The sequence below is a fragment of the Eulemur rufifrons genome, chromosome 3, assembly GCF_041146395.1.
Source record: "Eulemur rufifrons isolate Redbay chromosome 3, OSU_ERuf_1, whole genome shotgun sequence".
Lineage (NCBI taxonomy): Eukaryota > Metazoa > Chordata > Mammalia > Primates > Lemuridae > Eulemur > Eulemur rufifrons.
Genome location: NC_090985.1, coordinates 17,546,451 through 17,654,371, shown reverse-complemented (window position 1 = coordinate 17,654,371; position 107,921 = coordinate 17,546,451). Strand labels below are relative to the sequence as shown.

General features: G+C 42.0%; 3 protein-coding genes across 4 annotated transcripts; all 3 read left to right on the top strand.

The window, feature by feature from the left end:
* Positions 1 to 3,961: 3,961 nt before the first annotated feature.
* On the top strand, positions 3,962 to 15,370 carry SNRPA1 (small nuclear ribonucleoprotein polypeptide A'). Its single transcript, XM_069465802.1, has 9 exons — positions 3,962 to 4,113; positions 5,766 to 5,913; positions 6,846 to 6,924; positions 9,799 to 9,845; positions 10,123 to 10,225; positions 10,836 to 10,915; positions 11,321 to 11,396; positions 12,061 to 12,154; positions 15,107 to 15,370. The coding sequence occupies exons 1-9, from the start codon at positions 4,032 to 4,034 to the stop codon at positions 15,163 to 15,165; spliced, it is 768 nt and encodes a 255-aa protein (XP_069321903.1). The 5' UTR covers positions 3,962 to 4,031; the 3' UTR covers positions 15,166 to 15,370.
* A 5,024-nt stretch (positions 15,371 to 20,394) lies between these two features.
* Positions 20,395 to 27,973, top strand: SELENOS (selenoprotein S). 2 transcript variants are annotated; one of them, XM_069465801.1, is made up of 6 exons: positions 20,395 to 20,531; positions 21,213 to 21,347; positions 22,865 to 22,971; positions 25,548 to 25,637; positions 25,730 to 25,802; positions 27,359 to 27,973. In XM_069465801.1, the coding sequence occupies exons 1-6, from the start codon at positions 20,456 to 20,458 to the stop codon at positions 27,436 to 27,438; spliced, it is 561 nt and encodes a 186-aa protein (XP_069321902.1). In that variant the 5' UTR covers positions 20,395 to 20,455; the 3' UTR covers positions 27,439 to 27,973. The 2 variants fall into 2 exon arrangements, with proteins under 2 accessions (XP_069321902.1, XP_069321900.1); XM_069465799.1 differs by lacking the exon at positions 27,359 to 27,973 and adding an exon at positions 26,104 to 26,374 and having other exon boundaries at positions 20,434 to 20,531.
* Positions 27,974 to 41,421: 13,448 nt separating this feature from the next.
* Positions 41,422 to 107,229, top strand: CHSY1 (chondroitin sulfate synthase 1). The gene is made up of 3 exons (XM_069465798.1): positions 41,422 to 41,744; positions 56,505 to 57,000; positions 105,640 to 107,229. The coding sequence occupies exons 1-3, from the start codon at positions 41,422 to 41,424 to the stop codon at positions 107,227 to 107,229; spliced, it is 2,409 nt and encodes an 802-aa protein (XP_069321899.1).
* Positions 107,230 to 107,921: the final 692 nt, after the last annotated feature.

The following is a 107,921-nucleotide window of genomic DNA, read 5'->3' as shown; positions in this document are numbered from 1 at the left end:
CAGAAGCTTGTACTTGCTAGGAATCCTTTGGCTGCAAGTAAAGGAAATGTACCAACTAGAACCAACTTAGGAAAAACCAAAGTGGGTGAGGGTCATCGTTTTGTGAATGCAGAGTTGATTCTGAGTCTCAAGGGTGCAGCAGGGCCTTGGGAACCCTGGGACCAGCGTTAACTGTCACCTTTGCACTGCAGTAGCACCCTTCTCTCTCTCCATAGCCTGCTTCTCCAGTTGATAGGACAAATTACAAGACCACCAGCACCTCCCAAGTGAAACTGACATAAGTCCAACCCCTTGAGCAAACTTTCAGGGTCTGTTTCTTGGCCCTGCTTTCCCCAGGGACAGGACTTGGTCAGCCTGCCTTGCATTGGTGCTCACCCAGTACCATTAGCTGTGGCCACATGGACAGGCTTGCACAGCAGAATGTGGCTGCAAGGACCTTTGTGCCAGAGGACGGGAGCAGTGTGCAGCTTTGAGAAAGTGGGGAGAGCCACACACAACCCAACAGCTGTCCACCGCAAGCACGAGCTGACCCAAGTTGTCAATGCAAGGCGGTGAAGGAGTGAGTGTGCATGCTTGGGATATTGTGGCCAGGACTGAGCAGAATATGGATATGGAGTCAACCTCCCCCATGAGACTGACATGGAATTAAAACCAGCAACTTGTTAATTATCCCTGGTGCAAGGCACCCTTTTAGCCCCTCAGCCAGATATCAATAAACCTGAGCTCTTTGCCCACTGAGAGCTGACAGTCTAACATGTGTGGAGCTGAATCAGGAATAAACTCCCTTTATGTCCCGAAGGACACCAATTATAGGAAGGCAACCAGGCAGCCTCGGGAGCAGGTATCCTCATCAAGTGGCTGGGCCAGCCCGTCCTGGGGCTGACAGATGGGGTGGGGAGTTGAGAAGCTGTTCACAAAGTCCTAAAGACTAAATGCTACCTTGTCAAAAGGAACTGACCACATAGAGTACCTGTTCACAGATGGTCCAACCTTAAGGTTAAGATTGTCTGGACTCAGTTGGGGCAGGATACGTTTATGGATTTTTAGGTAACAGGATCTTGGGTCATCTCCTCTAAATCTGTTGTTTCCCAGACAAGGACACTGAGGCCCACAGAAGTGAAGTGACCTGCCTTGGATGACACTCTGGGAAAGCTCCTATGCCTGTGCCCAGGGAGGGGGGCTGGCTCTCTGAAGGAGGGGTATCATTCTGCAGCTGCCCAAATGCAGCCGTGATGCGTTTGTTTTAAACTAGCTTCATTTCCAGGGGGTGAGTTTTTCTGACCTTATCCCCAAATTCCTTGGCACCTCACAGTGGCCCCCATGTGCATATCCCCATCCCTCCTGACACCACTACCAACTTTGTATCTTGTAGCTCTTCAAAGGGCTGGGGAGAATTGGACTTTTTAGAGAAGACACACCTATAATGGGAAGGAGGGTGCACAGAGCTTTAAAAAAGTAAAAGGGCAAATGTATCCAGGAGTGAAGTGTCCTTGAACTTGGGGAGATCACCATCCACTGTATTTGCATCATTGGTAATATGGTGGGAGGGGGCCTTTTGCCTGAAAGCTTTGGGTATGTTGGGACCCTGAGAGCAGGTGAGGTTCAGATCCGAGGATGGAAAAGGAAGGAGGTAGAAGTATGAAAGGAGGACATTTTCACAGGAACAAGCAGGGGTGATGGAAAGCAGTATACCAAGGCCATTCTCCAGCATGGTAAGGTCCTGCCCAGCCAGCTGGGAAGCAACTGGGTACTGGATACTAGGGGGAGAGGGAGGAGTTTGCTCCCCCACCCTGGCCTTCACTGCTGCTTTCCTCCAATGAACATTCCTGGTTAGTTGTCTAAGGCCTTTCCTGACACCCCAGGCTCTGTGTCTTGTCTGTGCATAGAACAGCACCCTTTGGTGATGCAGCACTGAGCTACCAAATCGCAGATCCTGGGGTTCAGTCCCGCCACCCAAAGCCCCACCACCACCACTATGGACCAGCCACACTAAGGGTGACCAGATAACTCAGCCTCCCCATTGAGCCCACAGGAACCAAAGTGCCCAGAGCAGAAAACATCTTGTTGCCAAAAACAGTAGTTCTCAACCAGGGGTGATTTTTGTATTCCAGGGGACAAATGGCAATGTCTGGAGACATTGTTTGTTGTCACAACTGGAGGAATGTACTTGAGTCTAGTGGGTAAAGGCCAGGGATGCTGTTAAACATCCTGCAATGCACAGGACAGTGCCCACAACAAAGAATTATCCAGCCCCAAATGTCAATAGTGTTGAGGTGGAGAAACTCTGACCAAAAGAAATGGAATAAAAAAAAATTCTGTTTGCAACTTCATACAATTACCCTAAAATGAATAAAACCACATCTGGTTTGATTTCTGTCCCTGTTCGTGTGCTGAAGGAAGGGAAACTTGTATAACTTTCACTTTTTAAAGTAAAGAAATACTCGCATCACCACCCTTTTTCTAAATACAGCAAAAGAAGGGCCTAGAAAAACCAGCTTTCTGGCTTAAGGGCTCCACCTGGTGGTCCTCTCTGGAATTAAGTGAAGTTTAGATTGTTTTATTTTAACTTTTATTTTGAAACAATCATAAAGTGAAATCATAGAAAAGTTGCAAGTACAGTACAAAGAAATATCATGAACAATTTGAGAGTAAGTTGCTGATATGATACTTTATGACATCCCCCCCTCAAGTACTTTAGTGGGTATTTCCTACAAACAAGACATTCTCCTACACAACCATCAGAATCAGGAAATTAATATTGATATGTTACTACCATCTAACCCTCTCAAGGAATTCTGTTTTTGCCAGTTGTCTCAATAATGTTCTTAGCAAAAGGATCCAGTTTGGAATCACACTTTGCATGTCGTTATGATGTCTCTTTAATGTTCTTCAATCTGGAACAGTTCCTCAGTCATGACACCGCTAGGTGTGTATATTATTTCAGCCTTTTAGCCCAACTGTCAGGCATTACCTCTTGGTGATACCATACCCTATGTCCCGGCAATTCCACTCCAGCAGAAACTCAGGCACATGTGCATCAGCTCTTGATGCACAAGAAAATTCACAGCCGCATAATTCAGAATGGCGCCAAACTGGAAACAACTCTGATGTCCATCAACAGCAGAGTAAGTTACGGTATAAGATGTTCAATGGAACGCTCTACAGCAGCAAAAGCTAAAAACCGTCGCTGTATGCAACCTGGATTGACTCCAGATACTATATAAACTCAAAGGAACTAGGCATAAAAACCACACACACACAAAAACTGCCTTGTAAATGATTCTATTTATATTAAAAACAAACAAACTAATCTGTAGTGCTGGGTTCGCGGTTGCCTTTGGGAAGAGAGGGAGGCTTCAGAACGGTGTTCTTTTTTGGACCCCGGCACCGGCTACGCAGGTGTTCACTCTGTGGTCATTTCGTCACACTGTAGACTTCTTTCCTGTACATCACAGTTCATACAAATATTTAAGTGTTTAGAGGGCACAGGCTTAACCCTAAACCCTACCGTGCCCGCTGCCGGACTACGGGTAGATGACCTAGCCCGGGTTCTCACGTTGTAGCCTTGGGCCAAATCCCAAGCCCCGGACGGCAACCTGAACTCCTGGAACCTTCGCTAAATCCCACCGGTCCCCGCCCCCCTTGGGTGGAGTGAGGACAGTCACAGCTTCCCTTTCCCACCTCGAGGTACAGTGATGTATGAGAAAGTACCCCTCGAGTGTTTCCACATTTTGCTTAACTTTTGGACAAAAACGCCTGGAATCAAGGTCACTTCAGAGTCCACATACGCCTCTGGAAAGAACCCGGAACCAGAAACAGCCCCACCCGCGCGCCAGGACGTTCTTTAGGTAAGAACCTCCCGGGGGTGGAAAATGTGGCTTTTCGATTGCTTCGGCCTGGCAGTCGAGCTGCGCGCGCACGCGCCGGCTGCGATTAGTGCTGCCTAGCGGCGGGGCGCGAGGCACGCTGGGACATCTCGCTGGCGGGAGGCAGCGGGCTGGCTACGGCGTGGGGTAGCAGGCGGCGGCAGGATGGTCAAGCTGACGGCGGAGCTGATCGAGCAGGCGGCACAGTACACCAACGCTGTGCGGGACCGGGAGCTGGACCTCCGGGGTGAGTCCGGGGAGCGGGCGGGTCGTCCACGGGTCGCATCGCCGCGCCTTCTGGTGCGCACCCCGCGGCGCGCGCCGAAGGCCCGAATTGGGCCCGCGGGCCGGCAGTCTGGGCCCAGAGCCAGGCTGCGCTAGGACCGCCCGGGCCTGATTCTTGCCGTTGTTACCAAACGACCACTCCGTTAGGCTCTTGTGAGCCTTCTGTTACCCCAGCTCCTGCTCACCGACGCGGCTGACTTAATTACTTCCTGGTGCGTGCTTGCGGCTCTCTGCTAGGCCTTGCTTAGCGTGTTTCACAGTCCGAACAGTTTGAAGACAGGGAAGATAGGCTTATTAATGTTTGTAAGCCCAGTACAGGGCGAGTGGTTGGTTCCTAAATGATAATGTCAGTGTAGGTAGGATATGTGTTAATTATCCGTGACTTGTGAGGGAGGAAACTAAGTCCTGGAACAAAAGCAATTGTTTCCCTCTAATATTTTCTACTTATTAGCTTAAGTTTTCTCGTATTTCTCTTTTATGAAGACATTGTAAAGATTGGACTGTTTCACCAAGGCTCGCACCGCCGGGTGCCATGTATGAGTGACGGAAGCGCTCCGACCTATTCAGATTCCCGCAGCTATTTCAACTTTAGTAGGGCTTGGTAAGAAATTGAGAGCGCGGCTAGCTAGTTAGCATTTCAGGAGACAGCTTTAGAGAGGTTTCGAAGAGCAGTTTCTCTGAAGATAAGATTATGCAGTCATGGCCTGGGATTTGCTCCCATGGGGACTTACGTTCTCAGAACCATCCCTGCGGGCTCTGCTTTCTGTTTAGGTTCCTTGGGAAATCCCAGTGCTTTTATTTTGTTGAATTAAGTTTCTTAGAGAAAGGTTCAGTTTAAGAGCTTCACCACTGTCACTCTCTTGGCATACGTTTGGTGATCTCTGTCTGAAATGCATTCAGTTTTGAGAATATTTTGATACTGTGCTTCCTTTGACATTAGTATGTACAACTCTGAATTATATATTCAAACTTTGGCTGGGTTCATTTCTTTTCTTCTCCTAGCACAATAATTACACCCAAATTAGTATTTGAGTGAATAGTTTACAGTGTGATTTATCATCGTATATGAACCCTTGACCTTTATTTAACTCTGAATTGGAGCTGAAGGAGGGTAAGTAAGGGGGAACTGTCTTGTCATAAGGATCTTGATGGGTTCTATGAATCTGGCCTGTGGGAACACAGAAGGTTAAGACTGTTGTCCACAATGTGTGAACAAGGCTTGGACACTGACAATAAGCAACTCAAAAGTGTAAATTCCTGTTGTGCCACCTAACTAGCTCTAAGGTCTTAGAACAGTGTGTGAGGCACCTTGTAAATGTTCTTACAAATGTTAGTTACCAGTATTACTCTTAATAAATCCCCATTACCATTGCCCTTAGCCTTGTTGTCATCAGCATCTTCATGTTCACTGCTAGACCATAAGCTTCATGGCACTGGGGACTTGTGACTCTTTCCTTCATTTTGTCTACAGTACCTTGCACAGTGTTTGGTGTGACATAGGTGCTAGGTAAATATTTCGTGAATGAATCAAATTACCATGAAATATTATTGCTAAATGTTTTAAGGGACCTTTTAATTATATCTTTTGTGTGTGTTTTCCCCTCCATTTTGTAGGGTATAAAATTCCTGTCATTGAAAATCTAGGTGCTACCTTAGACCAGTTTGATGCTATTGATTTTTCTGACAATGAAATAAGGAAACTGGATGGTTTTCCTTTGTTGAGAAGACTGAAAACATTATTAGTGAACAACAACAGAATATGGTAAGTGGCTGGTAGTGGAAAGTAATTGCTTTCCACATAGAATAAATGTTTCAGTGTTCCCTGAAGAAGCTGTGGCACATACTGCCTGTTAAACCTACATGTTCCTTCTTAAAATAAGAAATGAGCTGCACTTTTCCCATCAAGATCCAGAGAGTAACTTGACATTGGTCTACTCTTATTTGCATCTATTTAGAAATCTTATATATTTTTATAATCATGGTAAGTTTCTAATGTAAATCAAAAAGATGCTGCTTTGTACACTTCTTGGCTTCTAAAACAGTAATCAGAGGGGTCATAGTAAAAGGATATATAAAGTTAAACAATTATATTTTTGACCAAGCATCTGTCTTTACCTCATACTTTGTGCTACATTTTTTAACTATAACTGATTTCTAGTTTATTGAAATTGAGATCTTTTTTGACCCTCCAGCAGTTCTATATAAACTTTATTGGAAAAAAGTTATTGAAGGTTTATAGAAGTACTGGGTGAGTTAGAGTTTTTTAAAATAGAAATATTTCTCATGTTAACAGTTCCCTGTGGTATAGTTGTATGTCTTGTACCTGAGCTGTGAATGCAGAATCACTTGTATTGCTGTGCTACCTGCTACCAAGTGAGCTAAGCAGTTTGTCCTACCCAGGAGTCTCACCTTTTCTTAGGTTCTACCAGACGGTGTGGCAGTGGAAAGAGCCCTAGGCAGAGTCCAGGAGTCAGGGGTTCTAAAATCATCCCACCTGCATCACTGACCCTATGAGCTCAGATAAGGCTTCTTCTTTGTGCTGAGTTTCCCCTCTTGTCACATAGGGATGTTGGAAGAAGGATCTCCAAGTTTCCTCCAATGTTGCCATCTGAGATTGATCCTCTGAGCAAAGAGGTAGATTAAACTGTTAGCTTATTTAATTTTTACTTTTCTAAGAGTCTATTTTTATTTTAGCCGTATAGGTGAGGGACTGGATCAGGCTCTGCCCTGTCTGACAGAACTCATCCTCACCAACAATAGTCTTGTGGAACTGGTAAGTTACACAGGGAGAAAATGAATTTGTGGGCAGGGGGATTGGGGGGGTGATAAAGGTATCATGTGCTTCTTAAAGAACATTTTCAAAATCCAGAAAATCTCACATAAAATTATCTCATCATCCTTTCTTTGTCTTTTTCTTAATTCAGGATCTGGGCCTTTTGGGTTATATATGCACAAGTAGCTATTCTGAATCGAGATGTGCTAAAATTGTGAAACACACACCACATTTGAAAGACTTAGTACAAAAAAAAGAATGTAAACTATCTCAATTTTTTACATTGATGTTGAAATGATAATATTTTGAATAATAGGTTAAATGGTGTATTATTAAAATTAGTTTCACCTGTTTATTTTAATGTGGCTACTAGGAAATTTTAAATTATGTATCTGACATGCATTAAATTTTGTTGAACAATTCTAGTCTAGAAACGTTTACTCTTCATATTAGATGAACAATCCACCTGGAACTAATTTTTGTATGAGATATGGGCAAATTTTCTTGGCACTATATGTATGTGATCATTTTGACCCATTTATTTTTATGCTTTTTAAATTTCTGCTCTGAGTGTCTAATTTTTAACAAAATTGAGTTACTATACTTTTTTGTAACCTAAATTTTTCACATCAAGCCTAGATGTTTAAATCCACATGGTGTAAGTTAATTTGCGTTATTATGACTCTAGCTTCCTTCCATATTTCCCTCATTGTTTAGAATGAACTGTGTGTTCCTTTCTTGTGGGCAGGGTCCGTAGCACCCTTCAGATTCTCAAAGCGATGCTTACTTTCTCCAAAAGTAAGAAAGCGCTGGTCCGTGGCTATGTCCTTTCTAAAATGTGTGAAGTATTCAACCTGAAATCCTCGTTCATAAGGAAAGTATCCCATAATAGGTGGTGTTAGAGAAAATATAGTTCTGTTTAAAGCTTTTTGCAAAGATGAAGACTGTTGGTCTTTTCTGTTACTGAAAGAGGTGTATTAAAATCTCATGTCATGGTAGTGGATTTGACCATCTCCCTAAATTCTGTCAATTTTACTTTTATATATTTTGAGGTTATCTCATTTTAGACACACAAATTTTAAGTTATTAATATCTTCCTGGTGAAATGTTTATTATGTCGCTACCCTCTATCTCTGTTAATGCTGTTTTATCTTGAGATTTATTTTATCTGATATACCCAAAAAAGCTTTCTTTTGGTTAGTATTTGCATGATGTCTTCCATCCAAAATTACTTTCAACTTTTCTGTACCTTCTATTTTTAGATTTGTCTCTTAAAAACAGCATGATTACAATTTTTTTTAAAACCCGTCTGAAGTCTTTTAAATGAATTATCCATAATTAATCTATTTACATTTGATGTAATTACTGGTATATTCCAATTTGTCTTTTCTCTTTTCTGGGGCATTTTGTACCACCCATTCTGCATTTCTTTTTCTCTCCTGTACTGTGCATGCTTTCTCCCTTTTGTCATTTCATTTTTCTTTCTAATGGTTTAGAAATGTACTCTTTCTATTCTTAGTCGGCTTCCTGGGAATTAAAACATACATATTTATCAAAGTTTAAAGTTAACCAATACCATTACCTCCTGAATAATACAGTACAGTGACCTTAAACATTTCAGCACCCCCTCAACTTGTTATGTATTTAATCTACCTTTTTTCTAAACTCATCAACACATCATCATCATGTTTTTATACTGTGTATATGTAATAAAAGTTTCGTGTTCTTTATTCCTTTTGGATCACCTTTAATGGTGGTATGACAGTATCAAGCTCTAGAGCTCTCTCTGATGTTGTTTGTGAAGTATTTAAAGATGGCACCTTGCTTTTTGAGAACTCCTGGCTCTGTATCCCTGTTTTTATATGTACTTTTTTTCTCATTGTGCCTCTTGCCTCTGTCTACTGAATTTAGACCTGTTCCTAGCAATTTTTTCTCACTGTAAAGTCTTATTTTGGAAAGGACACAACTTCTGGTTAGTGTTAAGAGTGAGAACCCAAATTGCTCGAGCCCCTTTAGACCTTATCGCAGGCTCGTTGTACTCATTATTAGAATGTGTCAATCCTTCAGCTGCTGTTCCCAAACTGAGTACCTGTCAAGTCTTTTTGGAATTCTTCTGTTTGTCACATGCCTTCTTGCCTTCCCTCTGCTTCTTCTGCACAAATACTCTCACCATGCAAGTCTTGTAGCTCTCAAAATGTTTTGTGCTACTTTTTCCTATTTTAAGATTCTTAGGGAATATTTTGTCATCTTGTTTGGTTGTAGCTATTGACCATATATTTTTTTGGTTTTGCTATTCTGCTACACTGTATTTTATGGAATAATTTGGGAAGATTCAGAAACTATTCTGCCTTCTCATGATTTGGTCTTTTTTAAACCATACTGCTCCTTATCCTTGAAAATTTATTTAAAGAGGTTTATGGGAGGCCTAGGATAAAGGTGCTTTCCCTGATAGTTGTCATACCTGAAGGTGATGTTAGTAGGAAAATCCACCTTATACCAAGATTCTGGCTTCAGGTTCCCTGTGTGAATAGTTGCTCGAGAGTCAGATCAACTTTGGCATTGTTTTCTTTTCCAAATCATTGCTCAGTGGTCATTTGGAGATTGCTACAGGAAATCACTTTTTTTTGGTCTCTTCTGCTATTGAGACAGAATCTGTTAATGTCAAGATTTTAAGTTTAAGAAGCTCAAATGTATTCACCAGTTTATTCAGTAGAAATTATTTAAGCATTTGTGATATGCTGGTATTGGGCTTGGTGCTAGAGTGTTGAAAAAATAAAGACAGTATGGATACTTGCTCCAAAGGCACTCTTCATTTCAAAAATCTCAAAATAACATATGGTATTAGCATTTTTACCTGTGACTGTTACTTTACAGGGTGATCTGGACCCTTTGGCATCTCTCAAATCACTGACTTATCTAAGGTATGGAGATTATTTGTTGTGGTGATAAAGCTTAAGGAAGTCTTTTAAAATAACACCTTTAGCAGCCTTGACCTTAATGCATTCAGTTAGTTAAAAAGTATCTTTTAAAAACAAGTATTGTAGATGTTTCCTTAATGTCATTTAAATTGTCATGAGGTTGAAATGTGAAGAATAGTGAACTTACCCTTGATTTATAGATTCATTAAACTATTCAAATGCACCTCTTGAATGCTGTGCCATGAGCAAGGTTGGCATTGTGTTGTTCCTTTTCTTGTAGTATTCTAAGAAATCCTGTAACAAATAAGAAGCATTACAGACTATATGTGATTTATAAAGTTCCACAAGTCAGAGTACTGGATTTCCAGAAAGTGAAACTAAAAGTAAGTATTCTGTTGCATGTAAGTCATTATAAAGTTGTGTGTTTTTCTTTATACTTTTGTTACTGATTTTTAAAATTGCCTATTTGAGTAAATCTTACCTTTATAATAGAAATGTTGGGGAGGGAATGTTGAGTTGGATTTTTTTCTCATAACAGAGTTTATGGTATGACTTTGAGCTAAAGCTTTTTTATATAGTATTGGCCATTCCAAAGTTTACAAGATGTCGAAGCCACAGTGAACACTATTAACAGTGGATTGTCTGGTTAGATACATTCCCAGTGAGGAGCTTAGCATAATCCATATTTGAGCAACTCTGATTGTTAGAATGATTTTTCCCTTTATTGGGAGTCCAGTTTTTATTTGTTTATTTAAATATGTTTTTGCCTTAGTTCTCTGGGATCCCCTCCTTAGTAGGAGAGGGAACTTTCTTCAGGGAGCTTCACCAGAGAAGGCAAGACCACTGTGTCGTCTTTTAATTTGCAATTGGCTTTTTGCTATTTTTACCAGCCCAGAGTATTCTAGGAGCGTTCTCTTCCATGTTTCTGAGGAATGCATCTAAATGCATGTGGTATTCCTATTTCCATTAACTCTGTGTGTGGTGTCGCTGTAGGAGCGTCAGGAAGCAGAGAAAATGTTCAAGGGCAAACGGGGTGCACAGCTTGCAAAGGATATTGCCAGGAGAAGCAAAACGTAAGATACGGATATCCAACTTAACTCCACTTCACCTTCAGAAACACTGTCTGTCTGGCAGTTTGCCTCCTACAAAATTACCCAAAAACTGTGACTAATAAGGTATTTAATTTGAGTGCTGGTAGTCCATGACTATCAGTGGTCCAAACATTAGAAAACATTTCTACCAGGTTAGCAGAGCAACTATTTTAGCATTCAGTCTTATTGTGATATTATATACGTCTTGTTTCCTCTATAGGAAGATGAACTGGGTGGTGTTTCTGAAGGAGAGAGTTCTTGTATCAGTTTGTTAACAAAGATAAGATACTACACTGGTTGAATTACTTTCAAAAACTTTTGAAAGTAAAAGAGAAGCAATTTCTATTGATCTGGTTTTAACAGTTGTGTTCTTCCTCCCCTCCCAAGTTTTAATCCAGGTGCTGGTTTGCCAACTGACAAAAAGAAAGGTGGGCCATCTCCAGGGGATGTAGAAGCAATCAAGGTAACAATGTGTTAGGATTCTTAGACTGGAGAGAGCTGAGATGGGTTTAGGACATGTGTAATAAACAAGTTGTGAACATTGCAGATTCCATTTTCCCAGAGTTGTTTGTTAGAAAACAACTATATTTCTGTTTTGAGGAAAAGCCGACTTGAAATTATTTGACCAGATTTCGACGTGAATTAATTAAATGAGCCAACTGAAGTGGAGGCAGCTCTCTCTGTCTCATTTTCCCAGGATGCATTTATTACTTTGAACAGTTAGTTACTTTGGTATGCTGTCTCAGTGTTTGCCTGAATTTTTACTTTCAAAGATTTGCTGTCTGACAATCCTGTTGGGTGATCAGTGGGAAATCTTAATTTAATAATATTGCCTCCTAAATTATCCAGTAACATAACTCAAATAGGTACTTCACATAGCTATTTTAGGACATGTGGAATGATAATTTGCTCTCTTTTGGAAGAAGGCCTGCACCTCTTCACCAATTTTGAAAATTTATGATTTGGTTTCTAGATTCATTTCAAGTGTGCCAATGAAATTCTTCCCCCAACGCAAAACTATTTACTGTTCCAACTTGAAAAGTGGCTGTGAATTTCTGGCGGTGTTTTCTGGGTGATTGACACTAGTTGAAATTAATTGTCCATCTCTGTTGTCCCCCGTCCTCCAGAATGCTATAGCAAATGCATCGACTCTGGCTGAAGTGGAGAGGCTGAAGGGGTTGCTGCAGTCTGGTCAGATCCCTGGCAGAGAACGCAGATCAGGTCAGAAAGCAGTGTTCTGTCTTTGTACATTCAAATTAATGTCACACTCTAAGTGTAACTCTCAGTTTAGGTGCTATCATCTAAGAAAGCCAGAATAGTTCCTCCTTACTTCAGATCTAATATACATGAAATCTTTTTTAATGCTCTTTGAAGATAAAGTATTTGATGAAGACAGTTAAGTCATAGGACTATGGGGGGTTTTCATGTAAAAGTTGAAGCAAGCATTATTTCAAAGTCATGGAGTAAACTTAACACTAGAGGTGACCATGCGGACTGTTAACATGTGTGTGTGTGTGTGTGTGTGTGTGTGTGTGGTAGCTTAATAGTTGGGAGCATGGACTCTAGAGCCAAGCAGCATGAGGCTCCAATCTTAGCTTCACCGGCTCTGTCCTTGCTCAAGTTTCTTCAAGTCTATTTCCTCATCTTTAAATCTGAGATAATGATAGTACCAACCTCAGAAGGTTGTTGAGATAACTAAGAGACTGCTTAGCACAAAATTCAACGTTAGTGAGTTTTTGATAAGTGGTAACTATTGTAATATTCAAGTGCAACATGTTAGGCAGTGGGCATATAAAATAAAAAAATACTCAAATACATATTACAAGTTTTGATATGAATATAACTCGGGACTTCTACCTAGACCAGTAGCTCAGGGAAAGTTTCCTGGGGAAAGAATGTGTGAGCTGGGAGCTAAAAAATGGGTAAGACATTTTTTAAGACCAGTTAGTCTTGCCAGTGTAGTCTGTAGGCCTCTGGGGGTCTTCGAGGTCAGAACAGTTTCTGTGGTACCACCAAGGTGTTACTTGCGTTTTTCATTGTATTAACATTTGCACTGATGGGGCAAGAGAAATGGTGGGTAGAACTGGTGCCTCATGGCAGTGGCCAAAATGATAGTAGTTTTTATTTCCCTGCTATGCACTCCCAGTAAAATATACACCATTTTCACTTAAGAGTGTCCTAAATGAAGCAATGAAAATTATTTTATTAAATGTTAGCCCTTTCTGGGTGACAGAATGGGACATATGCATGTCTACATACCTGAGTTGGATGGTTCCCTTCATGCACTAGTGCAGTCGTTTTCAGTTGAGAGGCAGCTATCTTCTCGAACATGAATGAATGAACCTGTCACTTCAGAAAAAACTGACAGTATTGATTGCCGATGATAAAATTCAATATTTCAAGAAAAAATTAAAATTTGGAAAACTTGAATCTGTCAGTGTAATCTTGACAGCTTCCCAGTATTTAAAGACTTTTCTGGGGAAATCAGTGGTAATATTAATGGATATGACTTTTTTGATATTATGTAATGAAATAGCTCAGCAATTTGTAAGATCTGCAAAATTCAGTGAACCGTTGTTTTCCAAATGATGTTACAAAATCATGCATGGGTAAAGGGTCCACTCAAAGTACAAAACAGACCAATGAATTTTTTAAAAAGTAAGAGGGTATGAAAAATTCATTTCAGACTTCACAATGCAAACTAACCTTTAAGAAACTACCACTTGTCAAGTTTTGGCATAGAATCAAACAATATCCACAATTATCTTCAAAGGCAATTAAAATACTGCTCCCTTTTCTAATTATATGTCTGTGTGGCCAGATTTTCTTCATACTCTCCATTCAAAATAATACATTGCAGCAAATGGAATGCTGAAGCCAATACAAGAATCCAACTGACTGCTGTTAAGTCAGACATTACATAGATACGCAAAGATATAAACGTTAACATGTAATAGATTTATTGTTTTAGTGAATTATTGTTTTTAAAAATCCTCAGTTTTAACTTCTAATATAGTATCAATAAATATAATCTACGTGAACAAAAGCTCTTTGGGTACTAAAAAGTATGGAAACTGCTGGACTAGACAAGGGCAGAGAGGCATCCTAGGCAGAAGGAACTGCACAGGCCCACTTGAACTGAAAGCAGGCCACTATGAGTGAAGCTCAAGGCATGGAGGGCGGGAGGGAATGTGGCCAGATGAGATGACAGGGAATAAGCCCACGCAGGGTGCTGTGGGCTGTGTGATGGATTAGGTCATTAGTCTTGAGAACACTAGAAAATCTCTCGAAGGCTTGAGGCTCAGTACAAACAGAAGTTGCAGAGAGGGCAATATCAAAACTGCTTATTGTGACTACAGTTTGATTGAATTACTGAATTGATTTGCTTCTCGCAGAATGTTTTATTTAGGCCATAGAGTCCCTTGGGACTTTAAATGTAATCTGAAAGCACACTGGGGAGAGGAAGATAGGATATCGTTCTTGGTGCCCCATTTACTAGGTCGCAACAGGCCCAGGCCTCCAAGTAGCACTTCCTAGTGGTGTTCCTTGATAGTTTTGTATTTAGAAATCTGATGTTTGGATCTAACTGTAGAAACAATAGATTCAAACAGTGGTAATTTTCCCAATTGACAGGGTTACAAATTTTTTTTTTTCGGAATACATTGACCAAAACGTATTTTTTTTTTCCAGAATACGTTGCCACAAATTATTGAACAAATGTAACATTCTTTTGATGGTTGTTGCCAAATTTCCCTAATTTAGAGACAATAATGTTACTGCCTGATCCCAGTATCTGGCATGTAATACCCAAAATACCCAGATGTTTTTTGATTGTTTCCAGTTTCTTTGCCCAAGGTCGTGGCAAGAACTATACATGATTATAACCTTTTACCATCATAAAACATGGACTATTTTCAACTACAATGGGAACCAATGGTTTTGACTTTCAATAAAACACCTTTATGACCCTTTTCCTTAGGAATTGCCCATCCCTTCCAATCCCTGCCCAAGGACAGACTGTCCCTGGACTGTACGCTCCTCGAGGGGCTGCCTTTGGTATTTTTGTACCTAGCCCAGTGCCTGGCACACAGGATTCGCAGAATGGGCACTCATGTACTAAGCTAACCGAGTCTCTAAAATTGAAATGACTTCTGGTTTTGTGGTTTTCTTTAGGGCCGACTGATGATGGTGAAGAAGAGATGGAAGAAGACACAGTCACAAATGGGTCCTGAGCAGTGTGGCAGATGTGTAATAGGCCCTCTTGGGACATGTGTTTTGAACATGGGGTAATAGCCTTGTATGTGTCAGCAAAGTGAAATCTGTCAGCCTTGTTGAAATTCTTAAAACTGTTGCTGATAACTTTGTAATATAAGTTTTGAAATTAAATGTCAGTTTTCTATAAATAGTAAAAATAAAGGCCACTCACTGTGTTGCCAAGTTGTGTGTCACTGAGGTGTTTTTGCAGTGAGATCTAAAGACATAATTTAAGATGGAAATGTGGGAGGGTGGTGTTTCTAGGTAGGCTTTCCTGCCCCCTGAAACGTTTACATTTTCAAATTCTTCATAAAAGACAACCAGGTTTTAGGACTTTCATGAATCAGCATCCTTTGATCTTTTCATTAACTCTGCCTACAAACATCATACAAATTAATAAACTGTTGATTTGAAAAATTAGAGGGGAAGTGTGGCTTATGCTTGTCAGGTGTTGAAATATGAGCAGAGGAGCAGCATTTTGCAACATTAGAACATGGTAGGGGAGTCGTGGCTTCCCTGGTGGGGGGGCTAGGCACACTTTGCTCAGCTCCTAGAGGCTTACTGTGTTCTTTATCTGCCGGCCTTCACTAGTCAGCAGTTCTCCTGAATGGTTATTTCATTTCCATCACTTAATTAATGATTCCTTAACCCTGACTGAATGTGAGACTTAATAAGAAGGATTTTTAAAATACTAATGCCTTTGGCTCCCTGCTAGGTATTCTGGTTTCTTTGTTTTGGGTGTTTTTTAAAGCTTCCTGGGTGATTCCGGCTGTGAGAAGCATTCTTTTAAATAGTCCCTTGAACAGTGTTTGGTGATTGCTGATGAAAAATACCTAAGACAGGAAGGAACTGTGCCTTCAGGGGCTGACAGTCTGGCTGGGAAGACAACCACAAGAAACAGTGCTGCTAGGCCTCAGTGCAGTAGCAACTGAAAGGTAAGAATGGGGTGGAGCATTCCAGAATACTTGAGGAAAGAGGTGGCACCTGGGCTTCAGGAGAACCTGGCCTTTAGATTTCATCAATGTGACCCTAAGACAGTACTTTTCCAACTCCTAACTCCTTAAGGAGCAGTAGCTCTAGAAACTTTATTGATGGCCCAAACCAGATTGCATTGCTCTGTTCTCAAGTTTTATCCTCCCCTTGGTAGATTTGGAGATCAACATTTTTCACAAATTTCTGGGGCATGTAGGCACCCAGGGAATAAACCAGATATACAGTAGATGGATTTATAAACCCAAAGTCTTAGTTTACTTTGAAAGGATGGTAACTTAATGTCTATAATTCATGCTCTCCTCTACGCCTCACCAAGAACCCTTTTGGGATTAGAACAGAAGGACTTGTGTGGTGCTCCTTAAGTTACGCTTTTCCCTGGGTTGGATCAGAGTCCAGCTCCTGCAATGTCTTTGATGGCCTGGGCCAGGCCAGTGAGGGTGCCTTTTCTACTCCCACATAGCCCTTCTGTTAATGCAGGGTTACCTGTTGCTTCTGTTTCTGATAGGACAACTGAAATGATTCCATTTTTCTTTTCTGCAGTTAAGATCCAGGGAGGTTCCCTGTTCCCATCGTTTATGAGCCACCTTACTGGGTGGGACTCTAGCTGGTCAACAGCCTCAGTGATGACAAGTTGGTTGTAGTTAAGTGTCAATATCCTAAGGTAGCTTTTCTCTCATCATGTTCCTTACCTCTAAAGAGTAGCTTACTTTGGCTCCCTGGCCCTGACTACACTGTAGCACTTCGCACTGATACGAGACTTCTGTGCCATTCCCTTAATTGATCTGGGCTGAGTAGGATTACTTTGACACCAAAAAGTTCAATATTTGAGGCCTAGTAATAAAAAAGTAAAAGGGTGCCTTGTTACATATATATGCCATTGTCCCAAGTGAGGACTTTGTAAAACTGACCAGAGGAAAGTGAGGCCTTCTGTGCTCAGAGCTCAATCTCCATCTGTATGTTTCAGGACCGGAAAAATTGGGTTTGGCCCAACTCAAATTCTCCCAGAAGCATATTTTCAGTGTGCAATTTTGCAGAGCTTGCGGTTCGTTCAGGATAACTTCTGTCATGTTACAGCAGAAGTTTTTGTACCCGTTGACATAGTCATGTAACACCCAAAAGAACGTGGTTTCTATGGAACTGCATTAAGATGATTTGAATATTACTAGTTTTGTACTGTTTGTATATAATCAGTAAATGCCCTAGTTTTGAGGTTCTAAGAACTATAAATTTAGGAAATACATGTCTAGTTTTATATATGTGCATAATTAACATAATTTAAAGGTTACATTGGGAGTCTACAAGAATGTTTGTTGTTGAAAAGGATGGTTCCTTATATTCGTGTTTGAAAAACACTGTTGTTTGTTTGCCATCTTTGTGATTGCCTTTAGCTACCAACATCCTTCATCCCACCTTATTGCATATACTTTTATGGGTTAACTATTGCCACAATAGTGCTACATAACAAACCACCCCAAAACTCGGGGGTTTTCATCAACGGCTATTCTCATACCAGGCTCTGCTTATCAGTGCAGGTCTATAGGTTAACTAGGTTGGCTTGGCTTTACATGTCTCCTAGGACAAGCTGGCTAACCTGGCAAAGGCACAAGAAGTAAACACTAGAGGCTTCCAAGGCCTATACTCAAAAGTGACACACTGTTATTTCTGCCCACTTGCCATTAACCAAGGCAAGCCACCTGGCCAAGTACAAAGTACAAAGGATGGGAAAATACACTCCTCCCACCTTGACGCCATAGCAAGGATATGGCTGCAAGAAGGAAGGGTGAATTACAGCCAATCATTTCATCTACTGTGATCAGTGACAGGTGGCAGGTCTGGTTACTGTCCACCTTTGTCCTATTTTTATAATTACATTGAGTAACATATTTGCTAAAATAATTTATGGTTCTTAACAAGCTATGTGAGGTGATACACCTGATTAAAGGGACAAAGGTAACCCTGGCTAGGAAGAATTAGTAACTTCTATCAATGGGGCTATAAGAACAAAGTGCTAGGAGCTGAAATGAAAGCCCATCATCCATACACTCAAATAATTTAAAATCTATTCGTTTTTAGTTGAATATATTCATTATACTGTATGTACACATGTATACACTATAGTTCACAATAGCTTATAAAGGTACTTTTTTGTGTATGTTTAAAATGCATGTTCATGAGTTGGTGGTACTGGTTTCCATTTTATATTGCAGAGTTCTGAGTGTAAAGAATTGTTTGCTTTTTTTAATGATAGAAATTAATTGTTACAATTTATTCCATCTTCATGATTACAGACATTACAGGGCAGGGAGGATGAACAAGGCAAATAAAGCAAACTCTTTTTTCCCCCCATTTAACTAGATGCAGCATTTTGGCATTTTTATGATGTACAGGTTGACTTAATTCTTTGACATGGGTTGAAAGCTGGCAACAGCAAATCTTTGCAATTAGGATCTTCCTCCATAGCTATTCTATCTTAATTCCCGACCTACACTGTGAGCTCTGAAATGGTGTTCACTGCAATATTCTTGAAGTTTTCAAATCTTAATCTGATACCTCTTGTTAAGACAGTGAACTGTCTGTTAAAAGCTGTCTTCTTAACTAACCCAGGCCACCAGTCCTAACTGTTAAGTCACAATAAAACTGCTCCCAAGGACTGGTTGAAACTGTTTTGCTATGAGCTTCCTGAGGGAAAAAAGAGGCCCAGACCAATTGCTTCCATGAACAATGACCCCAGTATGGTGTACCTAATGTCCTTTACATCATAGCAAAAGAGGTCAGGTAACCTTGCTCACCCTGTCTAGTTTACCAGTATTTGTATACAAGGTATATTTAAAGCTGATTCCAGGCCAAGTATTGCAACCATAATCCCAAGAAGTTCAGTTTTGGCACATAAATGTTTAGTTTTAGCACATAAAGATGCCAGAGCAAGTGAGAAATCACTCTAAAGCAGAGTGATGGTTCATCATCTTTTGCAAGTGAGAGAAAAACACTGACGAGGAGGAAATAAAACTCCCTCCTTACCACACATAGAGATGAGGAGGGGGGGAAAGAAAAAAAAAAAAACTACTCCCTCCTAAACTCCTTACTAATTCAACGAGCTGTCTTCACAGACTTAATAGACAACATACAGAGTCCTCAATTTTGTGATTTGAGGAGTCTACTTTCAAGGTGGCTGTCAAGTGGAAGAAGACAGCCTTTCAGGCTTTTCTCTGCCATGGCTCATGAACTCCAGTCCTTCAATAGGAATCTCCTTCTCTTTTATTGTTTTCTAAACACATTGCTGGGAGAGCCTAATGGGATGCGTGCATGAGTCCCTGCAGCCATTGCCCCTTGAGAAACTTCTTGGAAAACCAGCGGTTGAAACAATGGTCGTATTCAGGCTTGGTGTCATGGCTTTCCCATGCTGTTCCTGGCGATGGCGGCACCACAGCATTCTGATGTCATCACCTGTTCACTTATTTTTTCACTTGTTATGTTCGTAATTCCCTGCCCTTCTTTTGAGACACAGCTACATAGGTGCACTTCAAATGCTTCTCCGAAGAAACCTCAAGGTCAAATATCTAAAGTGGTGTGGTTATGGTCACCATAGAGGTGGTGACATTAGAATAGTGGAAGAGAGTGGAAGAAGGCATTGCAAGCAGAGGAAACAGCAAGAGCACTACCATAAATAACTATGTGATAATGTCTTATGACACATGGTAAAATTCGACACATGTTGGAGCCATTACTTTGATCATTCTTTTCCAGGAGGTTTGGATTTTGAGGTGGGGACTTTCTTGGCCTGAAAGGTAACACCGGCTGCACATATTTCCTCTTTACTACACCTTTGTGAGGGCGGACCTGGGCTGCAAACCTCAATGGCTTGGAGTCGTCAACCGGCTGAGCCCTGTTGCCAATGTGCTTGGGGCAAGGATGTGGGCGCAAATCGTGTCTCCAGGCGACTCCTAACCTTCTTGGCTTCAGTGTCCAATTAGTGAAAAAGTAAAAATTCCATAAAGAGAAAGAGGTCCGACGTCCACCCTCACGGACGCCAGCAGCGAGCAGGGACCGCAACCAGGCGCTCTAGCCCCGGCCCTAGCGAGCCTTGGCCGGGTTTCTGCCTTGCCGTCTCGCCCCGCCCCCGGCCACACCCCCTCTGCGATAGGCCGAGCGCCGGGGCGGGGTCAATCTGCGATTGGTCGGGACCGCGGCGCCGCTGGGGCGCGCCACGTGTACGTAGGCGCAGACCGGAAGCGTCCGGCTAAAGGTGACGCGGCTGGGCCGGCGACGGCTGCTGCCATGGAGCTGGACGGGGAGCCCTTGTCCGCGCGGCCAGCCCTGGAGACCGAGGGGCTGCGTTTCCTGCACGTCACGGGTAAGTCGCTGCGGGCCGTGGTGCAGCGAGGCTCGCGCCGCCAGCTTCTCGGCGCGCCGCCATGGTCGGTGAGTCGTCCTCCGCTGCGCGCCGGGCCGGGTGGCCGGCAGCCGGGCGTTGGCTACGCACGCAGGCCCTGGGCAGCAGGCCCGGATCTTGCCCGGAGGCCTCCCCGGAGCCGCACTTCCATGGGCGGCGCCGGGGGGGCCCTTGTTTGCGCAGGTCGTTTACTTTGTGCGCAGCAAGCCCTTCCAGTTGCTGGGGCACTCGGTTCTTGGCATTTGCTTCTAGGCACCTCCTGCCCCCACGTCCATACACATTTCTAACACCCCTAGTTGTCACCCCTTTGTGTGTGGTTCCCTAGGTTTAAAAGGCCTTTCTTTGCCTTCTTGAGTCGGATAAGCTCCTCTTCATCCTTCAAAACCTAGCTGCTGTGCCCTCCGTGCTCCGGACTGCTTCCTTTACTGCCCACATGGTTGAGAAGTCTTGCGTCTTAGTGATCCCAGAATTGTTGCGCTTCTCGCTCATATTTTAATGGTTTACTTAGGAGGCCATTTCCTCAAGTAGACCGTGAAGGTTTTGAGGGCTGGATCTTCGGTTATTTTTGTCTTTGTTGAATTTTATGGAAAAGTCAACTAGTAGTGTCATTTTTAGTTTTTGAAAACTTTTTTTTCTTTTCAGTGGGCTCCCTGCTGGCCACCTATGGCTGGTACATCGTCTTCAGCTGCATCCTTCTCTACGTGGTCTTTCAGAAGCTTTCCACTCGGCTGAGAGCCTTGAGGCAGAGGCAGCTGGACAGAGCTGCGGCTGCTGTGGGTTAGTACCTGATAACAGAAATGAAGGCGGTGGCTCTACACCCACTTCTTTTATTATTTAAAAGTCAGTCTGTTATTGAGAGTAAGAAGTACATGAATCTCATTTGTATGGGCTGGGGGAACCATTTTATGCCTCTGAAGTTGACTTTGGTGCATGTGCCATTTTTTAAAAAAAATTTAGATATTTTAATGATATGGAAAACACTTCTGGTGGTGTGTAGAACACTCATCAGTGCATGGCTTGTTGGATGGTTTTTCACTTTTAGGATGGATTAAAATGAAAACTTCATAGCTTCTCTCTTCCTGTGGGTCTGCCTGCTAAGGCTGAGTTATCTCTAGAACCATGGTGAGTGAGGACAACTCCACTTAGTTCTTCATGTTCACCTCATTTTGATTTTCACTTACTCACAGACCTGATTTCCAGTTACATTTGGCAGTTGCAAAAATTCATCCCCTTTGAAAGGATAGCCTTTACGCAAGTTAGAAGCTACAGTTTCTATGAACATATCCCAAAGAAACATTAAGTGTTTTGAGAACAGTAGCATATAATTAAACAAATATAAATTGACATTTAGCTGAGTCAGTACGGTACTAACTTTGAGGTGGAAAGCTCTGGTTTACAAACCAGATGAAAACATAGGTTAAGGCCAGACGAAGTGGCTCACACCTGTACTCCTAGCACTCTGGGAGGCCGAGGTGAGAGGATTGCTTGAGGTCGGTAGTTCAAGACCAGCCTCAGCAAGAGCAAGACCCGGTCTCTACTAAAAATAGAAAAAATTAGTGGACATGGTGGCATGTACCTGTAGTCCCAGCGACTCAGGAGGCTGAGGCAGGAGGATTGCTTGAGCCCAGGAGTTTGAGGTTGCTGTGAGCTAGGCTGATGTCACGACACTCTGGCCTGGGAGACACCAAGACTCTGTCTCAGAAAGAAAGAGAGAGAGAGAGAGAGAGAGAGAAAACATACGTTAAGCTATGTGCGTTTCTATTCTTAATGCTGGATGGAAGGATTTTTTTCTTTTCCATAGAAACAAATACCTGAGAACCTTTACCTCTTTCTGATATAGATCTGGGCTAATTAAGGGATGGGTTCAGAAAACTTTATCTTTCCTTAGTTGTCTTCTGGAATTCCGGTCAACCTGGAGATTGTGGATGTTAGTGAGGTAGCCAAGTTGTGTAATGGAATCTCTGTGTGGCCATCAGACCACTTACATTTCATTTGCAGGGCCACTATCCCAGACTTTATGAATTGGAATTGCTGAGGGGAGCTCAGAAATCTGCATTTCTAACAGGTTCTGGTTATGTGGATATTTAGGGCTAATAACTATGGCTAAGCAACATGTTTTCCTGCTCTTTTAAACAGGAAAATATTTGCAGAGAGGGTAGGATTACTCTTATAAAAGCATGGTTTTTCATTGTCTGATGTCTGCCTTTCTATACTTCTAATAATATGGAGACTCCAGAGTTTCCATTTTATATTGTACAAGGTGCTTTATCTCATATTTTTTCTTGACATTTTAGAACCTGATGTTGTTGTTAAACGACAAGAGGCTTTAGCAGCTGCTCGTTTGAAAATGCAAGAAGAACTAAATGCGCAAGTTGAAAAGCATAAGGAAAAACTAAGACAGGTATGAACTGATTTTACTTTGAGCATGTATGTAGTCTTAAGAAATTGATGCTTAGTGGGTAATAATGCCTCTGTGTGTATGTTTTTTATTTATAAACTTCTAGGAGAGGGTACTAGCCCATTAGATTGAACTAATTGTGTCCGAATCACTTCCACTTTGTGGAAATTTTTTACTGCTCAGGGTAGAAATAGTCTTAAAGAAGGGTATCTTATGTTTCTGTTTTTGCTTTTTAGTGACTCCCTTACAGCAGTATCACCCAACAGAATCGTGTGTCCAGGTCTCATGCCACCAGACACACAGAATATACATTCAGTGTACTCTTGCTCTATTGCTATTTTAAGCTGGTGTCTCACATCCTGGCTTGGTGGGGCCGCTCTTCAGTGGATCAAGGGAGAGCCAGGGGACGGCAGCCGTGGGCTCTGCCAAGGCTCGTGCTATATTGGAGACGGAGTTTTGAAAGATTTTTTTTTAAGGCACAGGGTTTGATTGGCGGCGGTAGGTGAGGGGGAAGGAAGAACCAAGGATTGCCATGAGCAGCCAGGTGGATCGTGCCACTCTTCACAGGAGTAAGGTCACCCACCAACTTGACCTGATCCCCGAGAGGACCAAATGTAGACTTTGCTTTCCAGTTTCAGTCCAGATGGTTCTGGGCTCTTCACTCCCTCGAAAGGAAGTCTCCACCAGCTCTCAGGCAGCAGGGAATTTGGTTGTTCTGTGGTCTAACCTGGGTCTCTCTAGTGTTTTCCAAGGTCACGTGCCTTTCTGTTGCTGCTGGCAGCTTTGTTGTTTCCGTATAATCATCCACTATAGGGTTGGTCTCCCAGCTTGGTGGGAGCCCGAAAGGAAAGAGCAGAACAATGCCATACCCTCCCTCCTTCCCTGCTCACTCTGTCCCAGCAGCCCTCAGTGTTCATGTGAGGTGGTTGCCTGTATTTCACCGACGCAGTCATTAATCTAAAGTGTACTATTATTTAACTTTTTTTTTAGCCACACATGTAAAAACAAATTTTATGATGTAGGAATCTATACTGTGGAAATTAATTCTCTCCCCTCCTTGCTTCCCCACCCTCCACTGCCCGAGCATCCCATATTAAGTTGTTCAGGTATTTTTCCAGAAATATTTTATCCATATATAAAAAATACATGTATGGGTCCCTCTTAACAGAACTGGAAGTGTAGTATGCATATATACCATTTTGAGCAGTTCTATTTTAGTTTTTTTTTCCCTTGATTTCCTGCCATTAATTACTGTTTTGTTTCTAGAGCCGTACAATAAGTTGAATTCTTTCTGTGTGTTAGAATTCAGTGACTTTGGGGTCTGAGTTTTGTGTGTGTGTGTGTGTGTGTGTGTGCGCGCGCGTTAGTAACATGGCATGCTCATTCATTTTGCTGATGTAGCTGAAAAAAATCTTTTAAAAGGTCACTGTTAAAAATTGTACTGTGAGCCTCCTGACATTGGAGGGGGGACAAAAAGCTTATGTTCAGTTTAGAAATTGTATGGCATATGTAGTTCTGACTGAACCTGCCTGCCTAACAGTTAAATCAGTCTCTTGTTTATGTTGTCAGAATTTCTTAGCCATGGTTCCATTCAGCTGTTCTTGAGGGCTAGCTATAAGTATGAAACAACCTTTATGTCAAGAAGTGGTTCCTTCTTGACCTTGTGTACTTGCAGACAGTAGAAGCAGGAGTTGACAAGTATTTGAATTTGGTAGCAACAGATCCTGAATGCCGTGGAGAAATTTCCTGTATATGTGTTTTTTGAGACATCTTTTCACATACCTTGTGAGGTCACAGTTTAATTGGAACCAGAATGAACTGCAGTTTGGGTCTGGATTCCATAGGCAGTGAGAGGTTTAGGTGAACTTGGCGCGCACGTTGCAGTACTCAGTTGCTGGCAGGAGCGCTGCTCTTCAGGCAGTGGGAGCAGAGGGAAAGGTCAAGTGTGTTGTGTTCCTTTCTGCCTTGGGAAGCCATCCACTGTCTGACTAAGCTTTCTCAGGTGCTTATTATTGAGCAAATTTTCTGGTGAGATTAGTTTTTCCTTATGTTTTCTTGGTGCTTGACTTCCCAAAGTGCTTTCAAATCTTTCCTCTGATCCTCATGGCCTGAGGTGGAGGGGTTAAATAACTTTCCCTAGAGCATAGCCAGGAGGCGCCACGCCTGCCATTCCATGTCTGAGTTCTTCTACATAAGACTGAGGTTCAGAAGAATGGAATTAGCATTCTTTTTTTCCTTGAAACCTTTTGCTTTCTTTAATAGTATACAAAAAACAAGGGCTCTGTTTGTGAGTTAAACTCACTCCTTATTAACCAAAGAAAATGAAGGTAAAGTTTTGTTTTGAAGGACATTTAAATTAAGAATTGTCATGGGCTAGGTACAGTGGCTCATGCCTGTAATCCCAGCACTTTGAGAGGCTGAGGTAGAGGGATCACTTGAGGCCAAGAGTTTGAGACCAGTCTGGGCAATGTATCGAGACTTCGTCTCTACAAAAAAAAGAATTGTCATAATTAGCATTTTCTTTGAGAAAGATGGTAGCTTATTAATTTTTTTGTGTACAATATGTGATTCTTTCTCAGCTTGAAGAAGAAAAAAGGAGACAGAAGATTGAAATGTGGGACAGCATGCAAGAAGGAAAAAGTTACAAAGGAAATGCAAAGAAGCCTCAGGTGACTGGAGATTTCAGCCAGCTGACATTTTTCTAGTAGATGAAGATTTGTCGAGAAGAATGTTTTAATTGTTTCTGTGTATGTTCAAACAGGAAGAAGACAATTCTGGGACTTCTTCTGTCATCCCAAAACGGAAGTCTGACAGAAAGCCTTTGAGGGGAGGTGGTAAGCACCAACTGATGTCAATTGTTAACGGATTTTCAATGCTTATAGGATATACTTACCTTTTAAAATCAGAATTCTGTTTCCTTGTCCATAGATTGAGACTAATTCCTAAGCTTTGGGTTGTGAAGATTAAATAAACAGATGCAGAGCACCTCCTAGGCCCTAACTGGAATGATTGTAGTTGTGGTGGTGTGTTCTCCTCGACCCCGCCACAGCCCTGTCCGGGAGAGCTGAGTAGAACAGGGACTAGCCTGCCCACCTTGCAGATGGGCGTCAAGGGGTGTGATTTTGGTCTTTCTAGCCAGGGCCGCCTTGTGTCTTGCAAAGAAGTTGCTCAAGGAGATGTGGACAGATGTTGATTCAGAGCGTTTTCCTGTGTGCAACAGCGCCCTGGGCACTTTAAGTGATACCACAGCAGTCTTCATCTCGTCCTTGAGGAATTTCAAATCTGTGGGAAGGTGGGACTTGCACACAAATGAAAATAAGTAATCCTTTGTGATTCTGGCTAGGAATTGCAAGTTAAGGCTGAGGAAGCAGAGAGTAAAGACACTAGAACACTGAGTGGGACCCAGTTCTAGGCCGAAGACTGTATCCTCCGAGGGAGCAGAGGGGCAGGCAGAGGCTGGAGGCCGGGTGGAATCTCTGAGGACTGAAGGAGATTGGGACGGGGGCTCCAGGGCAGCCTGGCCACAGACTTGGCTGACCTTAAAGGCTGAGCTCTAATCCCCTTTGTGCCGGGAACCAAACCTGGCTTGCTGTGGGGAAGTGATGCATCTGGAAAGAAAATGCTGTTTTAAAACTTTTTCTTGCTGGAAGCCTATGTTCAGACACCAGTAGTGGTGATGTATGAGAGAGGAGTGGAAACCATAGAAAACGTAATACATGACGTGCTTGCATGCATGGCCTCTTTCAGTGTCCCCAGCAGTCCTGAGCTGGGGCTTTAACTAGCATAGTTTTACCAGTAAGGCATGGGGATTTATTGTCCAGAGATTCCACTGCAAGTAAGGAGCAAAACCGACTCGTTTAAGGTCTGGCAGGCGCCAGAGCCTGAGCCTTCACCCAAGTCACCAGTTGTCCGTTGACTTTGGGAAGCTCATGGGCAAAAGGGAGAAGAGGACACAGGAGGTGACCTAGTTCTGACGTGTAGAAGGGGCAAGGTCCATTCTGTTTTGATTTTTTTTTTTAAATCTATTTTCTGTTGTTTGAACAGCCCTTATCTGAAAGTATATGTTTTACTAAGCACTGTGATAGGATCCTTCATTTACTTAAGCCATCTTGAAAGGTTTTTTGGTGAGTCTTTTGCATGTGTTTTGGGGAGTTAAGACCAAGAAGCTGAATGGCTTCTTTTTTTCCCACCAGAAAATCGATTCAAACTGCAATTGTGATATAAAGTATTTTTTTCATACCATAGCTAAAAGTTTTTTTTAAATGTCCATGAGAACAGAATCATATCTTTGTAGTGCTTTGCTTGTCAGACTCAGAATTTTATTTTTGATATAAAATGTTCCCAGATTTCCAGCCGTCAATACTGTTCTGCTTCCCTTCTCTTATCCCAGGTTATAACCCTCTGTCTGGTGAGGGCGGTGGAACCTGCTCCTGGAGACCTGGTCGCAGAGGCCCGTCTTCGGGAGGATGAAGCTAAGGATCTTGTTAGTGTCGCTTGTGACATTAACGAGACAAATCCTTAACCCTCGAATCAATTGCCTTACGCACGCTTTTCACAGTGACTAGCCAAGGGGGGAAGGGGGTTTATTTCTGTTCTTTACACCTGCATACTTGAGGGCTTCAGTCAGCATATGGTATAGACGTTGCCACTAGGCATAGGTCATTGGTCACACTCCACTTAAAGACAGTGATTTGCTAATTGCTAGTTGGTAAGTAAAGGCCTCTAAATGATTAGTAGTTTTGATAAAGAGGCCTAGTAATGATCTTTTAAGTTAAAGTCGTTGCTGATAGGACAGTCTCTGTGACAGGTTGCGTTGAATGATGTCTTCCTTATAAATGGTGAACCCACCAGTGAGGATTACTGATGCAGACAGTTGATGGGGTTTGTTTCTGTATATTTATTTTTATGTACAGAACTTTGTAAAAAACTGTAAATATTAAAAAATTTGCAAATAACATTTTTAGCATCTTTATTAAATTCAAGGAAATTTCCTTGTGAACTTGAATTTGTCTGTCAAACATTAAACAGCTTTTTATTACTCACAACTATTACTATTTATTTTCTGTACTTATTATTATTCCCCCAAAATGAGTATGGCAAATGGCAGACTCCTTGGGGTTTATCCACAAAATCAGACGCTTGGGGCTTAGTTTGCTGAACTAATAAGATAAGGAAACATCTTGCCCGGGTTTCTGAGAGCCCTATCAGTTACATCCCTTATGCCACGACTCATTTGTTATGTTCTTGTCTAGAAGCTATACTGGGGTGTTCTATAAAGGGCCAGATAGTAAATATTTTAAACATTGTAGGCCACATAGAATCTCTGTTTTCATAGTCATTGGTTTTTACATTTTTTACGAATTATGGGCTGGATTTGGCCAGTAGATTATATAAATTAGTCAACATTTATTGAGTATCTGATGCAGGTAGGATATTCCATGGTTGTCTCTTTTGACACATAAGGAAGAAAGTGCAGTCCGGTTGAGTGGTACTTAAAATCTCTTGGGGAGGGCCATGGGTAAAGGTTGAGGGAGAAGAAACAGGACACATGAGCTGTGTGATTACAAACAGCTCAGCATAGTCAAGACCAAGTCCTTCAGTCTGGTTCTCATTTGAGTTTCATGTGGACTGTGGAGGAAGTCGGGGGATTCAGGCAGAAGAGAGGTCAGTGGGAACAGGGTGGGCCCTGTGAGTTCTGGGGAAGTCTTAGACCCTTGCTCTTACCGGGTTCATCAGACTTCAGGCCTGAGGGGAGTTTTTGGTCTCATTTGACTTGATAGCACATTTTCTACATGCCCCTCCTTGCAGCCTTCCCTTCTTCCGCCATCTATGACACTGCACGTGGGGTCTTGCACCCGTGACAGCACACACCTCTCTCCTTTGCCGATTCTGCCGTGGCCTCTAGTTTCCTTGAAAACATTTTGTATTTCTCCAATTTCTCTTCCTCTATTTGCTGTTAACACATTGGCTGCTACATACAAAAAACCCAGAAACTATTCCTTGGGGGCACAGTGTTTTATTATGAAAATAGAATAAAAATTCAAGTGTAATTTAAAGGTAAACATAAATAGAAAAAGTTTGTTGACTTCTATTCATTTAATCCATGTTTTTAGAGTTAAATTATTAATTGTAACAATAAGAACATCAACAAGTAAGATTTTGCTATACTTCATGTAGCCCCTGGGTCAAAACTAGAGTGAGTTACATACAACCCTCATGGCAGTTAATGTGTTAAGTCCATTCCACTAAAGCTGTTTTTAAAGTCACCTGTGGTGATAAGTCTGATGGGTCATTCTCAATACTCGTTTTAAGTTAGCATCCTTTGTAATAATTAAACTCTCTCCAGGTGTGTGGTGGCACACACCTGTAATCCCAACTACTCGGGAGGCTGAGGCAGGAGGATCACTCCAGCTCAGGACTGCAAGACCCCATCTCTGAAAACAAAGGAGATGGGGAGATTCTTCTCAAAACATGCAAGACAAATGAACTTGCCAGTGTGACCTCTGATTTGGAAGATGTATCCATTAGCTTTTCCAGCATCCCAAACCACTCTGAACTTAATGACTTCAAACAACTATTTGTCCCTAAGATTCCACTGGGCTTGGCCCAGTTGATCTTGGCTGCACTCACTCGTGTATCTGTGGTCTGCGGTGGGTCAGTTGGAGGCTGGGCCCAGTGGCCTCACTCATGTCTACCAGTTGGCTGGCGGGCAGCTGGGGCAGCACGTTACTGGCTAGCTCCAGCTTGTGCTCATGGTGGTGCAATTTCAAGAACAGTGTGCCACAGCTTTTCAAGTTGCTGCTGGCTCCACGTCTTGCTACCATCCCATTGGCCAAAGCAATTTATTAAGCCAGTCCCAGTGCAAAGACTGGGGAAAGACTGCCTCGTGGTGGGAGGAGCTGTAAAGTCACATTGCAAAGGTGTAGCTGCAGGGAGGGGAAGACACTGGCCCTTTGCAGAAGTAAATCCTCACGAGGAACTCAGCTCCCATATACACCTTTCAGCCTGTGACGCCTCTCCTAATCTGGATCAAGGCTGTCCCCACTTGAGTCGTGAGGACCGTCACCAAGATTTACAATCAAGAGAATTGCCTAGCAAATGGAAAGAATCCTGCTCTGACCAACCCCCAAAGAGCCTGGAAAATGGCCTGTGCCAGCCAGGGTTCCAGCAGGAAACATGGCACGCGCACACTGGTTGACTGAGGAATGTGTTTAAACAGAGGAACTGTTTGTCCAGGTGCAGCAGGGTTTAGGCAGCGGCTATCATGGGGAGCCATTGATGCCCCCAAGCCTGAGAGGAATCACCACAGCCCGAGGAGAGGACCCGTATGGAGAGGGCTGCCTGGCAGCCAAGCCTTCCATAGAGACAGCTGACTCCCGGTGACCCGTGAGAAGGACGGAAATGATGCTATGACCTCAGTCTCCTCCCGCCCACCAATCTCCTGCCAATGCCTCCCATTGGCTGAGCCCAGCTGGAAGCTGGAGCCCCTGGGGATGGCGTCAGTATCTGCTAAGCTCATTAACTGATGCCCGGACTCAAGGTGACTGTTACAGGTTCAGTTGTATCCCCCCAAAAAATATGTTGAAGTCCTAACCCCAGGACCTGTGAGTATGACCTTACTTGGAAATACAGCCTTAGCAGATGTAATCAAGTTAAGATGAGGTATACTGAATTGGGGGGCCCTAAACCAATGTGATTAGTGTATTCCTCTGCGAGGGCTGCAGTAACAAAAGACCACAAGACTGGGTGGCTTCAACAGCAGAGACATTCCCTCGCGGTTCTGAAGGCTGGAAGTTAGAGAAGGTGCGGGCAGGGCTGGTTTCCTCTTAGCCTCTCTTTGGTTTGCAGATTTGACACCCTTTTGCCTCGAGTCACATGGTCTTCCCCCTGCACACCCAGACCTCTTGTCTCTGTGTGTCCTAACCTCCCAGAAGGGCTCCAGTCAGATGGGATTAGGACCCACCTAATGGCCTCATTTTAATTTAATCACCAAATACAGTCACATTCTAAGTTATCGCAAGGTTAAGCCTTCAAGATGAATTTTGGGGGGATACATTGAATCCATAACAGTTGGTGTCCTTATAAGAAAAGGTGAAGAGACACAGGGACTGACAGGAGGTGGCCGTGGGAAGCCACAGGCAAAGATTGGAGTGGTGCAGCCACAAGCCAAGGAATGCCAGGGGCCGGAAGCTGAGAAAGGCAAGGAAGGATCCTCCCCTGGAGGCTTCGGAGGGAGCGTGGCCCTGCCCACACCTCAGTTGTGGACTTCTAGCCTCTACAACTGTGAGAGAATAAATTTCTGTTGTTATGAGGCACCCAGTTTGTGATCATTTGTTACAGCAGCCACGGGAAGCTAATGCAGTGGCCTACAGTCAGCTGACCTGTAGGAATTTCCCTCACATATTATGGGAGATACAGTCCGAAAGCTCAGGAGACATGTGTTGCATGGATGGGCCAGTGGTAACTTGCTCAGCCACCCTCGCCCGACAATGCTCTCCAGAGATGGAAAAGAGGACATTCCTTTATCAAAGCACAAAACAGGTGCTGGTGAGGGCCACCGGCATTCTTGAATGGCACTGGTGGTGGCCATCGGGAGAGAGGCTGGCTGAGGACAGTGGGGATGGTGTCTGTCACCCCCTCCGTATCCACTCTCCGCCTGGTTCTGCCCCAAGAGGCCGAACTGTCTGAGCTGCAGGGAACGCACCCATGCAGTCCATTCGGGCCAGCCCTTGGGGTGCTGCCCCCCAGCCACCCTGCACCGTTCCACAGTAAACCCTGAATCCCACTTTGATAGGATGGGCTCCAGCAAGCCTCATGATCTATCCTCCTTCTGACACCTGGGAGTCCACTACTGGGATGCTTCCCAGCCGCCTGCTATGTCCTCCCTCAGTGGGCCTGGCACTTTCCCATCTGGGATTTGCTGGAGTGGATCAAACTCCTGTGGCCTGGAGGCTGTGACGAGCAATGGGGGTGAGGCCTGAGAGGACAGGCAGCTGCCTCAGATGCACCCACTGAAAGATGTTTCTGCAGGAGGATGCTGGAGGCGGAGCTGAAATGAAAGGATTTTAGGTTCAAAGTTCTCACCCTCCTCTGTGTCGACCCATATTTCAGGGGCCCACTCCCTTCCCATCAGCGTTCTTAGCATGAGAGATCAGACAGGGTTCAGCGCTTCATTGGCAATGCCACTCTGCAACCCTTACAGCCAGGCCTGGACTTGGCCTCAGCTATTTCTCTCCTGCACTCTCAAAGGATGAGGGAGTTCCAACAGGGTTTCTGATTTTCCTCTTGTGTTCTGCATTGCACCTTCAACTTGCCCTTTTCCCTGTGTCCACACTCAAGGGCCATCAGAAGCAGCCAGTGACCCCCCAGTCTTCAGAATCACCCTTGTTGCCATGGTGCCTGGTTCACAGCCATTTGGTCTCCATCACCTTGCTCTGCTCTTGTCCACTTTCCTGTGCCATGGCCAGGGATACTTTGAATGCCCGTGATGCCACTGCATGCCACGGGTCACCAGCTTCCTGTTGCTCCTTAAATAGTTGAGTAACCCAGTCCCCTACCACCATTTTGAGAGTAGGTTTCCCAGGCCCACATCATTACTCATTAAGAAGATGCAAATTAAAACCACAATGCAATACCACTACACACTAAATAGAAAGGCTAAAATTTAAAAGCTTAGTATTCCAAGTGTTGGTGAGGATGTGGATGAACTGGAATGCTCAAACACTCCTGGTAGGAATTGAAAATCGAAAACAATATGGCAGTTCCTTAAAAAGTGGAATTACACCTACCATACAATCCAGCCATTCCACTCATAAATACCTGCCCAAGGGAAATGAAAGCACGTGTCCATACAAAGCCTTGCACATAAATGTTCCCAGCAGCTTTACATGTAATAACCCAAACTGAAGTCAGTGCAAATGTCTATCATCAGGTGAGTGGATGGATGAATTGTGGTGTAGTCATAGATCGGGATGCCACTCAGCAGTAAAATGGAACGAACTATTGACACCTGCCAGAAATGCATGGATTTTAAAATAATTATGCTGTGTGAAAGAAGCCAGACCAAAAAAAAGTACATACTATATGATTCCATTTCTACAAAAATCTAGAAAATGCACACTAATCTATAGTGACAGAGAAAAGAGCAGTGGTTGCCCAAGAGGCAGGTGGGAACAGGGAGGGAGCGATGACCAAGCGGCACAAGAAAACTTTTGGAGGTGATGGGTGGGTTCGCTGTCTTGGTTGTGGTGATGGTGTCGCAGGTGTATACATATGTCAAAACTGAAATTATACATTTTAAATGTGCAGTTTATTGTCTATCAGTTATACCTCAATAAAACTGTTCTGGAAAATTCTCTCTGTTCAAATCATTGGCAAGATTTCTATCGGCTGACTGGAACCCGATGACACAGGTGGTTCTGGTGCAGGGTGGGAGCTCTCTGTGAGATCTTGGAGTCTCTGTAAGCTTTGCTCCTTTGACATCACAAAAGTTGAGAAAGGAGTGAAGCAGGGGTGGTTTGGCCTGGCATATATTCCAGGCAAGCGTCATGGGCAGCCCCATGTCTAAGTCTAAGTGACGCAGCTTCTCTACTTTTCCTGATGTTTGCACTCATATATTCAATAGCTTACAAGTGAGGCCGTTGGCTTTATCACTATGAAATATTTAAACATTATATGTATTTTGCAATGGCATAAATGTTCATTTCTGATTTGACAATTGTTAAATGCATAAATGTTCATTTTTTTAACCAAGCAAAACATTGATTGGGAAATTTCATGGAATTCAGAAAATGTAGAGAAGAAAACAAACTATACAATCCAGTAGAATGTCCTGCTAATTTCAACATCACTGAAATGACATTGAACTGCTCTGCTGGCAGCAGCTGGATACCAGGGCTAATTGTATCTTCAGGCCACTTCTGCTTTGTGATAATGAAAGCAAGTTATCTTTGAGACTTCCTTTTGGTTTACTAGCTATGAGGACACATTTTTGGAGTACCCTCTGAGTTCAGGTGTTGGTGGCATTTGAACTTTCTTAGGAGGACATAGCCAAGGCAAATAGTCTGTAGAATCCCATGCCACCAGTTCATGAAGACCAACAGATTAAAAGTGGCATTTTCAGGAGAATCGAAAAGAAAACAGAAGTTGCAGAGGTTAACAGCCCCTCGGAGGGGAGAAAGATGGGCTCACTGCCTTTGCATTGGTGTTGGGGAGGCCGATGAAGGCCTGATGATGTGGGCCACCTCTCTGACCTTTAACCACACCCCGCCTCGCACTGCACCCTTCCTCCATGCCCACCAGCCCCCATGAGACATCAGGGTTTGCCAGGCTTCCAGAAGGCATTCAGATGAGCTTTTGCATCATGAGCACAGCATGTTTGTTGCTGTTGGAGGCAGAGTGCACAGTATAGTGTCCTGAACGACTCCCCATTTTGTACAGCCATGTAGTGCTTATTGGGACCCTCAAATTTCAGCATCGAGGGGCTGCAGACAACCTCTCCCATGTGAACTCCTCTGCAGCTTGTGATGCCTGGGCGGGTGCAGGAAAACAAAAGCTTCTCAACTAGCGTTTACGGCCGTACACAATCACTTACACTGGCTGCGGTTTTGCATCCATTGGGAGATACGTGGCCCACTTCTCACATGAAGACAGAGACCCACGGCTCTCAAATCAACCTAAGCATCAGAATCAGCTGGGGTGTGTGTGAAACCCACACGCCTCCCCCAGAGTTTCTCATTCAGTTTCATGATGCAAATGGTAGATTCTAGGTGACATTTTTTAGTTCAACTCCTCTCATTTTACATTTTACAGTGCCGACAGCTAGTTAGCCACAAATCCATAAGGAGGATATCAGCTTGGAAAATGCCAGAATAGTTAATAACTAGAAATAGGTTATTATTAGCCATAAAATAAAATGACCATTGTTCTATTTGAGTCCAAGATTAAACAAATCCTCACTTAACAGGAATAGCTACCTACCACAAGAGGGCGCCATTGTCACAAAGTAACACTGCCTTTGCCCAACCCTTTGTTGTGTTCAATAGCACAGTAGCTAAGATTTTGAAAGATTCTTTCTTCTATAAGCAAAGGGTTAAAAAAAAAAAAAAAGGCATGGCACGAGACCCTAGTATTATGGAATGTTCAACAATAAATACAAAGATGAACAAGCATGAAACGAGTGGAGAAATAGATTCTAAGTACAGGCATTTTGATGATTTAAGAAGGCTCTTAATATTTCCATAATGGAAGAACACTCACATGACATGTTCAGAAAACTAGAAAGTAAAAGTTCAATTAGTTCTCTGAAATTTCCTTAACCAGTTGCTAAGGGGTGAGTGACACAATTTGAAAGGAAATAGTTTGGGGATTGTTACATAGAATCTACAGGATTTTGAGCCTGGGGTTTGCCTGGTTCATTGGCTGGTCACAGCATTCACTAGTTGAGTAACTAGTTTCGTCTCTCTGGGCCTCAGTTTCTACTTACTTAGACAAAGCAGCTGGACTACACAAGCTGTCAAGTAGAATCTATAACCTCTGCAAACATTTTGGGGGAAGTTAACTTGTGGAAAAATTGATACCATTTTTTGTTGTGGTTGTTATACAATCATGTAATAAAAGGTCAAAATGATATTTAAAAGTACCCATGGGGAAATCTCACTCACATCCTTCCTTTCAACTCCCCTCATTTTCCTTAGCCCCCCATGGTATCACTTTTATTTCTTGTGTACCCTTCTAGTGTTTTGTTATGAAAACACTTGCAAAATTCTTATCCTTTCTGCTTCCTGTTTTGCGCCATGTGGAACTCTTTGCATTTAATGTAAAGAAAGCCTCCTCGCTGTCTTTACCACTGCAGAGTATTTCATTCTCTGACGGATGCACCATCATTTTGTTTTTGTTTTTCAATCCATTCCCCTGTACATGGACCCTTGGGTCTAATCTTTTACTGTTACAAACACCGTAGCAGAGAATAACCACATACAAGTGCTATTCTGTGCTACTTTGGTTGGAGGACAAATTCTCAGAAGTAGGATTGCTGGGTCAAAAGTAAATGCACTTGTAATTTGTAATGTTGACAAAATTGCCCTCCAAATGGGCTGTACAACTGCTCTCCCACCAGCATGTTGGGAAAGCCTCCTTTCCATAGAGTCCCCAACAGAATGTATCATCGTACCATTATTAATTTGGATTCCTAGAGAGGTCTTAATCGCCAGGTCTGCAAAACAATCCTATCACCATCAGGTGGGTGATAAGAGTATTTGCGACCCACCCTGGCATGGGCTTAATAGCATAATAACAGGATGTATGAAAGATAAATGAAGCCAGGTAATTTAGCAGCAGGCATTATGATGTACATGTTTTCTTATCCTTGCATTGTACCCTAGGTGTTTGTAGATCCAAATTTCTGTTACCCCAATTTGTAGTTTAAACCGTCTTGTGCAGCTAGAATGTTTTTCCCAAGCAATTTTACACTTCATTAAGCCTTGAGTGGAACAGAGTTTGAGCTATACATCTGGCTCATCTCCACAAGGCACCCAGACCTGACCCCAGCTGTTTAGCCCTCAGGTGGCCGTGCTGCTGCCCAGCTGACCAGAGCCTGGGTTCCCATGGGGGGAGGGGGGTCCCTCCTGTGGATGGAAGCTTTGTCTTTGTGCAAACTTTCCAGCTGTGGAAACCCTGGCACCGCTTTAAAGATCAATGGCATTTCTTGGCAGAGGCTGGGAAAGGCAAACTTCTCTGCTACACAAGGATTAAGTCTTAGACCAGAAGCAAACTTTCCTCTGCCTCCGCAGTGAGCTTATCTCCCAAACAACATTCAGGCTGTTTCCCAATAGTGCCTGTGCTGGTAGCGGCCAACGTTTTCTGGTTAGTCAAGACGACATCCCATCTGGCCAGCATGCAGAGTTGTGCTATATTTAAATGTCTTCTCTCTGTCTCTCTCATACACACACACACACTCACACACAGACAAGCACATACTTGTGTGAGAAACTCTCAAACTGACTCAATGTCAGAATGTACAGAACTGATAAGCAGCCCAAGGTCGCGTGAGGCGCGGAAGGACATTCTAGCACAACCAGTGTTTGGAAGCCAGAACATAACATAAGCCCTTGTCACTTGCCCTTTCTTGCATCTGACTGGAAATGCTGCAAATAGAAGGAAATACGGAGCAAAATTAATAAACAAATGAGGACCTTGCCTGTCAGTTTAATAGAAGCATTAATAATGAAGCAAAGTTTTATCAGGTTAAGAGAGGTTAAGTGGTAATATTACTAAAGTGGTCACTATAGATTTTCTTCTTTGCAGACAACTATCAGACCCTTCTAAAAGGACGTACTATTATAACTCTTTCCTTGGCATTCACTGTTTCTTAAAAGAGGCATTTCTAAAGGTTTTAAAAAATTATTACCAGTTTTTCCAGAGACCCCTGTTTGAGGCGTGAGTCCAGAAGCTTCATCTTTAAAGAAGCCCTCACAGGGAACTCTTGTCAGTTGTTCGAGGCTTCCTGCCAATAATTGAGGTATTTACCAAGAGTTTCCAAGAAATTGCTACAAATTATATGAAATGTTATACTTGTAACAAGCTTTCAATGTATTAGTAACAGAAAAAAGTGTAACCTGTGTGGGAACAAAGTTGCAATTTGTGAGAAAATGTTTGGTAATGGTAAAGTAGGTAGAGATGAATTTTAATTCTGCGTCAGAGAATCACATTCATGAAAACAGGAAGTGAGATAATCTGGCATTTTTGAACAAATTTCTAACTATTGGTCTATAATTACTACAGAAGAGCCTTTAGCTTGATTTTGTGCAAAGATCCCCTTAGAAACAAAGAGTCGGAGCCCCTGAGCCCCTGCAGGTGGGACTCGCTCAGTGTGGCACTCAGACCCCAGCCCACCCTCCTCACCCCAACACAGCACAAATCCACCTCTCGGGCTGGGTATGTGCCATTAGGATTCTTCATGGGTTTCCCTTATGGGAGTTCCTGACTATGGTTAACACCTCCTCTTTTTTTTTTTATGAGAAAAACTGTCAATGACTCCCTCAACTTAACAGAGAAGTTCCAAGTGCAGCAAAGTCAAGAAACCTGGTATTCATATCATGAAAATTCTTTCCTCACTTTCTTACAGTGAAATGCCCATAAAATGTAATCAACCTGCCTTCTCCCCATCTTTAAAAATAAATTAGGGTGAGGGGGGCAAGTAGGGCAAGAAGACACCCTGGCCCTCTAGGAGGCCTTGGGGAAGAAGGGTGTGCATGTGTGTACTGGGGCAAGTGTCTGAGACCCTTGCTGACCTCCCTGGATCCCTACTGGTATTGGCTGGTCTCTGGACAGGCCTCCATACTGGGGCCACCAGCTCCGTCTGGCCTCTTGGGCCTCTGGCTGTCACTGAAGTCCTTGGTTCCAGGTATTTGCTTCCGGATGTGAATTCCCCACTTAGAATAGCCTTGTCTCCTGATCCAGGCCCCTTGCTGGGACACTTTTGGCTTTCTCCCCAGGAGAACTGCCTTTGCTTCTTCCAGCTGGAGCTTCCACTCTGGCTCCTTGCCAGAAGTGGCCCCTGTCCCCATATTCTCAGGCTCCTGCTACCCTGGTGGACTTCTATAGGTCCTTAGCTTTTCTCTTTTCCTTCCTGCCCTCCCTTGGCCTGGCATTCCTCTTTTCCTAGAAGGACTTCCCTTATGTTTTCTTCTCCTTCTCCTGGGGACTGTAAGCCTTCGGGGTCAGCCTTTATGGAGAAAAGGGTATCCTCTCTACCTGTCAAAAGAAACATCCGCATTGAGCCTGCAGGTGAGATAGCTGAGGCTGTTGACCTGGGAACTGAAGGACAACCAGGAACCAGGGAATTGAGGACAAAATATTCATCATCCTCAAAATATTATTCCCATCACATTTATATGCTTTTCATTGGATTTTAGTTTAGAAGAGGAAAACTAGACAAGTCTACAGCACATTAGAAAATATTGTAATCATTGACTATGTCACTAAGTTGAACATCTGCATCTTGCCAGATTTTGTGCTTTATGTAAATCATTGTGAATTATGGGGCTGTTGCTGAATTTGGGGGATCTGGTGACTCTTCGGCATTTGTGGTTTACGGTATTACTGGAAACCTCTTTGGATGGTTTTTGAGCCTGTAATTCATGGTTGTATGTTCTGTATTTTTCCCAAGACCACTGCTAGAATCCTGTATTCACTGTATAATGAGTATTTTATTTTTAGATGTGGATCACCTCTTAGGGAGGGAGTCTGTGGGAAGGTGGGTAATGAACTATTTTTGACATAAATCACAAGTGTCAAAGAAAGTGGTAATATCCAAAGAATAAACAAGAGTGACCACCATTCAGTTGCAGAGAAGGTATATGCAGTTATCATCTCTTGGGATTTTAAACTGTGTAATATTTCAATCATTTGGTCATATTAATGAATAAACATCCAAGGATTACCCCACACATGCTTACTTTCTGTCCCTAATTCTTGGGTTTATTTGATTCAATGAAGTGAACTTTTCAGGCCCAGAGAAATACTTTGTTCTTCAAGAGTTTCATCGGAAAACCCCAATATATTAGCAACTAAATAACAAGATATTTACTCTATATAAAGTTTGTTGTATGGGTATCTTCTCAGCTTTTGTTGCCTTAGCTGAGTTTTTGTAGAGAACATGTATAAAATTTAAAATCCAGCATAGAAGAGCTAGTATCCAATATCTGTCTTTAGAAATCCACAGCATGTTTATGGATGGACTATATTAAGATATTGACAACGACTTTGCCACAGTGGCTGATGCCTAGCACTTGGAAGGCCTAGGCGAGAGGATCGCCTGAGCCCAGGAGTTCGAGACCAGCATGGGCAACATCTCCAGAACCTGAACCTATCTCTACAAAAAATAGAATAATTAGCTGGGTGTGGTGGCTCATGTCTGCAGTCCCAGCTACTGGGGTGGCTGAGGCAGGAGGATGGCTTGAGCCCAGGAGATTCAGGCTGCAGTGAGCCATGATCACACAGCTACACTCCAGCCCAGGCGGCACAGCAAGACTCTATCTCAAAAAAGAAAAAAATTGTATATATATGTGTGTGTGTGTGTGTGTGTGTGTGTACGTATGTACACACACAGACACACAAAGACTCAGGCTAGGGGAACTAGCCAGCTATCTGCCCACACAGAATGTAAATAAAAGTAGTGTTTACCATGCGGAATATTAACATCATTTACCATTTCTTCAACATCCATTAAATGCTGGCACTGTGTGAGGAGTCTGGGCATTAAATACGGCTTTTTTTTTTTTCTTTCTTATTTAGCTTAGAATCCAGTGACAGGGAACACGGTAACTGAATTCACGGTTCACTCTTGAGGCGAGCACGTCCCAAACGGCTCCAGCTGTTGATTCTATAGCGCTGCTCCTGCCCACAGAGCGGCGGGCACAAAGGTACAGTGTGAATCCGGACGACGCGGGCGAGGGAGCGGAGGTCGGCCTGGCTCGAGGGAAGGGCGTGGCCGTGGGTTTATCTGAGGACAGTCTATGCAGGAGGAACGTGCGGTTCGTGGAGAGTCTGGGGGCCAGGAAGCCCCTTCTGCAAAACTCGCTCCCCAGATTGGCGCGGGCGACGCCGCCGCGCAGGAGCGGGCTGGACGCGGGCACGGCGCCCTCGCGGGCCGCCCCGGCGCCGCCGGAGTCCGAGCGCAGGCCGGCGGGGGCGTGGCCGCGGATAACGGGCTGCTCCGGCCCCGCGGGCGCCGCGCCGGTCCCCACGCCCCCTCCGCCCGCCGCCCCAGTGGCAGACCGCGGGCGGGGCGCGCGGGAGGATTTTTTTTTTTTTTTAATGTCAAACTTTGGCCACGTGAACCGCCCCCCATTCACTTTTGCGCCAATCGCGCTGCGCGGACGGATCCCGAGAGGGGCCATGGCTCGCCGCCGCCGGGGCCGCTTCATAACGCGCTGTGCGTGACGTGAGGGGCTCCTGTTGCAATGGCGAGCTAAGCCGGAGGATGTGCTGCTGCAGCGGCGGCGCCGGCCACGAAGAGGACGGGGGCAGGCGTAGCGCGAGCCGAGCCGAGCCAGCCGGGGGACGCGAGCAGGGCGGGACGGGGGCCCGGCTTCGGCTGCCACTACCGTCGCCGTCGCACTGGCCCCGCGCCCTAGCGCGCGAGCGGGAGGAGCCGCCACCGCCGCCTCGCGCCCGAGCCGCCGCCGGCGCGCGCCGGGCATGGTCCCCTCTTAAAGGCGCAGGCCGCGGCGGCGGGGGCGGGCGTGCGGAACAAAGCGCCGGCGCAGGGCCTGCGGGCGGCTCGGGGGCCGCGATGGGCGCGGCGGGCCCGCGGCGGCCGCGGCGCTGCCCGGGCCGGGCCTCGCGGCGCTAGGGCGGGCTGGCCTCCGCGGGCGGGGGCGGCGGGCTGAGGGCGCGCGGAGCCTGCGGCGGCGGCGGCGGCGGCGGCCCGGCGGGCGGAGCGGCGTGGGCATGGCCGCGCGCGGCCGGCGCGCCTGGCTCAGCGTGCTGCTCGGGCTCGTGCTGGGCTTCGTGCTGGCCTCACGGCTGGTGCTGCCCCGCGCCTCTGAGTTGAAGCGAGCTGGTCCACGGCGCCGCGCCAGCCCCGAGGGCTGCCGGCCCGGCCAGGCGGCGGCAGCTTCCCAGGCCGGCGGGGCGCGCGGTGATGCGCGCGGGGCGCAGCTCTGGCCGCACGGCTCAGCCGCGGATGGCGGCCCGCGGGACAAGAACTTTCTCTTCGTGGGAGTCATGACCGCCCAGAAATACCTGCAGACCCGCGCCTTGGCCGCCTACAGGTGAGCCCCTGCTCCCCAGGCACCGCTTCCAGCATCCAACATCCCAGCGGGTGGCCCTGCGGGTCCTCCCGGGGCTCGCGCCTTTGCCCGCTTTTCCTGTGGGATTTTGGTGTCTCCCGAGAGATGCCGGGCTTTGGCAGCGGAGATCACAGGAGAGATGGTGAGCGCAAGGCTCGAGAGCATCGGCTTCGGAGTCAGATGGACTAGGGTGGTTCCTCTGGGTGTGCCTCTCACCCTGACCTTCCACAAGGCATTTCAGTTTTCCAAGTCCAGGCTCTCCCTTTTGTTAAAAGGGCCCGACTGATTGTGTCTCCCCCTTAAGGTTGTTGGAAAACTCCTAGCACAGTACCTGTGGTCGTGGTGGCAGTGGTATTGATTCTCTAAAACTCGCACTTTTGCCCTTGCAAAGCTAGAGCCCGTGTAAATTCATCTGGTTCTAGATCCTTTCCTGCAAATGAAAGGGAGTGCACACTGGACCACACCGGGGTCTGTTTAGTAAAGAGAAAGAGAACCTTGGAGAAAAGCAGTTCCTGGCCTATGGTGGACTCAGTGGAAGACTGCATACCGCTGTTAATTAATTCAGTTTAGTGGTGTATGCATTTTATCCAGTAATTGGGCCCTGGTTGGCCACATGAGTCATGAAAGTGGCTGGAATCATGTTCAGGTTTAACAAAAGCATTAGCCAAAGTAGTCTTTAGAAGGGAGATGATTTTAGAATGGCTGACATGGTTAGAGTCAGATTTGTATTGGAGTGAATTCAAAGTAGGAGCGGATTGTAGACTCAATAAAGGTATTTCATGTAAACTTTGTATGTGTGGAGTATAGAAACACTTTATGGATGAAGTTTGGGTTTCATCCAGCCACAGAACAAACCAACGTGGGGAATGGTTTTAGAGCATGAGTGTTCTGGGAATGAAATTTTTAAAGCAGTCAATGCTGAGCAAGGCTAAGCTAGTTGCTGTTTGTTCTTCATTTATAACCAATACCTTTATACGTTAGCTTTTAAGTCTAGTCCTGGTCTGAATTTTCAGGTGTCAGATGTTGTGAGGGGAAAAGCATATAGCTTCTCCCCTTCCTTTAAGGGAGGAAGTAAAGGATTGAGAAAGAACGTGAAAGAGCTTTCTTGAATGGCTGCCCTTTGAATGTCTTGATCTCCATTCCTGCATGTTTTCATTAGGATCTTGCTTAAGTCCATGTGTTGCCAGGAAAGGTCATGAGTGGCTGAAAAGTTTAGAATACAGGCAATGTGAATATAGACTGATGCAATGACTTGGGAACCAGCAGATTAGGGCTCTCATGCAGGCCTACTGTGCATTACCTGGAATTTTATGTGAATCATACTTTTTGACCAGAGAAACAGCCACATCAGAAATTGAGGATGAGATTTATAAGTTGTGTACAGCATGGTTTTGCAAATAAATTCATACGATGGCAATTTGGTGACAGACCATGTGAAATCATGTAGTTACTTCAAATAGTAGATGAGGTGACTGCCCCCGCCAATTGCATTTTCATGGTTATGAAATCAATATGTGCAAATCAGTGGAGGTCCTGATACACCAGCAATACTCAGAAAATGTAACACAAACTAGAACCACTATTTCACACTTGGGAATGTTATCCCAAAGCCTGTGGTTGATGCTCACTCTTTTGGCCTTCTTTGCACATCTCCTACCTCATCTTTTTTTGGATGTAAGCTTTTATCTCACTGTTTATTTTATTTCAGGCATTGGAAAGTAGAAATACAGTTTGTCCTCTGGACCCGTTCTCCATTCTTTTTGACACCTGTCTTTCTGAGAAACAGCAGGAAACACAGCATCCTGTCACCTTTTCTGCTTTCTCACATACCTTTTCTTTTATTTTTCTCATCCAAGAAAAATACTGCACTGAGAGCCTGGGGATGGGCCTACCCTGCTAGTTAGGGTCCTCTGCATCTCTGCTTGTCAACCCTGTGTTTAGACTGGCTGTGGGAGATGGCACAAGACGATTTTAGCCTAAGGCTAAAAAGTTAAGGAACTTTGGGGGAAGGCCTCAATTGGGATGGAGGTTATAGGGTATAACTTATGATTACGGTTTTGCTGTGCTTTGCAGCCAGGGCCAAAAGTCCACACTGAGCTCTTAAAGTGGCAATTCCATGCACAGATTAGTATATAAGTAAGCTTGAATCTTCTAGCACAAGGTGAAACTCTAGTTTGGAACTGGGTGTGCTCAGCTTTACATTTTCCCTAAAAAAAAAATTCATTCTTTATCTCACAGAAAACTCCAGTTTTTGGTTTTTTAAAAAACAAAACTATTGTTTGAGTTATGGGTAAAGCAGATGCCAACACTTTTAGTAAGATGGCACTATGGGTAGGATATTGAAAATGTCAAAATTTGGGTCTGGGAACTAGTAATTAGCAATCTCTTCTTTCCAAGAACTGAGATCCAAAAAGGGACTAAAAAGCTTTTGAAAAATCCAAGGAGATAGGCCCGTCTGCACTAGAGTCACTGCACTTTAATAATAGAACAGCCCCATCATTAAGTATTTTTACTTTCTAGATGTGCCCTATGCTTGAGGTCAGGATAGGGGCCATCAAGAGACAGCAGGGCAGTAACAGCTGATAGCAGACAAGAAACAGACTCTAAAAAGTAAGTGTAGCAGATCAGAGACCAGCCAGGGCTAACGTCTATAGGCCCTGAGTAGGCACGGTAGCTGTTAAGTTCGTAGGAGTGATCTGATTCATTAAAATGTTTAGATGCACTTAGGAGTCATCCCTTTGTAAAGCAAATACATGGATGGCCCCCCTGGGCCCAGGCCCTGAGTGTTGGGGACACAACAGTACAGATGCTTGTTCTCCTGTTCTCTAGTGGGAGGGGCAGACACTTAAAAAAAGGGTTTCAGCAAGTGATGGGTGCTGTGGAGAAAATAGAACAGGGTAAGTGAGGGCAGGTGGGGTGGTGTCCTCTCTCTGTATTAGGTGGTTGGGGAAGGCTTTGAAGAAAGTGGCATTTAGGCTGAGGTCTGATAATGAGGAGCCAGTTGGGTGAATATCATTGCTGAGTGTGCAGGGCAAAGTGAAGACTTACAAAGTCCCAGGGCAGTAACCCCCAAGAAGGCCAAAAAACGAAAAGAAATGGGCCAGCGGTATCTGGTCTCATGGAATTTTATTCTAAGTAAGTGAATTAGAAAGCTACTGGAGGGTTTAAGCAGGAAAGGGAGGTGGGTAGCTGGGGTTCTGCAAATGAACATAAAATAACTTATTTTGACTTAATCTCCAAAGTATTTGTATTCTGGGTAATTTCACTTTAATAGGATACATGATTCCTCTGAAATAGTTTATTATGCTAATTAGTGACAGATTGTCCTAACCCCTGGGTTCCTTGTATCTTGTGTTACTACCTGCAATTCGTATTTTTCCCATGTTTAAAATTTTTTTCTTAGTTATATTCTTTGATATTCAGAAGGTAAACATTTGTGTGCTTTTATCTGTATCTTTCCCTTTCTGTTTTAGGCTCCCTGCCCTTGCCCCTTAAGCTCAGAAAGTTATTGCTCTGGAGAGATTTTTAAAGGTAACATTTTTCCCTAATTCTAGAAAGGGTAGAAATGATTTCAATTTTATTTTTTCCCCAAGTAGTACATTGTCTCAGTACCGTCTGTTGACTAAGCTCTCATTTCCCTACCCATCTGAAATGCCATCTTCATCATACTCAAAATTCTTGGGTATGTTTTTGGACTTTCTATTTTGTTCCATTGACCTTTCTGTCTGTTCTTGTGCCAGTACCATCCATTGGAATTATTGAAGGTTGAATAATATTTTAATATCCGGTAGACAAGTTCCCCTTTGTTATTCATCTGTTTCAGACATTTTTTTGGCTACACTTATCTGTTCTTGCTGAAAGAGTTTTGATGCTATTTAGATTTTTTTAAAATCAATATTTTGATAAAAAGCATACATATTTAGCTTTTTGGTCCATTTTTATGCCCAGAACACTGAGCTAATCCAATACATTTTGCTTGTCTTGGTTCTTACCTCCCCTGGGCTAAAGATTGGGAAGAATTTTGTTCTTTCTTTACTTTCTCAGAAGAAAGGGATGGATGGTTTCCCTTCTTTGCTCCAGGAGTGATAAAGGGCAACATTAAAGATTAGCATCAGTCTCTAGGGGACTATGGGAAGAAAGTTTGAGAGGCACTAGCTTTAGATGTAGGAATCTTATTTCAAGATACTGTAATATCAGTTAATGACCTTTTCCTAATGCTTTAAATGAAGGCAGACTGTTCCTTTTACCAACCTTAATGAGTTCCTCCTACCTTATAAATCTGAGTTCATTTCCTTATTTCTTTTGCTAAGTAAACCATGTTTATCTTGAACCAGTTCAGAGTATTACTCGCTTTCTTAGATGGAATCCAATTTGGCAACATTTACGCAGACGGCTTTTGCTTATAAAATCCAAATAATCAATCCGTAAGTGAAATTTTGGAGCACAACCCATTTCAGGTTATGAATTTCCTGTACAAGACTACTCAACAACGTGGCCCTGAGCAAGAGTGTAGTTTTTTTATGTCATAGTTCAAGATATTGATGCACTGGAATAGAATATCCCAGAGATTGCCATGGTTATCAGTACGGGAGTATGCATAATTGTGTTTTCATCGAACTGGCAGTTTCACTTTTTTCCCTGTCTGTTAATTAAGCTACTATTTATTGAAAGTAGATTACTACTACTGGGCCCCAATCCCTGCAGGGTTCATAGTCTAGGAAGGAAATGAATGACAGTATTGGATGATGAAGGCTCTGGAGGTGCCTGGGCTAATTACCGTGGGAGTTACAGAAGAAAGAGGCTTACACTCAGTGTATGAAGGGCGTCAAGAAGGGTCTCACCCACACTCCACCCTTTCCCCCCCACTGAGGATGAGCAGGAGGTTTTGAAGCAGAAACAACTGCATGTTTCCTAAAACATAAAATAGCAAAAAGTAGTGAAGTCATGAGAGACAGGACAGTTCACTGGCGCTGGCTGTAGGCTGTGGGTGGCAGAGTGGTAGGCAGGGACTTGCAGGGCCAGGCAGGAGGGAAGGTCTGTGTGCCAGGCTCAGGGGTTTGGGCTTTGTATTGTGAGTGTCCAGAGTTGTTGGTGATAGCTCAGCAGGAGAATAGCTTGATGGGATTTGTGTTTCAGAAGATCAGTCTGGCAGTATTATTGTTAGAGAGGGTGAGCTGGAGTAGGGCCTGAGTACAGACTGGTACCTGTTGGGGGGCACTTTGGTAGTTTTTATCAAGAACTTTAAAATGCATCTCTCCTGAGATCTAGCAATTCCTCTAGAAAATTTTCCAGGGGAATTTAAAGATGTGCTAAAAGACATTCATATGAAATGGAAATTTCAAGTACCTTAGGTGTCTTGCATTAGGAGGCATATGGACCAAAATCAATTTAACTGATGTATTCATACTGTAATCTACATCTCTAACCATTAAAAATGGTGTGGCTGAAATATTTTTATTGAAATGAAGAGACGTTCAAAATATATTCAAGTGAGAGTGGGTAGTAACTTAGTGTGGCCAATATGAGACCATTTTTGTGTAAAATCAAACAAAATAAACTTATGTGTTTGTGTAGCATAGAAAGAATAAAAGAATACACACACCATGATGCTAAATGATCTTTTATATTCTTCTTAGTGCTTTTCTATATTCTAAAACTATACCCTAGTTTTTCTGCAATGAACAATTATTTAGTGATAAAGCTACAGTGAGACAGACAAAAAGGAGACAACAGCTTTGGAGAAAAACTGTGCTTTCCATTGTGAGCGTGTTAAACTGGAGCTGCAGAGGACTGCTGGGCACAGAGGGCAGGCTGCTCCTCGGCTCCTTGGGGTCGTTCTTGTTTCAGTACCACTTAATTCTGTCCTGAAATGTAGGGTTACACACGTTTACTTGGTCATTGTAACTACATCCTCCTCAGTTATTGTAACTTCCTGCTTCTGGGTGATATTTGGGAGAATTAGGTGATTGCACTTGAGATGCGAGGGCTTCACCTGGATTTTAAGGTAGATATTCAGTGCCTCCATCTGTTGTGGATGCCTTTTTGGCTTCTGGCTCTGGAGGGAATTAGGGAAAGAAGAAACTTAGTTACAATTTAAAAGTAGGAAAGCCGTCTGTCTTCACTGTCATTTCTGAAGCATTTATAGCTACAAGGTATATTCTGTAGACCTGGTCCCCGCCACCTACGCCATGGCCTGGCTCCAGTCCGTGGACTGTGAGGAACCCGGCCTCCCATCACCGCCTGAGCTCTGCATCCCCATCACCCACCCAGTCCTGTGGAAAAATTGTCTTCCATGAAACTCAGGAACTGGGCTGCACAGCAGGACATGAGCAATGGGTGAGTGAGAGAAGCTTCGTCTGTATTTATAGCCATTCCCCATTGCTGGCATCACCGCCTGAGCTCTGCCTCCACACCCCACCTGTCTGGAGAAAAATTGTCTTCTGTAAAACTAATCCCTGGTGCCAAAAAGGTTGGGGACTGCTGTAGACAAATACTTTTGCCTATGGATAATTAAAAATAGGATACAGTCTGCCCTGATTTGGTGTCAAATTGGTGCTTCTAAACCAAAACCTGAAGGTTATCAAAAAAAAAAATGTAGCTATTAATGCCATTAGAGTTGTGGTTTGGGGCTGGGCATGGTGGCTCATGTCTGTAATCATAGCACTCTGGGAGGCCAGGGCGGGAGGATTGCTTGAGGCCAGGAATTACGAGTTCAGCCTGAGCAAGAGCGAGACCCCATCTCTACAAAAAATAGAAAAATAAACCAGTCATGGTGACACGTGCCTATAGTCCCAGCTACCCAGGAGACTGAGGCAGGAGGATTGTTTAAACCCATGAGTCTGAGGCTGCAGTGAGCTGTGATTGCACCACTGTACTCCAGCCTGGGCAACAGAGCAAGACCCTGTCTCAAAAAAAAAAAAAAAAAAAAAAGAATGTTGTGGTTTTGTAAGTTGATCATAGGTGCAAAGGCTGATTTTGTGTTCAACTTTGTTCTGTATATTTCTGACAGTAATGCCTGTAAATGAATGGGCAGGATTTAGAGTAGCAAACGGATCCAGACACAGAATGCGGGTTTCAGAAGCTAACGTTTGAATCAAGTTTTCTGGCCTTCAGTTAAGTCCAGCCCAAACACTGCAGAGGTGCCCTTGACTGGCAGGTTTTATCTGGGCTTTCATGTCGCCAGACCAGGCAGACAAAGAGCTGATAGAAGTGGTTGAAGTGTGTGTAAGGCTGCTGTCCTTATCTGTGATGACTCTTTCCTCAGCCTTATCAGCAACCAAGAGACTGGAAAAGAAATGTGTCTGATAACCTGAGAGATAAGTGTGTGGGATGGAAAAGCCAATACGCTGGCCAGTGGAGGCTTTAGAGTCAGGGTGGCCGTTGGCTGCCGTCACACGGCTTGATACCAGGTAGTGCCTCGATCCAGGAAGACGGTGGTTTGCAAAGAGGTTGGCCAGAATAATTTCAGGGTGATGTTACTGTTTGCGTTAAACAACACTGACTGTTTTTTTCTTAGAATTAGATTTGAAAACTTAGATTTTTGTCCACGTATATTATTAAGAATTAATTGCATGTTTATACATGATGAATATTCCCATTGTTTGCTGTGAACCTAGGCTCAAAGGACAGGCTCCTCGTAGCTCTTAATACTTGGAAATGCCCTCTGGTCTAGTGCCCAGGCTGTTGTTGAAGTGGGAAACCGTAATCCACCCTGCCAACAGCTTTATTGAGAATACAGACTCTCGAATGCTTGCTTTCCCCTCAAGTGTATTTTTTAGGATTGACAGTAAAGAGTATAATTTGATTTCTCTTTTTAAGTAATTTTTCCACCACCTCTATTATATTTTCTCACTTACTTTCAAAAAGAATTTGAGTTTGTTCACATCATAAGAACATGCACAATGAAACAGTTAAAAGATTTTAAAAGAGGAAACCACATACACGGAAGGGGGAACTGCGGCTAAATACATTTGCCGTAGAGCTCTTGGGACCAAGGCAGAGGAGGGAGATGATGGACTGAATAATGCTTGCAACATCATGCCAGGGGGCATTCCTTCCAGCTGAGGAGAGGCCTGTGGCATCACTTGGTAGCCTTGGAAGACCGCTGCATTTTCGCAAGGCCCATGGCTGCTCTGACTGGCAGCATAGAATAGTGCGCTCCCTGTACTTTTTTGGGAGGATGAACTAAAACTGCTGCTCCATCAAACTGTACTTCCTGTAAGGATAGCCGTCACATCTGCCCTGCTCTCTGTACCATGGCCTTGGGGAGAAGTAGTTTTTATGCTTAACCCTGAATAGTGGGACAGAGTCTGTGACTTCTCCTGGCTGCCTGCTGGCAAGCCTATGGATGAATTTGGGCCCACCCTTAGCAAATCCGTAGGTCACTTTAGGGCAACTGGGTCTCGGCATGTGCTCTCACTCCAGTTGGAGTGGGTGTCCTGAGAGTGCTCTGATGGATTCGAGGTGCCACTGTGTGGAGAGCTGGGCGGGGCAGCCCCAGCCAGGAATTGCCCCTCTTGCCTTGCTGGAGTTTCCTACTGTTGTTTTTCTTCAGCCTCATTTTCTTGTTTATTTTTCTCATTCTCTTTGAATTTGGGCTAAGTTGTTTTAAATCCTTTCTATGACAGGGAAGACTATAAATACAGTCAGCTCTCCATATCCCAGGGTTCCACACATGTAGATTCCACCAACCTCACATGGAAGATATTTGGAAGAAAACCCTGATAAAAAGTAAAGTACAACAATAAAAAATAATACGGGTGAAACCAATACAGTATAATAACTATATTGTATTAGGTATTATAAATATCTAGAGATGATTTAGAGGGGATGTGCATAGGTGATAAGCAAGTACTACGCCATTTTGTCAGGGACTTGAACATCTGCAGATTTTGATATTTTTGAGGGTCCTAGAACCAACCACCGTTGGATTCTGAGGGTCAACTATATATACATTTAATTCCTATTTATCAGTTTTATAAAGAAAAACCTATATTCTCCCTTTCTTCTTTGACTCCACCTTCTGAGATGGTTTTATCATGAGTCCCTTCAAACTTATGACGACCCAAAATGAGTGACTCAGGCGAAGATTGCAATCGGTGGAGGATTATTAAGCCAAAGTTTGAGGACTTGCTGGGAAACACAAACCACATACAAATCTGTGACTGTTTTTTGAAGGGCGAATTTGAAGAGAGAGGGAGGGAAGGAAGAGTCAATTATGCAGATGTCCCTGGGTAGGTAGAAGAATGATCTTGTCCTGTCTCTGTTCTGCACCTGAGAAGATAAACTTATATTAAACATTATTAGCATAGAATGAACAGACTTTAGTTTTAGGAGCTAGACTTAGCCTGTAGACCTAAAGTTATAATTTGCATGTCCTTGCTTATGGGAGGCCAGCAAGCAATTTCCATATGAATGACCCATGGTGTCAGTCCTTATAGATGCCCGAGGCCCTCTACCCTTCCTTGGGGATCTGGCTAATGTGTAATGTTAGTACCAGCTATTCAGGTGGGAGGGGGTGTTGCATGACTCAGCCTCCAGGCTTGACCTCCCTTGTGCATAAGCAGTTATTGGGGGGTGGTCCTGAGATTATTTTCCTTTACACTTACCACTCTATAACCATCAGACAACACATGTAGTGGTGGTTTGGGGGAACTCATAGAAAATCTCCTCACTTTTTAAATGACAAAAATGAGTATAACTATTAAAGTTTAGAAACTATAAAGAAAGAGCTCAATGTTACTCCATTTTTCCTTCAGTTTTTACTCATTGGATAAAGAAATGTTTTTATCACAAAAGTAAAAAGTTTCCTGTTAAATCTTTTGATTTCCTTGGTTGTTTGTTAGCTTAACACTTTCACCCAGATAACTTTTTTTCTAACTCTGAATATACCTGTTGCACAAAATTTAGAAAATCTAGACAAAGAAGAAAATTAAATCACTTCTGTTTTCCCCCATCCAGAAATAACCACAGTGAATACTCTGGGGTGGAGTTGTACATTATTTTATTTTTGTATGTATACTTTTGTTCCCTTAGTAAGCTACATCAAAGTCTGTACTGTTGCCTGGTTTTTAAACTTACCCATGTATTAGAAATATTTACCCGGGACAACAGTCATGCTGTAGATAGAGTTTTGTACAGAAATGTATTTTATGTAGTTTTTCTTAAAATGCTGCTGCATAGAAACGGAGACTATGGTATTAAGTCCTAAGTCAGCAAAGGCATTCCTTAGCTAAGCTACTATCAGTCCAGCCACGTTACTTGACTGTTGTGATTTAACTTGGTTTAGTGAAACTTGGTTTAGTGATAGCAGCCTAGAGGAATGGAAGATTCGCTTGGCACTGTCAAATTTCAACTGTCTTATCTGGGCTTTAGCAAGAGTCGGATATCAGTCCATTGAAAATGAGCTTTCTGGCAAGGGCCTTTGCAAATACTCTTGCTGTTTTAGTTAAGTAAGAGCTCCTTGCTTCTGGTAACAAATGTGTTGATGGCACAGTTGACATTTGCTTGTGAAAATTAAGGAACTTGACTGTCTCTGTTGCAGGAGGGCTAGCTGCTTCCTCAGCAGTGTTTCCCTCAATTCTTTGACGTTATTAATGCATGCCCTCCTTCCTACGCATGATGAATCATGACTTATGTTCCACAACTCCTTCACTTTGTGGAGCTATTTAAGCTAAAGGCACCCTAATTGAAAAGTTCACAGTTTCAAAGATTAGAGGGTTTACAAAGACTTCATATTGAGAGATTTCTTTCAAACCGCCAGTCATGTAGGACAGAAGAGGACAACATGAGGTTTTTCCCTGGGTTACCTAAAAAGGAATAGATGGTACTTGGGTGGAGTTACCATAAAACTGCAGAGAGGCTTTTAAGGATGGTTTGAGGTTAGATTGTCTGTTTTTAAAATTAATTGGTTTCCCTTCTTGGACAGATTACACCATTTCCAGTCATGGTCGAGGCATTCACCGTGTCTGTGATGGCGGCACTGCTGGAGCGCCCCTCGCTGTGTTCTGTCCGGTGGGGCCACGTGGGAAGCAGGGCTGGACGAAAGCAAATTTTGATCCTCTGTCCAATATGAAAGATTATGGTATTTTAAAGTGAAAACACTCTTAAAATTTAAAGTCTTAGACTCCTACGCTATGACATTGTCTGAGATTGATGGTAAAAGAGAATTCTAATATATAGCACGAGGATCAGGTTTTTAGCCAGAAATGTGAGAACCGTTTTCCGCAGTACTTGTGCTCCTGCATCTCATCTTTAAGACTGACTGTTCCATGTTCAGCCCACGCATTCCCGTTTCCCCTGTTTTTTCTTTCACTACCTTATTTTGTTTGCAAACTCCTATCTTTCCTAATAATAAATCTTACCTACATGGTGCCAGGCAGGCTTCTAAGCACTTTACATATAATGACTCATTTAACCCTTACCGCAACACTAGCAGGCAGGTACTATTATTACCCCCTGTGTACAGGGCAGGAAACTGAGGCACAGAGTAACTTGCCCAGAGTGGAGTCAGGATTCTCACCCATCAGTGGCCTGATTCCAGAGCTTGTGCTCTTAAGCGTTATGCTATAGATTGTCTCTTTAGTATATTGTTCCTTTGAAGGCAGGTATTGTCTTCCTACCCCATCTCCCAAGTAATATCATGGTGCTTTAGTATTTTCATGGCTTCTGGGGTTGGCTGTTTAAGTACTACTTTGAACTTGGTCTGTTTTATTAATCATGTTAAGCAGAGTATGTATTGGTTATAGCTAAAGTTAAATTGATTTTCTTCATTATCCTTTCAAAATCTGTGGTAAGATGATACAGACAATTTAGCTTTAAATTATGTTTCAGAAGTACCATGAATGGTAGTATATTTCAACTCCAGCATACCTGTGAATTTTGCCCCTAATTGTTCTCTTGTTGTAGTTTGATTAAGTCAGTTTCCTCCTACATGTAGGAATGGTGGGAAGTGTTAGTGTGGCTGATGGAAAGTGAAGAGAAGGTCATAGAAATGATTTCTGCCCTTTTGCAAACATACAGGGCATCTTTAAGTCACTTATTGTACAGGAATGGGCAGGACTCATTCCACAAATTTGTTGACCTTTATTATGTGCCAAGCACTGAAATGATTTACATTTTCAAAGGATTGCTGTGACTGCCAAGCAGAAAACATTTCTGCATAAAGAGAGCAGGCATCAAGGGCTCCTTGAGGAGTGCTGGGAGGTTGTCTGCCCTCCAGACGTCACCGCGGTGTAGAAGAGTACGTGTAGATTGTCATACATTCTGTGTATGTTGCAGCACATGCACATTTGCAAAAGGACTTGTCCCTTCATAGGAGGGGTTGGTTTCTCTTTAAAATAATTGCCCCATCTCTGTTTATTCTACATCCTTTTTCTTAGGAGTATTCCTTTGTGAAAATGAAGTACGGTAACTGGTAAAGTATCTAATATCATAGAATTAATGTACGTGTAGAGTTAATGTACCACAGAATTAATTAATGAATTAGTTTCTTGGTTGTTTCTCAGAGTTCTTTAAGTGGCATAAGAACATATAGGTCCATTTAAAATCCATAAGTATCGTTGCCCTCTTAGAGCAGCTGGCAGTGTATCAGTCTCATAAAATCCATAGGCATTAAAGGAAAACATTAACAACTACCATCTTACACATTCATTATAAGATGCATTTTTTTTCAAACTTTAACATCTCTGAAATTAGTATACATTTTACAGTTACTGGCATCATGAGATTATGATTGGCAGTAATTTTTTTCTCCCCTTTCACTTTTTTTTTTTTTTGAGACAAGGTCTTGCTCTGTCGCCCAGGCTGGAGTACAGTGGCATTATCATAGCTCGCTGTAGCCTCACACTCCTGGCCTCAAACAATCCTCCTGCCTCAGCCTCCCGAGTGTCTAGGAATACTACAGGTGCATGCCACCATGCCCAGCTAATTAAAAAAAAAATTTTTTTTTATAGAGATGGCACCTTGCTATGTTGCTCAGGCTGATTGTGAGCTCCTGGCCTCAAGCAATCCTCCTGCCTTGGCTTCCCAAAGTGCTGGGATTATAGGCATGAGCCACCTCCCCCAGCCAGTATATTTCTCTTTGTTATTAGTAGATAAAATAATGGTGCATCTTAGAGTCATCATCCTAGATTTGATGAAAATGGTTTGTATTTAATATTTGAACTTTTTGAGAGACATGTTTGGCAAAAAGTTGAGTCCCGTTGAATTTTTCCTCTGCTCAAATAAGGTAAATTTGAAGTCGTTTTGTATTCCTTATACTTGGGTTAGGAAGAAAAATAAAAGCCAGTTGTTTGTTTTCCAAGTACTTCATTGTAAATTGTTTTTAAAATTGCAAAAGTAATGGCCAGGCACAGTGGCTTATGCCTGTAATCCTAGCACTTTGGGACCCTGAACTGGGAGGTTCACTTGAGACCAGGAGTTCAAGACCAGCCTGAGCAACATAGTGAGACCCCATCTCTACAAAAAATGGAAAAAAAAAAAAAAAATTAGCTGAGTATGGTGGCATGTGACTGGAGTCCCAGCTGCTCGGGAGGCTGAGGCAGGAAAATTGCTTAAACCCAGGAGTTTGACGTTGCTGTGAGCTATGATGATGCCACTGTACTTCAGCCTGGGTGACAGAGTAAGACCCTGTCTCAAAAAGAAAAAAAAAAAATTACAAAATAGTACCACGTTTTAGAATTTCACTTTTGCAAGATAGAAAGAGTTCTGGAAAAGATGGATGGTTGCACAACATTGTTAAGGGCACTGAACTTAAACTTGAAAATGGTTAAGATGATAAATTTTACATTATGTATCTTTTATCACAATTAAAAATTTTTTTTCAAAAACAAGTAATGTGATACTCATAAAATTTTCCCTCATTATAGAGATGCGTAGAACAAAAAGTGAAAGTCATCTTTACCCACGCTACCTCTGGCCCCTCCCAATTTCCCTACTTCTGTACCTCTTCCCCGGAGATTTGGTGTATATCTTTTCAGATATTTCTCTTCCAAGACTTTCCATTAAAGATTTGTGTGGGTTTCATTGATCTTTCAAGTCACTTTTTCACTATAGTGTATACAATTGTAACAGTTAAGTAAATTTTTTAAAAAAATAGAATGTAATTTGGGAACCGTGCTTTTTTTATCTTAAGATTGAATTTACTGTTTCATTTATTCTCCATGATATGTTTTTCCTGGAAGTAGTCTGCACGAATGAGTTATTGTAGCTAAACTAGTTCAGCTCTTAATACATAGCTTGAAGAAAGTGTAAGGAAAAGTGCAACTGTGGTAACCTTAAATTAGTTGTTCAGCAGAAGGAGCCATTCATTACTTTGTTTCCTTCCAGTTGACCACTCATCTTTCCTCTGTCAATGGGTGAACAGTGAGCTAACAATTTGATTTTCTTATTGTCATTTGTTTTGTAGAGCTGAGGAGTTTGTTAGGTAGGGAGTTGATGGTATCAGAAAATTAACCCACATAGGTAGACCTTGGTGCCCTGGCAATCTGGTTTTCAGCCACAACTAAAATTTACAGTAGCTGTCCTGGAAGTATTTTAACACTTCATCTTTCTTTTTAGTTGGGGTTCCTTTTTCAGACTTTGCAATACTGGTAGCCTGGGCTTCCATTAAGAGGAAGCAAGTAGATCAAGTGTTCGTCATCCTCTTGAATGTGGTGATTCAAAATGATCAAATATGTCAATTCCTGAAAATAAGAAGCTTGAAATAAACTGTTCTCTGACTGATATTTATTTCAATTCCAGAACGTGGTCCAAGACAATTCCTGGGAAAGTTGAATTCTTCTCTAGTGAGGGTTCAGACACATCTCTGCCGATTCCGATAGTGCCACTACGGGGCGTGGATGACTCCTACCCACCCCAGAAGAAGTCTTTTATGATGCTCAAGTACATGCATGACCACTACTTGGACAAGTATGAATGGTTTATGAGAGCAGACGATGATGTTTACATCAAAGGAGATCGTCTGGAGAATTTTCTGAGGAGTTTGAATAGCAGCGAGCCCCTCTTTCTTGGGCAGACGGGACTGGGCACCACGGAAGAAATGGGAAAACTGGCCCTCGAGCCTGGTGAGAACTTCTGCATGGGGGGGCCTGGCGTGATCATGAGCCGGGAGGTGCTTCGGAGAATGGTACCACACATTGGCAAGTGTCTCCGGGAAATGTACACCACCCACGAGGACGTGGAGGTGGGAAGATGTGTCCGGAGGTTTGCAGGGGTGCAGTGTGTCTGGTCTTACGAGGTAAGAACAAAATCTTTTCTGTGGGAAAAACTGTTAATTTTGTCATTAGTTCTTTTTTTTTTTTTTTTTAATTCCCCTTACTACCTTTTCTCCTGGTTTTTACAGCATACCTTGCATACTTTTGTCCTAATACCTTGGTTAATAAATAATGTTACTTGGGGCCTAAAGAAAAGACATGGTTTGCTGATGGTCACCGTGATATTTTCATGATTATCCAGAAAATCATCTTATCAGACTTCTGATTCTACAGCTAGAATTACAAGAGTATAGGGCATTTCCCTAACTCTGTTCTCCCGAAGGCCTGACTGTTCTCGTTTGGTCATGATGACCCACACAGATTAGAAACTTTCATGTTTTGAATTTATAAAATGATTCATGATGTGAAAAAGCCAATAGCTTGTGGCTTTACATTTATTTTGAACCTTGACTTTTCAGATGGTTATTTGTAATCTGTGCCTTTACAATTATAGCTGTTGCTTTCAGAATAGGTGGTCTGCATTTTCTGAGTTACCTTGACACATAAGTGAAATTCGTTGAAGGGAGTAGGAAGTCTACTTGTGGACTTTTTGTTTTTAATAGTTCTAGAAAATATGAGTTAGCTTTGGACTTTTCTCTGTTATTATTGGCAGATGTGCTTCTCTTGTCTTCAGTTGTAGGATCCTAATATTGATTAGAATAAAAAAAACTATTTAGATTGTGTTGTGTTTAGGTTGATAAACTGCTTGTATTTGTAAGGAGCAGAGGCAGTTGCTAGATCTTTTGTCCGAGAAAAAGAATGCACTTCCTGATTTTTTTTAATTTTATTTTTTAATTTCTTCCATTTTTTTTCTTCTCCCTCCCCCCCCCCCCCCCCCCCCCCAGAGCATTCATAAGGAAAGGAATACGCTTTCTGATGTGAACTGTTAGGTCTTTTCTTTTTCTCTTTTTTTTTTAAGAGGTAGAGTCTCACTCTGTCACCTAGGCCTGGAGTATAGTGGCACAATCATTGCTCACTGCAGCCTTGAACTCCTGAGCTCAAGCGATCCTCCTACCTTAGCATCCCGAGTAGCTGGGACTATAGGTGCACACCACCACACCTAGCTAATTTTTTTATTTTTTTATAGAGTTGGGTGTCTCACTATTTTGCTCAGGCTGGTCTCAAACTCGTGGCCTCAAGCTACCTTCCTGCCTTGGCCTCCCAAAGTGCTGGGATTATAGGCGTGAGCCACTGTGTCTGGCCTTAGCTCTTTTTTGAGTTAATTTTCTAAAGTGCATACTTAAGTGAAGAAATAGTATTCTTGCCTGTACTTGTCTTCCCCCCAGACTTGCTTTTAAATGTCTTCTAATCACTCTATTTCTTTTGTTTGAACTTCCAGGGAAGTGGACATTTTCAAGTGTACAGGGAGTGGTCTTCATGTAATTTTTAATTATAAAGTCATAAAGGTACACTTTAAATTGTAAATGTGATCTGAGTGAACCCCTTACTCTCTGTGTGCCTTGCGCTCTCCCCCACCCCTACGCACAGGGGCCCCACCCCCCCCACACAGGGGATGGCTCACTGGGCCTGGGGGCTCTCTCTGTTGTCATGGATTTTTGCAGTGAGGAAGGCTGTTTGAGGATTTCATGCTGTTTTAAGCATTATGCAACTGGCAGTATTTCTGCATTTTCTCCATCCTTAATTAAGTAGTTATAACCTTAACGTATTTCATTATAGTTAAAATATGTGATGCTCTGGCACTTTCTCCTGATCCTGATCTCTGAGAAGCTGGCCTTCTTGCTGGAACTGTAGAAGATAGGCCTATTTTTGAGAGAAAATTTTTAAAAATATGTCTTAGTGTAGTCATGTTATATACTGCTGGACAGACTCCAGTAGGGCCAATATCTTGAGTTTTATCAAGAACTTTGCTCTAGCTTTAGTACCCACATGTAATAAACAACATCATCCTGGGGTTGCAGGGTTCGCAGGCCGTTTCGGGCTAGTTTTCCTCTGATATGATATAATCATCAAAGATTTCTAACACACTAAGGGTGCCTGGAATTGTCCTGTCAGGATACTTGAAGCCCCCCCTCCCCTACCCGCCCCAGACTTGATGCATGCTGTCAGTGGCCTTATTAGCTAAAGGGACCTGGTTGGTGAGGCAGTCCCCTCCCTGGGTGGTTCCCTGTTTCCCCACCATGGGTGCTGGGGCTGCAGCAGCGAGGACTTCCCTGGGAGTGTGGGTAGTCAGGGTGTGCCTGCTGCTCTGCGTTACTTTAAATACCTTATGAAGACTGAGCTTTTGCTAGATACCACTGGCTTACTCTCCTGCGGCTGGTGCTGAGTGCCCTCCCACCAGCAGTGCCCAGAGTTCTTTTTTTCTCTTCTGTGAGTTGCCTATTCGTAGCCTGGCCCCTTTTTCTGTTGGAATGTTGTCTGTCTTAGGGTTTTGTTAGAGTGCTTTGTTTTGAGTAGAGTATCTTTTCCCAGATTGTGGCTTGTCTTTTTTTTTATTTAAAAAAATTTTTTTAGGGACAGGGTCTTACTCTGTTGCCCAGGCTGGAGTGCAATGTCACGATCATAACTCAGTGCAGCCTTGAACTCCTGGGCTCAAGCAATCCTCCCTCCTCAGCCTCCCGAGTAGACTTGTCTTTTCACCTTAATTGTGAACTTTTTATTACATGCAAATTGTGAATCTAAGTTCAGTCCAATTTATCATTCTTTTTCCTTTATGGTTTGTGCTTTTGTGTCTTATTTAAGAAATTCTTCCCTTCCTTGGGTCACAAAAGATTTTCTCCTATATGTTTTCCTGTATGTTTAAAGTTTTGCCTTTCACATCTAGTTCATTATCATTTTTAAGAATTATATCTATTGGGACATTTACCATCTTATTAGACCTTTGATTTTTTTTTTCTTTCTGTGCTTTAAGTGCTTCTAACCTAAGTTGTTATTAGGGTTTATCATTGTGTTCACCGCATAAGTGAGCTTAATCCTTCATGTGGATGAGAAACTTTTATTAAACTTCCTGTAAATCTAGTTTCTCCATTAAGGCTTGTATTATGAGAAATTATTGAGGTGGAGTCTTATGATGGAGACAATTATGTTAAGATTTGGGTCTTGGAAGGTACTTATTTTGCCCTATTATAAACCTAGCCAGAAGGTATAATTTTTTTTTTTTTTTGCAAATAGAATTAATGCCTTTGAATAACACTTATGTAAATTAAAATAACTGGCAAGAAACAACTGTCAAAAGTCCAGATTCATTTCTAAGCTTGTTTTGATAATTATTGGTAGTTATATCTTAATAAACAGCTTTAAAATGTTATTTGAAAATAATTTTAAACTCACAGAAAAGTTATAGGAGGGAGAGAGCATGGGTCTTGAGGCTGTAAACCCTAGAAAAGAGATGAGAGGAGCTGGTCAGGCCTGGTCCACTTTATTACATGGGGTCAGCATTACTGACCCAAATCCTATTTTTTTTTTTTTTTTTTTTAGGCAGAGTCTTGCTCTGTTGCCCTGGCTAGGATGTAGTGGCATCATCATAGCTCACTGGCAACCTTAAACTCCTGGACTCAAGTGATCCTCCTGCCTTAGCCTCCCAAGTACCTGGGAGTACAGGTGCGTGCCACTGTGCCTGGCTAATTTTTTTCTATTTTTAGTAGACATGGGGTCTCACTCTTGCTCAGGCTGGTCTCCAACTCCTGAGCTCAAGCAATCCTCCCGTCTCGGCCTCCCAGAGTGCTAGGATTACAGGTATGAGCCACTGCGCTTGGCCCATATGAACTTTTTTGAGAAACATTATTGAAAAATTTGAAACAGTAATATATTTTATCTCAGCAAATATATGAAATATTGTACTGCTCCTTTAAGAATAGTATATTAAGAGAGAACAAAGAGCAAGTTGACCTAAATAACCTCTTCATTTTGTTTCTAACTTTTTATTGATGAATACTATACCTATGGAAAAGTGACTGGGTCATAAGTGTAGAGCTCAGTGGATTTTCACAAACTGCACACAGTAGGGTAACCAGCACACAGATCTTTCTTGTATTTTTTTCATGCAAAGTTTGACTAATAATGAAGGTGTTTGGGTAGACAATAATCAGTATGAATGGAATTTGGAGATAGGTAAAGGTGGTTTAGCAACTCTATAATGTTCAAAATTCAAAAGTGCAAAGGATTTGCAGGGATAAATCTTCCTACTTCTGTCTCTAACCATTGGCTTCCCCCATTAGTTAGTCACCGTGGCGTATCTTTACAGAGATGTCATATAGTATATCATATCATATACAAGCAATTAAGTTTATACATCTTCTCCCCTTTTACATGAATACGTTATGCATACTATCTACATCTTGTTTTTCACTTAAATTTCTTGGAAGTTTTTCCATTTATACATAAAAGAGCTTCATCTTTTTTACAGACATTCAGGCTGTTTCCAGTTCTTTTTAGTAGCATTTCTAGTCAGTCATTTCACCCAAGCCTTCCCCACCTTTTTCCCCTATCGTGGCACTCACACACACTGAGGAGACCGCTTCCAAGGGCTCCTGCTCCCACCCCCATACCACCCAAACCCGGAGAGATTGTTGTCATGAGCAAGTTCTCCCCTCGAAGAGAGTTCTGCAGGGAGAACTTGTTCATGATATATGTGTGTACCAAAATACACCAGTTGTGAAGCTCTGAGTTGACCAGTAAGCATTTGTTAAGGGCTTATTAATGAGCCAAGAACTGCTCTCTGAATTGATAGGGAAATTGCAGAAGAAGATTGAAACATGAATGGCCTTCTTTTTCTCCCTCAAGGGCTTCAGTGTAGTTGAGGAGACAAAGACCATATGTTCATGAAATAGTTGAAGAGAAATTAAAAGTATGAAACCCCATGATACTGATTTTAAATATAAAATAACGTAAGGAAGGGTGAGATCAATGATGTTCTTTTTATGGGAAGGCATGTCATCGAGGGAAATTGGAGTTTACAGCAAGATATATAAAAAGAAATGATCTCCCATGTTAATCTGACTGGTTTATCAAGGAAAGTTGAACAGCTGTGCTCCAGAAGCCTGGGATTTCCTCCCCCCCCCACCTTTAATAATAGAAGAAATAATGTTTCTTTAAAAAAAAAAAATTGACACATTGTAATTGTACATATTTATGGGCTACAATTTAATGCTTCAGTACGTGTATATGTTGTATAATGATCAGATCAGGGTGGTTGCCATATCTGCCATCTAATGAGAAGTGGTTGAATGTTCTCACTACAAAGAAAATAATCTAACTTAACTGCTTGTTGTCATGGAGGTGATTTGTGTTATAATAGTGCCTTCCTCACTTCTTTAGGCCTCCCATTAACCTCACCTGCCTCAGCACCAGGTAGGCCCCTCAGTGGCTAGGATAGAAGTTCCAGAGACTGCACTAATGCTGCATGCTTCTTTAAGGCAGAGCCCTTCCTGGGCTTGTACTGAACCTTGTTCTTTTGTTGTACAAGTTTGGTGGTTGAATTTCTAAGCTTCTAATGGATTAGAAGTGGCAAATTAGCACCCCAAAAAGGGAACTGCTATATAAGGACCGTATCAGCAGTGAGTAGGAAGGGCATGAGAGGAGAAAATAAAATTAGAGGAAATGAGACCATGAGCAGTACAGCTGTCTAATTGTGTTACTGATTTCTTTCTTTTTTTTTTTTTTTACTTTTTATTTATTTATTTTATTTTCTCCCCCTGTGTTACTGATTTCTAATTTCATTGAACTATGGCTAGAGAACACACTTTGTATAATTTCAATTCTTTTAAATTTATTGAGACTTTTATGGCCTAACATATGGTTTATCCTGGAGAATGTTCCATGTGCACTTAAAGAATGTGTATTCTTCTTTTGTTGAGTGGAGTGTTCTATAGATGTTTTGTTAGGTCTGATTGGTTTATAATGGTAAGTCTTGTCTTGTTTTTTTCCTAATGTTTATCCATTATCAAAAGTGGAGTATTGAATTCTCCAATATTATTGTTGAATTGTCTATTTCTCTCTCCCATTCTGTCAGGTTTTTCACATTTTATTTTAGGGGCTCTGTTTTTGGGTGCATAAATGTTTATAATTGTTACATCTTCCTGATGGATAGACCCTTTTATCATTATAAAATTCATTCTTTTTCTCTAGTAACAATTTTTATCCAAAGTCTCTTTTGTCTGATACTGGTATAACCACTCCAGCTCTCTTTTGGTTATCATTTGCATGGCATATCTTGATTTTTCGTCTGTTTACTTGTTTGTCTTTGAATGTAAAGTATATGTTTTGTAGACAGCATATAGTTGGATCAAATTTTAAATCCATCTGTCAGTTCTGCCTTATAATTGGAATATTTAATCCGTTTGCATTTAATGTAATTACTGAAGGAGGAGGATTTATGTCTGCCGTTTTGCTATTTGTTTTGTGTATGTCTTCTTTGTTCTTCTGTTCCTCCAATACTGCCTTCTTTTGTGTTAAGTAGATATTTCCTACTGTACCTTTTTAATTCCCTTATTATTTCTTTTACTGTGTTTAAATTATTTTCTTAGTAGTTGCCCTGGGAGTTATGATTAACATCTTAACTGATAACATAGTTCAGATTACTACTCAATAATGATAGTAAACAAAATCTTTGCTCCATTCCTTCTCCTTCTCTTTGTGCTGTTATTGTCAAACAAATTATGTCTTTATACATTGTATGCCCATTAAGTTTCTCATACTTGGAGTTTGAGCTTCTTGGGTATGTGGCTTATTTTTTAATCAAATTTGAGAATTTTTCAGCCATTATTTCGTTAAATATTTCTGCCCATTTCTCTTTCTTTCTCTCTGTCTCTTCTCTCCTCTCTCCTCTCTCTCTCCTCCTCTCTCCCACCCCTCCCTTTTCTTTTTCGGAACTCCCATCATGCATCTGCTCAGGCTCTGTTCATTTTTATTCATTTTGTTTTCTTTCTTTTCCTCAGACTAGATGATATCAATGGATCTACCTTCACGTTCACTGATTCTTTCTTCCGCCTGTTCAAATCTGTTTTGTTTTTTTTTTTTCATTTCAGATATTGTACTTTTCAACTTCAGAATTTCTATCTGGGTCTTAAAAAAATTTCCCTCTCTTTATTGGCTGCTTTTTTCTTCTGTGCATGGGCCAAGAAAGTATTTCTTGTTTCTTTGCATGTCTCATAAATTTTTGTTGGAAACTGGTTATTTATTTATCATTATTTAAATGTGGCAGCTCTAGAAATCAGATTCTGCCCCTTCCCCAGGGATGTTATTGCTGTTTGTTGTTGTTTGTTTGGTGACTTTTCAGAATGAATTCTGTAAAGTCTATATTCTTTTTTATATGTGGCCACTGAAGTCTCTGCTTGGTTTGCTTAGTGCTTAGCTAATGATTGGACAGAGATTTCCTTAGATGCCTGGAACTTAGTTTCCTGCCCTTTCCTGAGGTCTCTGTGTACCCGTTGGTGCTTGCCCTCCACACTCACCAGGCAGTTGACAACTCTGCCTTAGCCTTCACCACCTGCTTGTGCAGAGCCTCAAGGTCAGCCAGAGGTGAGAGCTCAGGACTTTCTCAGGTCTTTCCTGAGCATGAGCACAGTCCCACTTATGGGCACGGCCTTCTGGATTCCCAGGAATATATTGAAGCTTTTCAAAACCCCCTATGGACATCTCATTCCTCACCTTTTCTTTTTGAGCTTTTTAATTAGCCTATTTTTAGCACTGACTGTTAGCCATCCCCTTGGACAGTAAAATGTTCAGCAATTGCCTGTGATTGTTTTTAACTATTCCTCCTTCCTCCTCTAAGAGACCATTTGCAGTGGGAGAGCTCTGAGTCAGGTCAGATAAAAACAGCCTTGCAAGTGGGGTCAGATAATGACAATTATCTGGAAATGGGGCTTTGAAATAGCTCCAGCCTCTCTCTGTCCCCTCCAGTGGCTTCCAGGCTGTTGGTTTTCAAAGCTAGGGCAGATCTGGAATACAGGGTGTGGAAATAGGGCAAGTTAAAATGCTGCAAAGCTCAGTGTTACTGAAATTTTGCTGTTTTTCTTGCATAAATGCTCCCCAGGTTACTGCAGACCTTTAGCTAACATTCAGAGTCCTGAAAAGGTTGCCTTTGACAATTTTTGCCACTGTGCTCTGTATTTTTATGGTGAACAGAATTTTGGGGGAGGGTCTTTACTCTGCCATTTTCATTGGTGTCACCTGAGAACATCCATTATGGGGCCTTAGCTTCACAGCTTCAGTTTTGCTTTTTATAATTAGGTGAATTGCTCTGAGTATCCCCTTTTACTTTGTTTACAAAGCCAGGGTATTGTGTCCTAAAAATTAGAAAGACTTCCAACCAATTGATTACAATATTCATACACATTCATTTTTAAAATGAATTTTGGACATCTGCCGTTAGCAGGACATGATCTGGCTGGGACATGGTAGTACGGAAAGCAAAGAGCCTGCTCCCTTACTGTTCTCTGATATTCCAGTGGAGCTAGGCTGGGGTGCAAAGAGACAGTAAAGAGGAGTGTGTGTGGTGTGTTTAGGACAGAGCAAGGTGATCTGTGTGACTGGAGTATCAAGGCAGAGAGTGGTTGAAGGGTGAGCCCAAATGGCACCAGTCTTGGGGGGAGTTGTAGGGGGTGCCGAGGACTTTGGTTTGAGTGCAGGTAGGCTGGGCTTGAGTCGTCGTGTTCCCTTCAGCTTCATTCTTCACCAGCTGTGTGTTCTCAGGCAGTGAGTCACCTAACTCCCTTGAACCTTAATTTCCTTTAAAAACGGGATAAGGGTAGAAATTGCCTACCTTGTAGGATGGTTTCATGGACAAATTGAGATGATGCACGTTATTCTGTCATCACAGCTAGTGCTTGGGACAGAGCAAGTGCTTGTGAGGGCTATTAGGGGCTATCCTCAAGTATCCGAAAAACAAAGCCACTCAGGACTTATTTCCTGAGAGCTCTGAGTAGATTTTGACCTATATAAACAAATACTTGAATATGATTTATAGTAACATTATGGCCTGGGAATCGCTATTTTTGTTTTTACAATTTAGAGAAGAGTATTTTGACAGAACCAATCAAAGTTTACCTAAAATGGAAGTGTTGGTTGCTTTGGATCTGTAATTATTTTACTGGCAAAACAAAACCAGGTACATAAACATCGCTCCAGTGGTTCCACCATGTGGTATAAAGTCTTGTGTTGTGAGGGAGGAGGTGGGTCTAAAGGCAAATTGGTATTATCTTCAGAATGTTGGAGTTTGGTAGGAGTATGTTCAGGATATTCTAGGTTTTATTTATTAATCACCTTTCATTTTGGGAGATCATCATCACTAGGCGTATGTGACCTATTACGTTTAATTGACAGGGAGAGGGCTCTTTAGCACATTACCAGGAGGTAGGATCCACATGTCATTTTCTTTATCTGAAGGTAGAGCCCAGTATCTGCACTGTTTACAGACTTTTCAGGTGATTCTTATACTTGCTGATGTTGCCATTTATAGTCTTAAAATTTATGATGCAGTGATGTTTGGGTAGAATCCAAAGTTATATTTTTGTTAATTGACATCATCCTGTTTAGCCCCTGCCCTGGTCCTGGAGAACAGAAAAGAAGTTTGACTTTGGTCTTTCTAGTAAGTCACTTATAGTCAAGTTGATGGAAAGCCAAACTTGACACACAAATGCCCCCCAATCATATATTTTATAGGTTAATGATATATACATACATACATATATATTTTTATTCTTTTCCTTTCTTCTCTCCTCTAAGCCATGTTAATGGCAACAAATTGTGTAACCAAATGTAGTCATGCATCTCTTAACAGAAATACGTTCATAAAGATGCACTGTTGGGCGATTTCATCCTCGTGCGAGCATCGTAGAGTGCACTTACACAAACCTAGATGGTAGAGGCTACTGCGCACCTAGGCTGTGTGGTCTAGCTAGCCTGTTGCTCCTAGGCTACAAACCCATACAGCATGTTACTGTATTGAATACTGTAGGCAGCTGTATCACAATGGTAAGTATTTGTGTATCTAAACATATCCAATCATAGAAAAGGTACAATAAAAATACAGTACTATAATCTTATGGGACCACCATCAAATATGTGGCCCGTTGTTGACATTGACTGAAACGTCTTTATGCAGAGCATGACTATGACAGTGAGTGATGGGTGGTCAGCGATAAATCCTGGGTATCAACATAGGAAGACACTGTATTCGATAAGATGATGAAAACAAGAACTTTTAGCTAGAAATCAAACTAACAAACACTTTAAAGCTGAAACTAAATGATATTTTAGAATATATTTTGTCTTTGCAATTGATGATTTCATGAATGTTTTATCTTTCTCAAGCCTCAGCTTTTCTTAGTTTCTATGACCTATAACTGGAGATTTATTTGTCAAAACAAATTGCAGTATAAAAAAAGTAGTTACAAAGTATTTATTAATTTCTATGGTGGTTTCAGTGTTCACAAAGTCTTTGATAATCTTTCCTTGTGGAGGTGGAGCTTGATTTCCCTCCTCCTCCCTAGTGATTCATTTCTGCTGAATGGAGCAGGGAGTGGCACCCTGCAGACACTACCTTTGCATCACAGCAAAGAGTCGTGTTTGTATCATTTGCTTCCCAACGTGATGGCACAAGCAGGACACTTCACCTCTGTAGGAATTGTCCCCAAATCCATAACCCCAGTTTAATCAGGACAAAACTTCAGACAAACCCAAGGTATGAGACTTTCCACAGGATCCCTGACCGGTGTTCTTCAAAAGTGTCAAGGTCATGAAAAGCAAGGAAAGACTAAGAAACTGTCACAGATTAGAGGAGACCTAGGAGACATGACTACTAAATGCACTGGGGGGCACCAATTAGAAGAAAAAGGGACATTAGTGAGAAAACTGGTGACATCTGAGTGATAAAGTCTATAGTTAATAGTGTGGTAGGGATGTTAATTTCTTAATTTTGATATGCGTGCTGTAGTTAAGTAAGATGTTAACATTAGAGGAAGTGGGGAGAAGCTGTGGGGACCCTCTTTACCGTCTTTACAGCTCTTCTGTAAATCTGAAGTCATTTCAGAGTAAAAAGTGGCTGAACTGAAGAGCTGATCACAGAAGTGATGTTGCTGCCTCTGCCGCTGTATCCTGTTGGCATCTCTGTGCCAAGGGGAAGCTGGGCAAATCAGTAGAAGACTAGATCCTCTGTGACTCCAAGTGGACATTGTGCAAGATGTGATTTTTAGCTTATTGACTTCTAGGAACTCTAGGACAGAAAGGTCTTTGTGTAAGAGGGCTGCAGACTTCCAGCCCTCATAAAGAGCTTATCAGTTGAACAAGCTTATAATGTACTGTGTTATTACTGTAAAAATTTGTAATGGTACCATTGCAGCACAACTTTTCCTTGGCTAAAAAGAATCTTTCATCATTCACTCAGCAGTTTAATGCTAACACGCTTGCTGACGCCATCACAGTTAACCCTGTAGTGTTTGGCTTCTGTGTTTTCTCTCAGTGAACCCCTGTGGGGATAAAGAAATCAGTACAAAGTTATTTTCTTTGATGTCTGGCACTTATTTCTAAAGCTTTTTCTTTAAAAAAAAAAATCTCCCTATCATAGAAAAGTACTGTAGGTATTACTGTTCCTTTTATGTGTGTTAACATGTCTCTGCATTCTTCTGCAACAGGAACGCTGATTTGAAAGACATAAGACGTACTTTTTTATTTAAAATGATTTGGTTTATTTAAGGCAGAAAGATAGGGACATTTTTTTTCTTTTTACCACCCAGGGAATGCCTGTTTGCTTTTTAGGTGTTTATAAATAGATTCTGTAATAATTTAGAATTGTGATTATTTTATTATGATAAGATGAATATGGATATTGAAATACGTCAGATAATACAAACATACTTAAATTTTTAAAAAATGGTTAATATATTTTTTAAAAACCCAAAACTATCTATGTGCCTGCTGTGTGACAGTTCCTGCTCTAGACACAGGGGATGCAGCAGCAAAGCTCCTGCTCTCAGGATGACTTTACTTCTCCAGGGGTATGTCAGAAAATAAGGAGATAGATTAATAAATAATGGCGGGTGTCACTAAGTCTTCTGAGGAAATACAAGCACGATAAGGGGGTAGACTGATGGAGGGATGAGGGCTGCTAGTCTAGCTGAGCAAGGGAGAGGCTAACCTTGTTCAAATCTGGGGAAGGACCATTTCAGGCAGTTTCAGCAGAGGGATTGGCATGCGCAAAGGCCCTGAGGCAGGGGAATGTGTGCATGATTAATACAAGGAGGCTGGGTGGCTGGAGCAGATGAGCAAAAGGGGTCCGCCCGATCCTGTGAGGCTCTGTCCATGATGAGGACATTGAGTATTCTGAGTGATCTGGGAGGGCTCTGGGGGTTGGAAGCAGAGGAGTTTGGGGAGCTAATGTTTCCAAAAGGCCTTCTGCCTGGCTCATGGAGAAGAAACTTCAGGGGAGTCAGAGTGGGCACACGAAGATTGGTTAGCAGGCACTTCTGGTAGCTCTGAAAAGAGGTGAGGAAGGGTGCCTGCGACCAGGTGAGCGATGAGAAGTGGTTGGATGGTGGATAAATTTTGCAGGCAGAGCTGATAGAATGTGGGGAGAGAGAAAGTTGCCTGAGCAGTTGGAGGAGGGGTAGAGTTCCCAGTGAAGGGGAAACCTGGAGAAGTTGAGGCTAGAGATACAAATGTGAGTCATCGCATATCGATAGTATTTAAAACCCAAGGACAAATGACATCATCTAGGGAGTTAGGGAGAAAGAGGGAAGGTCTTAGAGCTGAGTCTGCAGTTCCCAGGAGTTAGAGGTCAGAGATGAGGGGGAGTTCACAAAGTAGACTGAGCAGGGGAGGCTGGTGAAATAGGAGGAAACTTTGATTTACATTTGCTTAATTTGAACTTGCAGTGTTTGAACACTCACCATTTGGGTATTTGTTTTAGTTGGCTTAGAAGGTGGTGATGTGGGAGATTTTTATCAAAGTGACATTATCTTCTTTACAAAGAGAATCCCCTGGATATGGGTGGACAAGGGTGGGAGGTGTGCTGGTATAATGATGGGGAGCTTTGTTGTCTGCTGATGACTGGTGTGCAGGACAGCACTTGAAAACAATAAGCCTCAGGGAGCAGCCCGAGGACCGGTGGACCACAAGTAGCTGGTGGTCAGCACCTGGGCAGAAGCTGAGTGTCGTTTGTTTAGAGGAGTAAGCTGTGGAGCATGGGTCGGTCCTGTGTTGCAGAGGTTTTATTTATCGTGAAACTTGACATTCAATTATACTGATTTAAAACTGCATGGTTTTATTTTTTAAACAGGTAAGCCACTCACTACCATAGAATTGGATGCGTCCTCACGAAGCTGCTTCGCTACCTTTACTTATTGCTGTAAAAATGTACTGGGGGCTCAGCCTTTCTTTTGTAATCTGTGGTCGTATAAAACTCCTAGTGGGCTGAAAGCTTATTGATCACCAGGCGATCTAAGTCATTTTATAATGGTTCTAGTAGATCAATACGATTTCTAAGTGGACACTTAACTTGGAAGGCAGAAATCACTATTAATTTCAAGAGACAGTTATAATTGAACATTGATTTAGTTAACCCTTTGTAGTAAATCGTTTTTGGAAGTGAGTGAGGTTTAAAAGGTATGCTTTTGGTATAGAGAGAGAACTTATTCTGTGTTCTCCTTAGCCTCAGTTTCCTCTTCTCTAAAAAATAGGGTTACTTAACATGTCCAAGGTTGAACTGTACTGCATGTAAAGAGATAGATTTAGATTTGAATCCAGGCAGTCTGACTGTAAAGCCTGCAGTTTTCTACTAATGATCACCTTTTCTTTTTCAATATGATATTGTACTGTACCTTTTTACTGTAAATATTGCCAGTGTTCATTTTAAAAGAACCAGTTGAGTTGTTGAGAATTTTAGATAAAGGGAAAATTATAATGGTTCTTACATTTCTTTATTTGGTGAGATGTTTTTAGTATACTCATGGTTAACATAATACCTAAGTGATAGCAGTTGGATCTCATAGTACTCTTGTCAGTTTATTTGTTAGTCTTACCAAGGTAGTGTAAATTAGTAGTTTAGAGCAGTGGTTTAAATGGATTTACAGTAATGGATTGCAACCTAAGAACAAACAGAAGAGGTGTTTGATCTCCAATCCCTAGGCTTGCACTTACCTAGTTTTCAGTGTCAGAGAGCAGCAGAGCAAACTTCCCAGATAAATCTCTCAAAGAATATTCAAGCTAGTCTTAAAATTCCTCTGCAGTCTCTTCAAAGATGCTGGTCAGGATCTTCCACAAGAAGCCCTCTGAATCCTCTAACCTTGATTAAAGTGTTTATTAGTTATGTGATGGTTTGTTGTTTTTATCTTTTTGAGACAAAGTCTTACTACATTGCCCAGCCTGGTCTTCAATTCCTGGGCCCAAGTGATCCTTCTGCCTCAGCCTCCCGAGTAGCTGGGATTACAGTTGTGAGCCACCAGCCCAGCTATAATTGGGTATTAGATGGTTTAAAGTGTGGTAATGTTCTACATTTACAGTCGGTTTTGTGTGGTATTCTGTAGTCATCCCGGTAAGAAAGAAAAAAATCTGTTAGATCCTTGATCAGAAATCGTAATTCTCTGCTATAATTTTACAGGGGAAACCAATTGGATGTCATTTTGACTTCTAAAATATGTAGTAGGTTGCGTGATGGCCACTTGGATATCAGTAGTAGAGTGTGCTGTCCAGAAACACAGCTCCTCGACAGTGCAGAGACAAAGGCTGCACAGTCCGTCATGTAGCTGTGTGGCCTCAGGAAAACTGCTCTCCTTTTCTCTAAACCTCTCACCCCTCTCTTGTGGGATGGTGAAACCTTTCTCAGCCTGGGTGTGGTGGCCCACACCTGTAAGCCCAGCACTTTGGGAGGCTGAGGCAGGAGGATTGCTTGGGGCCAGAAGTTTGAGACCAGCCTGGACAACAAAAAATAAGACAAATTAGCCAGCGTGGTGGCACATACCTGTAGTCCCAGCTCCTCGGGAGGCTAAGGGAGGAGGATCACTTGAGCTGAGGAGTTGGAGGCTCATGAGGACACCAGGGCATTCTAGCCTGGACAACAGAGCGAGACCCTGTCTCAAAAAAACCCCGCAACAAACAAACAACAACAACAAAAAAAACCTATCTTGCAGGTGTGTTGTATTAAGTACCTGGCCCATAGAAAGCACTCAGTGATGCTCATTGTCATTGCTTGGTTTATCTAAAACAGTGATTCTCAAAGTGCAGTGTGGTCCCCAGACCAATAGCTTCGGCATCACCTGGTTCTCAAGTCCCACCCACCTTGTCTGTCAGGAATCAGAGCCACTGTGTACTCAAACTTTAGCATGTTATCGAAGGGCTTTGTAAAACACAGAGAGCTGGGCCCCACCCCCAGCAGGCCTCATTGAGCAGGTCTGGGGTGGGATCTGAGAATGGGCATTTCTAACCAATTTCCAGGTGATACTGATGCTGCAGGTCCAGGGACCACACTCTGAGACCCACTGGCCTAAGGTTTTGTGATTTACAAAATGGTGAGTAGAAAAATATTTCTGTTATATTTACAGAAAAATTACAAAGATAAAGTCCCTACTTTATTCAGATGTCGTTAGTGGCTTCTTTTTTTTTTTTTTTTTTTTTTTTTTACCTACTGTCCTTTTCCTGTTGTCATATTTCCTTAGACCTCTTGTCGGTGCCAGTTTCTTAGGTTTCCTGGTCTTTGAGGGCCTTGGCAGTTTTGAGGAAAATTGGTCAAGTATTCTGTAAAATTTCCCTCTACTGGGATTTGTCTGATATTTTCCTCATGATTAGGTGGGGGTAATGGATTCTTGAGGGCAAGACCACAGAGATAAAATGCCATTGTCATCACATCCTATCAAGAGTACATACTGTCAACATTATCTATCACTGTCAACGTTGACTTTGATCACCTGGCTGAGGGAGTGTTTGTCAGGCTTCTTCGCTGCAAAGTTACTCTTTGTCCCTCTTTGCATCTTCTACTGTTTGGGAGGAAGTCACTGAGTGCAGCGCACGCTTATGGGTGGGCAGTAATACCCTACCTCCCTGAGGTTGGAATGTCTGCATACTTTCTTCTGTTTGGGAGATTGTCTGTTCTCCCCAGTTTATTCAGTTATATATTTATATCAGTATAACTCATGATATTGACTCATAGATATTTATTTTTTATTTTGGGTTATATACAACTTGCTGTTGCTAAAATTGTTCCAGCTTTGGCCATCTGGTGCTCTTTCAGATAGTCGGTCCTGCCTCTCTTCCCTCTCTCTCCCTTATGTACGTGTGTACTTCCTTCCTTTCTGGCACTAGAAGATGCTCCAGGCTCATCTTGTATATTTCCTGCCCCAGTCCTAGAATCTGCCATTTCTTAAAGGAACCCAGGCTCCTTCTATTGAAGAATGGTATTAGAAACCAAGATTTGGGTGCTGGGTGTGCTTGTTGCTTTTGGGCTATCATTTGCTTCTAGGCCTGCTCAGATGACAGCCAGAAAATATCAATGTGTGTACTAACCCTTGTGTATACATATATCTATAAATATTTCTGTATGTGGCCATCTGCACCTATATTAAACTGAACCTGAGTTGATAATGATGTCTCCAGCTGTAATCATTATCACATGGATCATTCTAGCCTCCTCTCTTTGCTTAACTGTAACCTCCCACTCCATCAGTGAGACCTGACTTTCACTACCCGTCACCCATTTACTTTAATCCTTTAATTCCAGTATACATGTATAGTGGTTTCAGAATTGTTGATACATATCCCGTGGGAAACAACTTTAGCAACTAGAGTACAGTGCTTGTGTACTTTTTTTTTTTTTAACCTTTAGTCTTACAGTCTCTGCTCATTTTCAGAGTTACTTAGGTCAGCAACCTTCTCCCCCACTCTCTTCACTGAGGTTCTCTCATACGTACAGGTAGATTGTTTTGTCACAGTCTACATTCCATCCTGGGACACCCCTCCCCGCCCCAATCTGCTAAATGATTTTGTAAAAATTTGTGTATACTCAGGTTTGCTCTTTTTGCTATGAAGTTCCATGGGTTTTGACAAATGCACCACCATTACAGTATCATACAGAATAGTTTCACTGCTCTAGAAATCCCTGTGCTTCACCTGTTCAGTGTTCCTCCACCCTTCTCCCCGACCCTGAAGCCCTTGGCAACCACTGATCTTTTCACTCCATAGTTTTGTCTTTTCCGGAATGTCATATAATTGGAATCATATTATATGTAGCTTTCTCAGACTGGCTTCTTTCACCTAGGAATATGCATTTAAGATTCATCCATGCCTTTTTGTGGCTTGGTAGCTCATTTATTTTTTATCATCGAATATTATTGTTATTATTTTGAAACAGAGTCCCACTCTGTTGCCTGGGCTAGAGTGCCATGGCGTCAGCCTAGCTCACAGCAACCTCAAACTCCTGGGCTCAAGTGATCCTCCTGCCTCAGCCTCCTGAATAGCTGGGACTATAGGCACACGCCATCATGCCCGGCTAATTTTTTCTATTTTCAGTTGTTTGGTTAATTTCTTTCTATTTATAATAGAGATGAGGTCTTGCTCTTGCTCAGGCTGGTCTCGAACTCCTGAGCTCAAGCAATCCTCCCGCCGTGGCCTCCCAGAGTGCTAGGATTACAGGCGTAGAGCCACCGCACCTGGCCTTGAATAATATTATTAATACATTGTAGGGATGTACTATATTTTGTATGTTCACCTACTGAAGGACATCTTGGTTGTTTCCAGTTTTGGGTGATTATGAATAAAGCTGCTATAGACATTTGTGTGCATGTTTTTATGTGGACATAAGTTTTTAAATCATTTGGGTAAATATCTGGGAGTGTGACTGATGGATTGTATGTTAGACTGTGTTTAGCTAGATTGTATGTAAGACTATGTTTAGCTTCGTAAGAAACTGCCAAATTGTCTTCCAAAGTACCATTTTGCATTCCCAGTCTCAGTGAATGAAAGTTCCTGTTGCCCCTCACCTCTCCAGCACTTGGTTTGGGCAGTGTTTTGGATTTTAGCTGTTCTAGTAGTTGTGTAGTGGTATTTCATTTTTGTTTTAGGAAGAGGTTTTTAATGCCTTATTTATGGTTTAGTCTAGGCTGAAGTGCTTTTTATTTGGTACTGTGTTTTGTAACTGTTTATGATTTGGGCAAGTTGCTCTTTCTGTTTTTGTATTTTAATAATATTAAGCTTGGACATGTTTATGCCTGACTGTAATAAGGATATGGAAAATTATTGAACTGATCTTCTCTAAAGTTGGGTTTAATTTTTTTTTCATGTTCTTTTTATGGTTGTTCTTGTGCCTTAGGCATCTAGAATGCTAATACTTAACTTTAATGGTAATGGCAAAAGTTTTTAAGACAAGTCTGAACAACTTGCAGAAGATGATCACATTCTATGTTTCATACGTAGCTGAATATTAACAAGCTGAAAAATATTTCAAAGAGACATACATGAGTTCATTCATTTGTTCATTCAGCAGGTAATTATTAAGTGCCTACTATGTGATAGTGGTGCTATATGGCAGGGATACTGAGGTAAGTAAACATATCACCATCCTTGCTGTAGTTGAATTTATCTAATGGGAGAGACAGGTGATTTATTATATATATTTCTGTGTTTCATTCAATACTCAGCAAAATCAACATTCAACAAACACTTGTGTATCTACTCTGTGCCAGACACTATGTCCTGGCACTGGGTGAGCCAGAGGTGAACAACAGAGTAGGTCCTTGTCCCTCTGGAGTTTGTGTCCTTGATAGAGGCTTATTTCATCAGTTGCAGCTTTGGTACTCCTGTGAAGACAAAGGACAGAGCTATGAGCATGTAAGCATGCTCCTCCTGGGACGGATGGTCAGGGCCGGCCTCCATGAGGAACCGAGGTATGGACTGGTGTCTGCAGGATGAATATGAGTTAAGTAGGTGCAGGCTGGGGGGTGGGGAGACGAGGAGCAGAGAGGAGGAGCATAACAAGTGGGAAGTGGCTGATCAACAGTGGTCTGATGGCAGAGCCTGTGAATGTCATCAGCTTGCTTTTGTTTGGATTTTCCCCAACAAGGACTTCTCTTCATAGGTAAGTAAAGTACTAATGGTATAATTCATTGTGCTCTCGCAGAGAATGGGTTTTTTGAGACCATATTTTTGTTGTCATAAAACAGAAGCAATTCGGGCAAATATAGAATAAAAAGCATTCCCCTATTTTAGCCGGAGGATCAAAGATGAGTAAGACAAGAACCCTACTCTCAAGGAGCTGGTTGTTCCCCAGAAGAGAGATCATGTGTGAGAAGACATCTCGGTGAGAATACTAGCAGGGCTAGGGAAGGGCGTTTGTTATAGGAACCACAGGCAGACTGCTAGGGTTGCAGGGAGAAGTCGTGTGCATGGTCACTGTGGCTGTGGAGGAGGACAGCACCAGCCTCCCAAGGGGAGGAGGAGACAGGGCCAAGGTCATCCGGCAGTGACGTAGAGGCATGTAATAAGAATGCTGGCATAAGAATGCTCTAAATCTCTTAATAGCTGAAAACTATTTTGATTAAAACATATTTTGGAAGAATTTACTTTTCTCTGCATTTAAAAATTATAGAAGGTTCTGTGCATGGCAATTCCATGAAAGGCTTACTCAGTAGCTGTTAACTTTGTATTTTCTAGGGCCTTTCAAACTTAAGTTGCTCTATGTGATGTCGTAGACTTGTATTGATGGCATACTCTAGAAAACCTCTGAAGGTTTTAAACTCTGTGGCTTCTTTACCTGGTATTTTCAGGTGTTGACATCATTGATATACTTTGGTGTATAAACATCTATTAAAATTATATAGGATGTACCCAATTGAAAAGTCTGTTATTATTTTAAGGTGGCAGACGGAAATAGAAAGAACTAGTGGGGTGAGGTTGATGCAGATCTTGCTAATCAGTGTCTCCCTAAAAAAGGACATACGGTGCTTTTATGGCATAAACTGTAATGAAATAGATATCCTTGCATCTTGCATAGGCCCCGGTAGGCAGGTGTTCAGTGTGTGTAGGGGGCAGGGTTGGGGGGGTGAGCTGTGCTGCACCCAGTCACAGGAAGTTGCTGCGTGTGAGATGAGGCTGAGGCTGGCAAATAGTGGGGCGTGCACACACAGCCAACGGCGGGCAGACGCACCCAGCCTTCTGTGCACAGTGCAGAAGGAGCTGCTGGAGTGGGGGCCCTTTGCACTGAGCCCAAACGCCATTTCAAGGGCTTTCCCCACTGGCCCCGCAAGTCATGGATCCTGGTCTCTTGGGCCCAGCACAGATGAAAGCAATTTGCCCTACCTGGTCTATCTCTTTAAGGTCGGAGGAGCCAGTTTTTGTTGGAGGGAAAATGAGACTGCGGCTAGTCTGCCACTTTCCTCTGAGTGTTCTTGCTTTTTTAACCACATTAGAAAAAGTAAAGGCCTCCCAATTTTTCAGGTGTAATTGAGTAAGACCTAAATGCCAAGTCTAGGAAATTACACACAGTAGGAACTCAGTAAATGTTAATGTGGGAGTTTGCTTTTCTTTGTCCTGTATCCTCTGTTTCTTTTCACCTTGCTTCAAGCTCTGGTCAGTCGGAGACAGGTTTTGTGCTGCTGTAGTGTTTTGGAATGGTCTAAGTTGAGTGACTTCAGTGTACTGTTTTCGTTTTTCATTTTGGATCTTCGAGTTGGCTATTACATGGAATACATTTGATAAACCTGGGATTTATCTGTTTTCAGCAGGGTTTTGTCAGGTGGCACGTCTCCATTTTTCAATTTGAGAACAGTCTTAATTGGAGCATTCAGTTTGTTTACTTTTAGTATAAAAACTGACACTTGGGTTTAAATATGCAATATTTACTATTTGTTTCAGTTGGTCCACCTCTTCTAATTTTCTTCTTTCTCTTATCTTATTTTGGATTAGATGCTTTTTATTATTTCGATTTTTCCCTTCTCTACTCTAGAGATTACATTATGAAGTTTTGACTTATTAAAGACTATAATATTACTTCCCAGAAAATGCAAGGATTTTAGAGCACTGTAACTCTGTTGAAATTCCTCTCACCTTTTAGGCAGCTGTCACGTGTGTGTGTGTCCTACAAGACATCATTACTACTGTTTCACATAGTTAATTTTCATTTATATTTACATTCATAGATGCCCTTCCTCTTCCTCCCTTTGTTTTTTATTTTTTTATTTTTAATTTTTTTGGAGACAGAGCCTCACTCCTCGGCCCCAGGTAGAGTGCAGTGGAGTCATGATAGCTCACTAAAACCTCGAACTCCTGGGCTCAAGCGATCCTCCTGCCTCAGCCTCCCAAGTAGCTGGGACTACAGGCATGTGTCGCCATAACCCGCCTTAGTCTTATTGCTTCTTCTTTGAAGGTATTTTATCTTTTCTCTGTCTGCATTTAAGATTTCATCTTTGATTGTAAGTAGTCTTACTATGGTGTTTTCAGTTATGCTCTTCGTTGTATTTATTTTGCAGGGATTCACTGATATTCTTGAATCTGTGGGTATATCTGTTTCATTAGTATTTGAAATTTGTCAGCCATTATTTCTATAAATGTTGCTTCTGTACTATTTTCGCATCTGTTTCTGGGATTCTGTTTATGTGTATGTTGTACATTTTCACTGAGTCCCATATGTGTCTTATGTTCAGATTTTCTGTCCCTTTTTACTTTGTGAGTTTAAAAATCTCTGGATTTTTCCCCCATAACACATCTATCATTATACTAATCTCTCTTCAGTTGTATTTAATCTGTCATTAAACCTATTGTGTTTTAAATTTTAGCTGTATATTTTAATTTTTGATTTTCCATTTAGTATTTTTAGTAGTTTAATGTTCTGTGCAAAAACTCTTCATCTTATCATCTATTTCTTGGACATACTGATCACATATTTTTTCCTTTTGACCTTTTTTTGCAGGTATTGACAATTATATTATTTTAAGTCCATATCTGACAACAAGTATGGGTTTTTCTTTTCTGTTTTTTTTTTTTTTCCTTCCTGGTTTTCAGTCACTTAGTCTTACAACTGACATATCTACTAACTTTTGACTGAATCACAAACATTATATGTGAAAAAGAAAACCTAGAAAGTCTCTGGATATGGTTATTGTTCTGCAGTGAGGATATAATTTTCCTTCTGGCAGACAGTCAAGGTAGGAACACATCACCTTAATCCAAACAGGCATTGAGCTGATTCAGAGTTGCTTCATTTTAATAAGAGTTGGTCTCTTTCTGGTTCACCGTGGCTCTTAAGATGTGGCTCTCCTCCTCTTCTCCCTCCACCTTCTTCCATTTTGCAGTCTTCTTAATTGTGATATATATATTTTTTTTTATCACAATTTAGGTCCTAGTTTCCCTTGACTGACCTAAACCACTTCTTATTGTAAAACTCAAGAACCTTGGATTTGAGATGCAAAGCTTTACTTTTCCAGTATCCATTTAGGTATATGCATCACTTCTAGATTGTTAATTATGCCAGAATTAGTTTTTCTATCAAATGCAGTGTCTTTTAATGACGGAGGGATGTAGTCTCAAGAGGCTGATCTTCAGGATGTGATGCAGCTTTCAGCCTCCTTTTTCTATTGAGCAGTTTTGCTCTGTGTGTTGTGCAAAACTGTGGCTATAGTATGTATGCCTTACTAACTTCCCGTGGCCAAGTATTTTAAAAACCTAACCAACAAAAGGTGACTGGATAATCCAAACTGTTTAATGAGTAATTACAATTAAATCTTGTACCAAGGTTACAAACAGACCTTGTTTTTGAGCTTTATTTTTTCTTTTCCCCCATGCTTTTTACTAGAAACATTCACAAAGTGTTACCAAGGATAGTCAGTAGGTGGGAAGAAAAATAATAGACTAAGAGTTGAAGATAAGTACTTTGAGAAACTTGTTTAGTATATTAACAGCACTAACTTGCAGTCATCTCAAAGGGTCTTTGTTACAAAGTTTAAGGCACTTTTATACTTTTTATGTGTAACTTGCTATTTAAGTTGTGTCAATACACATCAGTCACATGCCAATAGACTTGTTTTTAACATTGGCAATGTTATATACTCACATCCTCCATGCTAGTAAACTGTATGTTGTAAGGAAATACCTATTTGGGAAGTTTGACCACTTATAACCATTACCCTGGGAATTTAACATAGAAAATATAGAAAGATTCATTTTTCTGCCTTTTCCCTTCCTTTGTTGACTTCATGCAAACATATCTTATTGTTGCATAGCAACTGACCTTTTATTTATTTTTATTTAGCAGTTTTTTTTTTTTCCTATGGAACATTGAATTCATATAACAATTTCCAGTCTCTTAAACATCAATGATGAAGGTTTTAACTTAACCCTCTTTCTTTAAAACAGAAAAAGCTTCATGGCATACAGGTATATATCTCTTTATTATTTTTCTATAAGTAAGTATATAAAGTTGAAGTTTTATTTAAATGAATGACATTTTAAATGCTCCGAGTGTTACATCTTCCGTTGCTTTCAATCTGAAGCAGATCCTCAGTTTTGTCTTGATTTTTATGACATTGACACTTTTGGGAGATAGAATGTTCATCAGTTTGGATTTGTTTATTATTTTCTCATGATCAGATTCAAGTTAGGCATTTTAGGCAAAATATTAGAGAAGTAATGCTGTGCTCTTGTACTCTAACAGTTCATGATTTGATTTGTTCTGTTATTGGTGATGCTGACTTTCATCACTTGATTAAGATAGAGCCATTAAGAAAACCTTGCCAGGTTCTCCACTATGAAGTTACTCTCTTTCTTTTTAAAATGCATAAGCATCATTGTGAAGAGGTACTTTGAGACTATATAAATATCCTGTTCTTCATCAAACTCAAACCCACTAGTTTTAGCAGCCATTGATGTTTCTTGGCAGAATAAATTAATACTGTGATGGTTGCCAAATGGAGATTTTCTAATCCAATCATTCCTTCTACTTTTATTGGTTGAAAGTAAGGAAAAGCTTGTTCTTCTTCTTCCCATTTAAGTATGTATGTGCTTAATATATAAGAGTATAGACTCTTATATTCCTATTTTATTCAATGGGTTATTGTTTACTATTATTATATGTTTCTCTGTTTAAATCATCCCAGATTTGTCCAGTGGCTGCCCTTTCTCGCTGGTTTCTGTGTCTTTTTGATATGTCTCTATCATTCTTTGAGCAGTTTCTTTCTGGTGATAATAAGATGTTCTAGGCTCTTCTTATTTATTTATTTTTTTTCCTGCCACAGCACTGCAATCTGCCATTTTTCTAAGACTCTGGTTCCTTTTAGTGGAAAACATTTAGAAGCCAATATCTTGGCCCTAGATGTGCTCATTTCTATGGGGATAGCTAATACCAGGTCTGTTCAGTGGCCCAAAGTAGGGAAAATGTGAGTGTATGTGTGTGTATCCTTGAGTTCACAGTGATACCCCAAATTCCATTTCAACCCCAAAGGTTCTTTCTCCTAATCTTCCTTTCCGTGTCTGTAACTCTTTTCTTTAACGGTTGAGAAATGTAGCTCCTATTATCCTCAGATATGTTTCCTTATTGCATCAGTTTCCTTTGTATGTGAGCAATCTCTTGCTGCAACACCCTCTCCTCCCCAGTGCTTTCCTTACGGACTGGGACTTGGGAGCCCAGTATAGAAGACTCACTCTGCTCAGGCTCTAGCACCCTGTGTTGGGCTACTGTGCCTGTCTGCCCTCACCCCATCATGGGTCCCTGCCTTGCTTGACTTCAGAAAAAAGGGCCAGGAAGCCTAAATCCGTCTCGAAATAGGCTTTTGATTTTAATTACTTGGTCCTAGGTACTACCTGACTGTGTCACATGGCAACATAGCCCTCATTTTAAGAGTATTTAAAAAACCTAGCAGTAAATTTAGCAAAACAGAGTATTTATTTTGATAGTATATTCTTTGACGATCTATTGTCTTTGAGTGTTTCTTCATGGCAAATGTTCAACTTTGTCTTTTTGCTAGTAGATTGTGACTTGTCTTAATCATTTCTGTATTCCTCTTAGAGGTTAATACATTAGGCACTTAAATGTTTGATAAATTAATATGTAGAGAGAATATGGTAAATGTACCTTGAAATTTAAGAAAAAATGTTATGCTAACATTGAAATGAAATATTATATAAAGTACTAGAGGGTATTATTGTTGACAGCCAGCCAGAATCATGAGTTGTACTCTAAAAATTGGAATGAACAGTTTTTAAGATACTGTTGTTAGTTGGCAAAGTTGAGAAGCACTTGGTGATACTAATTCTTCCCATTCTGAAGGTTTATGTGGGTGTAACTCTTTCCTCTTCTTTTAGCCAAAGACTTTTTATTTCCAAAAATGAGGTATAGAAGAAAAGCCTTTTATTCCCATTTGGGATAGTGGCTGGCTACTTTTTCTTTTTGACTTCAAGTGCTATGTTAATATAAAAAACATTTGTCAAGAGTGAACTGTTTCTGAGAAATATATTAGACAAGATTTGTTTTGGTTATCGTATTAGGATTTTTCCCCTTTTATGTTTTGTTTGTTTCTTTTTGGTTTCATTTTGTTTTGTTTGGTCTTGTTTCTCTTAAAGTTTTAATTTTGGAACCAAGTAGAGTATGTGCTGATATGCTAGGGCATATGTTTCTAGAACATTAATTTTACCTGAAATTTGGGAGCAGGAGAGATTTTTTTATAATGAGATTAACATGGGTGTCCTAGAGTATCATTTTTGTGTGGGGCTTTTTTGTTGTTGTTGTTTGTTTGTTTGTTTGTTTTATGAGGTGAAGGAAAGAGGAGTTTATTAGTTTGCCAGCAAATGAGGAGCTTGGCAGACTCCCGTCTCAGAGTATCAATGTCCTGCCTCTGAGCAGGTACAGAGCTTTTAAAGCATTTGTATGATTTTTTAAGATTAAAAATGAGAAAAGAGGCCAGGCTTGGTGGCTTACACCTGTAATCCCAGCACAGCACTTTGGGAGGCTGAAGTAGGACTATCGCTTGAGGCTAGGAATTTGAGACCAGCATGAGCAACATAGTGACACCCCATCTCTACAAAAAAATAGAAAAATTCGCTGGGCGTGGTGGTGCACGCCTGTAATCTCTACTCAGGAGGCTGAGATGAGAGGACTGCCTGAGGCCACAAGTTTGAGATGGCAGCGAGCTGTGATGATGCCACTGCCACTCTAGCCTGGGCAACAGAGTGAGACCTTGTCTCAAAAATAAATGAATAAAATGAAAAATAAAAAAAGAATGAGAACAGAAAGGTACTATTGATTGGAGGACTACTTTAGGCAGTGCCTCCAAATCATGTGAATATTTATTCACTCTTCTTTGTCTACTTCCGTGTTGGAAAAAAATGAAGAAACTGCATGTTTTCTCACAGGTTATAAAGTCTATTTTGTTCATTTTTTTTCCTGTAGCCAATTTAGTAATGTCTAACACTGCTGTTTCTTCTAGCTTCCACAGTTTACTAACTTTCTATAGACAACATATTCTTTCAGTGAATGATTTGATGAGTGTTCATTTATTTTCTAAAGTGTTATTTATATAAAGTCAGCCTGTATAAATGCTTCTTTCCAAACTGTTTTCCTAGGAGACAGGTCTCCGTGGTGATCCTATCACTTAGTACACCACCACCCTCACAGCCCTGCTGATGACAAACTGGTTGATGGGGACTGCTGCTTCCTGTCTGGGGATATTGTGAAATGTCCTCACTCCCACCCCCCTCCTCCCCCATCTCTATGGTGGAGTTGCTTACTTTAATGGATCATGTGACTCTTTAAAAACAAACACCTGGGAATTGGTTCTCACGGGGATTTGAGACTTGTTAGGTTTTCCCTTGTCTGTCTCATCTCAGGCCTCTGTGGCCTCAGTTCTATTTCCTAAATCAAACCTCTTCCCTTGGAGACTGCCCCAAGGGGAGAGAAAGGAGAACAAATACAAGTTTGGGTTTGAAATTAAACTTCTCATTTAGTATTGTAAACATTATGCAGCACACATCAAAAATCTAATGTCCTTGAATACTAATATCTTAAGAATGGCGCCTAATTTAAGTATAGCTGGTTCATGATAGTACATGATGGTTTAAAAAAAAAATTATTTACCCATAGGTTCTTGAAATAGAAAACAGTACCATACCAGGAGCATGGGTGTAGAGCAAATTAGTAAAGTGTTTTCAAAATTAAAGTTCTTCCCATTGAGCAGAATGAGCACGAATGTGTTTGTGTGTTTAAATGGCAGAATACTAATACTAATAGTCCTCAATAGAAATGTCAGGCTCATTACGGTTTTGTTATCTCAATACTCCTCAGGTTTGAGCGTGTATCTCAAAAAAGTAGGTATAAAATTCTGATAGAGCTGTATATTTTCTCTAGTTATCAGGAAAACTTTGTAGAATCTATATAGATTGATTGCTCATTACGTTGTTTATATTATGGGGAAATACAAGGACCAGGCTTTTTCTTAAACAACTGAAGAGTATGCAGGTTCTGGTAGTACGTACTAGTTTCTTTCCTCTGAATCATGTGTGTATGATGGTAATTTAGTGACTAGGAGGCACTGTAAATTATTGGTTATAATAAATTGATGTCATGCCACAACACAGCAAGCAAAAAGGATGAATTAGAGACAGAAATAGTAACAGGTTTTTGTCCAGGAAACCTCAAAGCACATGATGAGGTCATTGCCAATGTCAATTACTTCAAAAAAAAAAAAAAAAGAAAGATGAAAAGGATAAAATATTGAGACTTTAGGCTTAATAAAACAGATTACAGATCAAAAACTTCTTGCTTTATACTTCTGAAAATCTGTTTGTATAGTTAAAGAACCTTTAAGAAATCCTTACCGTAATTTCATGATTTGTTGGTAGATTGAGTATGTACTGTTGAAAAAAATTAATTTCTACAATGTTTGTGAAATGCCAGTATTCTTAACTCCACCAAATGGTCGTTTTTAACTACTCTTTTTTAGGGTAATTTTATTTTGAAATAATTTTAAACCTAACAGAAAATAACTCCTATAAACCTGTCACCCAGATTCCCTGATTGTTAACATTCACATCAGCTTTATCATTTTCTATGGATAAGTACATTTTCTCCCAGACCATTTCAGAGAAAGTTGCATACAGTGCTCATTTTTGCCCTTAAATACTTCAGTGTGTATTTCCTAAGAACAAGGACATTCACTTACACAAACACAGCACAATAATCAAAATCAGGAAATTAACATTGATATCATACTGTTACCTAATCTGCGGACTTTATTCATATTTCACCAATTGTCCCAATAATGTCCTTCATGGCCAACAAAACCCCTCAAAACTTCAGGTGTTCCAGGGTGTATACCAGGATCACATGGAGCATTTGTTTGGTATATCTCTTAAAAGTGTCCTTTAACCTTGACCTTGTCTTTGCTGTTCATGACCTTGGCGTTGTTAAATAGTACAAATTATTTTGCAGAGCGTCCCTCAATTTGGGTTTATCTGATGTTTCCCCAGGCTAAATGATGCTGTGTCCTCAGCAAATCACATCAGGAGCACATGATTTCAGTGTGATCCGTGCAGGCATTGTTAACTTGATCACTTGCCAGATTTATCCACAGTAAAATTACTGTTTTTCCCTCTGTAATTAATATCTTATAGGAAGAGATTTTGAGACCCTGAGATATCCTATTCCTTCTGTAACCATCATCCACTAATTTGGGCATCCATTGATTTTTACCTGAATTGATTAATGATGTTTGTCAAATAGTGATATTCTTAACTCCACCAGATGGTAATTTTTATACTGAGCAGCTTTATATGGGGGCTTTTGTTGATGATTTACTTTCTTAGAAGTAGTTTGAATGGCTATAAATGTGGGAAGCCTTTGTATTGAAATGAGTGTCTCCTGTCCTCTCTCCCCCCATACACTTGGATGAATGGCTTCAACCAGGGGAATGAGTGGCCCAAAGGGAGAAGGATGTGGCCTACCGGGATTGTGGACAGGTGCTGACCGTGTGTGTGACTGTGCTGTGAGTGCCCACTCTGCCGTTCTGCACTCTGCATCCCTCAGCCCCCTGTTTCGGGGGCTTGTGGCTTCTGGAACCCAGCACAGTCTACTGTAAAGCTTGGTTTTGGGTTTAAACAGTTGTTAATAAAATTGACCTATGATTGTTTTCTTGTTTGTTTACTAGAAAATAGCTGTTACCGAATCCTGTTGTCATGTTTTTTATTTTTATATGGTAACCAGTGCTAGTAATGTTTTCTTCTAGAAACAAGTGACCTATAGCAGTATGAAATGCATTTTAAAAAATATGGAATCTAGGTCTACATTCAGTGCCCAAAGACCATGGCATCTCCCCCAAATTATAGCTGGTTCATGATCATTTAAAAAAAAAGCTGTCTGAAATGCAAAAGCAATTTATCTCACTAATACTTCGGCTTTTTTTTCTTTGCTTGATTTCCATTAAATAGGGTCTTCTTAATTATTGGTCCTCATGTTATGATCTTTGTCCTTCAGTCTTAACCATCTCTCCAAAATGCCTAAACATGCAAACTATTATTTATAAGTCAATCTTTTTAAAGTAAAAAAAAAAAAAAATCCTAAATGGGAGTCACGTTATTCCATCTATACCAATGAATGCTGCCAGGGGCCAGGAATGCCCTCAGGCCCCACTTCAGCCTTCACTCTGCTGCCTCCACCCTGCCCGGCAAGCGCTTGTCACTCCAAAGTTGCTAAAGCTCATGGAATGCGCCCTGATCCATTAAAAGGACTCGGATTGAAGGCTACAGGATATTCAGAGGCCTGAGGATTGTCCTTCTCAGCTATGGTAATGACCCTTCCCTGGCTGGCTTGCTGCTGCCTGGAGATTGCTTTTAACCCCTCCTGCTTTTTCTTGGGCACAGTTCAGGATAGGTGGAGGGTGACAATCTTCCTTTCCTTCCTTTCTATCTGGTTAGCCTGGTCTCTCTAAGAATGCATTGGCTGGAATAAAAAGAAAAGGGCAGCCCTTCCAGCCCAGGGCCACAAAGCTGCCAGGGAACGCCTGTCTGCATTTCTTCTTGACCTCTCTGTCATCTCTCCATCCAGTGACTCACGGCTGCAACCCTAGCTAAGCTTCAGCTCCTCCAACTCAGTGCCTTTCTGCCCGCCCTCCCCACCCGCTTGGTGGCCTGATGGAAAAAGGAGCACCATTTCTTCACTGGTCAAATGGATCAGATTAGCTCCAGAAGGACATGAAGGAATTAGGCTGGGATTGCTTGCCAGCCTCCTGCTTGTTTTTAGGACACTTTTCTTATGCAGTTCTTCCTCTCCTCATTCATCCCCACCTTGTTCCACAGGATTAGTGATGTTTCCTCCTGCCTTAGTGTTGAAATTCTTGGAAGGCCAGGGGAAGTACTAGGCCACCTTTTCTCTAACCCCAGCCTCACTTTAGTCTTTATATAAACGGATTTTTGCCAGAGACATGCATCAGAATCTTAGGTGATTCTGCCATGTACCCTTGGTGGAGAATCACTGCTCTATAAGGAATTAGAGGAGGTTTGTCTTCTGTCTCTCCTCATCCCCATCCTCACACGCCCCCGCCCCCAGTAGGCACACCCTGGAGGTCCCTGGTCCCACTGCATTGGACTGTGGGATATTGTGTCAGAAGGTGCACAGGGCTGTTGGAGCCCACAGATCCTGGCTGATTCAGGGAAAGACTGAGTCTCAGGTGGACAGGATTTCCCCAGGGAGGCCGACTTGGCACAAATGGCGAGGAAGAACCTCCTGCCTCAGCTACGGAACGGCCACAGCATCAGGCCTGGCAGAGGGAGGAGAGGTGGCCATAATGTGAGGGGACTTAGGGGTTACCCAGAGCAGTTTGGGTGGGTTGAATTATCCCAGCAAGCAAGCAACATGACCAGCTTTCCATATTATTGAAAGACCACCCTTACGGGAGGTTCAGAGGAAGAAGGTGAGGCTGGGGCAGGGAGACGAGAGATGTCTGCAGCAGGCGGGTGAGACGTGACAAGGGTCTGAGCCAAGAGCCTTGCTGGTGGGCTGCAGAAGACTAGATACATGGGATCGACTCAGGAGCTGCATCTCCAAGGCATGGGTCCCTGACCGATCTGGGGGGTGCAGGTGGGAGGCAGGACGCAGCCACGTGTCCTTATCATTGCCTTTTTTTATTGTACTTGAAAGCAGCCTTCCAACGATCCTCCTCACCCTGTTCATACCTTTAATGTGCCCTAAATTGTAACCCCAGAAGAGACTTCCATGCCTCTTCTGGCCAAATCAGCCAGGAGACTTGCTAAAGGTTGCAAAGCCTGTGAGAAGCCAAGCGGCCTCCAGCTCCCCAGTCTCTGCTTTGCATCGTCTTCAGCAGTCGTGCTAACTGCAACAGCACTGCAAACCCAAGCAGTTTTGTCTATAGCTGGCACTTTTATATTAAGACATCTTTTAGTTTTTACCTTAATACTCATTAAAATGAACATCAAAAAATAATGCTAGAAATAAACTGGCTCATGAAATGACTGTATTATATATACAATTACAACATTTTGTCTTATTTAGCTTAGATTGTCATTGCCTGAATGATAATGAATATTTGGAATTAATTAAAAAATTTATGCTGTAGAGTATTGGGTAACTGTACATCTCTGCCTGACATACGGTGAATATTCAGAAAGTATTTGCTGTGAAATGAATTGTGAAAGAAGTCACTTTTTCTTTTACCGTATTCAGAACGATGCTTCCAAGAGCTTTTGTGACTCATTTACATCCAGTTGCTGATACAGCTGTAATGCTGGTTAGAAACAGGGATAAAATGAACATGCTCTGCTGTTCGTGGTCTTTGAGGGTTCTATTTTGGGGAGTGCTATGTCTGTTTTTAGTTTCTCGAAACTGCCTTTTATGCACAAAACCAAAGTAGAGTGAATGTATACCACAAAGTATAAGGCCACGTGGAATCTGATGCGATGGGTTTTCTGCTCTAGTGTTGTTACTTTCAGGTTTTTCATTTAACTTGAATCAAATGTATTTTTTTTTGAGAACTTATATAAAATTTTAATTTTGAAATTGCATTTTTAAAAATTTATTTTTAACTGTTAAAATACACAAAACATAAAATTCACTATCTTAACTATTTCTAAGTGGACAGTTCAAGTAGTGTTAAGTATATTCATATTGTTGTGCCACCAATCTCTGGAACTTTTTCATCTCAGGTTCCTTTTCTTTGGGGGAATTTTGTTAGCGTTGAGAAGGTAGGAAGCCAGAAGTGTAACGTCCACAGGTGTAACAAGGCGTCTTGGTGTCAGGAAGACACCATCTGATGCTGGTCAAGCACGGTGGTTTGGGCAGCCGGAGCGGAGCAAGGAGAAGCTCAGCTATGGATGGGAATGCAGACTGCTTAGGCAGGAGTCACATATTTAGGAACAGGATTTGTTTAGGCAGAGTGTACACGTGCCTGGCCTATATCCAGTAAGTGGGGCACTGGCGTAAAGGTGAAAGGCTCTAGATCAGGGGTTAGCAGACTTTTTCCGTAAAGAGCCAGATGGTAAATACTTTAGGGTTATAGGATCTTTGTCCCAAGTACTCAGCTCTGCCATTGTAGTGCAAAAGCAGCTGTAGACAGTAAATACAGGAGTGTAGCTGTGTTCCAGTAAAACTGCTAACAGGCAGGAGGCAGATTTTGGCCCACGGGCCATAGTGTGCCCACCCCTGTGTTCTAGGTTAGAAATGTGAGTGGTTTTTGACCTTGGGCCTGCCACTACTGGCTGTTTCCTTGTCAGGTTACTCAGTTTCTCAAAGTTCATTTTCCCCTCTGTAAATTGGGACTAGTTCCTACAATAACAAGGATGTTATAATGTGAAGTCATACTTAAAATGCTGCTCAGAAAGTAGAAGTTACTGTTGCGTTTTTGTGAGACATGATTTTAAAAAATGGCATTTAAATCATAATTTGTTCATGGGCTCCTATGTTTAATGTAGGAGCAAATTTATAACTTACATGACTTACAAAAGGGCTAAATCACTGTAACAGACACCTGAGAAATGCAGTGGAGATAAATGTTAATTTCTCTGTCCAATAACAGGATGGCTGTTCTAAGTATTCCAGGACATCAGAGGACTCTGTTCTTCGCAGTCATTTGAGGGATCCAGGGACTTACGTTTTCCGTTCCCACCGTCTCTTGTGGCATTTTGCTCAGCGTATAGCAGGCTGCTGTGCTTGGGAGACAGAGCCCAGAGCCAGATCTTAAGGAGGCATGAGCTGCAAGGGGAACACGCCACTTCCACTCACTTCACTGGGGAGGTCCTGGGTCACACCTAACGACAGAAGGCCAGACAGCAGAGCCAGGCCACAGTCTGGCACCCCAGGGAAGGAGAGCAGATACTGACAATCAGGTCACCGTCAGCGCCACATGACCAAAAGAAGTCTGAACGTCCTAGTGAATCTGCAGCAGCCTGTCTGCCCTTTCATGGACGGGGTTTTGTCTCTCAGGTTGCAAGTGTAAGGCATCTAAATATCACTTTGCGAATTCATGGCAGTGTACAAATGTCTGATGTTTAAGAAATAGAATTGTGCAATGCAGTTTAATTGACTTTTAGGTTAAAATGTTCCTAATTTGAGACCAAATAGGTTTCTCAGAAGCATTTCCATTGACAAGAATCCGTGCTTGTTAGGAAATGGTCGTATATTCCATTTGTAGTTTTGGTTTTATGTTTGCTGTATTATAATTAAATATTATATAAATTTATAATTTGATTATATAAGTGATTTAACATTTAACGTTATAAGTTATTTATAATTTAACATCATAAATGCTGTAATTTGAGATGTCTTTAGATACTTAACCTGAACTTTTCTCTCCTGGAAAATTATTCTGGCTATAATATTAATAGTAGATATCAAGACTTAGGAATGTTAACAAAATATAAACTAGCAGATCAGTCCAGATGGGAAAGTTTTCCTTAGGGTATCTTCCTTTAAATTTATGTTATGTGGCTTTTAGCTTTACCTCTCCCATAACGCTAAGCTTGACAATGCATTTGTGGTTAAACTTGTACTTGGGGGGCATGGAAATGGCTTAGTATTAGTTATCAAAGCTTAACCTGATCTTTAAAGAAGAAACATAATTAATAGGCATGTGACCAAATTTAACAATAATTTGATGGAAAATGTCAAATTGGATAATGCTGTCTTCTTTGGAAAGAAATAAAGCAAAATTTGTGGTTCTTGAGTATTTGCATAGATATTATGAGTCAGATAAAACAAAGACTAAAATGATTAAAACTAAACATGCTCTGCTTCTTTTTATTCTAGGAATATGCACTGATAAATACTTTTGAAAAGAACTCAGAACATTCGCATTTAAATTATGGCTTTTATTGCTCACATTGGCTAATTGTCCTGTAGTTTACATATTTATATAATTTATAGTTTATGTTCATAGTCTTAGTCATAAATCTCAGTGTATAATACCACTTGGTAGCATTACCATGTTGTGGCTTTTCTCAGTTATTTTGACATTAATTGTACCCTAAGATAATAACAGTGGTTATCGCTGGGAAGTAAGAATAGGGTTAGTGTTTCTTTTTACCTCTCTGAGTCTTCCTGGTTTCTGCCAGTGAACATGGGTTGTGCAGTAAACCTTCCCCCTCCCCTCTGTTTGCAATGACTCAGTACCATCTGACCCCTGCCCTTAACATTAGCACAGAACACCAGAAAGTGCCTGACCAAGAGGCTGGGAAGGAAAGATGTTTTCATTTCTTCTAGTTAGAGTGTGCTTATTTTACATTTACGTCTACTTTTTACATGTATATGTAGTTTATATTGACTAACTGGGGGTCAGGATATTGTGTATCTGAAATTTGAATCTATGTGATAGTCTCTCACTGTTAACCACCTCCACCCCCCCCCCCACACACAACACAACACTCACCATCCCATTTTTTATGAAAAAAATGTGTACTTCTAGCCTTCGGTTGATACCTGACTTATTCCTTTACCATTAGCCTTTAAGCTTCCCCACATCTGTGAGATTTTTGTTGTTCTTATAGCTTCTAATTTTAGTGTCTCTTTTTCTGTGGTTGAAGTCATGATTGACAAATAGTAGAATACCTTGATTTTATTTAGCAGTTAATGTTGTTAACTATTTCAGGAAAATGGCCACAATTAGAATTACTACTCAGGCATGATGTACTTAAAAGTGTATAAGCACTTATATTAACAATGGCTGTATAAAATAGAAAAAAAGAAGTATATAAGCCCTGTGTGGTTTGCAGAGTATAATTAGTTTTGTTACCTTATGTGTGTTAGAATCAACATTTTTCAAATGTCAGAGTAGGATTATGAGTGATTCCTCCCTTTTCCAGTATTTTATAATAAGTCTATATTCCTTTATAATAATAAAGTTTAAAAATAGTAATCACAAGTGATGTAAATATTTCTATTGGATGGCATTTTAAGAGGTACATGGTTTATGGGTATTTATTATTGTTTTATGAAGTGCTGTTTCTAGGACCACCCTTCATTCATGAATCTCCCTTTATTTCACTGTAGCCAGTCTAAGACACATTTTGTGGAATCTATTCAAAACTTTGGGAAGAAGGACATGAGATCTTATCCTTTGGGCATCATTTTCAGAAGTGTATGCTTAAAAATAGAATTTTGACTTTTTATGACTGCTGATGTTTATCTTCCTGCCCTTCACAGCTCTCCCTGTCTCCCAACCAAACCCACACATACAGAAAGTCAAGGTTTGTGATTTATTTTAGAAATAGAGGTAAGGTTAGAAAATGAGATTGTGCAGGAACTTGGAGATCACATATGTGCAGTGGTTCTGTTCCAGTGGGAGCAGGAAGTGCTGGTTGTGATTGGTTGAATACCCCACTGCATTTGGTGTTTAGAAGCAGCTCTTCCGTTCTTTGCCATTCAGCACTTGATTATTACATATCAATAGTTTAATGGTGAAGAATACCAAATAGGAAACAAGGAATATAAGGGAAAAACTGATGGCCAGAGAGTTGTACTAGCCACATAATTCAGAGCTAAAATTAATTCAGAAGTTACAGTTGAAAATGCAATAGTGAAACATCATTTTGAAATGCTTTAAAGTGTTGCCTGGCCTCTTGAACTGTTTCTCAGCTGAGGTGCCCATGTGAAATGTGTGCATACCTCTGAACAGAGTAAGAAAGAAACCAGGAATAGACACATTTAATTAGTTGAGATAGGTTAGCCTTGAATGAACTTTTTAATTCCGTTTCTTTTCAGTTTATGGTACTTGGCAGTCCATGTGTTAATGTTAATAATAAAACAGAAGTTTCCCATTCTTAGATTTAAGAGCTATTTTCTTCATTTTTCTAATTTAAAGATTACTATTACCAGTAATGACTTTCCTGCTGAAGACTCAAGTACCTACATTCAGAGGGTGCCAGGAAAGTTACTTAGTGCTTTTGAGTCACTTCCACCTTAAAAAGATGTTGAGTGGCCTTTGGATCCCACTTTGTCCTGGTGCTGGGCCAAGGCCAGGGCAGCCGACTGCCGTAATCACGAGGAGGAAGGAAGCAGGTAGAGGGAGATGTGGCAATCTTCGACGACGGTCCTTCCTTTACTGGCACCTCCACTGCTGAGACTCAGCATCCCCACCCGCTCACAAGGCAGAAATGACCTCAGCGTGGTCTGCGTGGCCAAGAGAGAGTGGGTTTTCTTAGGCAAAGAAGGTTCCTGAAGGTGCACATCCTCCCAGTGTGGAATATGGTGCTGTCCTCAGATCGCCTTCCTTAGCTCCAGGGATGTTTGTGTTGTGCACACTTGAAATAGGGGACTTTTCCACTCTTCTGTTCCCTCCTATGCTTTATCTGACCCAAATTTGGTTCCACAGAGTTACATGCTTGTTCAGAAAGTTTTGAGTAGTCATTTCTAGCATTTAAACCTTTCTTGTTGATTATGCCATTAAAACAGGCACATGTGCTTGTGTGTACACACACAGACACACACACACACACACACACACGCACACACTGGGTACTCGCCCTGGTGGGGAGAGAGACTGCCACCGGGCCTGGAGGGTAGAAGTAGGATGTGGCTGCGGCTGGAAGGGAAAGTGCATCCACCTGCTCCTGGGTGGATGGTCGGGCCAGTGGCCCAGCCATCGTGCCTGGTCCGTGCTTCTGGGTATGGCCCCTTGCCCAGAGTAAGGGGTTGGATTTGCTGAACAAATGAATGTTCTAGAGCAGCGGCCCCCAACCTTTTTGGCACCAGGGACTGGTTTCATGGAAGATAATTTTTTCACGGACCAGGGGGTGGGGTGGGGGTACGGAGTTGGGGAGGATGGTTTTGGACAAATTCTCATAAGGAGCATGCAACCAAGATCCCTCACATGCATGGTAGGCCCATGATCCTATAAGAATCTAATGCAGCTGCTGATCAGACAGGAGGCAGAGCTCAGGTGGTGATGTGAGTGATGGGAGTAGCTGTAAATACAGGTGAAGCTTCCCTTGTTCCCCGCTGCTTACCTTCTGCTGTGTGGTCCGATTCCTAACAGGCCACAGACTGTCTGAGAACAAGGATTAGGGACTAGAGGGATGTTTAGAGGGAGTGCAGCATATTCTTCAGTCTGCCCCTTGGTTGTTTCCCTCTGGAATGCTTCCCTCACTGCCTTCAGGTTTTCCCCTGCCAGAGAGGCCTGCCTTGACCCAAGGATGTGAAACTAAACCCTGCCCTTGTTGCTAGCTGCTGTCTCACCTGCTTCATGATTCTCCAAAGCTCTGGTCACCGTCTGACACGTTACCTGTTTGTTGTAAACTGCCTGTCTCTCCCGCGGTGGTGGGGGGGAACTCCCCCAGCAGGGCTGCCACCTCCTGCCCTCTGGATGGACTGGGGCCTAGAACAAGGCCTTCCAGGTGGGCACCTCTAGTTGTCTTGTTAAGAGCCAGCCCAAGATGGAGCTGAGGACCAGCCTGGCTTGGCTGTGCAGGAAGTGGGCAAGTTGCTGAACACACAAACTGGAATATCCCCATGTGCAAAATGTAGATAATAGAACTATCTCATAGGGTTACATTATTGTGAGCATCTAAATGCTTGGTATAGCTGCCGAGAGATGTTATTTATAAAGTTACATAAATTGTTTAACTTCAGTGGGGGGAAGAGTGGTAATAAGCATTTCTTTTTTAATCAAGTGCTTCTGAATGGTTAAAGGGCTGGCTCCCAATTCAAACAGGTTGCCTAGTGTTTAGCTAAAAGGGAGGGTTATAATGAATGATTGGCTAGGGAAGTAGATTATTTTATAAGTACATACAGGGTGGTTATCTGTTTAGTACACTCAATTTCTCAGCTGTTAAGATTTTATCCTTTGGATAATGTTTATTAAGGGAATAACAATAATGTACCAGGCTCTGCTACATGCTGGGGCTACAGAAATACCACGTGAGACGTGCCTTCAAGGAGCCTCAGTCTAGGGGAGCAAATAGGGGGGATGGTGTAAATTCTGAGAATTCTAGATGATACTCTTCTAAGGACACTTTTCCTTTTGTGTCTCTCTGAGGATATTCGTTCTCTGTATTTTAAAGTTCTATTCTTTTAACTCTCATTGCCATATTTGTTGAGTGGGGGGATGGGAGCAGAGGCAGGGTGCATCTGTCTTGCCTTTGGCTCATCTACCCTCAATATCTGGGAATCTGAGGAGGTAGGGACGGGATGTCTTTTCTGAGCAGGCAAAGGTGGTATGCTGAATGTGTGTTCTCTTTTCTAAGGTGTTAGCTGTTCTGTTGGTTGAGTGTGGTGCTTCTCTTGTGTTGTGCTATTGACTGGATCTACTTACATTATTATCCAGGATCAGTCTTTTCGTCCTTATCTGTAAATGGGGGAGGTAATATCTACTTGTTCATCTATTCAGCAGCTACTTATTGGGCAGTTACGCTAGGCACCTAGATCAAAATGGGTTTTGCCCTTAAGGGGTTTAAAATTGTGAGGCTTAGGTGTGTTTGGAGAGAGATGGGAGAGAGGCATGGCGTCTCATAGTAGGTGCTCAAAAAAATATTTCTCCTTTTTATATGGGGCTTTTAAGTTTAGATTACTGTCTCGAAGAACAAAAAATCTTAGTCACTGTGAATTGTTAATTACTTGCATTTTATTACCCCCTACCTCTTTCCACAAAGGATCTGAAGTTTAGTGTATTTTATGTATTTCTATAAAGTTTTTGTTTTGCTCAGAGCAGTGAGTGGGTATATGGATGAATGAAAGAATTGATTATAAGTAAGAAACCAGAGAAAAAGGACTAATGGTTTTCCCCTAGAATCTACTTGATGTTAGCGAAAGTTTGGTACTTGTTCCAGAGGCAGAACGAGAAGAATGAGGACAAGCAGTTTGAGGAAGAGGAAAGAGAAGTTTGTTAATTTGCTGGCAGATGAGGAGGATGGCAGACTCTCATCTTAAAGAACCATCGTCCTGCTTTTGATCGGAAATACAGAGCTTTTTAAGGGGGTTTTTAGCTTCGAGCTGTTGCTGTTTAACTGCGGTTGGTGGTCCTGGTTGGCCTCACCTCCAGTGAAGATGACCTCATGCCCTTCGCCTGGACAATTCCATTGAGCCATCTCCTGTGGTTTAAAACAAAGAACACTCCTCTGCCCCTCTGATTACTGGCAGGCGCAGGAATGCAGGTTTTTTTTTTTTGTTTTTTTTTTTGTTTTTTTTTTTTTTGAGACAGAGTCTCACTCTGTTGCCCAGGCTAGAGTGAGTGCCGTGGCGTCAGCCTAGCTCACAGCAACCTCAGACTCCTGAGCTCAAGGGATCCTCCTGTCTCAGCCTCCCGAGTAGCTGGGACTACAGGCATGCACCACCATGCCCGGCTAATTTTTTCTATATATATTTTTAGCTGTCCATGTAATTTCTTTCTATTTTTTTAGTAGAGATGGGGTCTCGCTCTTGCTCAGGCTGGTCTCGAACTCCTGAGCTCAAACGATCTGCCCACCTCGGCCTCCCAGAGTGCTAGGATTACAGGCGTGAGCCACCGCGCCCGGCCGGAATGCAGGTTTTAATTCCCAAAAAGAGAGGGGGAGGTTTTAAAGAGACAACTTGTCATACATTTTGCCCTTTTTCAGGTCCTTGCTTATATTACATTAACATAGATAATTTGAGGATTTTTTTTTCCCTAATAGTTTTATTTTTGACTTGGTTTGTTTTTTTTTTTGGCAGTCCCCTAGATTAGAGCTTACATCATTTTAATACACATAGGTGTTTTGATCACGTGTGGCACTGGTAAAGGGTCCACATTGACTGGAGTAGGAGAGAACACTCAGGGGGCACAGAAGTGGAGGCCAGGGCCGACCCAGGCCCTTGGGGGAGCCAGGTTTTAGAAATACAGCTTTGGAGAGAGCCCTTCTTAGCCTGCCTTCCTTGGTACACCCAGGGCTGGGCTGCAGTACCAGGCACTCACCTGCTTTATCTTGCGTGCACGCTTGTTCTTTCTTTGAAGGTGGCCTTTTGGATTTCCACTGCCCGGTACAGTGTCTTTCACATGAGTGTTCAGTAAATATTTGGTGCCACATTTGCACAGGACTTTGTTCATTTAAAGATATTTCTGCCTATATTTGTTCTGCATAATGGTGCCACATTTGCTGCTTTATTAAAAAAAAAAAAAAATAGGTGATGCCCAGAGCACTCAAGTGACTGCCTGGATTGGAAATTTATAAAGGGCAAAGATAAGGCGTAGATACAATTTTCTGACTGCAGATAAGGGTCTCCTACCACTTTTGCTGCTGCTGATTATTCAAACCACCACACAATATTCACTTGCAAAATCTATCGTTTCAGCTCGATCACGCATTGTCTTATGCTGAAGGCTTAAATTACTACCAACAGCTTTTGTTTTACTTTGCCAAGCTTAATTCTCAATTATTATTTTGAAATGAGTCAGGCTTCTCTAAGAGGTGTTTAGATTTCAGAATTGAACACTAACCATTCAAGACTCATTCATGTAATTCTTTTTTTTACCACTAGAGTCCCAGTTTAATTCCCATGAAAATTTTAGTTTTGTGAATAGAGTCTTTAAAATACAAAGAACCTAATCTTGAATTTAATTGGACGAAAATTGGCAAAGCCTACGCAAAACTAATTAGGAGAGACCTAATAGGGACATGTAGGGTTACCATATGTCCCGAGAGCCTGGGACAGGCGCAGTTTATGCTGGTGGTCTTGGCCTAATTATTAACAGACCCACTCTTTCATTTTAAAACGTCCTGCTTTGGACAGTAAATTATCTGGAAATCCTACCTGTAGGCATATGAGAATGGTAATTTAAATATGTAAAAACTCGTAACTTTGGCTATTGAAACTTCCAGCAGTTACGGTCTCTTGACATTTAGACAACCCATATTTTCTTTGAACCAGTTTTCAGGACAAAAGGATAAGAAAACAAATTCTTTGTAATGACTTGAAACAGTGCATAAATCTGCATGAGAAACTGTGGATCCGATGTGGCCAAACTGTGTATGTAATGAAGGACAGCAATGGAAACAGTTAATGGGAAGGGGACTTAATGAGAATGTTGGCTTTCCTTGCAGAGGACAAGAAGGACATTTGCTGATGAAGACCGTGGAAGGTATTTGTTAACAGCAGATTAGATGTGGGTAGTTGACGGTTATTCCCAGCTGGGCTCGAAGTTCCTGGGAATAGCGTGACCTTGGTATTAGCCCCTCTCAGATTTGCCACTGAATGACGCAGGGTCCTGAAACATCTCACAGTCAGGGAGGTGGTTTTGCTGGAGTTGAAGATTATAAAGGTACTTTTCAGAACAACGATCAAGGGCTAGTGAACAGTGGAAATCAAATAAAACTATTGGTGCTGCTGTATGCATCTTAAGGTTTTTTCAGGAAGTTTTTTTGTTTGTTTTAAGCAAGGAATAACCTTGTGATTATTAAATAACCTGTGTGCATTGACTTGTGTTTTCTTCTGCAGTACCTTTTAACTTTGTGTTTTATAATATTCTTCTAAATAATGTACCAAATTATAGATTATTGAAATACCTTATGATAAAATCCTCTTAAATGCTAGATTTGGTGCTATTCAAAATATATTTTATAACAAGAAAGTCATTATATATTTGTTACTCCTGGGGTTATTAAAATGAACTGTTAGGAATCTCATGTTCTTAACTATTTTTATTTTATAGAAGAATTAGAGATTTGTTTTTATAGGATGGAAATAGTTAATGGGAATGAGTTATTACCCTTTAATGCCGCAAATGTAGTTTTACTTGATGATGGTAGCCTAATGCTCCAGCTTCAGCCGTATCAGGAGTAGACGGGCAGAAAAACCTCAGGGCAAGGCTTTAGGCTGCGGTTCCCGAAACCTCGGGCCACAGACTGGTACCAGTCCGTGGCCTGATAGGAACCGGGTGCACAGCAGGAGGTGAGTGGTGGGTAAGGAGTGAAGCTTCGCTGTATTCACAGCCACTCACCATCACCATCACTCGCTATATCCCACCCCCTGGTCTGGTCCATGGAGAAATTGTCTTCCATGAACCTGGTCCCTGGTGCCAAGAAAGACTGGGGACTGCTGCGTTAGAGGACATGGCTGATCCTGACATGGTCACATAAGAGCTTTGAATCTTTCACCTTGAAGAGGCCTCTAGTACAATATAGTCATTTTATAAAGGAGAAAGCTTGAGACCTGACAAGTTCAAGTGGCTTGTCCAAGGTCTATAAAATTTACTAGTAGCATATAAGCAATAAATGTCTATATACAGTCTTATTTCTCAACTTTTATTCTTGAAAGTGTTATGTTCTAAACTTTCTTTCAGAGAAATAATAGCTTTGTTTCTATTACCATAAAATTGCTACACACTCGATTTAGTCATACGATTATCCTTCTTAAGGGACAGGGACTTCAGACCTGTTGAGTGCAGGAAATTGCCTGAAGTTCAGAAGTGAAATCTTATTTGCATCCTGCCTGCTTAGTGGGCTCCTTGTGGTGAGCAGCGAATTAGCCATAGTGTGAGGGAAAGAGGGACAGTCCACTTCTCACTGATGTGCCTAAGAAGAGAACTATTCAGTTTCCTGTCACCCACCACATGTCTTCTTAAGTACAATCAGGTGTACTTAAGGAAAAAAATGTAGGGAGTAGGGAAAACCCAGATCACAGGAGAGAAACTAGAAACTTGTCAGGGTAAAAACAAAGGAAGAAATAAGATAATTTGAGGAAAAATTTGCAAAGGATTCCAAAATCAAATACAAATGGCTGAAGTACTGCTAAGGTAGAGAGCGAATCCAAAAGCACTGAGATCGTGTGATGTGACTGCCATGAAGGTGAAAGGGGATGGAGGCCCTTGGTGGGTGGCACTGCGTGAGGGCGGGCCCCGGGGGCCTGGCGGGGCTGGACCGAGCCTGGTGGGATGGGGTCCGGGCAGAGGCCAAGCACGGGGACTTTTGGGTTTCCTTCCTGCCTCCGTTTCAGGAACCACACATGATGTCTGGATTCCTCTCCTAACCCAGCCATAATAACTCATTGACATTTTTGCTTTGAATTATACTTTGTATTTCCTGTTCTTAATTTTAAAGGTTTTCTCTGAAATCTGAAGAACATGTTTGATTTCCCCCTCTTCTTCTTCCATCTCACCACACTAAGGATAATGCAAAGAAATGGTTCCCTGCCCCTACACCAGAGCCATTTATGATAAGGCTTTGCACAGAAATTGAGGGGGTTGCTGACCGTGCTAACTGACTGAAGGAGGCCATCTGAGGCGATTTGGGGCCACCTGGGTATCACCTACACTGTTAAGGTGGAGGTATACACCCTCACCTGTTGCTTGAGCCATGTTACCTCTTTTTAGAAAAGGAACTATTTCCTTGACATTTATTTAGATTTTTCTTAAGATTATTATAGCTATGTATTCCATCCAGTATGTTAGGTGGGTAGCTTCTTTGTCTAAAATGTTTATATTGCAGCAACGTTAGTAAGTGTGCTTAGTAAATCTTTTGGGACAACGCAGAGACCACCAGCCAGTCTGGGCATAGACTTGGCTTTGTTTATGGTTTTTTTCCTTTAATTTTTAAATTTTATTTATTTATTTATTTATCTTTAGAGAAAGGCATTGTCATCCAAGCTGAGGGGATCAAGGGGGTCAGAGTTACATGTTTATCAGGAAATAACCCTAGAGGAGTGAGGGAAAATAGCCTGTGGACAGTGAACACTAAGGAATAACTACTGTAAGTTGATGAAACCTCCAGTTTTCTTGACTTGTTAATGCTAATTTAGTTACAACAATTGGTAGGCAATCCCACATGAGTTTGGCAAAAGTCTCTGCATTCCCCAATCCCTGGGCTGAGGCCCAGTACCAGTCTGTGGCCTGTTAGGAACACAGGGCTGCGCATCGCTGCCTGAGCTCTACCTCCCTGCCCTGCCGCATGAAACCGGTCCCAGGTGCCAAAAAGGTTGGAGACTGCTGATCTAGATGGCAGAATAATTCGGAGTATGTCTTTGAGGATGCTGGGCCTCCATCACCACCCTCCGACCCCCTGCCCTGTGGGGGTTGTGAGGAAGAGTGGTCCCTGGCTATGCGGGTGGGAGCTCTGGATCTCCCTGCTCCATATTCCCAGTTCTCCCAGTATCCCTGTGGTCTGCACTGGGCTTCACCCCACCTCTGGCAGCTGGGTGTCCTTCGTGGGACTCTGACAGGTGAATTGGCTCACTCTGCAGAGCAGGCTGTTAGATTTCATCTTCCTTCACTCACTCTCCATTTTCCTAGGATTTGGGGGCATGTTTTGTCTGCTGTGTCTCCTCTCTCATTCTTTTGATCTTTATGGGTTTAATCCTTTTATATTTCTTTATACTCCTTTTAGAGATACAGTTGACCCTCAAATAACACAGGTTTGAACTGTATGGATCGACTTATACACAGATTTTGTTCGATAAATACATTGGAAAATTTTTTGGAGATTTGCAACAATTTGAAAAATCTTGACAAACTGTGTAGCCTAGAAATATGAAAAAAATCAAGAAAAAGATATACATCATGAATACATAAAATATATGTAGATACTAGTCTATTTTATCACTTATTATTATAAAATATATACAAATCTATTATAAAAAGTTAAAATTTATCAAAACAACAGACAGTACCACTTACTACATAATTCACAGCTGCAAGAAGTGTTAAACAAATGTACAGATGTAGTATTAAGTCATAACTGCATAAAATTAACTTTAGTACTGTATTCCGTACTATAATAATTTCATGGCTACCTCCTGTTGCTATTTTGGTGAGTTCAAGAGTTGCAAAAATCTCTTTCAAACACCTTGTGATCTTAATCATCTCCATGTGAGCAGTTTGTCTTTCCAGTGAATTGCATATTGCAATAAAAAGTGGTCTCATGGTTCTCGTGTATTTTTCATCATATTTAATGCAATACTATAAGCCTCCAATAACACCATGGGACCCATACAAAGTGCCACTAGTGATGCTGGAAATGCTCTCAAGAAACAGAGAAAAGTCATGACATTACAAGAGAAATTTGAATTTGTTGATAAGTACAGTAGATTGAGGTCTGTAGCTGTGGGTGCCAGCCATTTCAGAAGGACAATTCATCTTGTAAACAGAAGATGTAAACTTACGATATTGAGTAATAAAGTACAATACTGTCAGTGTATTTTCTCTTATGATTTTCTTAATAACATTTTCTTTTCTCTAACTTACTGTATTGTAAGAGAAAGTAGCATATAATACATATAGTATACAAAATGTGCGTTAATTGACTGCTATCAGTAAGACTTCCAAGTCAGCAGTAGACTATTAGTAGTTAAGTTTTTTGGGAGTCAGAAGTTATTGTGGGTTTTTGACTGCTCAGTGGTTGGTGTCCCCAACCCCCGAGTTGTTCAAGCGTCAACTATATTTGGGAAGAGGGGAGAAAATCATGAGAGTTCTACAATTCAGCAATAAGTCTCCAATTTGTATTCTAAGAATAGCATTTTTGCTACAATGTCAAGAACAAACTTGAGGAAAGAAACACGGAATTCTGCAAGGAGACCCGTAGGAAGGCTGTGGCATAAGCAGTGGGGCCAGAAAGAAAGATCTAGGTACACGGGAGATGAGACTGTCAGCACGAAGGCCATCTGCGGGGCAGAGGAAGGAACTTTTCGGAGTGTTCTCACCTAATTCCAGAAAACAACTTGTAAGGCCAAATTGATGGTTCAGTGCATTGACATTCTTGGAAATGAAGGGACCTCCCAAAAAAAATATTGTGGCTTTTCATGTTCATTGTCAAAAACCTGAAAGTTATAAGCAAATGAAATGGAAATAAGACACACACACATGCACACACATACACTTGAAACAAATATATATAAAATCTCTGCTAAAATTATTATCTAGCTTTCCATCACATGGCAGACAATAATGATTTTACGAGTCCCCAGTTACAGAGCAGGTAGATCGATGGTTTCCGCGCTGTGGCTGTGGCAGAGCCTTCCTTACACGGTGGTGTCCTCGGGTGCAATCACAGGCCAGTGGCATGCACAGTTTCTTGATTGATGTTGTGAAGGCTGGCTTTGGTGAGACAGGAAGAATGGCCTTTTGGAGCCTGGGAGCATGTTCTGAGGCTCAGCGGCAGGTTCTTGTTACTGGTGGGGCACACAAGGAGTGAGTGCTCCCCAGGATTGTGAAATGACTGTCTTTGTTTCAAGCTTTTAGTCTTGCAAAGAATTTTTCTAAACCTTTCATCATCTTTTTGAATTCTCAGACTACACTCACTCTTCACCTTGTAGCCCTGCAGTTTGCACCCAAGGATCAGCCAGAAGGTGAGCAGCCAGGACACTCTGGGCAGGAAGTTCATTAGACTAATATTGTTGTGACTCCCATCAGGAGCAGAGTAAAAAGAGAGAGGAATAATCATGGTCGTCCCAACTTGCAGCGCACATTTATCTCAGTGTAGTTTTTATCTGGCCAGTCCATCGAGGGCTTGAAGGAGTCCCAGAACTAGTTACTTCCTGCCTTCTCTCAGCAAGCCCCAGATTATGTCTTTCCTTTAGGTCATTTAAAGCAAGAGTTTGAGGTTTGCTTTCCTGTAGTTGATAGTAGGCCGCAGAAGAGGTATGTAAAATTCCACCTAACAAGTATCCGCTGCCTGTCGCCTCTGGTGGCCCCACAGCACCTGGTACCTCTGGGCACACAGAAAGGTCAGAGTCAGTGGTCATCCTCCTACATTAGGGAGGCTCAGTTCCCCCCTTCCTTTTTTTTTTTTAATTAATTGTAAAATTTGGCAGTGACTTCTGTGGGTAATTCCATATATGTATCTCACATGTGGATCAGAAACGCTGTGGGAAGCAACGTCAGAAACAGTAGCGGCATGTTGAGGGCATCGTCATTCCCTTCTAGTTCCTGCTCTCAGGCCGACTCCCCAGGCGTCCAGGAGGGAAGGTCAGCGCCGCTGGGCCCGGCTGCGGGAGCAGCGAGTGAGTGGGAGGCGCGTTGGAGCCTGGCGGCCCGGGAGCTGCCTCTTCTCTTTTTCCTTTACGCCATTCTTTGATAGTACTTCCCTTCTTTTTACTCTTATTGTTCTTATTTATTGGTAGCTTATAGTATTGTGTAGGGAAAGAAGATGGAATATAAATATACCAATCTATATTTTTCTGTTACTGTGGTAGTTGAAGTGACTCGGGGAAAAAAGTCAAACGTGTGACTGTCCAAAGGCAAATGAACTAGTCAGCCCAAATCCTATCGTCCCTTAACAATATGAACAAAAAACAAAACTGTGACCCTCAAATGGAAGAAACAGAACAGATTTGCCAGATGCAAACCTCAAACGTTATTTTTATTAAACATCTGAACTTTTGTGTGTGTGAAATACTATTCTTCTTTCTAGAAGGCTTTGTGAAAACATCATCTCCTTCCCCAAACGTACTGAGCATTAAGCACATTCCCTCCTGAGGGAACCTTCTTCCGCTGATCCCATTTGGGCTGGTGGCCCTCAAGCTTACACTCCCCCAGGACCTGTGTCCTAGGACAGAGGGAGACTTTGTGGGACAATGAGCCCTGTTCGTTCCACGCCCTTCCCCTCTGCCGGCACTTTCTGAGCCCCCAGGCACAAGTACGAGGTTCTGCTGGTGCCGAAGACTTGCCGAGCGGAGACGTGCTGAGCGTGCAGGAGCACGGTCCACGTCCACAGGGGACAAGCAGGCATGTAGAGGGTTTTCCACTCCGGCTCGCTTCCAGGGACTCGGCGGAACCTCATCTCACCCGGACAGCACACCCCTCCGGCAGCAGGTCTCTTCCTGACTGCCTTGCCTTCACTTTAGCTCCCCGGAAGCAGTGTTAGTCCTTTGCTCCGGTTGTATCCTGGCTCCATCAGGAGAAAGTTTATTCCCATAGGCGGGTAGCTGCAGAGTCTGCTATTCTCGTCTTCAGCGAGGGACCCTTGACTCTTGGATCCCTTTTGCAGGCCTGATGGGGACCGGGGGTGGCAGTCTCTTTCAGGCATGCTCAGTTTGGTGCACTTCAATGTTAATTTTATGCTTTTTCATTATGGGAAAACTTTCCGTAATTCTGTTTGCCTGCAAAATTATAGTGGCCAACGCTGGTTATTGATGAAGCCTTATTTTTTTAAGCAGTTTATATCTTCTAATCTCATTAGGCTGCTTGCTGTTTATTGGGCTTTATCTAGGGCCTTTTCTGCAGTATGGCCCATTTAGAAAGATTTCTAGTATGTGAGGCTTTTTTAGAGTATGCTAGCACTCAGTTATGTTATACTAAATTAGTAATCTTTTTTTTTCTTAACAGATGCAGCAGCTTTTCTATGAGAATTATGAACAGAACAAAAAGGGGTACATCAGAGATCTCCATAACAGTAAAATTCACCGAGCCATCACATTACACCCCAACAAAAACCCACCCTACCAGTACAGACTCCACAGCTACATGCTCAGCCGCAAAATAGCCGAACTTCGTCATCGCACAATACAGCTCCACCGAGAAATTGTCCTGATGAGCAAATACAGCAACACCGAGGTTCATAAAGAAGACCTCCAGCTGGGAATTCCTCCCTCCTTTATGAGGTTTCAGGCCCGCCAGCGAGAGGAGATTCTGGAATGGGAGTTTCTGACTGGGAAATACTTGTATTCAGCGGCTGACGGCCAGCCCCCTCGAAGGGGCATGGACTCTGCCCAGAGGGAAGCCTTGGACGACATTGTCATGCAGGTCATGGAGATGATCAACGCCAATGCCAAGACCAGAGGGCGCATCATCGACTTCAAGGAGATCCAGTACGGCTATCGTCGGGTGAACCCCATGTACGGGGCCGAGTACATCCTGGACCTGCTGCTTCTGTACAAAAAGCACAAGGGGAAGAAGATGACGGTGCCCGTGAGGAGGCACGCATATCTACAGCAGACTTTCAGCAAGATCCAGTTTGTGGAGCACGAGGCATTGGATGCCAAGGAATTGGCCAGGAAAATCAACCAAGAGTCTGGATCCTTGTCCTTTCTCTCGAATTCCCTGAAGAAGCTTGTTCCTTTTCAGCTCCCTGGGTCGAAAAATGAGCACAAAGAACCCAAAGATAAAAAGATAAATATACTGATTCCTTTGTCTGGACGTTTTGATATGTTTGTGAGATTTATGGGAAACTTCGAGAAGACGTGTCTCATCCCCAATCAGAACGTCAAGCTCGTTGTTCTGCTTTTCAATTCCGACTCCAACCCCGACAAGGCCAAACAAGTTGAACTGATGAGAGATTATCGCATTAAGTATCCCAAAGCTGACATGCAGATTTTGCCTGTGTCTGGAGAGTTTTCAAGAGCTCTCGCCCTGGAAGTCGGATCTTCCCAGTTTAATAATGAGTCTCTGCTCTTCTTCTGCGATGTTGACCTCGTGTTTACTACAGAATTCCTTCAACGATGTCGAGCAAATACAGTTCTGGGCCAACAGATATATTTTCCAATCATCTTTAGCCAGTATGACCCAAAGATTGTTTATAGTGGGAAAGTTCCCAGTGACAACCATTTTGCCTTTACTCAGAAAACTGGCTTCTGGAGAAACTATGGGTTTGGCATCACTTGTATTTATAAGGGAGATCTTGTCCGAGTGGGCAGCTTTGATGTTTCCATCCAAGGCTGGGGGCTGGAGGATGTGGACCTTTTCAACAAGGTTGTCCAGGCAGGTTTGAAGACATTTAGGAGCCAAGAGGTAGGAGTAGTCCATGTCCACCATCCTGTCTTCTGTGATCCCAATCTTGATCCCAAACAGTACAAGATGTGCTTGGGGTCCAAAGCATCAACGTATGGGTCTACCCAGCAGTTGGCTGAAATGTGGCTAGAAAAAAATGATCCAAGCTACAGTAAAAGCAGCAATAATGGCTCAGTGAGGACAGCCTAATGTCCAGCTCTGCTGGAAAAGACGTTTTTAATTATCTAATTTATTTTTCAAAAATTTTTTGTATGATCAGTTTTTGAAGTCCATACAAGGATATATTTTACAAGTGGTTTTCTTACATAGGACTCCTTTAAGATTGACCTTTTTGAACAAGAATGTGATCAATGTTTGCCTTTGAACACATCTTCTTGCTGAACATTATGTAGCAGACCTGCTTAATTTTGACTTGAAATGTACCTGATGAATAAAACTTTTTTATCCTTTCAGACCCCTTTACTACGTCCTATGACAGAAAACATGAACATTCCTACAAAGTATTATTGTAACAAAACACTGTAACTCTGGTCAATGTTCTGTTGTGACTGTTAACATTCACAGATTCTACCTTTTGTCTTTTTTACAATTTTTTTTTTTTAAAAAAAGCCATTTCATGTTCCAGTTGTAAGATAAGGAAATGTGATAATAACTATATCATCATCTTCAGGAGAGCTTTCCAAAGTTGATCATTGGCCCCAAACTATACTCTGCTCATCATGGTCATGTAGGTTATTAAAAGCGAGAGGAGTAAGGAAAGCACAGTAAGATGTGTGGCTGTTCTTGTTGCGGTTCATTTGGCCTAAGTGGACCTGGCATTAGATTTCAAGAAGGATTTGATATTTTCTCTTTCTGACCCTTCTCCTTAAAGGGTAAAATAT

What these genes read in the sequence shown, in the direction of transcription:
- SNRPA1 (XM_069465802.1), top strand. Translation starts at nt 4,032, where the DNA reads ATGGTCAAGCTGACGGCGGAGCTGATCGAGCAGGCGGCACAGTACACC. An exon ending in GTGAACAACAACAGAATATG is followed by an intron (nt 5,914 to 6,845) that starts GTAAGTGGCTGG and finishes TTTTTATTTTAG; the next exon opens with CCGTATAGGTGAGGGACTGG. An exon ending in GGGATGTAGAAGCAATCAAG is followed by an intron (nt 11,397 to 12,060) that starts GTAACAATGTGT and finishes CCCGTCCTCCAG; the next exon opens with AATGCTATAGCAAATGCATC.
- SELENOS (XM_069465799.1), top strand. Translation starts at nt 20,456, where the DNA reads ATGGAGCTGGACGGGGAGCCCTTGTCCGCGCGGCCAGCCCTGGAGACC. An exon ending in GCGTTTCCTGCACGTCACGG is followed by an intron (nt 20,532 to 21,212) that starts GTAAGTCGCTGC and finishes TTTTCTTTTCAG; the next exon opens with TGGGCTCCCTGCTGGCCACC. An exon ending in AAAGCCTTTGAGGGGAGGTG is followed by an intron (nt 25,803 to 26,103) that starts GTAAGCACCAAC and finishes TGGTCTTTCTAG; the next exon opens with CCAGGGCCGCCTTGTGTCTT.
- CHSY1 (XM_069465798.1), top strand. Translation starts at nt 41,422, where the DNA reads ATGGCCGCGCGCGGCCGGCGCGCCTGGCTCAGCGTGCTGCTCGGGCTC. An exon ending in CGCGCCTTGGCCGCCTACAG is followed by an intron (nt 41,745 to 56,504) that starts GTGAGCCCCTGC and finishes TTTCAATTCCAG; the next exon opens with AACGTGGTCCAAGACAATTC. An exon ending in AGTGTGTCTGGTCTTACGAG is followed by an intron (nt 57,001 to 105,639) that starts GTAAGAACAAAA and finishes TTTTCTTAACAG; the next exon opens with ATGCAGCAGCTTTTCTATGA.